Source organism: Lutjanus erythropterus, chromosome 6 (assembly GCF_056507025.1).
Source record: "Lutjanus erythropterus isolate fLutEry1 chromosome 6, fLutEry1.hap2, whole genome shotgun sequence".
In the NCBI taxonomy this organism is placed as follows: domain Eukaryota; kingdom Metazoa; phylum Chordata; class Actinopteri; order Lutjaniformes; family Lutjanidae; genus Lutjanus; species Lutjanus erythropterus.
The window spans coordinates 5901666-6031023 of NC_139322.1; the positions used below are offsets into that span (position 1 = coordinate 5901666).

General features: G+C 39.4%; 2 protein-coding genes across 7 annotated transcripts; both read left to right on the plus strand.

Moving 5' to 3' along the window:
* The first annotated feature begins 866 nt into the window (after positions 1-866).
* Positions 867-99347, plus strand: LOC146324727 (arf-GAP with coiled-coil, ANK repeat and PH domain-containing protein 3-like). The gene is made up of 25 exons (XM_084720338.1): positions 867-1136; positions 43212-43269; positions 49709-49828; positions 50489-50542; positions 63560-63618; positions 63977-64160; positions 67760-67804; positions 67925-68020; positions 68725-68799; positions 73622-73633; positions 81213-81325; positions 83019-83070; positions 83429-83529; positions 84934-85045; positions 85487-85695; positions 87433-87502; positions 87914-88008; positions 88114-88331; positions 89432-89521; positions 89769-89858; positions 90061-90287; positions 91305-91414; positions 92907-93017; positions 93137-93198; positions 98377-99347. The coding sequence occupies exons 1-25, from the start codon at positions 1090-1092 to the stop codon at positions 98481-98483; spliced, it is 2517 nt and encodes an 838-aa protein (XP_084576464.1). The 5' UTR covers positions 867-1089; the 3' UTR covers positions 98484-99347.
* A 1220-nt stretch (positions 99348-100567) lies between these two features.
* hipk1a (homeodomain interacting protein kinase 1a) lies at positions 100568-118224 on the plus strand. 6 transcript variants are annotated; one of them, XM_084720339.1, is made up of 17 exons: positions 100568-100958; positions 102567-103300; positions 106019-106392; positions 106510-106633; positions 107265-107384; positions 107487-107573; positions 107723-107904; positions 108093-108243; positions 109414-109633; positions 109858-109976; positions 110759-110896; positions 112911-113062; positions 113178-113321; positions 114546-114710; positions 114808-115001; positions 116078-116208; positions 117475-118224. In XM_084720339.1, exons 1-17 carry the CDS (start codon positions 100919-100921, stop codon positions 117874-117876), a joined length of 3477 nt encoding a protein of 1158 aa, XP_084576465.1. In that variant the 5' UTR covers positions 100568-100918; the 3' UTR covers positions 117877-118224. The 6 variants fall into 6 exon arrangements, with proteins under 6 accessions (XP_084576465.1, XP_084576466.1, XP_084576467.1 ...); XM_084720340.1 differs by having other exon boundaries at positions 109414-109618; XM_084720341.1 differs by lacking the exon at positions 110759-110896.
* Positions 118225-129358: the final 11134 nt, after the last annotated feature.

Sequence of the window (129358 nt, forward strand, 5' to 3'; positions counted from 1 at the left end):
TGATTTGTCATACTGTCCTGAACTTTATTTATTTATTTTAAATAAATTATAAAATTTATTTAGTTTGAATCCTTGTTTTGTTGCTTCTAAGTGGCATGTTTTACATGTTTATAGGTCAATATGTCTAACTAGCACATGCACAAAACAGAACTTGAAACAGTATTTTTCAACATATATAACTCATTGTGAGGCACATTAGAGAATAGTTCACCCAAATACAAATGTACATGCTGGATAAAAGTTTACGGCATTGCCATTCTTCCTGTCTCACACTGGAATATAGAGAAATTATGAGCATCTGCAACGTCTGCACACTGACTCAAAGTAGTACTAAGTTCTAAATGAACAATAAATGTTATTTGATAAATAATACTAAACAAATAATAATAGTATAACATAATTGTAAAGCAATGCATATTTTAAAAATTCTTATTTAGGCAAAAAGCAAAAGCCAATTTGTGAAATTGCAAATGTCCCTTTAATTGGGGTCAGTTGCACCACATTACTTCTTCCTTTCAAATTAAAAGTGTGAATGATAGGTCATATGTAACCATCTTTAAATGTCATGGGTAATCAGCAGGAAATTGTAATTTTAATAAATCAAGATTTGTTTGGTTTCCAAACAACTAGACTCTGAATAACGTAGACAACTGCAAAATGTGTAGTATCCATCCCCTGTCTCCCCTAATCCAAAAACAAAAAGAAAGTATTCAGATTAGATACATTTTTATTGTAATCCGCTGGTTAAAGTTACTAATTACAAAAACTACCATGTAATTTGTATTCCGCAGGTTTTTTTTCATTTCAAAGTAATCCAATCCAATTCTGGTTACAAGCCGGACGTGGCGTTTTCAAAATCCGAGCCTCGCAGGGAGCGCTTGAAGGCACCACGGGGTCCAGTACGGAGTGAAGCAGCTCCGGAGCTTCAGAGCGGGACTGAGTGAGGAGCGAGCCGCTGCAGGAGGAGCAGGAGAGCGGGAGACAGGACCTCTGCTGTACGGATACTATTTACCTCTCAGCTTTACTCCACCCGGGACATGAAACCCGCGTTTTAAAAGGCGTTTCAAAAAAAGAAAACTTCGGCTCAAGATGACGGTGGATTTTGAAGAATGTATTAAAGATTCACCCCGCTTCAGGTGAGAACACGAAACTCTGCGTGCTGGAAATGATCGCTGAACTGTTGAACGCCGCGGTTTCTGCTGTTTGCTTGTTAATTCTCCTTATTTGCCCAAGTGCGACCCGTGTGTCCGTGTTTGTGTCCGTGTCCGTGTGTGTGTGTGTCCTCTGCTGTGATGCGTGTTGAACCAAACCGCGACACGTTGTGCTTAAATCTCAGTGGGATTAATACGTTGATCCGATAAATGGTGTCCGGATTACAATAACAGTCAGATTTGTGGGTATTTTCACAGCCTCCGAGTCAGTCAAGTCTTCCAGTTGGCATGATGATGATGATGATGATGATGAGTAATGCAGCCTTATGAGCTGTCACATGGGAGCAGCTGAGATCAAAGTCTTTATCGGTTGGTCCTCACGTTGTCATCTTTCCTCATTTTCTCTTCGGGCTGCCACAGTTTTTATTTGACAGTTAAGATCATTTTAATGAGATAATATAAACCTAATCATGAAGAAATGTGGAGAAAAGTTACTGCAAGGCTTCCTTTATAAACGAGCTCCTGACCAAAGGCTGCAGCTCAGACTAATGAGCAGATAATGAGTTCATCATTGATTATTGATTAATCAGGTAATTGTCCGGTCTATAAACTGTCAGAGAAAGTGAGAAAATGACCCTTCAGCTTTTTAAAGCCTGAATCCATGGTGATGTCCTCAGATGTCAGTTTTTTGTCAGGTAGCATTTTATGCAGATTTGATCCATTTTCTAAACTTAATTTGTGTCTTTTAGTGTTTATTTGTGTTGTTTTAATGTTGCTTAAGGCTGCAGAGTTGTGTAGTAGCTTGTGGTGTTCTTCTGATGTGTTGTGTAAGATGTGCAGTGTTGTGGTTTGTTATGCTGATGTGCTGTTTATTTTTTGTTTTGTTTTTTGTCTTGTCTTTTCATAGTATTTCCATACTATGTGTGCAGATTCCAAGACAAATTTCCGTACAGGGACAATAATGCATATTGTATCGTATTGTATCGTATCGTATCGTTATTTGTAGTTATTAAAAATGTCAGTTAAAGTTTGCTATTTTAGTGTCCTGATCTCATTTTGGATTTTATGTATAAAAATAAAGAGTTTTGTCTGATATATTGATATCGGAATTTTTGTACTCCATAATATTGGCTTTGGTCCCAAAAATCCAGAATCTGCAAGGCTTTGCTATATAATGATTAGTCGATTGGATAAGAAGATACTTAGCAGGTTAATTGATTAAGTAATGAATTGTTAGTTGCAGCCCTAAAACCAATAAGATGGTATGATTGACTGACAGATGATAATGGAAGGACTGCAACTGAAGATTATTTTCATTGTAGTTTAAACTGCTGGTTATTTTCTTGATGAGTTGTTTTGGTCTATAAAAGCGCTGTGTGTCCAAAACTTAGTTGTGTTTAAAAGGAAGAATATTAAAGACGATATAGAGATGCGGTGTGGTGAACAGCATCAACTGCTCCTGTTTATTTTCACTCCCACATGTCAAAAACAGATCTAAGGCAACAACTCCACGGTAACTCTGAGGAGACACACTACCTCAAATACAGGACGCTTTTGAATGATATAAGTCAGCCATTGTGTGGATGATAACCTCATCCAGTGACCCAACTCTTACTGTTTGGTCCATAAAATGTCAGAAAATGGAGAAAAATGTTGATCACTGTTTCCCAAAGCCTGAGATGACGTCCTCAAGTTTCTTGTTTTGTCCACAACGCAAATATAGCAGAGAAAGCAGATATTTAGAACATTTTTCCTGTCAGATTGAGTCAAAATAATTCATTGAAAATTAAAATTGTTGGCATTTAATTTTGTTGTTGAAAACTAATCGATTAATCAACCAACTGTTGCTGCTTTACTTCCAAAGAAAGACAAGAAAGGCAGGAAATCTTCCCACCTGAAGAGCTGGAACCAGTGAATTAATGGCATTTTTTTTGTTTTAAGAAAGAGAAACAGTTAATCGACTGTCAGAATAGCTGCTGTCAGTTGACTAATGGTTAATAGATCGATGCATCAGCTGGAGTTCAAACTGTGTCACCAGTCACTGGGTCAGAGCAAACTGAAAGTTTCCCCACACAGCCTGTGCCAAAGCCCCTGACCACTGTGCACCAAAGGTTACATAAATAAGACAGGAATTTTCTACACCCACATCAGAACCTGCCCCTCTGCTCCCAACTAGTCCAGAGCCTCTCGGGGGGGTTGGGGTTACTTTGAGCTTGTGCAGTGATGGAAGTTCCTTTACATAAGAAAATACCAATACAACAATGTAAAGAAACAAGTCCTGCATTATAGTTTGATTTTTTTTTTTTACATGTTTCTGCTGCAGCTGTGTGTACAAACAGTGAAACAACATCTGTGCAACCTTGAACTGATCTATAACAATAATTTTGGGTGATTTTCATAGGTGCCTGCATCATTTTTCTTGTATTTTGGGCCCCTGACAGCTTCATGCATTGTTGACCTGACAAAGCGATAAGTCAGGCTTCCTGTGCAGGACACATGCATGTGGAGTAAGGACAAACAAAGATAAAAATGCACGCACCAAAGTCCGCAAAAATTGACATTTTGTGGACCAACCAATTGATTGTTGAACTGAGAAAACAATCAACAGATTAATCAACAATGAAAATAATCATTAGTTGCAGTTCTAATCCATTTTAGGCCCTGGTCACAAGATAAATCTGAGGGGTCATGAGATGATTAATGGGTAGGAAGGAAGGAAAAACAAAGTCCTGCTGCAAAAATTTGTTTTCACATTTTGGACTCAGTTCTAATCTTTGCTTTGGTGAAGCTGCGAACAGCTCACAGATATCTGAAAGGTCGCAGGTAGTTCAGTAGTTTTACCTTAATGAATCAGAAACCTGTTTTAATCTGAATTTTTAAATCTGCATTGCATTTATTAGATCATCATGTCGTAAAGATTTGTTTATTGAAAGATGCTCACTTTATGTTGCACTTGCAATATACAAAACATCACCAACTGTGCATAAAGACACAGACACACAAACATACCTGCAATCAAAAAATTCATTACAACTATAGTTATTAGACATCAATTTGAACATACAAGTAAAACAGTAAGGACATATGTGACATTTTACTAATATTAAACCTTAAACTATTGTAGTGGATATTAATGAGAACAGCAAAGAAAGTATAGAGTAAGAATAAAAAACACACATACTTGGGACAGTATACATGTGTGCAAACTAAAGCATGCACTGATTAAAGTGGGATTAGGTGAAGTAAAAGTAGAGCATTAATTTTATGTAAAATGTTAATCTGCAAAGTTACTATAACTGTCAAATAAAAGTAGTTGAGCATAAAGTACAATGATCGCAGGGCTCAACAATAAGGATTTCCCACTTGCTCAAATGGGAAATTGTTAAAAAAAAAAAGAATTAAACAATTCAACTGCTTTAATAATCAATTAATTGTTGAAGTAATTTTTTCATGTAAAATGGCAGAGAATGCTGTTTTCAGCCTCTAAGATATGGAGGTTCATTCTCATACAAAAATGAATATCTTTGACAAAACAAGACATTTTAGACATCACCTTGGAATTTGAATCTGACATTTAATAGACCTAGATTAAACATTATTTAATTTTCTCTAATTAATAAACAACATGTACATGGGCAAGTAAAAACTGACTGTGGGCAAGTAGATATCTGATCCACATTAATGCTGAACTCTGCAATATTTGCCTCTAAGATTTCAGTATAAAGCTGCAGAAAATATAAATCCTCAAGTTGCCTTAAAAAGAAGTTAAGAGGAGCATTTGAGTAGAAATACTTAGTTACTTTCCGACAGCGCGGTTGTGTTTTTGCTCCCGGAGATAAAAATCTCAGCTCCCAAATCAAAGACTTCCAGACTTGGCAGCAGCACCTTTAATGACCGCCATGTGGGCCGGAGAAAGGCACATCTCAGGAAGCGCCGAGCGAAGGCTATTTGACTAACCGTCTCCTTCCTTGTTTCATATGCTAAACAGCAGCGAGGCTGCAGCGAGACAAGCTGCATGCTAAAGAGTCACCTACCTCATTATTTAGAGCTGAGATGCCTCACAGTCTCTGTTTTTTTTCATGAATGGTTGGATGGAGTTATTTCTTATCTGAGCTGCGGATGTGGAATGAAACATGCCTCCTCCTCCTCCTCTTCCTCCTCCTCATACACTGTGCAGATCTTCCTCACTGGCTTGAGAGGATCAAACACCCACCGACTCCAATACGCTCCATGTTCAGTTATTGTGAGCGTTCCTCCGGTTTGTGTTAAGAGTCTTTTATCTGCTGCTCAGGATGTTTAAATGACTCCGAGAGATGCTGAAAAAGACAAAAGTAAACGCATGTTCTTGTAGCCACTGAAGCCTGTAACAGTGTTTTCAGAGAGCATTCAAATGGCTCCTTTGTGGAGCTAAAAGCAGCGGCGCAGTGTCGCGTTATGTAACCAGCCTGGAGGTGGATGACTGGAAGGAAGCAGCACGGGCCCGGAGAACAGGAGAACAGGAGAACGGCAAAATGAGGGCTTTTCACTGTTAGAACTGGCGTGATGCTCCGCTTCTTACACGTGTAACGTCTGTCCCAGGGTTCTCCACACACTGAGAATTAAACTGACAAGAACCAGAATGGGCCCTGCAGCTAGTCCCCAAAGAAGAATGCCTTTTGGCTTCTGGTAGAACCTTTTATAAAGGTTCCACTTGAAACCTGTTCACAGAGTTCTGCCCAGAAACCAACATAAAAGGTTACACCTAGAACCATCTGTGAAAATGTTTCACCCAGAACTCCCTATGAGATATGTGTCAAGTAGTTCCACTTATCCAGAACCTTTCCACTTTCTAAGGGTTCTTACTCTACTCTACCGCAAACCCTTGTATATTCCAGTGTTTTTTTTTTATCTAGAACCCACCCAGGGGTTCTGCTGAGAACCTTTTAAACTCCAAGGTTTTTATTTAGAACCCATCTAGGAGGCTCTACCAAAACCCTTTAATAAGGGTTTTTATCTAGAACACAACCAGAGGGTTCTTCCCAGAACCTTTTTTATATTCCACGGGTTTTATCTGGAAACCACCTATGGTGTTCTGCAGAGAACCTTTTTATATTTTAAGGGGTTTATCAAGAACCCACCCAGGGGGTTCTGTCCAGAACTTTTTTATATTCCAAGGGTTTTATTTAGAACCAACCAGGGAGTTCTACTGCAAACCCTTTTGTATAGTAATGGTTATATCTAGAACCCACCCATGGGGTTCTGCTGAAAACTCTTTTATATTCCAAGGGTTTTATCTAGATCTCACCCGGGGTGTTCTGCCAAGAACCTTTTTAGATTCCAAGGGTTTTATTTAGAACTCACCTAGGGGGTCCTACCAAGAACCCCTTCCAAGGGTTTTATCTGGAAACCACTCGGGGTTCTACTGAAAACAAAGAACCCACTTCCAAAAATGGCTTATGAAAAGGATTCTTAATGGAACCCTTAGTCTTACAAAGAATTTGACAAACTAAAAAAAGAGTTCTTCAGATGTATATGGTTCTGAGTAGAACCTTCAGCCCTTCAGGAAGAACCCAGCTGGAACCCTCACTTCTGAGAGTGTACTTGTAGTTGGACCGCAGACAGAACAGAGTGGACAGTTGCTCTCCGTTAAATCTGCAGTTTAAGCACTTCTCAACAACATGATGATGAATCACCCGTACAGTTCTGGGCCTGAGGATCTCTTGAACAAACTGTGTGTTTTCTGTGTTTCGTCTCCATGGAGACGCCGGCTCGGACAGATGTGCGATTACAACCAGTGATGCTCTCCACATGTGTTTTGGGAAAGTGGTCTGTGATGATTACACGGCCGCAGGAACCCGTGTGTTTGTGTTTGCTCCAGCACAACATTGGCAAAACGCAGCGTTTGAGCAGATTTCTCGCCACCGACACGTTAATTTGAGGTCACGCTCACTGTCTGTTGGATGATGATAATGACTGAGGAACCTCATCCGCACGGCTACCGATAGGTTCTGTTGGAGTTGGAGTGAAGTCTGGTTCTTCTGTCTGTTCTCTGTCTACTGTAGTGTTTAGTTTCTTCTGGCCTTTTGTTCATCATTTCACACCATTTTGATCAATAAAAGCTTAAAATAAAATAGGAAAAATAAACATCTCTGAGCTAACGCCATGCTAAGTGTGCTAAGCTAATGATAAGTTAGCAAATTAAGCTTGGTAGCTTAGCTACCATTGATTTCTGTAACATAACAAGAGCAGCAGCAATTAGTCAATTAATCAATTAAAATAAAACTTGATTGATAACTTTTTTGATGACCAATTAATTGTTTCAGTTGATTTACAAGTAAAAATGTCAAATATTTGCAGTTTCCAGCTTATTAAATATTAGCATTTGCTGCTTTTCTTTGTCATTTCTGGTGGTAAATGAAGCAGTCACTTTGGGCTCTGAAATTTGGCTCTTCTTTTTTTTTTTTTTTTTCAATTTTGTGATTTTCTTTTTCTTTTTTTCATTGAATGATTAACTGATTAATTGTGAAAATAATCGGCAGATCATTGCAGCCCTTCTAATAACCGTCTATAAATGACGTCTTTTTTGTAGAACAGGTTTTCATCCAGCAGAGGCTATAGCTAATAAGCTACGGTAGCTTCTTCTATATTGGACTCTCTGGCTCCGCCCTCAGAGGTCACCGCTGCCGTGACAGCTTGTTATCGATCATTGGCGTGAATCTGTGGGTCGAACTCCCTGTGAAACATCTGTGCAGATTCATTTCGCCTCTTCGATCAGGTGGATTCCACTGGATTTAATTTGTTTTGCTGTGAAATTTTCACCATTGTAAATCCTGGAGAATCGACCATTATACAGAACTGCTTGTTTGATGGTTGAATAACTTTGGAAATCCCCTTCCAGCCTTTCTATGTCAGAATATCATCTACGTTATTAATCATTGACACTAAATCATCAGATATTAAAATCCGTTAGATAAATGGGTGTATAGAGAGATAGAGATTAATTTCACTTTGACATTTAATATTTTGTACAAACAAAATATTTTTTGTCAAGAACAAAACTATCTGCATGTTGATTTCATCCTTTGACCATAGAATCAGATTTATTAATTAATTTATTTATTTAAAGTAGCCCACACTTAATGAAACAGGGTTTGAAAAGCCCCAAAAGTGTGTTTTTGGTTTAATAAAGTTTCCTGACGGACAGCTGAGATACTCATCTCATACTTATCATCCAGTATTATTGGATTATTTTGAATTTTTGTGAGCTGGTTTCCTTATTCACTTGCCTGCCGTCAGAATGTGTTTTTCAAAAGTTTATTATTCTCGTGTTTTTCTAGAGCACTGATACAAGAAGGTGCATCACCTGCAGCAGTTACTGACTGTGAGCAGGACTGATAAGAGTTGTCTGGACCTGTAACTTCTCTCAAACTTACATTTAGTGCTGAAAGACTTTGTGAATTCGTCTTAGACCAACTCTCTCTATATATTTATGAGTTTCTCCTAACTCCGCCACTTAGGAGCTTCTTTTAGCCCCTGAGCCACTATGAATGCCTCCAGTATTTATGCAGAGCTTCAGAGGATATTTCATTAATGTCCTCTTCGCTGTTTGGCGGGATTCTCAGCATCCTCACTGGTCCGCTCCTGCGTCTCAACAGTCCTCCAGCAGAATATGACTATTGTCCGGGGAGCGTCTCGCTTCCGCTGAGAGACAGACTCTTTTCTCTGCGCTTGAATGGCCCGGGGCAGAGAGCCACGGCGATCCTTCCTCCCTTCCCATGCGAACAGCTGGGGGCGGAGAGCTGAGGCGCGGCCGCCTTCATGGTGATGGGTTTGTCGTTGAGTCGCGGAGCGGAGCGGAGAGCCCCGACAGGCAGGGAATCCAAGGCCAGTGACCTGTGGCGCTCGCTGCTAGTGTGTCTCCAGTAGAGTCTGTGAGAGAACGTCTGGATGGGTGGATTTGTGACACAAAGTCACATGACAGGGTGAGGGGGGGTGAATGTCAAATTCCAGGAGAAGCCTGGTATGGAGGAATGCAGAGCATCTGGTGTAATGTCTCACTTTGTTAGAGATGGATTAACTATGGCTGTTTCAGTGGAAATTTGAGGAAATAAAAAAATTAAGGTAGCGAGTTGTGCTGTCATGAGTTGTACTGTATTCGCAGCAAGAATGCATGCAGGGTAAACGGTAGAATGCAGTAAAAAATCAATGCAAAATCATGTTTAATGTCTTTGTTATTCTTTGGGTTTTGGGCTGTTGGTTGGTAAAACAGGAGCAAATTAAAATGTTTTGACATTATAATAATAAAACTAACAAATCGATTAGCCAGGAAGATGATGATCAGATTAATCAACCAACTGTTGGCTGCAACCGTAAAAACAATAAGACGATAGATTTCCACCGAAAGTCTATAGATGATAATACTAGGACTGCAACTAATGATTATTTTCAATCTCAGTCAAACTGATGGTTATTTTTTCAATAGTCATTTGGTCTGAATGTGAGAAAATAGTCAGAAAAATAGCCATCACAATTTACTAAAACCAGAGGTGATTATCATAAGATAAATAACTGATAAGCTGGAATCATTAGCAAAAATAGCTCAAAAATCTCTAAAAATTACCTTGGAATCAACATTGTCAGCAACGTAATTGTGAAAAACACAACTTAATAGTCATGCCATAATATGTTTCCACAGAAAAGTTAGTAAAGTAGATGATTAATTATTCCTCAGCTCTATAAAAATAATGACTTTATTAAATGTACACCGTACACATTTAGCTTTAAAGATGATTTCCCACGTTCTGTATAAATATTTACATGCAGTGAGGCTACATGATATGATGTTTTGGGAATGTGAATAAAAAACTGGCTCCAGTCTTATCAGTTTTTATCCCTGCAGTGTTTACAGTTAGATCCTGTCCGTTTTACGATTTGAGCTCCTTTATGCAGACTGTTCATTGTTGACTGAACTGGAAAGTACCTGACTTATTTTGCCTCTGGATTTTTTTTTTTTTTTTTAATATTTCAAGATGTACTCGACCCATCTGTTTCCTCCTCTGTGGGAAAGGAATTTATAGTGGGATTACATTATAGCTGACTTCATATTTAATACACATTTACCGAGAGGAGCTTATTGCCAAGGAGGGCCCTGCAAGTTGAGCTCCCTGATTTCATACTGGAGTCTGTTTCTGCTCATATATAAAGAACTTCACACAACTGCCATGTATGTAAAATTCATGAAGGTACCGAGAACTAGGCTGGTCCTGATAAATTCTTTATTTTAGGCAATATGTTGTCCCAGAAATAACTGCGAGACCATTTTAACACAATTTCATGCTACTGATATAATGATAACATAATAGTCGAGGTCATGATGCTCCAAATCCATGATTTGATTTGACTTTTGATTTTAAGGTCTCAATTCAATTCAGTTTTGTTGCTTGTAAAGATCAACAGATCATTGGTTTTATTCCCTGTCATTTACATTTTTAATTCTTATTTAAATGTCTGTATGTATCAAGTGATATAATGTTAGATGAGCTGCACTGCCAACTTTGAAATGTTTTTCTTCAGACATACAAGAAGGCGGAGGTGTAGAGAAAAAAAGTTATGGAAGAATTGCCAATTCTGCATTTGATTCTGATTATTGAATCTGAAAGCTTATTTCGATCAGCTTTCAATTTAATATTAAAATTGTGACACTCCTATAAAACAGCATGATAATGCATGTATAACCTTTCAGCAACAAAAGGTATTTTAGACACTTATAAAAGGTCCCTGTAATAAAACAAAAAGAAATGCACACTATATTTAAAATATTTTCACCCCTTTAGTTTGCCATCAGTCAGAATTTTCTGACAGCAAACCACCGTGATATAAGTCAAATAGCACACTCTGCAAACCAACCAAACTCCATATGCAAAATCAGTCATTTTAGCTTGCAGAACATGGGAGCTGCTGGTCTTTTGCTGCCTCCATCTGTTAGTTTGTTTGTGTTATCGTGTGACTTCTGTGTTTTGAAAGGATAGTTCAGACTCACTGATGTAACAAAATAACACAAACAAACCACCAGACTGAGGTGGTGGTAGATCTACAGCTCCTGTGTTTTGTGAGGTAAAATGGCTGATTTTGCCTATGGAGTTTGGAGACAGCGATATTTGGTTTGCATTGTTGCTAAAACACCTTCTGTTCCTGACTCCACCCACAGCAGTCCATTGCTCAGCTTGGTGCTCCTCTCTGCTTCTCCAAACTGGGGCTATGCCGGCCAATATCAGCTGTAGCCAATACACTGATTATTGATTTTTATCATACAGCCCTGCTTCAAATTATCCAAACTATCCCACCATTGCTTGGAGTCCTGTTGAATTCATCAGGTTCATCTCAGTTCATGGTTGTGACAAACTCATTTTTGGGTGGGTGGAGGATGTTTTCTTGTGTTTCTGGAAGATCTGCATCTCCAGCTGCATGGAGCTGGAAGGGATTTCCACCGACTGCGTGGTCTTGTTGCTTCTGCTCTATTTCAGACTGACCTCCTTCCATCTTGAATCTGTGTCAGTGGCCCTTCTGTTCAGCCAACAGGGCTCCTCCCAACGCTGTGACTTCGGCCAGTTATGGGTGGATGGGTGGGGACGCATTATTGTAATTGGAAAAAAAAACAGCTGATATCAAGCTTGTCAACGTCACATCCATCTGCAGCTGATGTTTTAATCATTTATAGATACATTCTGTTGCATATTTAAGGTCTGGATCACAAAAAGATCCTGTTTGGAATCAGTTTAATGACCTCTGTTTGTGATTTCTGCATTAGACGCATTAATCTCCTGCTCCACTACCACCTCCCCCGCCCATGTGAATTTATTCTGCTATTTTAATTTTCATCCACGTGCTTGATTTAATGAGCGAGAAAGCTCCGTGCCGCTGGCCTGCGGGCTCTTTCACCATCCCATTCTGGGCGTCAGCGAGCTCTGTGCGCCGCAGCTAACAACTCCAGGTAATGAAAGTGACAGGGATTAAAGCAGCAATGTGTAGTTTGATGGCCCGTGTGTCTTAATCAGGGATTGGCCCACATTCGCCTGCTCAAATCCCTGGACGGCAAGGTGTCACACCTGGAGGCTTAACGTCCAATTGGTGTCATCCTGATGTGGGGGACTGCAAACAGATCTGATGATACATGGAGCAATATGATTTCTTAATCACAGCGTTGTCTCCCTCCTATGGAGACGGCTCGGCACCATTAGCTGAGAAGACTTTCATCTTTTTTAAAACGAGACCACATGAAGGGCTTTTGCCAGTTGGAGCCTCGGAGCTCACCACGCTCCAAAGCATGTAGGACAGCCGCCAGAGGGTTCGCTGCGTATAGATGGTTATTATACAATGTTTGAAGGAACATACACTCAGCTGCCAGTTTATTAGGTACACCTAGCTAAAACGAATGCAACAGTGCTGCAATATTATCCTCCATTCATGAAGGTTCAGTTGAACTGTTTTAGAGAGGTGTTGATTACATTACTTTTAGCGAGGTGTAGCTAATAAACTGGCAACTATGGTTGGAATTGGTTTGGGGATTTTCTGTTTCCGTTGCTAAAACAGTGCTTATAAAATGGCCTTAATGAAGCCTAAACCAGTTCTTAAGGGATTCTTACTTATGTTACATGTGTTCGGGTGTTGGAATCCTTGCAAATGAAATACAGCCACACTACAGGCATTATAACCATGATTAAGGAAGACTACTAGCTAAAGGTAGGCTACATACTGTCCTTGGAGCAAATGAAACGTAGCATGTGTGGTAATGCTTCTGTAAGTAACATTTGTTTTGTATTCGACAGCTCTGACAGATTTAGGTGGATATACACGGCGGTTACCACTTTCGCTTCTCAGCAAGAAGGTCATGGGTACAAACCCGGTTCAGCCAGGTAATTTGAAACCTGGGCTCGGACAAACTGTGTGTAGTTTGCATGTTCGGCTGCGTGGGTTTCCACTCTGTGCTCTGGTTTCCCTCACCACCAAAAACCCTTAACCAGGGGCGGTCCTGTAGCTTGGTTGGTAGAGCGTCCACCCCATGTACGAAGGCCATCAGTCCTCTGCAGCGGCCGCCGGTTCGTTCCCCGCCTGTGGCCCCTTGCTCATCTCCCCACTCTCTACCCTCTTTCCTGACTGCTCTTCAGCCCAGTCCAATAAAGGCAAAAAGGGCAAAATATACTTCATACAACTGGAGTTCATCCCTGCCCACTGCTTCTAATAGGATGGAATAAACGCAGAGAGAATTAATCATATAATTGTACTCTGCATGATTGTATGTTCACAATAAAGTTGCCTTTACATGGCACAGATAGACACCGCTACTCACCCCTACTGGTCCTACACCCCACCCCTACTTGTCAGTCTTCTCAGTAAGTAAACACAAACTCTAAAACTATGTGCAACAGATACAGAAGTATTCACGCTGGACCTCAGGAGACCAAGACCTCTTTAGAAGTTGTAATGGTGGGAGGTAGACTCAGGTCACCCTGTTATCACAAACTTTCTCCTGATCAGAGTTTAATGAGGTAAATATTGCCTCCTCCTTTCTGTCTTTATTTCTCCAGAGATGGTTTACAGGTCCAGGTGCCGGTTAAGAGCCGGGTTGTCTGACTGCAGCCACACATGAAGGTAGAATGAAAAGCCAGCCCTCATAGAGAAATGAGAGCACAATATAATTCAAATATGAGGATAATGGTTCATTTTCTCTCCTGGATGACATTCATAACGTAGCACTTGTTTGTTCACATGAAAAGTGACAGAAATAGTTGGATAGAATGACTTAAAAAAAAAGAGCTAGAGAGATGTTCAAACCCTGGCTCCTGTCTCATCTCCGCACAGTTGACCAATCACTGATTGGACATAGCACACTGTAATCCGATAGTGGAAATGTGTGGAGAATGTGGGTTTCTGGAGCCATCCGACCATCCAACAAGCAGTTCTGATTAGGGTTCTTCTCTGATACTTTTTATGCCATTTTTTGGGAAGGTTTTCTACCGGCTGATACAAGCCTTTTGAAAGTTAAAAACAGCAACATTTTGTCATTTTTTAATGTGTTCGTGTTTCATCTATGAGGTCGTTTGAATTATTTCATATATTATACTGTATTATATCGTGTCTATTTATACGTTCTATATTCAGTAAGTTAAGTGACGATTTGTGTAAATGGAGATTAATCTGTGCACGGTGAAAATGCTTTCGGATGCAGAGATGATGTCATCCCCGAGCCTTTTGTGCTGAAGGACGGAGCTAACCACACGAGTCCTGGCTGTCCCTCTCATTTCTTTTTTTTTAATGAATAGCAAGACGTTTCACACACCGCTCGCACAAAGAGCGCTGAAAAGCAGGCTGCTAATCCGCTTCTATCGGACATCCTGAGAGATGACAAAGACCTCGATCGCTCAAGAGTGTGAACAGTTTATTAAGTGCGATGAAATCTAACAGCCTCAAAGCTTGTGGCCGCTGCTCTGCTCAGTTCTCCTTGTCTCCCTTTCAGATCGGCCATCCGGTGTTGCCACAGGTTGCACATGCTGTGCCGCAGACATTGAATCAGCACTATGGCAACATACTGAGCCCTAAATGATGGATGAGTTGTAGTAAATTGGCATTAGTATTCCTATCACAGGCCCAAGGAGAATGAGACCAGCAGCAATGACTAATGCGGGGCAGGGGAGTTAGAAAACAAGAAACAAGGCCAGCGAGTGCAGAATCACACACACTGGAACACACTGAGCAGATTTTTAACGCTGATAATCCGAGCGTTTGGTCTTACTCTTCACAGTGTGGCTGAACAAAATTGCTCACAACTCGGCATTTGTTTTCCCTAGCAGATTGGATTATGGTAATGGAGGCCGAACATCTGATCTCAATTCTGTATGGCTGCAGATATCAGATGTCTCATACAAGTTTGGAGGAGAAAATCCACTTTTCCCCTTGATGTGCAAGAGAAGGGCTCCAATTTGCCAAGAGACAGGCCCGATCATGTGTTTTGTCCCGGGGTGGCAAAGACAGAAACGTCTAGAAACACGAGAGACATGTTGAAAATTTGTGTGACGGAGCATAGCTAACGACAGGTTGCTGGAATCCGTCATATTTGGATTAGTATCATCTGAGCACCTTCAACCCTTCCTGACCCCGCACGGAGGGAGTTAAGCCTCGGCTGCAACGTGACTCTGTGGAGGGCTGCCGGTTGTGCGATGTGAAATGGACTATAATTCTGAGTTAATGTAAATAGTCTGACTAATGTTCCTGGTGGATTATCCATACTGTGGACGTAAAGCAGGAGAGGAGGACAGCAGTGCAGCTCTCTTCCTCTACACTCTGATCTGTATTATTTGTTGCTTTCCATCATGTTTACGCTCATTCGCTTTCCGGGGGAGAGTTAGATAAAACACTTATGTATCTGTCCGTTAAATATGAAGCTAGCATAGCTTAGCATAAAGAGTGGAAACAGGAGAAATTATCTAGTATGGCTCAGTCTAAAGGGAACAAAATCCACCTTCCAGCACCCTTAAAGCTCACTAATTAGCACTGGGGTTGTTGTAATACCAGTATCCCAAATGTAGATAGTAAACTGATAATGTCATTAAACATGGGTTTTGTCCTGGTGTTTAAATCCTTTTGAGTGAGACACTGTCACACTTTAGACTGTTTACTTTTAGGCATTTTAACTTAGTTTAAAGTACCTGCTAGCTAACGGTTGTCTACCTGCTGCCATCAGAGTAACTGAAATGACGCGAAGGTTCCTGCAGTGACGCTTCTGTTGCTTGTGACCAATAAAGCCTAAAATAATGGATAGGGTATTTGCGAGTATGCATTGATCTGATATCAAGTACTGTGTTAGCCGCAAAATGTGACGGCCATTATGCAAAGTTCAGGTATCAGTATCGGGAATGAAAACAGAACATCTCTAATTAACACTGATTATATATAGTTTTTTAATTTGTGCAAAAAACAAAGTGTAAAACTTCAGCATTTTATGGAGGGTTCTTGACTAGACAAATGTTTGGTCAGGCACAACATAATTATTGTTCTTCCACAAGCTAGCTTGCTTGGCGAGCAGAAGTGTCTCTGGTACATTCATCGTTCATCCTGCTAATATCTTTACAGCGGGAAGTGGTTTATTTGGCTTCATGTGCCTCTGAGCAACGTACACAGGACAGAACAGATTCCCGCCTTCGACACAGTATCCTGTTCTCCTGTACACGTCCGTGGTCCAGACTGAACGCAAAACAGATTTTAGTGATGAGTTTAAAGTGTTTAAACATGAACGTACATTTCCCACTTATCCTGGGGCTTCATGAATCTGCTTAGTAAACGTTCAGAGAGGAAAAAAGAGAGAGACCGGAGGGAAATAACAGAAACAACTGGAGTTTCTGGTTTTGAGTTCAGAGGCAGAGCTGAACATGAACACAGACACACATGATCGGGTCTTCAGGTGCAAGCTAGCTTACAGCCAACATCTGTACATTTTGTAAATCGTCTGTTTTGGGCGAATCAACAAGGACTGTAGAAACATGACAGTGAACATTTATTTTTCTTTCTGTCTCAACACAACTTCATATTTAACACAGATATAAAAGTTTATCAGTCTTCTCATCTAACTCTCTGCCAGAAAATAAAATAAATAAGCGAATTTTCAAAGATGTTGAACTGTTGCTTTAACTCTTTTGTGAGCCTGGATTGTTTAAAGCGCATCCTCGCTCAAGAGTGCATAACCTAGGAACATTACAAGGTTCAAGCTCTAGGTTTTATAAATCAGATTAATCTGCATCAGGTTTTCTCATTAGGGGTGCAGTGTGTTGTTTAGCCTGGATAGTTTTTCACCGACTCCTTTTCACTTTCAAGATAAAACCCTAATTGGAAAATACCCAATTTCCTCAGCAGATAACGGCTGCATCCCCTGTATCTCGTGGCAGATCTCTCAGCTGTGTTTTCGGACAGTGCCGGAGGAGATTTTCTGTTTTTTAAGATCTCGCCCTCCAGTCGGAGGCAGCATGAGAGGAACTGGCCTGTCAGTGAGACAGCGACTGGGCTCGGCTCTCTGGTCGTTGACTCGTGGCTGTGCGTCATTTGTCAGCAGACATAATGACCCGTATTTGGTCTCACCACTACATTCTTGATAAATAAAATAAACCAGATGAATCTGTGCTTGACAGGACAAATAGAGCGGCTGGACGGAGAGTTATGACTAACCAGATTTCACTGTTTAATGTCTCTGAAACGTCTCCCCTGATGACCGGGCTGCTCGGAAAGCCGTGATCTCAGGAGGGAAAGTGACGGGGTAGTTTCCAGGTGTGTCAACATCAGCCCGTACACGTTTATCACCTCATGGGTCAGGAAAGGGGATGAAGTTATTGATAGAAGTCGGGATTTCAACTATACAGCGGTGTGTTTGTGGTCACTGGGGGAATATGAAATGACTGTCCAATATGAAACCGTCATATGAAGTTTAACGAGTTGACTGATAAGTCTGATATCAGGCTAAAGCCTGAAGCCCGTCTCCTGAAGGTTTGCTAGTAATCAGTTAACAAAAAATTTGTAACTATAATCAGCAAACATTACATTGGAAAACGTGTAAGTAGATCATAGTTACATTGTCAAGAATTACTTGGTTTTGTCTTTAAAAATTAAATTATGAAACTTATTTTCATGTTATTTGTTAGATTTTCATTGTTAACTCGTGACAGTGTGTTGTATTTGCATAGAAAATGTTCTGAGATGTTTAAAGAGAATAAAAACAGCGATATGCATGATATTGCAATAATTTGCAATACTGAATCATAATACTTTAGATTTGTGAAAATACTGAATTTGGAGATAAGAGTATTGTCCCACCCCTATAATTTGTATTCAGTAACTGACTACATTTCAAAAATGGGACCCACCCCTGGACGAGATAAAGGGAGAAATCACTGGGCTCCTCAGGCACTTTACTCCGTCTCTGCTGCTCGGTTCTGAAATGCTGAATCACACGTGTACAAGCATCTGTTTTTGATTTGTTCCATCCCTCTCACTCCCTGCCTCATGCTCTCTCCCCTTCTCTTCCCCTTTTCCGTCCTCCCTGCCTTCCTCTGTGTGCGGGGGCAGGCTCCTGGTCGTGGCTGGGCCAGAACCGGGTCTAGGGACAGGCCAGGAAATGCGTCAGTTCGCTCGAATATTGAAAGCAGGTTGGGAGTAAAGGGCAGATCCCCGGGGAGACGATGGGTGTGAGGAAGTTGCTGACTCCCCCGTTATGACACCCAGCCCTGAGTCACAACATAAATCCCCTGAACACCCTGAAACAACTTCCAGCGTGAATAAAACTTAAATGACTGCACAAGAAGAGGATCTTTCACTGAAACATTTCTTTAGTAGGCCAATTTAAAAAATGCTCTATAAGTGAAGAAACATGTTGTTTACTGGTTTATAGTTGGTGGGTAAATAAGTATTTTCAGTGGTGAAATAACCTCAAATGACCTTAGCTAAAGCTCTAATATGTAATATTTCTGTATTTATAATATATTTTGCTGAGTTGTCTACTTATATTATCTCAAATGTTTCCAACGGTGATCAAATGCTGAGAAATTTATAATTTATTTAAGGTAACTGTGCATTTCCTGTTGCTAGCTCGTTGCTGGTAGTTATAACTTCCGGGAAAACATGGGATGCATTGACTAACCGTAATGTAAATAAAACTTTAATATCACCTCATCCATGAACATGATTTCTTCCTGTGTCATGTCAGATTTCAGTGGTCATTTAACAGTAAAGAAAACAACTCCCAAGATCCCTCAACCGCTCAAACTACGTCTTTTTTTTTATTGTGAGAGACCCCTAGTGACAGAATTTAACTTTAAAACCAATTATAATCCATTTATTATATGGGATCAAGCAACTATTCAAAGTATTTGATGACTCCAGGTACTCAAATGTGAGATTTTGCTGCTTTTCCTTGTTTTATTATAGTAAATGAAATATTTTGGAGTTTTGGACTCTTGATAAGGCAAAACAAGACATTGGATGGCATCATGTTGGGCTGTATGATGGTGATGGGTATTTTCTACTGTTTGATGTTTAACAGACAGAATTATTAATGGATTAATAGAAAAAAAAATTAAAGGTGCTTTGATAAATATTTTTTGGGCCAATCAACAATTGCTAGAAGCAGTTTATTTAAGTATTCATAACATTTTATGTGAAGTACAACTCAACTCAAAAATGATCCCAGACGTACTTGCGGACCTGTTGTACAAGAATATAGTTGAGTTTTTAAAATCTGACCTTGTAGAAATTAGATTTTAGCATCAAATTATTTGAAATGCTGTAAATCTTTGAATTTAGAAAGTGCACCTGAATGCACCATGAAGTCTCTGTCCCTGTGTTTGTGTATCTGTCTGTCAGACACAGAGGACAGAAGCAGCACGACCGTAAATGGCACCAAAACACAGTACAGACTCTCAGCATGGTTTTTTCTTATGTGACTGTTTTGCTGCAAACATTTACCCGTCAGTGTGGCGGATAGTCTTCAGAGATTAAGTTGCCAAACAGAAAATCCATCTGCATTTGACACTTGACAGGTGTTAATTTCAGAATCTGCTGCTGTGCATCATTGGCTCTTTGACTGGATCAGCCTTACAGGTTAACTGATACAGAAAATAACAGTTAGTCATCAGGAAGTATGAATAAGACCCAGGATGTAAGTTTAAAGGCAGAACTTTTTCTAAGATTTCAGCCCATTGTTAGGTGTCGTGACGCTGCATACATCAGCGTGGGCTGTGGGAAGTCGTGACGGGAATTTTATTTTACATTTTTCTGCCATTTATAGACTAAACGATAGAAAAACAGCAGTTAGTTGGAGCCCTCATTTAAAGTTATTCTCAAATTCATCCTGTGGAGTCACTTTTCAAGCAAAAATGCAAACTGCTTGCTCCTGCTTCTCTCACCAAACAAGATATTTGAAGACTTGTAATGGATATTTTTTATCATTTACTGAAATTTTACAGATGATTAACTAAAAAGTAAGTTTCAGGCAGCTGGGATCACTTTCTTCGGTCCTTTCTCTGCTCTTACTGAACGTACAGATCGGTCTGATTTTTGCATTCCTCTTAACTCGTTTTTCATTGTTTTCTCACTGTTTTTGATATTTGTTGCGGTTCTCCCTGGTGAGTGTGGTTTGGTGAAGAGACCAATGAGCTGTGACTCGACTCATTTTCTTCCTTACAAAGCTGTATATTTCTGCTGTTTTCTTTGCTCGCTCCGACTCTGGCTGAACCGCTGCAGCTGTAAATCTCCAGAGGGTCGTTTTCAGTGATATGTTTCAGCATTGTTAACCGAGGACAGGCAGCTATCCCATGCCTCACTTCACTGCACTCTGTCATTGTTCTTTGCACGTCCAGCGTCAGTGTTGATTTTTCTGCTGTTGGATTCCTTTCACACAGTTTGTGGGTTTCTCTGAGGAAAATTAGCAAAGAATGTCTGTTATTGTTTTCTTAACTTCTCTCCACATTCAAAGCTCCCATCTCAGGTTGAGCAATAAAAACTCCAGGCTTTTGGGATCGACGTTTTTCCAGTATCCTCCCTGGCTTTGTCTCGTTTTTGTGCTTCCTTGCTGATAGTGCGGGGGTTCGGTTGGTTCTCTGCTGGTTGACTCAGGAGTCACGACAACATTCAGGTTCATGGACTGATGGGAAGAGGTCAAAGGTCATGGAGGAGAGCCAGAGGGTGACATCAGGGGCATGTTGCTGACTTCAGCCCAGAGGAAACACCTGGTGGAAACCCAGGCGGAAACGACAGGATCCGTCACCTCTCCTGTTGCCTTTAGCTGTGTTTCCACCCATAGTACTGGAACTTTTAGTCCCAGGAACTACTTTTCAAGAAATTAAATTGTTGCAATTTTGAAAATACCGCACTACTAACAAACCAACCGCAAGGGATGGCAAGCAACTGTAACAACCGCTATATTCGCTTTTTTCTTTTTTCATGTTAGACCACTCTGACTTTACATTTCATTTGACCTGACTTCACATTTGTAACCTGTAAGTTTTGCCATTTTTTTATGTTGTTTTACTGATATTTGCTGCTGGGAGACATTGGGTTAATGTTGTAATATTGAGGGACAGTCAGGAGAAACTATGTGAACGATAAGCCTCATTTGAAGCCATCTAACAACCAAAGTAGTAGGTTGGACGTCAGTAACTGGTTTTTTTTTTCATGTTGCTTTTTGTGAGTTTATACTGTACTGTACCATCCCCAGGATACAAGTCCTGATATCATTTTAGATTTTTAGATCCTAAGTGTTGTCTTTTCTTGGTTTTAAAGGCTGCATATCTGTGATGTGTTACTGATAGCAGCATTATCTTAAACCATTTAAGGATTGTAAAATGGCATCAGCATAGTCTCTGTGACTGTGTGAATACTACACAAACAAAAGGTTCACTCAGCCCTTTGTTGTCTGCATTTCCACTGCAAAGACAGACTCGTGAAGATGAGGCAAATCAGTCGACTGTCTGAAAAAGCAGCAGCTGTTTTTATGTAACTTACAACAATGACGATGCCACATAAAGCGACTGACCAGCATCATTATTCAGGTCGAGTTTGACGTTGTCGGTGGGTCATCTGTCATGCTTTGTCCAGTAACTCCAAGTTGACAAAGAATAGTGAAAAATAAACTATTTTTGCAGCCACAGCCTCAAATGTTAAATACTGTAAGCCCCACTGCAAAGTTTGCGTATTTTTGGAAAGTATTGCCCCCTCAGAAAGGTCTTTTTGGGGAGTTAATTTAGACCCTGGTCCCTGTGGTGGAAACGTGGCTTTTGCCTGTCTTTCAGTCAGCTGAACGGACACTGAGACGCTCACGTGACGTATGAACAAGCACCAGCTCCACATGCTAATACAAACCATGAATCTGCTGTTTTTGCTTGTGTCTCCAAGGCGGTTGTCAAATTTTTTGGGTGAAATGTAAAACAGCAGACTTCCAGTTAGTTGAAGTTTTCATGTTTGGAGTCTGTTCAGAACGAAATTGATGTCAGCATAATTCATGTGGAAGCCGCCTGTCGTTTGAGCTGTTGTTCCTGGGAGCACCATCTCTCAAGCTCTCAGACAGGAAGGAGCTGAATGCTTCACACGTCTGGTATGCCTTTCTAGTGCAAGCCAAGCTGCATGTTTAGCCCACAAAAATGCCGGGAAGACTCCCAGCTCAGCCCCACCACCGCCGGACGGACACATCACGCCTGTGTGGGGATTTTCACTGAGCTATTTCACCAAAATGTCAGGGTGTTACACTGTAGGATTGGCTCAGTGTGAGCGCCGCTCTATTCTGCGCTGGTTTTCACCCCAGCAGCCTGGTGTGCTGCCCAGAGGAAAAAAGCTGCGAGGAGCTCCACGTCTGTAGGCTTTATTGTCTTCCTCCCTTCAATGGAACATTGTCCAGGCCGGTTCTCACACTCTTCTGGATCCTCTCTGTGTATGTGTGTGTTCCTCCTTACGTCCCGAATATCTTCATTGACATTTTTGTATGTTGCCGTCATCTCGGACCACCCTGAGTTAATATAAACCTGGACCGCCAGCCGAGACCTCTTGTTTCCTGACCTTTCTCTGGCCTGTCAGCCTTTCTCCTGTTTTACCCCCACTGATCAACAGCGTCCCGCCTCTCCACCCACTCCATCACAATACCGCTCTGACGTCGTACGCATCCTCCTGCGTCCTATGTCATAATAAACACACGATTATTTGAGTCTGTCCCCTCACGTCTGTTTCCCCCGTGATGGTGCACAGGAAGCACTCGCAGACCAGAGCAGTGGCGTAAACGCTACTGAAAGGGTTAATCTGTGTCACATTTCCTCTACATGACTGTCTTTGTTGGCTCCCTGTCTGAAGTGCCATTTCCCTCCAGGCTGTAGTGGCCTAATTGTGCGACCCCCCCCCCACCACCACCATAGCTGATGGGGGGATGGATGGAGCTGGCATTGTATTATATATGGCAACTACACCCAGCTGGTTTGTCAAAAAACTGTAATTGCAGCTGATTTTGAAGGTCTTCTCCCTGCCATGTGTTGAATTTGACAATCATGCAGTCTTAAGACGTTTCAACTTGAGGTTCATTCAGTCCTGATTGTTTCAAAGTTTAGGCAGCAAACAAGAAATGATCTGGACTTCATCCAAAGAGCTGTACAAGAAGTTTAGGTTGGTTAAATCAATCCTGTTTGTACAGCTTGTGCCTGTTCTCTAGAGGATGAATTATTATAACTTTGGTGAGTTTTCATCTAATTAATTTCAAGTGCCATATTCTGCTCAAAGTTTTATTTTGTCCAACATGTTTATAACAACATACCTGCATCCTCTACATGACTTCTTCTCCTGCGTCGACCGCCATCTTCACCGACTATCAATAGAACCTCATACATCCCCAATTAAAATGACCCAAACTAACCCTTTTAGCAGCTTCCTGGTCTGTTTTAGTTATTTACATCATGGTATCACCCTACCGTTGCTCAAGAGGAGCAGAAACACTCTGTGGTACATTAAAAAAAAGAATAATTTGATTTGATATTTGGTCAAGTCAGTTACAGACTGTTGCATCACACCAGCAGCGGTTTCTGTTCACTCTGATGTTTTATCCATTAAAGAGTGAAAGCGGCAGGATTGTTGTTTCTTCCTGTTGTCGATATCAAAGCGGGAGTTTTTGTTTGTGGGATTTCCAGAATGACTTCATCGCCGACCCACAACAAACCCAAGGTCGCACAGGACTCGCCGGGCCACGGCCCCGTTCATTCATTGTGTCTTTTTTCAGCCGCATTCCAGCTCAGCTTCCAAGAACAGCAGGAAGTTGAACACATGGCTGCTTCAAATTCACTGTAAATACTGTAAATCAATGGTGGTATTTATAGAAACCTCCGCCTCAGACTATCCCCTCCTCTCTTGAGTTTATTGTCACATTACGCACAGTGGATTGAGCTCTTTGTCTGGACTGAGTGTCATCAGTTGTTGCTAACTGATCTCTATAATCTCCTGTGCTGTGGTTGGAGTGCTCACTGCAGACTGGGGATGTATTAGGAGCTAATAGAGCTCCGACCACAAACCTCCAGAGGCTTTTACAGACATGAATGGTGTGTGGAAAACTGCTAGAGGAATAAATCATATTAAATTTGTCCTTCAAGACAGAATTGAATTCACAGTTTTAGGAGACAGCTTGTAGCGTCTGCTGTCAGAGGCCAGGTTGTTCCCGACTTGTTAACCTTCCTGCAGAGTCTGATATCAGATAAATGATCAGGGGCCTCAAACTCAAATTGGCTCGTCTGTGCTTTCGTCAAACGCGGTGCAAACTCTCGCCTTGTCACGTAACTGATCATAAATCACCTGATAACTTGCTCTGCTAATGTTTTTGCAGGTGGAGAAATATTGTGAATAAGTTCTTTTCTGGAAAATCGGCGAATTGATTGATTATTGATTACTCTGCCATTCTTTGAGTCAATAAAATAAAGTGAAAAAGGTCCATCACAGTTTCACAGAACCGGATGTGATGCTGCTTCTTCTTCTTTCTCTCCTCCTCTTCTTTCTTTCTTCTTTCTCTCCTCTTCTTCTTCTTCTTCCTCCTCTCTTCTTCCTCTTCTCCAACCTGTCCTCTTCTTCCTCTTCTTCAATCTCTCCTCCTCTTCTTCTTCTTTTTTCTGTCCTCTTCTTCCTCTTCCTCTTCCTCTTCCTACTCTCCACTCCTTCTTCCTCTGCTTCTGCTTTCCCTCCTCTTCTTCTCTCTCCCCTTCTTCTACTTCTCCTTTTTCTTCTTTGAAGTTTATGGGCAAACAACTGGTTTTATTTCCAGTTTGCCGCCTCTACGTCTCCGTTTATTGACATAACCGCCAACTTCTTAGCCTAAGTTATTTGCTTCAAATCGGCTGATGGAAACTTGCCTAATTTGCATTTTCTTGTTGTGACATTTTTCAAAACACTTATATGGAGACGTGGCATTCATGCCTTTCTAATGGCTCTGTGGCACAGAGGACCAAGATATATCAGGCTTTGTATACACTGATAATACTTGTGACGATGATTTAGAGAGATTTAATGACATTTATTCACAATAAGAGATACATAAAATATCATCAGACTTCAAGCAATGCTGCATAAAATGTTTTACACCTCACCCATTACAATTTGCAGAGCAGTGCAGCTCAAAATGTTCTCAGAGGTGTTTGTTATAGAGGTAATGAGGGAGGATCAACAGTAAATTGTGTAATGGAGATTTTTCTCTCAGAGTAAATGGGATGTGAAGTTGCTTTTAGACACTTTGAGTCTCTCATATGACTGTCTTCTTCAGCACTGAAATCCATCCAGCTGTCTGACTACAGAATGAAAGACGATATTGTGCAGAAGACGTCTGTTCCACAGCTGACCCGTAGTTAAAGCTTTGAAATATTAGTGGAAAGGCTGACACAGGAAAGAAAACGCTCACAGACCCGACTGCGATGCTGCAGGAGAGAAACTTTCTGCCACATTACGGGTTTATAATTGTGGACCTTCAGACATGTGCTTTCTTTGACTCGTCTGTTCGTATTTTTTTGACGCAAGCGGAAATAATCCTGCTTTAAAATTCAGCTAATAACTCTGGCCACGTACCCTTAAATCAGTCTGTCTTCGTAGGAGCTAAAATTAGATAATCCAGATGTTTTGCCATTTGTCTGCTTCACAAATCCCCGAGCCAGACGAGTTATAAACGGAAACAATGTCATTTTCGTTATTTTAGACATTAAAAAAAATCTCAGCGGAGGGCTTCAGTGAGGGGAAAGCAGCAGTGCCTGTCACACTTGCATATTTTATACTTGAAAGGGCCTTTTATCATCGAGTGATATCTTTAACTCATATAAAGATGTTTATTTCTTTGTGCTGCAGTAGACGGATCTGTCTGCATGCTGTCTTATCTGTTCGAACAGATTTCAAAAAGAGCGGGAAAGGACACTTCAGCTGTTGCTGTTGGTCAGCGGCAGCTTGTCTCGCTCTCTGGCTGCGAAACAAACGGGGAGAGACAGTTATTTTTTGGCGGGGTGACCCTCTTCTTGTCTGTGTAGCTCTGTGCTGCCTGGAGTGTGATCAGACGGGGGCAGCTGCTCACTCCTCAGGGGCCGGGTCACTCTCACAGGGTCGCCGCGGGGTCAGGAGGAGTCAGGGTTTTGGCAGCCTGCGTCGACTGCATGCGTGCACGGGTGAGCGAGGCGTGAACGAGCTGCTAGTACATTAACTTTTGGCGAGGAATAAGATGCGGTGGTTTGTGAGTGATTGCATCATCAAATAGTTTTTTAGCCACGTTATCGGTCGGTCAGTCCGCCACTTTGGCCCAGACTGAAATATCTCAACAACTATTGGATGGATCGCCGTGTAATTTTGAACGGGCATCTATGATCCCCAGTAGATAAATCTACTGTCTCTAAATCTAAATTTTGATGATCCCCTGATTTTGCTCTGGAGGAAAGGTTGACTTTTGTGGTTTTGGGTGAAATGTCTCAACAACTATGTAGGGAATTAAGGCTGTCAACACTTTTTCAATACTAAGTGTTTAAAAAGAAGACAATACTAACATTTGACAGCATTGAAAGTATCGAATTTATAAAGAAAAATAATTCTCATTCAAGACAGCAGTTCAGTTTGGTCTTTATTGTACTTGTTTACTGAAATTTGGCTGCAGCATAGCAAAACCAGACAGTGCTGAGTGACTTTATCTGTCCCAGACTGTGTGCAGGTTGTTAAATAATAATTATTCCATCTTATTTATTTAATCTTTTTGCCGTGGTATCAAAAGAAGTATTGAGCATTGTTTTTACTACTAGTATTGCATCGAAATTCTGGTGTCATGGCAACTCTAGACGGGACTAGCATGCAATTTTGTACAGATATGAATGTTCCCGTGCGGATGAACTGTAATGTAATTGGGAAATTTTTCTGACTTTATTTTTTTTTATTTGTCCAGGTCTTTGGTTTATGACTAAATACATCCAGAATCAATGACATTGCCATCAGCCTAATTGACCCTCTTAAGTCACCCCCCCTTTTCGCTCTCTACTCCAATAACAGTTTGATGTTGATGTAGATTACCTAGCTAACTACTCTACACCAATCGTTGGCTAGCTAGTTACATTTGATAGCTGATTTTAGGAAAGCACTAGCTAACTAGCTAAATATTCTACATTAATTGTTAGCCAGCTAGTTAGCTAGTGTTTTGCTTGCTCTAGGATGTTATGTGTTAAGATGTATCTTTATTTTATGCGTCCCCCACCAACATCTGTTAACCATTTTGCAAATTTGGTTTTCTCTTCAACACGAGCCTAGGACATAGGACACAGGAAAGTTCAAATTTGACCAACTGGGTAGATTACCAGAGAGAGAGCAAAAAGGGGTGGGATTTAGGAAGGGGCAACTATCAAATGTTAGCATGCTAACTAGCTAAACTACAGCAGTTAAAAAAAACATTATGCCTGCTTAACATTTGAACATGGGTATTATCATTGTGAGCATGTTAGCTTGCTGATGTTAGCATTTGGCTGAAAACTCTGCTGTACTTAAGTACAACCTCACAGAGCTGCTAGCACTGTTAGTTAATTTTGTGTCATTATATGACTTGTAGTTTAACATTTTTAGATACATACTTATTTGTTTTCTTGCCTAAAGTTAGGTAAGAAGATTGATACCACTCTCTGTCTGCATGCTAAATATGAAGATCCAGCCAGCATCTATTTAGCTTAGCCTAGCATAAAAGCTGTAAACGGGGAAACAGTTAGCCTGGCTCAAGCCAAACAAACTAATAAACATCTTGTTTGTTTAATTTAAACAAAATAAAACGAATTGTGTCCATTTTAGACATAGCCAGGGTAGCTTTCCCCCCTGTTTGAAGTCTTTATGCTATGCTAAGCTAACTGGCTGTTAGTTGTGTCCTTATGGACATGGAAGTGGTATTAATGTTTTTGTCTAACTCTCTGCAGGAAAGGACATAAATGTATTTCCCAGAATGTCAAACTATTCCATTAACTTTATAGCTTTCACTCTTTGTTTTGAAATCAAAAGTCATGTTCAAATGAAAACTTGAATCTGAGTTTTTTCCTGGACGTGTCAGCGAACAGCCCTGGCAGGAGGTTTCGCAGGAATAAGCTTGGCTGCAGACGTCTTGTTTGATTTGAATGTTTCTGCTGAAGAATGTCTCTCTGTTCTCTTTGTGTGCACATTCAGAAGATGGGATTCATCTGCTCAGATTAAGTGGGAATGTTATCCTGAGCTCAGGGACTGCCTGCCTGGCTGCTTTACTGCCTGTGAACCGTTGGTCGTTGTTGGACAGCGCCAGAACTAATGTCTCTCGCCAAGGGAGGGTCTGAAAATATGCACACATGTTGTTCAAGGTCCAACAACAAGACACTAACGGCCTGATACAGGAGGAGGATCTGTAACGGCAGAGAGAATATTTGATTGTTTTTGAAAGTTTTTTTTTTGGTACTTTGATAGACAACAATAGTAAAACAATAATAAAATTCAGCCATTGTTATTCTTCTTTTCCATCTGAAATGAAAACTTTTCCGAGCTTCTCGTTCAAAAGACTGAGGGGGATTTATTTACTAATCCCCACACAAATCACTGTCAGGGGAGCATGTTGCCATGTCTGGAAAGTAATGGACTGCAAAAGTGACTTCTGGTGCTGAACTTTTATTAAAAATTGAACTCAGACTCTGAGAAATAGTTTAAATATACTAATAAGTGAGAAATGTGGGCTACAGAGAAGGTTTAAAGAGTGTCAATAAATGTACGCTGTCACTCAGTTGCGACCCAGTTCACAGTAGGCCTTTTAATAAATCTTGGAATTTACAGAGAGATTAAATTTTACATAGACGAACATTCCTGGCCATTTTTTACCTATTGGTATCTTGATGCGTGATGGTGAAAACATTTTATAAAATAAATAAACACATTTAGGTTGTGTTAAAAGGCCATCATTTTTATTTCCTCTCATCATGAAAACAGTACTTCATAAATGAGACAAAATAGGTGTGTTTAGGCAGAATTAACAAACCCTCATTATTTCCTCTCATCAGTAAAACAATATAAACATTTTAAATGCTCTATAAAAGCTGCGCTGCAGATACAAATCTTAAATTTGCTGAATTTCCTTGCATAGTCTTTTATTCTATTTTGCGACCCAAATAAAAATTCTCCTGTGACCCACCTGTCTCTGGGAATGACCGCTGTAACTGATTCTCAATGAAGACACAGCCACTGTCCTCTGCCGCACAGTGAGACCAGAGCACCGAACAAGTGTTGGCTCATGTAAAGAAGTTCACAGCCCCTTTTAATAAATAATAAACAGTGTTACTTTAACCAGGGTTTATATTTGTACGCCAATTTACCAGACCAAAACTGGAAATTAATTATACTGTATACACCATATTGTCAAGTCATGCGGTCGTCTTCTGATGTGATTTAGGGTCTTCTTCGACCACAGCTACATCAAATCAGTCAGTGAAACCAACATTAAAATTTATTTTCTCTTTTTTCTATTGTTTTTAGATGACGTTTTAATTTCTCTTGGTTTTCCCGGGCAGTTAAAGTGTCTAGTGAAGATCTAAGTAGACAGTTATGGGGAAGACACTAAGCATTTCTAATTTCTGGCATATAAGCGGTCATATATAATCTAACGCTGCCATCTATCACAATCAGTCTTTCTGGTATTAGTGTTGGTCCTCAAAAAACTTAAGCCTTTATTTAAACACTTGAAATATGTATCTCAAAAGCTGCTTCTGTTCGTGGCTTCACTGGATAAAACAAACACCAAAAGTGTTTTTGACTTTGTGTTTTTGGGCTGATTTCTGAAGAGAGGCATGGCTCATTCCCTCAGGATTTATGTGCTGCGGTCTGCGGCACGCAGACAAGCACCACACAGCCAACACATGTAGGAGAGAGAGCTGGCAGGGGTGTGGCAGGGACCGAGGAGGAGGAGGAGGAGGAGGAGGAAGAGGAGGTGTTGGGGAGCAGACAGGCAAAAGTTCAGCCGCAGCAGGCAGACTGGTCATCTAAGGTGGAGCGTCAGCCCGCCGCCAGACGAGATATCTCCTTCGCTTAGAAAAAACATCAGGGGTGTTGATTTTGGAGAGGCCGAGTGCAGTCAGGGGAGACGAATTTGTATTATCAGACGGACTCAAGTTCCCCCGTGTCCTGACTCCTTTACCTCCTCTCCCCAAAGTCTTTCAATCTCCTATTCTGTCCCCCCCCCCCATGTTCTTTCTAGTCCAGACAACTATCTGGATGAGAGACTTTCTGATGGCAACCAGTTACTGTAGTTTCAGACTCACACCTCCTCCTAACTGGAAGTGACATGAATAAGCGAACATTTCAGTTTTTTCCAAATGAAGATGTCCTAACCTGCTCCATGTTTGCAGGGAAAAAACTATCCCTGGTTCTATATTTGCAGTTGCTTTACCTCCAACCCATTTTCATCGGTCAGAATCAAGTTGGCGTGTCCGTTTCCCCTCCAGTTAGCTGTCAACATGGACGACGAGAAACTAATTTAGAACTTGATTGAGATGTGGCACATCTTTTATGATCCACAGTGACTTTTTTTTATTGGGATATCCTCAAGAAGACAAGGTTTGGAAGGAAATGGAGGAGCTGTTGGAGGTCACAAATCACAAAAATGATTCATTTTAGCTGAAGAAAGGATTAAAACTTAGTTATGAAGAAAGAACTTAGTTATATACTCATTTGCAGAGGGAAAAAAGAGAAAAGAGGTGTTATCAGGTTTGGTGAGCTGACACCATTATGCCACTGTGTAAAATCTGGTCCAAATGCTGCACAGACTGGGGAGTTCTGGGACACAGGGACACTTATAGGCATGATGGGTACACTTGGCTCACCTGGCATGACAGCTGTGATGTTACGGCTCCTTTTTCCCACTGAGATGATGAGGACAGGATGATAGATTATTATCCTGCATCAGTTTTATCCAAACCAAATGGTGGAAGTTTCACTCTGGATCTGGAGCTAATTAACTGTGTGTGGCTATTTTTACAACAATGAAAGGAAACAGTAGCGCTATATATATTTATTTTATTCTCTGTTATCACCACAAGGGTCGCATCATATGATTCTCATCTGCAAGGATGCAGTAAAAGATGCAAAATGCAGGTAGTATCATCATTCATTGTGTAATTAGGATCTGTTTGAGTGGAGGTGAAAGCTTGTAACAGTTAAGTGATCTTGGTTTATATACATGTATAAATACAACATGTCATTCTTGTGCTTGACTGACATGACCAATCAGCGACAGGGAAGAAGGAAAGTCTGTCTAATCTCAAAACTGTTTTGTCACGAAAACACATGCAAGAATTGACGTTAGATCATTAATACTGAAGTATCACTGTGCAGCATGTTACAGTTGTAACTACTAGAGGTGGCACTACTACTACTTTATAACTACTTCTCACTCATTTTCTTCTACGTTTGGGCTTTTCTGGCTGCTGCTCCAGTGCTCTTCCATCTTTCCTTCTCAGCTCCTCTCTTCATCTGCTCTCATTGGCTGTAGCTCGCTGTATGGCTCCCCAACCCAACCCTGACACAAGCAGGTATTAAGCCTGCTTGATATCTTTCTGGGATCTTTGAACAGCGCGCACATAGTGATCGAGCACCAATTTGCGAGCATGGATCGAACACCGATTTGCCTCTGATCTGGGCTTTTTTTGTCTGCAATCTCCAGAATCCTGTAGTGCGCACTCTACATTAGTCGTGCAGCATAAGTTACCAGTTTTAAAGTGTGCCTGCTCCGTGACATCCAAAGTTAATCTAAAAAATATCTGACCCTAATCTCACTGTGTGACACCGAATACTTCCCATTGCAAACATCAGCTGAGTTTATTGCAGCTTTTGTTCTGTCATTCAGTTTCCTGGTACATAAAAGGCCATAACAAAAAGTCTGCAGCTCTAAACTGAACTCACAGCTGATACTGAACCATTGAAACCAGTGAGTGTCTAACATGCTTGAAAATTGTTGTTGAAAATCTGAAGCATGCACACATGCTGTATCTATTTTAAGATACCTCGACTAATCTAATTTGCATTTCAGAGGCTCCTCATCGCATGCAAAAACAAAACTGTGCAGAATTCGTTTAATAGAGTTCATTTTAACTCTGCTGCTTTACTCTATTTTATGCCCTTGTGGCTGACAGAAGATCCGGCTTGTCTGAGTCTCATATAAACGTCCTTCTGTTGGGTGTTTTTAATAACTTTTCATGCAGCAGTAGTGGTCCCGCTCTCAGCCTACTGAGTCTCTGTCCTTGTCAGTGATTTACGAGGCCTTTCATTGTTGTCAAAGAGGGTACGCATGTGCCCTTCTGCTAAAATAGACCCAGCGTGGTGCGTTTTTTTGGGGCTTTTCCATGAGGACGAGCACGGTCAGGTGGCAGTTAGGCCAGTCACTGTCGATTTAGTCACTGCTTCGCTAAGAGCCCTCGGGGCCTCGGGCAGTGTGTGGGGTTTGGCTTTCATCTTGGCAGATTTAGAGATGGCACAACATCGGCCACACGCTCTACTATTGAAAGAGTGAGTCGAGTCCAGCAGGTTTTTTATTTTTGTCTGGATTAATGGGGGAAAGTTTTTTTTTTATCTTTCCAAATTTAATTTGTGGGTTCTGTATTTACAGTTTCATTCATGACTGTCTTATATAACACATCATTATCCTTATGATGGCAAAAGCAGCACGTCTGTTCTCTCCTGCATGTGAAATAGAGCTGCAGCTAATGATTATTTTCACTTTTGAGAAGAGGAGCTTTTTTTTTGTATTACTCGATTAATCAATTATAGGGATGTGATTAACTCGACATCTTGGGTTTTGGACTGTTCATTTGAGAAAACAAAACACTTCAAGGCATCACTGCTGGTGATGGTTGCATGTGATGGTGATTTTTCACTATTTGCTGACCATGATTAATAAATTAATTAATCAGCTAATTAAAAAATGTCAAAAAGTAGTGACAAATGATCATTATTACTTTGGTAACACTAACAAATGTCTAGTTTTATCTGACCGACAATCCGGATTTGGAAGGTCTTTAATCTACATTGATTATTAAATGTAATTATTATGTGATTAATGATTAATTAGTCCATCAACAGAAAATTCAACAGCATGTTTTCATAATTGATTAGAAATCTAAGTAATTTTACAAGCCAAATTTCCAAACAATCTCTGGTTCCAGCTTCTTAATTATGATGATTTGCAGCTTTTCTTTTGCGTTATTTATTATTTATTATTTATTATTTTTGAGTTTGGGACAAAACATTTGAAGACATCTTTTTGCTATTTTCTGACATTTTATAGCCCAAACAATTGTTTGAGATTGTAATAGCCAGTTTTCTAAATCATGAAAACAATCAGCCCTGCACGTTTTTATTATTATTACTGATAACAGAGCAGTAGATGTGTAGGTATAAATCCAAATTAACAATTTGAAACACAAAAGTCCCACAATAACACAAACTAACTAACTGATCAAAGCAGCAATAAAGCAACAACCCCCGTGTTCTGCGAGTTAAAATATATTGATTTTGCAAAAGGCTTATGGTGGTTTTGGAGCGATATTAGGCTTGCAGTCAAATAATGCTGCAAAGATATTAAAACAGGATATTAAACGTAATAGAAAAATAATTTTGCACATGATATTAAAAGATCATATTGCACATGATGGTTGATACACGACTCTGTCTCTGCTAGTATAGTATAGTTAAGAACCCTAGCCCCTTCCTCATCTTATTTTCATTTACTTATTTTGTATAATTATTAACATTACATTATTATTTATCTATTATTTATGTCCCTTTCCCTTTGTGAGCAGTGAGCACAATTGGTGTAACTGTTGTTCATTTCTGTATAATTGTGTTTAAATGTTTGCTTAACAGTGCAAAACTCAATAAAAACAATTGAATTATAAAGTGAAACCATGTGACCCTGGAGCGTTCGGAGGTCCCGTCCTCTCCTGAACTCAACACCAGACGGAGCCTTTACAGACTCAGAGAGAGATCAGACGCACGAGGCCCCTCTGAGGAAACCGTTTGGTGGGAGTGTTGGTGGTCTCTTGTATTGACTCCGCTGAATGGGTGGGTGGGCTGGGAGGGTCGTCTGTCTGCCAGGGTAGATGAATGTTGCCGTAGAAACGGGGCTTGGTGAATGGCTGCCACTCAGCTGTTTGGCTACACACAAGTATTTGGCACAGTATGCAATCAGAGGAAAGGTCGGGGGGGTGGTGAGCATGAACCTCCACTTGTAGAAGAGCAACCCGGCCTTAATATACATACTGACATAACTGATGTGAGCACCTGTCCTGAGACATACATGTTAACCCCGTGATGGATACCACACATCCAGAACATGCAGCCAAATCTACGTGTTCACCGATGGCTTAATGCTCGGGCCTCCAGCATGTTTTAATCGAAGCATAAATGAGTAATTATTGCTGCAGCGGACATGTCACTTCTGAGAAGCCATTAGTGCAGATGCGTGTTGTTGAAGAGGGTTTGAGGTTAATGCAGCGACAGCGGAGCACTCGACGCAGTCTGTGCAGAAATGTGAGGAGTGTTTACAGTGCGGCTGAGCTCTCTCTGAACAGAAAGCAGGCCTGTTTAAGTATGAGGAACACATCTAAGCTTTCAAGTGGAAATGAAAGCTGGGGCTTATGAAACAATAGTCAGGGCTTTGAACACATGTCGGGGAGGGTTTTACTGGAGACATCTGAACTCCCTCTGCACCTTAAATGCATTAGGATTGGGTTACAACAGATTAGGGGGGCCATTGTGATTCTTAAATTATTAGGATGGTGATGTAAACGCGATGCCAACTGGATGAGTGCAAACATTTCTTTGGAGGTCAAAAGATTTAGGTTAAGGATGGGGAAAATGGGCTGTTCACATTCCCAAATGGGGTAGCAGTTATTGGCTGTACGCTCAGTCCTAACCCCCATAGTTACTGTTTCCGTGCCTCTTAAGCTTGCTGTTCTCACATGGCACATTTTTATGCAGTTTACCTTGATAAAAATATCAGATTTACCACTTAAAAATAATTTTTGAAGCAATAGTCCTTGATTTCAGAGAGGAGGATGAAAGCAGTCTTCTAATTTCTTGCTAACAACTATTGATTTTGGCGGCTGAGATGACAACTGTTGCTAGCAGATCATGGATGTATTATAAGAGCTAGAGGATCATGGATATATTAAAAGAGCTTGCAGATCAGACCCGCCCGCCTGTTCCTGCTCAACACATGGACTTTACCTCTTTTTCAAATCTCTTTTCTTGGCTTGAGGAAAGTTTTGCAAGTATCAAAATCCAATGGATCAAGGTCTTACTTGTACATCTATGTAGCAGATTTGATCAGCTATAACTAGCTAAATAATAGAGCTAACCTCAGCGATATATGTTGCTTAAAAACACTGTCTCTGGCTGACTTTCTGTGTTTCCACTGATGCATATTAAAACTGAGGACATATGTATACTCTCTTTAACTTGAACTCTCATATAGCATCCAAAATCTGCTTCAACACCTTGTGCACCTTGACTGTTACTACTGTTAGTATTACTGGTAGTAAGCTAGTTGGCCAGACATGCTAATGATTTCAGATGAACACAGTTTAAAGACATAGTTCTGATTATTTAAAGTGGGGTTATTAGGTAACGGACTGGATCAAAAACAGAACGTATGTTAGCCTCTTAAAAAAAGGGTAATAACTGTTGTTGCTGTTCTGTTCTGTTTTTTTTTTTTTTTTTGTTTTGTTTTGTTTGTTTTTGGAAAGGCTAAAAAAAGACATCACTGTTCAGACTCTCCAGAGCTCACAGGCATGCTGTGCCTGAGTGTCCAGTGCAGTGAAAATGTACTGGGGAGGACCGTTTTTAAGTGCTTTGCATTGCATAGCCAGGGGTGCCTCCTTTACCCTGCATTAGTTCATGCAGTGTTGAGGGGGGGGAGGGGGAGAGCAGGGCAGGGCAGGGGGCATTAGGAGCCACGCAGCTAAGAATAACCCGAGCTGCTGTTCAGTGTAGCTGAAGAGAATACTCTGAGGGATCCCACCCCCCTCTGATCAGCCATTCAGCCCTGAAATCCAGCCTCAATTAGGACACCAAAGCAATCAATATTACAACAAAATGCTGCCATTTCTCCAGACAGGAAGTGGCTTTGTCACAATGGGGCCCTCAGACAAACAGGGCCGCCCCGTCTCCAGACCCCTCAGTTTCCCCCCTTCCTCCTCACCACCTCCTCCTGTCCCCTCTGTAGCCTCCCATGTTCTCCACACTCCAGCCTTCTGCATTAAGATTCAGAGCAGAGATGAAAGAGATTAAAGATACTGAAGAGAGCAGAGAAGAGCAAAGAGCACGTAGATATCAAACAGTCTGCTGATTGCTGAGGATCACTTGAAGCTCCATGTAGTGTCTGCTTTACAGCTGTTCTCATTTGTATGCTGGCAGACAGACGAGAGCGCGCTGACACCGCTGCATCACTCACAGGCTAATTCGCTCTCCCCAGCGGGCCGCCGTCTGTAGGTTCATTTGGCGTGCCCCAGCTGGCGGTTTGATTGGGGGGCGGCCATGGACGTATTTCAGGGGTCACTACCTGGACCCGGTGCTGGCTCCCTCCTCAGCGTCCCACCTGCTCGTTCTCCATCCAGGCCACCGGGCTGCTCCGCCTTCGTTCAGCCTCCCAAAACACAACGCTGAGGGGCATCTGAGCCCAGCTGCAGCTCTCTCAGCCAAACGCTTCACACGCAGCAGCCAAGGACACAACTCGGGTAGAAATCTGAAGTACTTATACTGGAGGGTTTCCATTTCATGCTGTTTTATACTCTTTTCTACTCCACTATATATCAGAGTCTTTTTACTGGACTACATTTATTTGACATCTTTAGTTACAGGTTACTTTACAGATCAAGATTTTACATAGAAAACATGTGATGAGCTTTAGAAAATATGATGCGTTGTTATAAATTAAGGCAGTGAGACAAGCAGTGTCCTTTTCTTTTCGGGATAAGGGTCTTAACTTATCATTGCCTGTTATTTCAATTTACAATGTTGTGCCTGTCTTGCACTCCTGCAGTGCTCCTGCAGCCTGTCTGAGCTTCCATGGGTGGAGGAGGGGGCGGGGAGAAACAACTTGCTTCAAACATAGATCATATATTTTAAAAGTGGTACTTTTACTTTTAATGTGTAATATGCAACATTTTCTAACAAACAAACAAACAAAAAAAAAGACTCAGAAACATAATCCCTTTCAATAATCACTTATGATCCACTACAAGGGTGTGGTTGTAGCTCTGCAGAGACTTTGCCTGCTGCCTGTATTTCTTCTCGTGATGCTTTGGCAACCCAAAATGTTGGTAACTGACGTCCTGGGAATCAGACACAACAATAAACTGTCTTTCTGGTGCGTTTACGAACAGCTCGGACAAATCCTACTGGTTGTACCCTTAAGTGAAGGATCTGAGTACCTTTTTCCACCCCTGTTCACTGGAAGAATGGAAATGTTTTTGCCGACATGTTGCTTGTAGAACTTCAAAAGCCGTAGTTCACACACCCACAGAAAAATGCCAGCACGGACAAAATATTGTTTTTAACATTTCAAAAGGCTTCAACAATCATGTGAAACTAGTTTAGACGTGCGGTGGCTCCTGAATTAAAGAGAAACAGAGGTGCTCTGCCACTTTGGGCCAATAAACAGCACCTCAGCCGCTCCCCTGGACGCCCCGTCAGCATGTCACCAGCCAGAAACCACCGGAGCTGCTGCTCACTCAGCACAATCTCAGTGTTTATTATGTTTTTACACTGCTGCTTAACTGCGCTGTTCCATGTCCGATAAATGATCCCAGACTAACCCTGCACACTAACTTCAGTCTGCTTTGACAACTTCTAAACGTATTGAGTCGATCAGTGGCGAGATGTGTGTTTAATGGCCTCCTTACGAGGTTTTAATGGTCCGGCGATGGTCATCTTGTCACAGTAGCCGTGTTGCGAGTCATGTTATTATCTACTTATCTTCTCCGCTCCCCCGTGGTGTGAATGAGGGTCAACTCACAAGCACATCGGGAGCCTCTGTGGCCCACTTAGGAGGTGGTTGCCGTGGCTACAGGCCTGGGGCGCCGTGTGCATCCATTATGGGAGGCATGTGCAGTGAGACAGGGCAGTGGGGGTTACGGGCCTGGAGGGGATTCAGCGGGAGCAGCTGTCCCATGAGACAGAGGCCGCACATCTGGAGTAGCTAGCTGGGCTGTCACTGTGTTGAGCCTCGCTGGTTCAGCAACATCTGGAGCAGCGCTGTGCAGGAGAAGCATGGCCAAAACCCATTCCCATCATTGTAGAGAGAGATTTCTGATCTGATTTCAGATTTTTTTTTTTTTAGACTAATCCAACTTTGCGTCGTCACTGTTTGTTTGAATTCTCTGCCTTTTTATTGCCACATAATTAAATTTAGTGTTTGTCCCACACCTCTGCATTTGGTGGGATGTAAAAACCATTAAAACATCATTTACATCATGACCCTAACCCAATACCCATAAAGCTCAGTGTTATAAATCACTTAAGCACTGCTTCCCAACCTTCTTTGGCTTGTGGCCCTTTATAGCCAGACAATGCCTTCTTGACGACCCCCTCGTAACAGGTTGCCTATGAACTGGGAGCAATTTTCCCGTAATATTTTCTTGTCATTATCTGAACTTTTATGGGTGCTGGAGCGTTAAACTCTTCAGTGTTTCACAAGCGAAAGGCAAAGAAAAGCCAGACCCTCTCTTCAGTAAAAAGAAAAAAATAAATAAATACAAACCTCTGCCCCTAATCAGGTATTCAGTGAAAAGCAAATAAATACAATCTGACTTAATAATTTTCATACAGTTCCTTCAAAGGACAAACAGCACAGAAGAAAATCAACAGCTAAATACTGTGATGAATTACCCATTTAAAGCCTCTGCATGTGACTGAAGTCTCTGCAAACTGATGTTCATGCAACAGATCAAAACACTGTAATATGCTGTGGAAACTGTCTGGCAGTAAGGCAGGAAACTATGTTTGATTAAAGGGATAGTTCGGATGATGGGGTCATATGAGGCACTTATCCATAATCAGTGTATTACCTACAGTAGGTGGTGGTGGACACGCCCCCAGTTTGGAGAAGCAGCAGGAGTATCAACATGAAAGATATGCAATGTCCAGTTGTGGATAGGGTCAGCAGCAAAACATATTTTAGCCACCTAAAAAATGTGCACCTAAAAAAAATCTATATAAATTTAAATGTGCACTATATTTGGAGCATTTTCACTGCCTTACTTTGTTGCCAGACAGCCTTTTCTGACAGGAAGCTGCTGTTATATAAACCACATGTTGCTCTCTCCAAACCAACAAAATCTTTTAGACGAGAAAAGTAATTTTACCTTGCAGAGCACAGGAGCTGCTGGTCTGCTGCTGCGTCAGCCTGTTGGTTTGTTTGTGTTATTGTGAGAATCTGGTAAATCCAATCTATCGTTTTGAAACACAGAAGTCTCATAAAAGGACCAGACCAGACCTGACCAGACCAGTAGACCAGCAACTCTTGTTTTCTGCGCTGTAAAATTACTGATTTCGCCAATGTGTGGTTGGTTTGCAAAGAGCAATATCTGGCTTCTATAAGAGCGGTTTCTCTTTAGAAAATGCTCTCTGACTGCAAGGTAAAGTGGTGAAAATATTCTAAATAAAGTGTCTACTTAATCTGTTAGGCAGCAACCCCACTTAAGATAATATGCACTATCCCTTTAATGGGTTAGAACGTGCAAAACCACTAGTGCAGTCCATTAAATAAAGATTTTATTTTTAAATAAATACAATTAAATATTAAATGCATAATTTAATTGCAAGTTCTACAACAGATGTCATGGAGGATGCTTAAGGTCAAAAGTGCTGCAGAATAATCTTTAGAAAATATGTATCAGTGCTTGTGAAAGCCTGGATGAAATGGATCATCCATAAATTGCTTTGGGTCTCTGTTGATGCTTGAAAATAAAATATCAAATTAACTCTTCAAGATGAGTCTGGCTGCTGCTGAAAGGCGTGAGGAGGAAGGAGCCTCCTGAAAAGCGAGAGCCCACAAAGCGCTGCAGTATCACATAAAAAGAGCAGTTTGAGAAATGACATCAGCAACGAAAACAGCTTCGCTCACAGCGAGATTATCCCCGGGTGTGGTTGGCTGAAGGCCGTTCAGTCCGAGATCAGTTGAGGTTACAATAACACCCGTCCACATGTGGAATAATATGGTATTGATTATTTTAGTAATGTATGTTTCCATTCTGCATGAGTATGAGCTTCTGGCAGATATTTCCTCTCTGGAGTATCCACCCCCCCCAACTCTCCCTCAGATCTTTATAAAAGGAGATGGAGAGCGTAAAAAGCTGTGGGGGTGGAGAGGAGGATGAGAGCACGTGCCATCCTTCGTCCCCTGAGCTCGCCGCAGCCCGGCCAGGCGGGCTAATCCACCCAAGGCCAGAGAGAAAGAGATGAGACAGAGATACAAGTTTTATGTCCTGCCAGCCGTGGCCGATATATGCCACGGACGCTTTCATCAAGCAGCTGCTGTAGTGCCGTGATTCGTTATACTTTCTCCATAATATCAAATGGAAAACTGGTTTTAAGTGTCTGTCAGAGAAAGCAAGACGGGAACTGCCAGTACGCTTCTTCATAAGTGCTCTTCAGATCTGAAAAATAGTCACAGACAGCCTATTTTTTTAAGATGAAAAGGAGACTTAAACTAAATAAAATGTTTTGCATTTTTGTCAGCAAATAAAGCTAAATGATAATGTTAAAGATGAACAAATAGCCGAATGTACCAGTTACTTTTTAAGTCTTATTTAACAACCTGCAATGCATCTGAGAAATCGCACTCTGGCACACTGTGACTTCTGATTAATAAAACAGTATTCTCCGTCCCCTGAAAGCATCTCTTGTTCAGAGGTTGATTTAGCTGCTTGACCTGGAAATATCCCAGTGGTTGTTGGAATATTTTGGTCTGTGCTGAAGTGGCGGACTGACCGACTGACTGACATTTCCATCCCTCGAGCCACAACACTACTGTGGCTAAAAATGGGGAGACAGACTCAGACCTACTTTATTGTCCACCCACTGATATACAAGTACACATTTAGAGTAAACTGCTGATTCCCAGAAGCATATTGTGCATTTAAACGGGTAAAAGGAAAAAAATGCTACACGGTGTAAGACATAAATATGCAACATAAAAAAAAAAACCTGACATAATCAGGGCAAATCTGTGCAAAACATGAACATAACATAAATGGGGCAAGAGACAAAGACTGAAGAGCCCAACATTAGATTATAGCTTATCAACTGGTTCAGTAACACATTGTATTTGTAATCAAGGTAGTAGTAACTTGACATGCTAGATGGTTTATTACACAGAACTATCTGAGAGGTTGTCCTTAGAAACTGTTTGGAAAAGGGCAGGCACTTTCAGAAGACACTAGGCAGGTGTTTGGATGAACCATCTGTCTATCACATCTAACATGGGCTAGCATCAAACAATCAGATAAAACTCTTGTCGAAGCCGGTCTGAAGAAGAGCGAAAACATCTTTTCCACTCAGCCTTGCTCTCCTTTCAATGAATAAAAACTCTTTAGTTCTGATGCTATCTCAGTGGTTACGCTAACCGCCATTGTCTGTTTGAGACGAGTCATCTGCATGGACGCTTCTTGCCGTTGTCACACCTAAAACCATGCCCAAAGTTTTTGGAAATTAGTCCAGTTAGCAACAACATGCGAACGCCAAATTCAACAGGATAACTGACAAAATAAACACTAAAATAAATTTTTTTTAAAAACGTACAGCTTTTGAGGTTGAAGTCAGGTCACAGACTGACCGTATCGAACCACCATTGACACTTTGACATCAAAAATAAACATTTTATCCACTCAGCTCTTCTGTCTTTTGAGGCTGGGGGCCCAGATGCAGTGATTTGTGCTTTTGTGTTGATTCTTTGTAGGGTTGGGCATCGTTTCTATTTTTTTCCTGATGACAGTGTGAAAACGATGCACCTAAAACGCTACCAGTGCCTTAACGGTGCCTGAACCGATACTTAAATAAAAGAAGCACAAAATGACAGTTGAGGACATTAAACAATGTCTTTTTCCATTGCTAAGAAGAGAGTAAATGTTCAGTAAGCAGCCTATAACTTTAAAGTACAATACAAAGTCTGCATGTGTACCTCCAGACCCCAGAAATAATGGAGTAGGAAGTTTCCTCTCCTTATTAAAGAAGCAACTGTCCGAAAAATGAGAATTTTAGCTGGTCAGTGAAGGTGTCAGCCCTACAAGCAAGGGCTGTAGTGGGCGGTAAACCCATGTAAGCTCAGTTTATCCACTTCTTTAAAACGAGGCTGAGAGTTTACTCATCTATTTTCAGATCAACTGTATCAACCAGTGAGGGGAAATGAGGTGGGTCTGCGTTTGCCACTACAGAAAAGAGAAGGTCCCACATACAGCAGGAAGCAGCAGACAGAAATTAATTTATCAAGGTGGTAAATATTGTTCCGCTCATGATGCACATATTTCTTACTGACATCAGTGTGTGAATGAGCTGCGTGGTGTATTTAGTGGCTACATGGTGCAGCTGTGAGCCTCTGGGTGTAAATGACACCTCTCTCAGTGGTGTGGCATTAGCGGCGGTGGTGTTGACGCTGGGTCGGTGGATTGGGGTTTGGGATGAGACAGACAAGACATGCCCTCCCCCTTCCCCTCGCTGTGCAGAGACCTCGTCTGTCGCTTTGTTTTGACAGAGCTGAGCTGCTCCCAGCACGGCGTCTCGCTCACTTAAAGCACGCCCAGACTCTCGCCCGGTGCTGCTCGAACATGTCTGGGTTTGGCTCCGCAGAACTCCCATCTGTCACTCACAGATTTATGGGGACTCCTCGCGCTTTCTGAGAGCGTGGGAAATCAAAAGCAGATTGTATAATGGCTGTTTTCCAACCAGATAAATGAGCTTAATGGAATTTCTTTCATTCGTACAGTAACACATCACCACACGTGCACTAACGGCTTCCCTTCTTTTGTTTTTCAGGGCAAATATCGATGAGGTGGAGACGGAGGTGGTGGAGATCGAGGCGAAACTAGATAAGGTGAGACATTTGATACATTTGTCGCTCTGAATGCACTTTTTGTGTCAGTCCATCTGGTCCTGTTTGGATATTGTCAGAGGCAGGAAATCAATAATATGCGTCTCTCTACGGGTTGAAACGTTCAAGCATCCATTCTGTCACCGGCAATTGATTGACAATTACTGAAAGCTGGTGTTTGTATCTCTCCAAGGCCACATGTTGTGTGAAAGCAAGCACAGTGAAAACCACCAAAGCGGAGGGCAGCCTGTGATCTAAACATCACAGAAAAGACAAATCAGTTCATGCATTTAAGAACATCTTAAAACTAATGTGTTCTCTTTCGCTTTCAATTGATTTTGTAACTTTTCTTTGGAAAAGCACTATAGAAATGAGGTCAACTGTGCAAGAAAAAAGTTTTTATCAGCTAGAATCTGAACGTGTCATTCAGCGTTCAACTTTTAAAGGTCCAGTGTGTAAAATTTAGTAACTTAAGTAAGCTGTCATTGAAAGTAAGTGTGTTTTTGTCACTTTAGAATGAGCTGTTTATATCTACAGAGGGTGCAGGTCCTCTACCATGGAGACCACCATGTTTTTACGGTAGCCCAGAATGGACAAACCAAACACTGGCTGTACTCTGCCACAAAATCTTACGCACTTGTAAAGGACAAGTGCGTAAGATTTTGTGGTCAAAGTCATATTTATATCATTATGGCAAAGGCGGCACAACAACTTTGCAGCTCATATTCCAGCCATGCCAGCTCACACTGCTGGTACATGTTTGTCTTGTTGCTCTACAAGCTGTCAGCTGAGATCAGGCCAGTTGGCATCTGCTGAGTTTAAATTGAACTGAAATCCGGTGCAGCGGCTACAACTCACTTTAAAAAGCACCTGAAGGCAAAAAGCCTACTGTGAGTTCACCGACTGAGGTGTGGCCAGACGTTTAAAGAGCAGAACAGTGATGATTTTCTCTCTTTCGTGAGCAATAACTGTAGTCGTGCTTTTAAATGTATCTAACGTAGTGTGTCCCCCTTTGAGTTGGCATAAGCGAGGACTTTTTGGTAATGTTCTGTTTTTGACAAAATAAAAAGACGCTGTTACGTCTCCATGTCCTGTTTATTAAACCTCGGTCACATTGGTGGCAGCGTTGTTTCTTTTCTGCGGCCACTGACAGCGTGTTTCTTTAGTTTGTGCTGTTGTTCTTAGCTCTGCTTCCTCAGTAAAGCCTTCAAGCTTCAGAGGCTGAACACAACTAAGTCACAGACACGTGGTTCATAACAGTGATGTCAGTGTCCATCACAGCGTTTCACTGTGGACATCGTCATATGTTAATTTGGTAGACACTGTCCAACCATAATGCAGTATGACAAAAAACACCAGGATGTCCAACTGCAGTTAGTCGCACTTTGCAGTATGCAAGCCACCATGCTTTTCTTGCTACTCTGACCCACAATCCTCTGCTCAGTGGAGGATAAGTCACAAGTGTGTACCACTTGCATACTTCATGCAAGAGTGTGTACTTTGTAAGGGCAGCTGTAGTACATAATACATACATAAATGTATTGAGTTGTATAAAATTAGCGCTGCCTTGTAATATTCTTCCCTCCCTGTTATTGGTATTTTTGGTGTATTTTATTTTGGAATTCCATGTGATTTTATTCTTCTTCCTCCCGTCCAGATGGTCATTGCTTCTCCTTCTCTATTAGCTAGACAGATATTTTTGTTTAAATGAAAGAGTCTGACCCCTCCATCACACAACCAGTGCATCAAGGATGTGATGCAGAACATAAAGCTGGAAAAAGATGCACCTTCGATGTCTCCACTAAGAGACTGCTGATAAACTATGTGAACAGTTCACTTTGCCTGCACTGTGATGCACTTGTTTTTTTTTTCTTTTTTCTGTTTGTTCATTAGTTGTTGTTTTATTTGGATGTGTGTTTTTGATTTTCTTGTAATGCGATCTATTTATTTCAGATGTTATTGTTGGTTTTAAGTATTTATTTCTGTCACCTTCAGGTACTCTGTCTTTTTACACATCTGCATAACTTGAGATGCCAATCTAAGGGAAGGATAAATGGAAAATCTCTGTAAATACAGTGTAAAAAATAGCGCTACCATGACAACATTAAAATTCTGCCTGCATAAATGCGCCAACAACAATATTCCAGTAATATATAAAGAAAATAATGACAGCATACTTGATACTTTAGGCAAATTTTGATGCTAATGCTATTTACTTGAGTAAGGATTTTAATGCAGGACTCTTACTTGTAATGGAGTATTTATATATTGTGGTATTACAACTTTAGACAGACACAGCCTGCCTGTTATACTCAGCTGCTCATTCCCTGCATCATAATACCCTGCACAGTAATCCCATCGCTAGCCTCCACCGATGGCACTCGGTCCCGTTGAACAGTTCAGGCGAGGTTCACTAAAACGTGACGTGGCAGCAGAGCCAAGACCGGAGAACATTAGACTGCATCACACCGGCTTTCAAAGCATCCAGTTGCCTTGTAATGAGGCGGCCAGATGCTTTCCCTGTAATACTCGTGTCACCGGTCCATCTGCTGCTTTTGACATTGAATTACGGTATGTGTCTGCGGAGCCAGGATTAGTCAGTTCTTCTTTTCCTGCCATCGCTGTTGGAAACCTCCCCTACAGTTAATCCCTGCATGCCGTATATTTAATATTCCATAATCAAACCATTCTTCCAATACTTTCATTGGAGTGTATTCGGCCTCTTTTATGCACCAGAAAACTGGAGAGAGGACAATTTAACAACTTCCTCTTAAACTTACCTCACTTACTCACCAACATGTGATACCTTTGATAACATCTGTAATTCTGGGATCAATTAAGAGTCTTTTTCTGTTGTAGGCATGAGTGATTCTAATCTAATCCAGTTGCAGAGTTTAAAATTGGATCATGAAAAGGCGGAAATCAAAAAAAGGAACTATTCAGTGTTCCACATTTCAGCTGATTTTCTGATCTTGATTACCAAGTTACTACGGGCTAAAAATAATATCTTCTCCAGTGCACTCGAGGGCAGCTTCAAGGGGCGGCAGCAGAGGAAGACAAGCCTGATCCAGCCCAAATACATTTTTAGTGTTATTTGATTATTTACCACAAGCATTTTTAGTCATGTTAGTGACCTGGCTCTTTGACAAAGCCTGTCGGTTCAACGCTTCGGTCCAGACAGAAATATCTGAACAACTACTGGATGGAGCCACGGCCCATTGACTTTTCTTCAACCTTCAACATGTTGACATTTTGTTTTTAGTGAAATGTCATGACAACTATCACCATGATGGTTGAACTGTAATAACTTAAAGGTCCAGTTTGCAAGATTTACAGTGGTTTAATGGCATAATACAGCAGAAATGTAATATAATATTCATAAATATGTTTTTATTAGCGTATAATAAAGTGAAAAAAATCATTGTGTTTTTGTTACTATTATCTATCACAAGTTTTGTTCCCACTGTAGGTTCTCCTATGTTCTCCATCTCTGTGCATTCTGACTTGCAACTTTCTATTGATTGCAAGCAAATTGAAAACATTTTTTAATGCACAATTCAAACTTTTGTCTACACAATGCACACATTCAGATGACATTATGGCAAATGTGTTCTGCCTCTTTTGCTCTCTGTTCACCATGTTCACACCACAGCCGTTTTTCTTTGACGTTACACTCAGGGTGGGAAGTTCAAATGAGTTTATTGAAAGGAAAATGTTGTGTTTCAGGTTCATATTTGCTTCGCGGGGATACATCGAGGGGTAGCCCCTCGTTTTCAGTGATGCCGAGATTACATTAGGCAGAAACACAGTGTAAACAAAACAGGAAAAAAAATCCCAGAAAGATCAGAAAAACACGACAGACAGTAAGAACTCAACACTTAGTTAAAAAAAATCATTCCTAGTTAAAGCATTTACATCTAAAACCATTAAGATTTCTTTCTTGTAAGTTGGATTAACGTACAAATAGTTTATTTCACTAAAACATGGGAAACAAATAGGCTTTGGTCTAAGAAATCACACACCAAAGCACTGATACAGTAACATATTCATGCCTCCCTCCCTCCCTGCTGTCGGTCCACACACTGTTTTTTACCTGGTTTTATTTGGTGCTGCAGCCCCATCAGCAGCTGCTCTTTGCATCCATACCCTTTTTATTTCTTTCAGCTCACTCCAAACAGGCACTGTGGCTGCAGAAAAAAAAAGGCTTTGGTCCTCATTTAAAGCTTGAAAACATTTTTAGAGCATGTTCTGCCGTTTAAAACAACAAGTGTACTTAAAAACAAAAGCGTCAGTCACTTTTAGTGCTTTTGGACCTTTAGTGTTCAGACATGAGAGGAGTATCCATCTTCTCATGCAACTTAGGAAAGCAAAATGTGAAACTATTCCTTTATAACTAATTGAAAAAAGTGCTTAGTCTCACAGCAAGTCTGGTTTGCAGCTGGGAGGAAGTGGGACTTGGAGAATAAAGGGTGCTGAAAAACAGAAAGCCTGGCATCAGAACACAGTCTGAAGAATTAGAAAGAAGAAAAGAAATTAATTTTCCTCTCATGAAAGGAGAAACTCAACAAGGCAGGCTTCATGGTGGATAAATTTTGCTGACAGCTGCAGAGAAAATGTATACTGCAAGTTCACAGAATGTGGTTGAGATACAAGTCGTACGCTAAAACATACACGCTGAATCATCAGTGTCTGTCATCGGTTCTCCAGTCCTGGACAACATTAAGCCCCTGCAGTGTTTAATGTGTGTCGGTGGCATGTCGACGACACGTGGACCCCACCTGAGAATGCAAACACTACTGGATGTTACCACACATCATAAGTATACAACAACATACAACGGTATGAATGTATACATCCTGGTCCATGTGCGGTGAAGTGCTGAAAATGTGGAGAAAAACTTTGAGTGTTGTTCCACCCTCAAGCCTCCGTGACGATCACACGGAGCAGATTTCACCAAGCGTCGTCACAAACAAAGAGACAGTATGATTTCAGCTGCATTCAGGGCCAGTTTTAGACATACTGAAGTCATAACTCCAAATCCCCACATGCAGAACAACCCCAACCCCTTGCACTATATGGGATTTTTTCCAATATCTGATATGCTAATATTTGCAGATACCAATATATGCACATATTTTTTTCCACTGATTTCCAGAGAGCTCTGAACTCTCTCCTGCAGTGGAATTAACATATACTCTTATCGTGATGGCCCACTGGCAGATGCAGACATAAAATGCAACTCTTTCTGGCAGGCAATTACTGTAGCGTTGAAGGAATGTGATTTGGCTTTTTCTCGCATGACCAACGCTAAGCAATCGTTCCAAATAGCACCTTCGATACCCCTTTCAGACACTTCTAAAATAAAATCAGAGCTTCCGTAGTCGATACCATTACCAGTGAATTTCCACGATTCTTGATACCCAATTCAGTACCTTGGTAACAGTATTTTGCTAAGCGCAGTGCTGATGCAAATCACCGTCAGGAGCATGTTGCCATGTCTGGAAAGCAATGGTCTGCAAAAGGCTGCAGAACATTGAATAAAGTTAGAGTACAAGAGTACAAGCAGTAGTTTAAATCTACTGACATGGTGACACATCATTACTGAACAGTCAGGACTCACCACTATGAGCTGTGGTTACGTTACGTTAGCCTAACACCAGTAGCCTTTAGCATTTAGCCGCTGCAAACATCGTGGAACATAGTCGGCTACACAGTGAAGCCAGTGATGCCGTGTCTGGCTAAGTTGCTATTAACTATTAATTCCTGATGATCCTCCTCTGTTGCAAACTACTTCCATGCACGACTCTGTCCTCTTTGACGAGTCGGGGCACGGCTCTCGCTGCAGCTGCACTTGTCACTGTCTTACATGTGTTGTTGTTGTTGTTCTTCCGTGCTGGCAGGTGCTCTTGTTCTGCCTTTGGCATTTGAAGGCAGACTAAAACACTTGTAATATGCCGTCCCTGCCAGGTCCAAAAGAATTGCATCACTGTTACCCTTGTGGAGAAACAAGTGCCATTATGTTTTCAAAATCTTGGCATCACCATGGTACCAAAGTATCATTTCTCATGACATCCCTGCTTCAGTCTTGCGTCACATGCACTTTATTATAAAGCATCATCTGATTTGTTTCAAAGAATTCCCTTTATTGCTAAAAATCAAAGTTTAATATTTACTTTAAAAAAGAACAAGCAGAAAAAAGAGTTAAAAATCTAAATAAAAACATGTGTACTTTGTTTTTAATTGTAAAATGTAAACTCATCAAGTAAAAACTCCCAAATTCCCTGAAACAAACACATGGAGGACGTGTCCTCAGTGTTCTTAATGCCAACAGTGGCTCTGCTATCATAAATATGTGTGTGTGTGTGTGTGTGTGTGTGTGTGTGTGTGCGGTGAACGTGATGCCTTCGTTTGTTCCCTCCTCATGTGTCTCTCTCCTCCACAGCTGGTGAAGCTATGCAGCGGGATGATTGAAGCGGGGAAGGCGTACGTCAGCGCCAACAAGCTCTTTGTCAACGGCATCCGGGATCTGTCTCAGCAGTGCAAGAAGGACGAGATGATCTCGGTGAGGCTCTTGACCAAGTCATCTCACCTCTGTTTTAACCATTTTCATTTTTTTTTTTACTGTGGTTTTATTGTCTTTATTTTGCTGTCATTTAATGGATAGACCTGTTACAGTGGAAAGTGTCTCCTGGGACGGTGGGGGCTTTCCACCTCTTAGAGCCGTGTGTGTGTGTTTTTGTGTGTGAGTAAACCTGATTACTAACAGATTAGTAAGTCAAGATCAGATTGGGTCTGGAAACTCACTTCTGGCTCGGCTCGCAGCTCCAGCGTCTTGCCGCTGACATTAAGTGCTATTAAAAGCCTTCTTGGCTTCGGCCGAATGACTAATTGTGAGTTTCTTATTAAAGTCTTGTTCACATTTGTAGTTTCCATTGTAAAAAAAGAACTGAATCAGCCCTGCAATTATAGTTCCTTTTCCCGTACAAAGTTCAAGGGAAAAAATCCTCTGGAGCACCTCGGTGACATTAACCAGCTCTGACTTAATTTTAGCATTACGGATCTTTTCATTTTCTTCCATTTAGAATTCAAATAAATTTTGGTTTTAGTTTGTGACAGCTTTTATTTGCTTCTGTTACCCTGAGATACAAATGCGGCAGCAGTTCCGAGAATATTTCTTTGTCTAGTTTAAGAATGATGACATAATATGCTCTTTTCTTTGCAGGAGTGCCTGGAAAAATGTGGTGAAAGCCTTCAGGAAATCATCAACTACCACATGGTGAGTCTTCCTGCTCTCCAGACTGTCCCCATACGTCTCCATATGCAGTAGATTGAGACAGAGCAGGACAATGATATCATCCCATCTTGAAATGTTAACATTAACTGGCATTTAAGGCCTCGCGAGGGTCCTATATTCCCTTCAGAACAATACTGAGGGTCAAGCAGAGCGGTGTTTGAACTGATTCCATGTGGATTACTTCTTTCACACATCATTAAATCTGTCAGTCAGCCGCTGTGTAACTGTCAGTGCTGCACCTGTCAGTCAGAGCTGGATCACGGCTGCAAACCACAGAGGACGAAAGAGACGCTGACACTGTCTTTCTTTCAGACACGCAACAGTTTACGTTAATCTAACAGTAATTTAATGTCAGTCTCATGTCAGAATAAACATCAGTGTCACTTTTTTAAACATCTATTTATTGATTTTGAAAAGAGGTATAGAAATATACCAGAGGAAACACAAACAACAACAAATGCGAAGGAAAAAACAGCAGCAAAAGAAAAGGGAAAAAAACACTGGTGGTTGCACAAAAGGGGAAAAGTCTAATTCATCACATTAACCTGTTAGACCACTAATTGCTCACTTTCAATTTTCAATCAGACTAGCGTCAGGTTGCCAGATTTTCTGAAAGAGTCCCTCTCTGCTTGAAATAGTGAATCTAATTTTCTCTAGACATAATACATTTCCTAATTGCTATGAAACGCTGGGCGTTTCTCAGATTTTCAGAGTCATAGCAGCATTTCTTAATGCTTCTGTGCCGCCATTGTTTTTGGGTTGTCGATCTGTTCTTGTGAAGGTTATATCTCAAATATGCCTTGAAGGAATTTTCTCAAAGCTGGCACAAATATCCACTTGGACTCGTGGATGAACTGATTAGATTTTGGTGGTCAAAGGTCAAGGTGAAGGTGACCTCACAGGGTGGAGTAGCTCAGCGATATAAGCAGGTGCTTGGCATGGCCTGGGCTTCGTAGGTATCCTTTACTCTACCTGGTTCTGCCACCCCAGAGTCAGAGGGGCAGAAGGAAGATCTGTTAAAAGCCTTGGCAAAACACTTTCTCACCTATGAATGTAGGAATTGGCAAAAGATTGTCCCTTAATCATTTGAACATTTCACCCAGAGGGATGAAGTATTTTTGAATACTTTTTTGCAAACTAGTGGGAGAGAAGTGCAATCTATGGACAACTTAGAACTGTATCTGAGCATGCTGAGCGTTTATAGAGCTGCTATGATCTGAGTCACTTTAATGTAAAAGTCACAACAGCAGTCTTACAGGGTCAGACCAAGTCACATTTCTGTAACTCTTTCAACACAGCAAAGGTCTGAATTGAATTCCATCAGATAAACTTTAAGACTACAGCAACTGAAGGTTAAAAATACACTGTGAAAGAGTCAACTTTAAGTTGTTGAAGAGATTCAGTCTGCTGTATAAAAACTAGGCGTGTACTGCAGTTAAAGTACTGTAATGTTATGTTTTAAGATGCTGTATTGATTAAAAAAACACTGTACTGTGATATCATGATACATGCAAAGATTTGTAGCAGTTGTTCATGTTGTGTTGTGTTTAAACCCCCAGCTGCAAGACAGCATTGTTGTTATCTATCTGTGTTCTGTTTGCCTTAAAAAGTAAACTTTTTAAACTCAGATTTTATGCATAAGGTGTTGTGTTCTTTAGACTATGACAGTTTTCCTTAAAATTAGTTTAAAAGAATAGCACAGTATCATGATATAATGCTATATTATTGTGATACAGGATTCTTGCCAGTACACAGCCCTAATAAAATCTACTTTCTAGACCAAAAAAGGGTTAACAAATAATAAAACCACAGCAATAATCTGACAAGCATTCTCCTTATATTTTCAATAAGCTGCGTAAATGAGTATGAAGTCTCAGTGTATCATCCTGGATATTAACATTCAGCAGAATTCGCTCTGATTAACATGAACAACATAACATGAAACTGATAAAAAATGTTTCAGTATTTTCACTTTTAGCAGCAGGGTTTGAGTGTCCCTTCTGCTCAACATGACTATTAATTAAACCTTCAATGGGAAAATACATTTTAAAATCCATCAGTTATGCAGCCTGTGAGAGAACAAAAAGCTAATTGGTCTTCTCCCCCCTAATCACGACACTGTGGAATTTCTGTTTTCACTCCAGTTATCTTTAGATATTTTAGCAAAGACACCTCTGATAACATTCCTGAGAGTTACAACCTTGAAGAGCAATAACATTAGGGTAATATTTTTCTAATTCCCAGCTCTGTTGCTGTATTTTCATTCATCTACATCTTTCCCCTGAGCATCTGTTTTACTGCTGTGTCGTTCCCCCTCCCTGCCCTCCAGGCTTCTGACCCCCCTGCCCCCCCATCCTGCCCTTTTGAGGCCCTTTGAAGTCCATTAGCTTGAACCCGTTGTGTGCTTGATGATGCCGTAAAGTGCAGAGTGTGTGTGTGTTTGTGTGTGTGTGGATTACATTCCTTTCAAAGATGTGTCATCGCAAATCAGCCACTCCCCCCACCTCAGTCGCTCGCAGTCCATTGGTGGAGAGGGAGGTCAGCGCCACAAATGGAGGGTTAATAGAGCGGGTCGCTCAGCCAGGCGTGGATTAGCTTCAGTCATTGGACAGTAGTGACCCTTAATAACCTTGACCTGTAACATATGGCCAGGCGTATGCAAACTACAGTATGTATGTGCGTGACTGTCAATAACATGTACGCATGCAATGGTGTCTGATGCACTGTATGTGTGCGGGGGACGAACCTGAGTGGGGTGAGCTGGTGGAGTGATGCGTAAAGGTTGTGATCACAGCAGTGAAAAGGAAAAATTCATCACGCTCCAGTGCCTCAGTGTCAAAACACGCATCGAAGACATGATGACAGATTGTATGTCAATTAAACTTTGACATTCAACATGTCAAACTTGTCAGATTATTGCGCTAAATTATTAAGTTTGTTGAAAGTCCTATAAATATATCGTAGTAAAAATGCTGCATAACAGTTTATTTCAGTCATTAATCACATAGTCCTTGCTTTCAAGGTAGATTTATTTATCATCGTGCAAGACAGGGTTGCATATACTTAAAGGGCGCCAAAAGTAAAGATATATATTTTTCCTCTTAGCTGTACTGCTTTTTATCCATCTAGATTGTTTTAGTGTGAGTTGCAGAGTTTTGGAGATATCAACCTTCTTTTCAACATAGTGGAGCTGGATGACGCTCGACTTCTGATAGAAGTGCCAAAAAATACATTTGAATAATTCAACAGCGATGTCTCCTTCCAGAAAGTGTGACCTGGTTACTCAAGATAATCCACAGATGCTGTTTTGAGCAGTTTCATGTAGGAACTATTTTCTCCAAAACCCCAAAATAACTTAGATGTCAGAGACAAGTTGGTGGATATAGTGGAGCATTTAGCAGCTAAAGAGACAGATATTTCCCTCAGGAGTTGGTGGAGACCAAAGCAGAGCTAAAATTAGAACAAATACTGGTCTTAACATTCATCAGGTGGACAGAAACACAACTACAAAGGAATGCTAATGTTGCTCCATGTCTGCTGGATGTGTAAATATTCAGCTGTTTACTAATGCATCCGCCGTATCAACTTAATCCTTGCTCCTGGCTGGTAGCATTTTGAAGGACTTCATATTGTCAGTGAGGATAGAATAGAGTATTAGAAACATCTCCCAACATCATGCAGTTCATTACAAACTAAAAAATAAAGCATAAAGGTCAATAGATACCCCTTTCTAAAACTGTTTCAAATAAAACTTTACATTATTGCCTTCATGAAGGCTGATTTATTGCAGGACTGAATCTGTTTTAGATAAAAAGACCTAATAAACTGGCAGTAGAGAGAGCATACACCCCACAGTTATTATCGTCCTACATTTAAGATCAGTTCTCTTCAGTTCCGTTCAGCCTCAGTTGGTCTGTCTGTCAGAGTTTCTGTCAGACTGACAGATTCCCTGTTTGTCTGGTTCAATGTGTCACACTTTAGAGACCATAAGGGAGCGTGGTTTGGCCTGGGACCAGCTGGCCTCCTCCACTGTAAGCTCAGCTGGGTTTTCAGCCTCCTGTTTCCCCCCTCTCTTTCCCTCCCTCCTGTCCATTAGAGCCAACAGTCTGACTGGACATTAATATGATTGGCTCTCAAAGGTTTTCTTTGTTTCTTTGATGTAAAAGCAGAACAGGGCGGAGGGGAGAGGCGGCGAATACGTAGTGCGAGACTGAAGTGATAGCAGAGATTCCCCTGTGATGAAAGATTTAACTGAAATGAGCGTATTTGCAGCAACGTGACCTTAACTCAGAGAGGAGAGCCTCGTGATCCTCTGATATTAGAGCTGCAGCAGTAACATTTTCTGTTCACATCTTTTACGTGTTGGGATTTTAATCAGGAATGACACCATGTGCATTTAAGTGTGTAGCGCTCCGGTGGCTGAGGGACCCCAGCAGTGCTGCAATGAATAAGAAATGATGATGGTTATATGTGCTACTTGTGACGGACGTCCCTCTGTGTGCATGCTTCGCCGTGCAGCTGCCGCTGTGCTGCTTTACCCTCCGCCGCAGACACTCAAGAACATGAAATGGCACCGTACAAATGGGACCGCTGAGTGCCAACTGCCCCTGTTGCGTCCATGCATGGATGCTTTTAAAATGTATAGAATAATAAACACAAACGACACGTGTTGGATCATAGACATGGACGTGAGCTCAGACAAGGAAAGGAATGAAGAAAGAAAGGAATAAAAGAGTCTTGGCTCTTTCTTCTCTCCATTTCCTGATAGTTCAGCTCTCCTGCCAGTCCAGTGCCACACAACAGAACAAACAAGGCTCTGTACTCTTAGAAATGAGGGTTTTCATTGAAAAGCTGAGGTTCCACCCAGAACCATTTGTCTATGAGGAACCCTTTTTTTTAAGGAAAGGGTTCATCAAGGGTTCTTTGGAACACTTAAGGTTCTATTGAGAACCCTTTTCATCTAAAGAAACTTTTTTGGAAGAAAGAGTTTTTCAAGGATTGTCAGAGTCCTTGAAGAACTCTTTCATCAAGGGTTGGTCAAGGGGTTTTTGTAGCATAATATAAAAGGGTTCTGGGTAGAACCCTTGAAATATAAATAGGTTTTTGGTAGAACCCCCTTTGTGGGTTCTAGATTAAACCCTTGAAATATAAATAGGTTTTTGGTAGAACCCCCTTTTACAGACGTTTCTACATACAACCCTTTATGTTGGGTTCTAGGTAGACCCCTGTGGAAAGGTTCCCTTACAAATGGTTCTACCAGAAACCAAAAAGGGTTCTCCTCTGGGGACAATCTAAAGAACCCTTTATGGTTCTAGTTAGCACCTACAGAATGTTTCTAGAGTGTGTTTTATTTGAATGTCACACACAGTCTAGGTTTATATTCTTTTCTTTCATCTCAGAGACGTTCCCCGTCCAAAGATTTCACAATAGATCTTTTTCTCTGAGAACCATCAACAGAATCAGGGCAACATTTTAACAGTCTGTCTTTAATTCAGGCATGAAACTCCATATGAATACCCACTAAATTATTGACTCGTGTTTGACTCTCTGAACATCCATTAGAAATGAGGTGAGACTGACACAGAGATGCAAAGAGAGACGAACATCTGAGCTGCCAAGTCTTAAAGCTGCCACATAAAGGATTTACACTCTGAGAAATAATCCTGCTAATAGAACCTCAAAGGGTTCTTTGGCCTGTCCCAAAAAGAGAAACTTATAAATGTTCTGCTTTGAAACCTTTCAGAGAGTTATACCTAGAACCCATTATAAAGGATTACACCTAGAACCATTTGTGAAAGTTTCCACCCACAACCATCCATGAGAGGTTCTACAAAGAACCCTTCTATAGTGCCAACAAAATCCTACCCAGTGTGTTCTATGGAGAACCTTTTTATATCCCAAGACCTTTACCTAGAACAAACTCAGGGAGTTTTACCAAGAACCTTTTTATATTCCAAGGGTTTTATTTAGAACATACCTGGGGGTTAAAGAGTTAAATCTATAGCACACCAAGTGGGGTTCTATCTGGAACCCACCAATGGGGTTCAACTGAGAGTCCTTTTTATATTTCAAGGGATTTATCAAGAGCATACTCAGAGGGTTCTACCAATCTCTTTATATTCCAAGAGTTTTATATAGAACACATTCAGGGTGTTTTACGAGGAACCTTTTTATATTCCAAGGTTTTGATCTAGAGCCCAACCAGGGGGTTCTACCAAGAACCTTTTTATATTCCAAGGGTTTTATCTAGAACATCCTCAGGGGGTTCTAAAGAGAACCTTTTTGTATTTGAAGGGTTTTATTTGAAACATATTCAGGGCGCTCCACGAGAAACCTTTTTATTTTCCAAGGTTTCTATCCAGAACCCATCCAGGGGGTTAAACCAAGAACCTTTTTATATTCCAAGGGTTTTATCTAGAACCCACCACTAAAGATTTCAACAAACCTTGGAGAAATGTTGCTTTTAAAAAGGGTTCTTTGGATGAAAAGAGTTCTTAATGGAACCCTCAGTCTTACAGAGAACCTTTGGCAAACCTTTTCTTCAAAAAAGAGTTCTTTAGAAGCAGATGGTTTTGGGTAGAATCTCAGTCCTTCAGGAAGAACCCTTCTGGAACCCTTATTTCTCAGAGTGTGTATGCAGGAGCTGATAAGATTTAAATTAGGAAGGAGAGGAGAAACCTACATGTTTTCTCTTCATAAACATACAGAGTGATTTTTTAAATATAATATGTATATTCACGCAGTCGGCTGTAAACACTGACTGAGTGAATTCTCATGTGGGATGCCGACTCTGGTGTGTCTCAGTTATATTTGGAAAGTGGAAAACAAAGCGAGACGCAGCAGGAAGGCGTTTCTGTCTGCAACTGCAATCCCGTTCATTCCCTGCAGAGTGTGAGTGCATCCTTTGTTCAGAAAGTAAAAGTGTATGAAAGTGTGTCTTCAAAGGGAGCACAGTGGTCTGACGGAGAAACTGACGCTTAATTAAACACGCTTATCTGCGCTTTAACACTTTGCTGTTCAAATATTTCATATTGACAGGAAATTTGGACAGATTCATTCAATAGATCAATACATAAAGGCAGTAGAGCTGCAATGATTGATCAGTTCTATTTATTTAATTGCCAGCTACTTTTCTGTTTTGGTATTTTTAACATAATCAAATAATTGTTTTAGTCCTTTTTTTAATAAAATGTTTAAATTCTCTGATTTCAGATTCACCAAATGTGCACAGTGGCAACAGATGCCCTTATTGACCACCTATGAAGTTTTCAGTTGTTTGAACTGTTAACATGAAGTGTTGTTCGTTAATGATCAGTCAACTTTCCCGGGTGAAATCTGAAAACAACACTGAGACTTTCGGTCTGATTTGACAGACGTGCTTCGGTTGTGTTCTTACTGTGTGCGCAGATCGCCAGTTTGGCTTTACGTAATTGCCTTCACTGATTTCATTAGATCGGTCTGTGTCCCGACATGCCACTGGAATGAGTGGGAAATTAGCAAACTTATAGTCAGTACAGAGGTCCATTGTGATGGTGTTTGTAGCCGTCTCATTCCTTACTTCTGATATTTAGGTCATGGAAGATGTGCCGGATATTCTTTACTTACTTACTTCCAACATGTTTGACAGTGTTCTCTTTGTTCCGTCACATTCCAGCTCTGTTGTTTACGTTGAACTGTTGTTTTTTGACTAAATACTGAGCAATCATACTTGATCTGCTTGTCAAATACAAGAATACAATGTTATTGTAGTCATTAAAATTCAAACAAAAAATGATCTCATTCATTATCACAACACAACTGAATAAGTCCAGAGTCACAGTAGGAGCCCTAAAAGTCTATAATGTGCACAGCTTTTAGCTTAATAATCCTGAGCAATATATTGATTATATCGATATCTTGATATGAGACTAGATATCGTCTTTTAGCATTTTTAGCATTACAGTAAAATGCCTTTTTCTGAATTCAGCTTCTGCTCTATTATTTGCCTTTACCTGCTTATTCACATTACTAATGATTATTTATCAAAGTTGTGTTAATGTTTTGTGAAAGCACCAATAGCCAAGTTATGTTCTAAATGTCTAGCATGCTAATATTTTGTATCTCATTATGCTAACTTTAAAGATGAAATACTTTTCCAGGTTCTAATCCTGTGTCCCTAACCCTGTCTCTTGAATATATGTCCAAATAAAATCCAAACTTTTCTGTTATCATATTTATCCAATCAAATTTTATTTGGGTGACCTGCTAACTCACCCATGATATAGAAATACGCTTGACCACTAGCTCATGGGTCGTGGTAGCTAGCTGAGGAGAAAGGACGGATGTGTTTGGATGTCATTTGATAAAAACGTCCGTCCTCATCCTCCTTATCTAACAACCTTTGCACACATTAGGTTTCACTTTTAAAGAAATCACTTTATGGAAGCTTGCATGCTATGTTCTGTTAGCATTAAAGGTACATGAGCAGTTTTCATGCAAACAAAGTTATGTACAGTATGTCATCTAAATGCACTCTGTGTGTCTTTGAATCCTAAGAAAGGTGTTGAATGATTTTCTTTTCCACTGATTTGTGGACTTACTTACCTCTGCTGGTGCATTTCTGAGTTTCTGCGCAAGTTACTACCATCAACATTGTAAAATGCAATGTGTCAAACCACTGCCAAGAACATGTGTGTTTGTGCATATATGTCCTCTTGATGTGCAAAATATACAAACAAAACACCAACCTGTTAAAAAGGAAACTGCCCTACCTGTGGTCAAAAACTTAATAGGCTCCTAGAAGAACAAATCACAGCTCAAGTGCATCATTTCTGGATGGATCCAATTAGCTGCAGTGTCTGACAAGGGGATATTTTGACGTGTTGTTGGTGCTTCTGCAGGTGGCAGGTTAGGGGTTCACTAAAGTCATTATAAATGAACCTCTGGGGACCATGAATGTCCCAGTTTCATGTGGCTTTTCATCCATACAGCCCCACGTCACTGGTGTGGCTAATTAAAATGCAATATTACTTTACTCATATTGTTTACCTTTACATGGCGTATTATTAACCCTGCCCTCATCTTTGACAGTCGATCTCACAGAAGCAACCTGCGACATTTTGTCCAATGAACGCTGGGTGTCAGCTTGCCACAAAGCAGCTCAGGAATGCTCCAGGCTGCGTTACCCCCAGAGCCAGGAAGTCTCACAGCAGTTCTCCTGCCGCCACTCTCACACGCACACAAACATGGACGCGTGCTTGTCGACTCAACTGCTTTTAAAGATGGCGGTTTACTTTGAGCCGCCTCGGTCCTGTCCGCACGGTGGCCGACCTCATCTTACACCAAAGTGTTTACGGCCACTGCTCGCCGCTGCCCTGCTGGTTCTGTTTTGAGTCCTCGCATGTTTGTGGGAGTCCTCCGTGGCATAAGAGTCCACTTCTCACTTGTGCTTTTCTAACAGCTTGTTAAACTGCAGCCAGGAGAACAGATTGACCACACATGCTCAATCAAACCCTGGTGATCTGCAGACAAAGAGAGCAGCCTTTGACAGGACGCTTTGTAAGAAGACATTAAAAACACGCCATTGACAAGGAAGACTGGCTCACCTGTTAGTGTGTTGCCAGCGAGTTAGATCAAATAGCGTCTGTTGCAGTCGTGGAGGAATTCCTTTGCACGCTGATCACATACATTCAAGTGGATGGTTTTCTAAAGCATGGAGAGACAGACGGGATGAGAGCTGCCTTGTTGTTTTCACTCTCACTCACGCTCATTTTGACCCAGTGAGTTTATAGCGCAGTAAAATGAAGCTTTAACCCACCATCAAAACAAACACGTCACTCTCAGAGGTGGTGGCAGGAACACAATGAAGCCGACCACTTCCATCTCAGCCACATTTTTATTGTTAAAGGGAAAACTCAGGACTTTTCATGTGGATGTCCAGTCAGTCTTGATGTTAAATGTAGATGGTTGAAACCATAAATTCCACAGTGTGTGTGAGAGAACTGTTGTTCTTCTTGCATCCGGTGACGTCACAGAGATGTTGTTTGTTATAGTTTGTCACGATTTTCACTCCACACTAATTGTCGAATTCTCCATAATGATGTTATTGTAATATCTACAGTGGGACTGGCCTGAAACCTAATAATAATACTGACTTTTACCACTCAGTGTTGCACATGTCTTGGCCGCTCTGGGGTGGAACATAATGAGAGCCCATGAATAAGACCAGTTTTAGTTGAGTTTACCACAAGTTGCTGAAATTATTTCGCAATAAAAGATTTGTGAAGAAATGAAGGGATTCTAGCCACTGAAATGCCAAAGGGCTTTTAATTTGAAATGGATACAGGAAGTGTTCAGTTTGTATTAACTAATGCAGTAAATTCAACTGGGCCAGCAGGAACGGATCAAAACAAGGCTCCATCTGCTACGTGACTGACTGAAAAGGAAAAGGAAAAATGAAGGTTTTTAATTGTTAATTAACTTTCCAACAATGTATTTCACAAGCTAGTTAGCAACTTGGCTCCACTGTCTGTTCAACTGTCATCTGCACTCTTTGTTTCCTGTTTGCTAGTAGGCATCATGGGAAATGTGGAAATGTGCAGCACATGTAGTAAACTATTTGTTTAAGTTTGCTGTTTTATGTTTAGTGTTTGTAATGTGTCTGTTCAGGAAGTGGCGGTTTATGTTGGTACATAATTGGTTGGTAATGGTCATTTTTGTAACCATGAGTGAGGTGGCTGTTAAATTTCATGACCTCAGCTGCATTTTGTATAGAGCTCTTCTTAATCCCTGGCTCCTGCATTGAATTATATTTGCATACTCACATCAGTGAGAGTCTGTAACCATAACTGTAACTGATTTAAGATCATACCGTTTGTTTAAGAGGCACTGGATTATTCACACAATATTATACAAATGATAGATGAACATTTTTGTTACCTAATGCTCTGTTTTGGCCAAGAAAATAATAGATATAGACTAGGGTGATGATACATTGTTGTCAGAAACTGACTATATTTACTGTTAACACTGACTGGACATCCTCATGATAAGTGTCAGATTTCCCCTTAAAGTCCAGTCAAATCAAGTTATGCCCTCTGTACAGTGGCAGTGTTTAGCTCATCGTCAGCGTTTGTAATCCCTGAGCTAAAACAGCCGTAAGCCCAATTTTATAGGGCCTTGCAAACTCAGATCTTCTAATCCATGCATGCAGTCGTAGATCCAATTATTCAGACAGGATGAGGATGCAAACCCTTTAGCCAAGCTAAAGAGCTGCTCAGTTGTGGTGATAGCACATGTGCCCTGACAATTTGTCTGAGTGGGTTTGCAGTGTGCACCCTGCTTTGGATGCAGACTCTGCAGTGTCACATTGTACCAAAAGCCTCCCTCTCCTCCCTCACATCCTCCCTCCCTCTCTGCCCGAGTGACCTATTTAGAGCAGCAGCAGCAGCAGCAGCAGCAGCATCATGGCAGGAACAGTCACAGAGGATGTGCTCACAGGGTGAAAGAGAGGAGGAGGGATCTTGAATGTAAAACACCTAACCAAAGGCAGCGTGTTATTGTGTTTAGAGCGGGTGTAGTTTGAGCCAGAGTGACATTCCTCCACCATTCATTCCAGCGGGCATTAAAGGGCTCATTTGCATCATTTGCAGGCGTCGTGTGGAAAAAGCTGTGCTCTGTCGCCCTCTGTTGGTCAGTGAAGCACGTGGCGTGACAGAAGCACAATGCTGTTTTCCCTCCAAAAGTCTTAATTCGTGGAATGAGAAAATGCACAAGGTAGAGCAGAAGATGTGCATTATTTTTCAATTTTATGTGCTGTATTGATTTTAACATAGCACACAGTCCTTCTATGTGTCTTTAAGTTTCCTAGCAGTGTTCAGTATGTATTCAAATTCAAGTAATCCAAATTTTTGCTGAAGCACGTTGAGCTTGTTTTCCCACGTGACCTGATGTAGCTTTCTGCAATATTGATGTTGCTACAAATAACCCCACTACAATAAAGGACGGGAGGGCAACAGCGCTGTTTATTCATTCATTCAGTTTTTATTTTAACTCAAAAATACATTGAGGTAGAGACCTCATTTACAATGTAGCTGTGTAAAATAATAGCCACAATAAAATTTTAAGAATAAATGAAAACCTCAATGATAAATGAAAACAGTAAAAATTTAAGGCGCATGAATCAGCTGAAACAGGAACACCTCGAAGTAAAATGTGATACTGACCAATGAGTGAGAATTTACTTCTGAAAAACTGAAAAGGGGCACAGATAGAGTCGCAGTCAAAGGCAAAGGAGCTGCGTCTTTCTTTGTCCCACTTAAAAGAGACAATCAGAGAAACTTAGAGGAGAAATGTCTCTTTGGTGGGACAGCTAATAGAAAGGCCCCGACTAAACACTTTTAAGAGGTCACAGGTCAAAAAGGTTGGAAACAATATGGTTTATTTTATCATGTCATCATATGTTTTTTTATAGCTACAACTAAATGTCATTTTAATGTTTCTTTATTTGATTTTGTATGACTGTTTTGCTACTGGTTAATCTGCAGTTATTTTCTTGATTTATCTTCAGTTGGATATTTTATAATGGGTCAGAAAAATGGGCATAATAATTTTCTAAAACCAAATATGATGCGTTCAGATTGCTTGTTTTTTTCTGATCCACGGTTCAAAGCTCACACGAGACAAAGAAAAGCAGCAAATTCTCATATTTGAAAAGCAGAAGTTATCAAAACTATCCTTTAATCCAGGGAGATCAAACAGGAGCCGCAGCAGGGGGGGGTTAGCTGGATGACCTGATTAAAAATATAGAGGGAAACAAAGTTCAATGAATATAAGTTTGAGCTGAAACAATTCATTTCATTCCAATGCAATTTCTTCTAAAAGTTTAGTGACATAATCATAGTGGCACACGATTTGGTTTGAAAGGTTTGGTCATTCTTTTCGACTCCAGCTATATGAAGTTGTCATGTATTTTAAAAAACCTCTCAAGCGATGTTAACTTGTTCTTCTCATCTGTTTCAGATCCTGTTTGATCAAGCTCAGCGGTCTGTGAAGCAGCAGTTGCACAACTTCGTGAAAGAGTGAGTAAACCTACGAATCGCTCAGGTGTACTTTCCCAGCAGAACTTTAGACGTATAAAATATTCAGCACAGGTAGAGAAAGCCGAAGTCCATAACCTTTAAAGAGCAGACGTACCCTTGTTAACCCCGAAAACCTTTTTGGTGTTTTTAAATATTCAGCAGAGTACAACCTTTTGCAGCCCAAATATGTTGTCACAGACAGATCATGAACTGTGCAGCTGAAGTAGGTCACCTGTTACCTTCAGTTGATTCTAAATATCCAGAGTCTGTAACTGAACTGTAGTTTGTTTGTTTGTGATCCAGTCTGAAGCTGCTTTACTGATGTCTCGCTTACATTTCGCTCGTCCGTGTCTGTCAGGGATGTTCGGAAGTTCAAGGAGACCAAGAAACACTTTGACAGGGTGCGTGAGGATATGGAAATAGCGCAGGTGAAGAACGCGCAGGCGCCGAGGAACAAACCTCACGAGGTCGAGGAGGCCGCCGGCACGCTCAGCATCACTCGCAAGTGCTTCAGACACCTCGCTCTGGACTACGTACTACAGGTCAGAGAAACCACTCCATTATTTTAGAATATACAGGTCTAATTTTATATATTCAAGGATGTTGTTTCTTTCTTTCTGTGCATGTGAAGCAAGCTAAAACTGATGGAGACCTGCATGCCCAGTATTTATTTCCAAGTTAACAGTATCTGTTGTGCAACGGTTTATGTCACAAAATTGTCACAAATGTGGACCTACATAAATGTGTGTCTGCTCTGGAACACATCATAAGAGAAGTTGTCTAGATTTCTCTCAGTCATAGTGCTCGTAGAAACTTAATATCTGTGGTGCTTTTCTTAACAAGGTTACAAAGCGCTTTACAGAAAACAGGATATAAAATCAACCAACAAAATAAAACAAAAATGATCATAAAACACAAAACACCAGGGGCTAAAATAGAATTAAAAACATGAAATCGTAAGACTGGAATTATAAAACCTGGCAGCTTATTAAGTATTCAAACATTTTTCTGTTTCACAAAAAGCTAAACGCTAAAGATGTAGCTTGTTTAGGCTGATTGACTAATTAGTCACTTACTTACTTACTTTTCCAACTTCAGCTGTGAATAAAATGTACAAAATACCACATGAATTAATCAATTAAGAAAGCATAAGTTGGACTTGACCTTCGCCTTCTACAAAATAGACAAAAATGAGCTGTGTAGTTATTAATGGTCAGAGTTGCTTTGGTCCATATTGCATAACTTTTCTTTAAAAATTGAAGGTTTTGTAAAAGAAATGAGAGGAGGCCCAGACGAATGTAAAGTTATGCACAAGTGTCTGTGAATAAAAAAAAGCGCTGCTGGTTATTTTACATGCACTTTTAAAACTTTCTTGAATGTTGGATCATGACATAAAAGTAAAACCTGCTCGACGTGAGTGAAGCTTTGCAAAGCAAATCTCCTGAAAGTGCTAAAACATTATTTAGAATGAACCCAGTTTGATGTTTGAATATCGGATGTAAAACTGCCTTAACCTCCACGTTTTAAGTCTGCAGCCTCTTTGTTTACATTTTGGCAAATCTGCATCATGGAAAGTCGGGCAGCTCTCGTTCACACTGTACAGACACACAGTCACATGGTTTACTCTGATATTAAAAACAAAGTCTGATGACTGAGAGCCAGGATCTGAAGTTATTAAGGGCTGGTTTATGCTCGAACAGAACAAGCTCTTATGATGTGTTGTCCGACTTCTTTTTATAGAGTGGCTAAGTCCTCCCCTTCTGGTGAGACCCACGGGACCTCACTTTGGAGAAAAAATATGAATGGTAGTCTATGATGAGAAACAAATAGTTTGTTCCTGTTGAACTGTGCCATGAATTACACATATTTACAAGTCAAGAAAGTCTCAGTTTTTGGTGGGTTTGTCGTAGTTTAGTTTTGTGAGAAACCGCTCGGTGAGCTACATCGCTTGTCTTGATGTTCCGTGTCACGTTATCTTACCTGAAGTGTTTTGTCCAGCGACTCTTGGTCGTTTTAACAGGTGGGAAGCGAAAGAACGAGCAAGACCTGGTGCTCGTGTGACTGCGCAAAAACACGCAGGCACCGCAGCTTCAGCAGCTAACGTGAAAATGTCTCGACGTCACTTATGCAACTCCTGTGTGTGTAATCTTTCTAATTACGTATATTCACACTCTGATGCTTAAACAGTTTTAGGACAAACGGCGTCTTTACGCCTGTTTCGTCAGGACAAACTGGCACGTGGAATGAAAAGCTGGCCATCAAGGACTGCGCTCTTTTGTTCACATTGTTCCTGTTTTGTGTTTGCTTTCATCAGAATGTGTTGCAGAATTTTGAAGATATTGTCCACAGGGACGTCTTCTTTCTCTCAAATATAATGGGACTAAATGGCACTCAAAGCACCTAAAAAATACATTTCTGCAGTAGAATCTACTGGAACTACTTTCTTTTCTACTAGAGAGAAAGTAGTTCCTACATAAAACTGCTCACAACAAGGTCTGTGGATTATCCTGAGTAACTGTCTCATGATTTTTGTAAAGAGACACTGGTTTTTAATTTTTCAAATGTATATTTTTGGTGCTTGAAGTGTCATTTTAAGTGTTTTAATGAATGCTTCTGATTTGTTCTATAAATGGCTGGGATCTGACTGTAAGGAGTGATTGTACACTTTGCAAACACTGATAGTAACAGTGTTTCAGATTGACAGAGAATAAATGGCGTGACCTTTGTGACAAATTGTGTCGGGTGACAGATGAGTGCAGGCAGGAAGGAGGAACATTACTGTAAAATATGTGGATGTCGTTCAGATACGCTTGTTTCTTCTAGACAGTCGAGGAACAACCGTGACGCAGCCCTTTACCCCGTGGCGACGTCTGTGCCCGTCCTTCTTCCTGTGTGACACACTCTCCTCTCTGTTCATATGCAGTGCAGCTTTATTTTGCCCACAAGTTGTAACCTCGTGCCCGTGAGCGCCGGCGGGTACAAAGAGACTGATTCAGTGCGATCGCTGCGACGGCCGTGCCCTCTTTTCTCATTCTTCGCTCTGTCTGCTGGCAGCTTTCTCTCACTGCTCTCGGACGTCTCACGCTTTTGAGTCTTAATTGAAAGTGTCTCAAGGCAGAAAAGGTCACGGCTGAAGGGAGATGAGCTGTGTGTGTAAGCGACCTCTTAAATGTAGCACAAAATGTCATTTAGGTTTGCATCGGTTACCATATACAATGCACAGGGACTGTTTGTTTATGGCAGTTTTTTCTATTTATACTCTTTTATTGTGGTTTGTCTTTTGTCAGAGTTAAATAAAGGTTAATGGTGTCACAGTAAGAAAAGGGTAAATATTGACCACTAGAGGGAGTTATCTCAATAGTCTGTAGGGGGTAGTGCTGTAGATATGAAAAAAAAAACAGGCAGTCTAATTTTCTTTTCTTTTCTTTTCTTTTCTTTTCTTTTCTTTTCTTTTCTTTTCTTTTCTTTTCTTTTCTTACACACAAGTCTTATGCTTTGTGTGGGTTGGTAGACTCAGTCTCACAGGGACAGAAAAGAAGGATAGTAAAAAAAAAAAAGGGGAAACGATTAAAAAAAAAGACACTAACACTACAAATACTAGTGTGACAACAGGGTACATCAGTATGCATAATAATGTACAAAATAAAGTATAAAATGTGTAAAAAGTTTTAAAAAAAAGGTCTAAAACAGTGCAAATAGGGCAATAGAGTAAATGCACGATTTAAATTGAATTAAATTTAAATTGAAACAACTCAAGAACAAAAGGAAATTCCCACAAGGGCACAAAACTCCCAGCAAACCCCACTCCAAAAACACAGATTATCAGTGCATGAAATTACCAACCAAACACTCAGACGCAGCCCTGGCTGTATTCAGTGTCTTTTACATCAACGTCTGCAGACCTGATTGTCTTTCAAGCATGTCTTCAAACTAACTTTACAATGTTTAAAAGTACTACAGTCTCTGAAACACAGTGAGTCTCCGGTTGGCTTAACTGAGTTTTGCCCAAATTGCTTTTGTTAACCCTGAATCAGCTCTACATGATGTTACAAACTGTTTAAGAGGTTGTGGTCTTAAATTGTGAATGAACTCACGTAATAAACTGACGTCTACAAACACGTCCGTCTTTTTATCTCTGCAGATCAACGTCCTCCAGGCGAAGAAGAAATTCGAGATCCTCGATGCTGTAAGTGAAAGCAGACGCACAAACACACGCACCACACTCTTTGTAATGTACTCCACATACAAAGAGAGTTCATGGCGCTTTATAACACTAAAAAAAACCATCTCCCTCTGTCCCATCCAGATGCTGTCATTCATGCACGCCCAGTACTCGCTGTTCCAGCAGGGCTACAACCTGCTGGATGAGATCGACCCGTACATGAAGAAACTGGCTGCTGAGGTGAGCGGAGCGTCTTTATCGCCACTCAGCGTGTTGCTCCATCAGCTGTGTCATTTCCCCCGGCGCTCCGTCTCGATTGGAATTGGTTTTGTTCCTCGTTTGAACTATTGACAAGGGGCTGTTGCATAATCTGTCATTTGACTTGATCAGCATTTCTTTTTTTTTACTTTTTAGTTGTTGTTTTTAGTTTGAAAAACCTAAACTAAATGAATCCAAAGAAATGAGATAAACATCACTAAATAAAAATGATAGAAAGGGCTTATAAGTCTAACTGGTGGTGACTCTCAGGTAAAAGGTTAAAGATCATTTGACTTTCTGCTTCTTACTTGATCCGTTGTGATACGTTGGATTTTTTTTCTCTGATTTTGTATCATGCCTAAATAAAATGCGTCCTCTCTGAAGGATCCATTACAGTTCAAACCAATATTTTACCCACATCTGTCGCTGCGGACTGACTCGTGTGTCACAGCAGCTCGACTGCTGCAGGAGAAAATGAATCGATGCTTCATTACAAAACACTGACCCGCCGTGTCACTGGACACATTTAGTCCGTGTTTGCAAGTGGAAAGTGTTACAGTCAGCTGCTCTGGATCGCTCTGACTGTCCCTCTGCTCTACTACACTCTGTATGTTGTGTTTCATGTGTACCTTTGTTCAGAAACACTGACTTCTTTCCCGTTTTTGTTTGTGTGAACTGACTTTCAGCTGGATCAGCTGGTGATTGATTCGGCCATGGAGAAGAGGGAAATGGAGCACAAACATGCGACCATTCAGCAGAGGGTGAGTTACGCTACGATTGACCAAAAAAAAATTGCAAAACTATCTGCAGGTCTTGAAAAATCCTAGAAAGCACTGAATTTAGTCTCTTCAGAAAAGCCTTACAGGCATTAAAAATGTTAAATTTCATTTTTTATATGCAGAAACATTGGTTATAAAATGTTTTTTCTATCTGATGGTGTGCTGACAGGAGAAGTTATACACCAGGCCTATTCAGTTATTTATATAAGGACCAAATTTGAAAAAAAAAAAGTATAGTTCCAATGGGACAGATGTTTGCATTTCGTAAAATGTAAACTTATAAAATAAATATATATTTTCTCCACTTTGTTAGTTAGAAATTTGATTCAAAATTAATTGAAAACATGCAACTTTGTAATCTAAGATCAGAAGTAGATTGTTGCTTTAATGAACAAAATGATGCATTTAGCATTTTTTTCTGGACTTAACAAAAGACATAACTAATGAATGTGCTCATTAGCCTACTAATACACAATGTTACATGAACTATTTTTTCATATATTTGTAAATGATCACAGGGCCAGATTAATTTTGCGAAAGGACCGGATCCAGCCCACGGGCCGTTGAATAGACCTGATATATACCTATAAATTAAAAAGTGGACTGGATCAGGAAGTGTTTCAGTCCTTTTTTGTGGCGTTTCAGTCAGCAGCACCTGATCTTTAACAAACACTCACTGCTGCAACCTACAGTAGCTGGTGAGCTCATTCTCTCAAAATGGACAAGTGTCGATTTTAGCAAAAAGTTAAATGAACTGGGAGGATTAATCCATCAATACACCCAACGATGTCCACGCTCATCCAGGCCAATCAATCTAACTAATATTACGAGGAATTACTGTTATGTTCTACTGGGAAGTTCTGGATAAAATACTGGTTTTCTATCATACTTTTATACTACTGCTTTTAAACAAGTATAAAATTGCATTCAATGTGGTGCTGACAAAGTTTGAATTTAAATTATAGAAACCCTGATACGGCTTCAGTATTTCCTTTCTCACAGAAGAGCATGCACGCTGGATGCAGAAGTGCAAAAGAATTTATTAAAAAAATGTGACAAAAAGTCAATGTTACAGTCACAGGATTATTGTCAACACAACTACAACATGTGAAAAGCCTCTTCTACTTTTATGCTGATGATGGTGATGCCTTATTGTCAGATCACATCTGTCCATTTTCACAGAAGAAACAAAAATTAAGACTAGAAAAAGACTATCCTTGCCCCCTCGGTGTACATTTGATCTGGGATTCAGCTCCATATCTTTCCCCTTCAATCTCCAATTGATGGAAACTATTTTTATTCACTGTTCAAGACATGGTCGGGATCAGAGGCAAAGTTGTTGATCAGCCTTAAATTATTATGGTAAGCTGATTCATAAAGTTTTTCCAAGGGATCGGCCTACAATATTTGAGCAGATTTTCATTTGGTAGAACAGTGTGCAGGCATTTTTTTCCCTTTGAGTTGGTTCATGTTACCAAGACAAAGGCTTGGAAAGGATTCAGACATTTTGGTTTGAAGTCACACACGCAAGCTTTGAATCATCCTTGTGTCTGTTTAGGTCGGCAGGTCGATGCTGAGCTGTCGTGAGCATCTAACAGGGTGCGAGTGTCTCACATCTCACCTCCAGGAAACCAGTCTGCCACTTGGCCCAGTGCATCTGTTGTGACTGGGGAGGGATTAGACCCGGGCAGCTGGGAAGTGTTTGATTAATCCCCCTAACAAAGTCCAGGCATTGATTTAAGCATTAAATCAGGTGGAATTAAATGTTTTTAAGAGCGATTAAGCTCAGTGTTGTCTGCTGTTGATGGTCAGCACATTAACTACAATATGTGCTGATGCATAAGCAGCAGCTCCACTGTGCTCTTAGTCCAGTAAAGTGCTGATCTGATGCTTTGTTGTGCATTTTTAACCACGTTAGTGTTGTGGTCTTGTAGATATTGGACTCAGCTGGTGGGTCGGTGCACCACTTTGGTCCAGACTGAAGTGTCTCGACAGATATGAAATTTTGTCCCACTAACTTTAGTGATCCTCTGACTTTTTTGTCTGGTACCACACTGGGGTTCACTCAATATCTAAAATATTGAATTGATTGCCCTTAAGTTTGGTTTAGACATTTGTAAATTCCTTTAAAATGAAATGTAATAACTTAGGTGATCCTATGACTTTTCATCTGCTGCTATTGGGAGCGTATCAGCACGCTGACGTTAGCTTAAAGCTCCGCTGTGCTGAAGTACAGCCTCACAGAGCTGCTCAGCTGTCTGTAGACGTTTAGTCCTGTTCAATTTTGATCAGTGATACTCATGTCCTTACTAACTGTTCTATCCATCCAGGGATAGACAGGAAATAATTCTTGATTAAATCTCCCAGAGTTATGATGACGATGCTCAAAACACACCTCTCTTTTTCCAGTTGTTATGGCATCCTTTCACAGTGTTAACTTTTTTGGCAAAAACGGGTGATCAAGCTGATAAACAGTAATTACTTTAGCAAAAACAAATGATGCAATGTGGAAGTGCGAGTTCAGGCAAAGAATAATATTCAGTGTTTAGCCGCCATTTCTTTTTTTTTTTCCAAAAAAATTGATTTTTTTTTTTATTATCATTGTTGACGCAAATACACCACCGCCGCATCTCTCCACCTTCAAAACAGACTCCTGTCGGGTACTTGCGAGCACTAAGGTAAACTGCAGATAACTATCTCGCTCAGTATGGAAATATACTTGCGCGTGCTCATTTGCATGATGCTAGCGTTGTTTGGGGGGCGCGGTCGTCAAGCACGTCAAGCACCTAGGCGACAGGGCAGAGTCAGACGAGCGAATTCCTGAATTATAAATAAACAATAAAGCAGTGAATTACCGGCCGGAGAAGAGGTAGACGTAAGTTATTAGCTTGAGATAACTCGACATAGATTTTACACGTTAAACAGACGTTCACAATATGTTGATGACCAGCTAACGTTACGTAACTTATCGGTAGTTTAAGTTAATTTGGCCCGGTGCCAACTCAGTGTCGCTGACGTGAGTAAACTAATTGATAGTATTAGGCTAATGTTAATATCTACACGCCATTATGTAACAACTGACTGCATTTTTCAGATGAGTTTATTGAAGTATTTCTCTAAGAAGAGAAACGGAACGCCTGCCCCCACTGCTGAAAAAAATCCTAGAGGAAACACTGATATTATAGGCACGAGCCCTTAAATTTGGTGGCCAAAGTACATTTTCAGTGGCCCAAGGTAAAAACATGACAGAAAAAGCAATTTAATGCACCTTAACACAGCTTTCATTGTTGTGACACTAGTGTTTCCACTATTCCCATGAACTGTGATGAGGTGTTTCTGATGGAAATCAAGCCAGACATGGCAGCACACACTACACACCACATCCTTAGATGTGTCATATTACAGCCACTTAAACTCCTGCATCCATTCACTCCTATATCTTGGTTGCCGTATCTCTTTTTATAGTCTTCCTCTTGTGTTTCTGGTTCTTCTGTAAGGACTGCATCCACAGTTTCAGTTCTGACCCATGAAAGAGCTTATAAGAGTGGTCGTTTTAATCTTTCCCTCACCCTTAGAAGTGTTTTCTGTAAAATTAAAATAAAATGAAAAGAGATGAAAAAACAGCCAAATGCTGAATTTTGGGAACACAAATTTAAAGGAAAGACGCCTCCTGACACAAAGTGCATGCAACTCAAAGTGCTTTATATTAAGTTGAATAGCTGTATTATCCAGATTTGTTTTTAAGAGTTGAAATTTGATTTCAGCTTGGAAAAAAAATTATCTTTTTTTAACATCTATTAATTGATTTTTGAATGTGGTATAAAAAACAGAGACACACACAACAACAACTGCAAAGAATAGAAAGATAAATTTGAAAAAGACACAAAAAGGTCATACAGAAAATGGAAGTTGCGCATAATTAATCACATAGTTACAGGGTATTGACACCATGACTCATTTAACCAGTCAGACCACTGACCACTGAAACATTCAGCTTCATAATATAAAACACAATTAGTTTGTACACGATGAAGAAACAAAGCATAAATCTCTCAAGACTTCAATCAAGTCAAGTCAAGGGTTCCCTTCTGGACACAACTGAATGACTAAAAGTTGTGAAGGAATCAGGGAATTTGTGAAACTGTGACTGAATATAACTGAGAGTAACTTTTCGTGGCTACAGTTAAACCCTGCCATCGCTCCATATCTCACCAGCATTTTGCTCAAACAGACTCTACTGTATATTTTCTTGATGCTTGAATAATGGACTCCATAAATGTAGGGTGCACTCCCCGTCCACCATGTTGTTATTTAATAATTCAGAAAGCCTTCTTTTCAGCGGGCCGTTGTCTGGCTCCTCTGTACCCCAGGATCAGTGACCATCTGTCAGGCCGCTCCCTCCGGTCAGCGCTCTCCCTCCGGGCGCCATGGTCTGTGCTGTGGAGGATAGAGCCACGGGGAAGGGCTGGGTCACATGTGGGGCCAGTTATTGATCTGTTTGTGCCAGAGCTGTTAGACGCTGAGCTTAATGCACCCTTCATCACCAGGGGACGATGTACTGTAGTAGTAAATTAACAAGGTCACGACTTGAGGCTATATTAAAATTTGCATGGCATAAAAATACTGTAGGTCATGTCCTTTGATGCTGAAGTTTGCTGGACGACCAGTAAGGAGGTTAATCAGGTGCAGTGAACCTGAAAGATTATTGTATTGTCCCACTTTAACTGGTCTGCTCGTTCTGACGCTGTGTTTTCTTCTCTCCTGCTGCCGCTGCTGTGTTCCCGATGCCGCCGTCTCCTCTCAGACCCTCCTGCAGGTGAGTGCTCCTCCGTTTGTTTTCCCAACTGAATTCAAACTTGAAACGCGTCTTTGGCGCAGGGTGCATTGAGGGGAGGGTGCAGCGGCGCAGCCCGCGGTGTTCGTACAGAACATTAACAAACCCCTTTGAAGTTTCCCTCAGCCACAGCCAGACTCTCAAAGCCTCGAGGGCAAGCCGAAGTGCATCCTGAATCATTTATACAAAACAATTAGAAACGCTGAACTTAGTTTGAATGGCCTGAATAGAGACTCTCTGTTACATCACCTATTACAAAGGGATCCTGCAGCATCCTAAAACAGATAACAGTGTGTTTGTTGACCCCTGAAGATGGTTTTCCTGCATAAATATGTCATGTTTTTGCTTTTTAATGTTGTTTTTTGCTACTATGTGTCATAATTCCAGTTTTTACAATTGCCAACAGATGTTTACCTATACTTAAGGTACATTAAATGAAAGCTCTGCAATATTCTTACTGTTACAAATCATAAAATGACCATGATACACCATCAGAGATTAAGTTGAAATACTTGCTTCTATGACATCACCATTACAGCTGTGGTGTCCTTTGAAATTTCTGTTCCGGACCAGAACTCTTTTTGTGTGCCCATTGCACAACAGTTCAAATCAATGCCGACTGTTCACTGAATGATTAAGTGTAGATGTTTATAATAACTAACTTGAACGAAATGTAAATGCAGTTTGGCAGGCAGTGGGACAGGCAGCCAATCAAAGTTCAGAGTATGTATTTTCAGAGCCGTGGGCTTTTGTGTTCAGTATAATAGGACATTGATAAACAACTGACAGCTGATCACGTCATTGCTTGTTATTGTCAGTTTGCGATGTTGCACAAGTCCTGCAGAGCTCCTGCAGAGCAGAGTTTTCCTTGAGTCTAGTGAGAAAAGGGCAGAGGGAAGCAATTTGCTTCAACCATAGATTGTGTATTAAATAGGATTTCAATCTATTTAATATACAGTCTGTGGCTCCAACTCACAATTTGGTGGGTTATGCTCAGTTCTGTGCGCACAGTTGCTGCATGTTGCTCCTTGAAATACCAACTCTACATTTCAAAATGCAAAAGAATTTCTGTAGAATTTCTGCATATCAACTGTTTGAATATAGCTTTTTAGCTGCTGTTGTTGCAGAAATTGATGCTTTATACTATATTTAAGGTTTTATTTGTTTGGTTTTGTTTCATTTCAGGCCTGCTTGGTGCAAGCATCTGTAAATAAAACTAGAAAGATCAATAATTGTGGTATTGGGTTGGCTTGTATGTGAAGAAAATGTAAGCATTTCTGTGACATGAGTTTTCCACAACACATGGATGTTGTGCTAACTGTAAAAAAACTGAAATGTGAACTTTCTGAATATTAACTGACAGATTTGAGGTTTTAGATTTATTAATGCACAAAATTGCAGAATCTCACTGTATTTTGTATTTTCCTTCTTTGTTCTCTGCTGCTGTAGGAGCATGGCCTACTTTGTCAAAGAGATTTCTTTCCTTGTTTCTTTTTGCCCTCGTCACGTCGAGCATGTGCAATAAGTCTTGTGTAAACTTACACAGGACAAAGGCGGCAGCAGCCTTTACTCAGTACAAGGAAAAAAAAGAACCCGGAGAGCTGAAAGCGAGTTAAAGTGCTCCAGCCGAGGACTGTCACTATTGCCGGCTGGGCACACAGTGCAGCGAAGGCATTTAAATGCCAGAGCCATTCATTTTTAACAGCAGATTTAATGGAGAAGTCCTGTCTGAGGCAGCTGGCTCCTCCTGCTATTCTATATTTCTACGTTTACATCAGCAGTGCAGCTCTACATGCTGCCCCAGAGCATCACTGGATTTATTTTTACTCCACATGGATGATTTAGTGAAAAAAATATTAGATGTATTTGTTTGTGTGGCGCTTTTTATGATTGACAACACTGTACATCAGGCAATTATACTTGTATATACAAAATGTAAGTACTCATACTCATAAAAATACTTTAAGTAAGCTTTAGGGCTGCAACAAAAAAATATCTTTATTATTCAATTAATCTGCAGCTTGTAAAATAGTGAAACATTGTAATTTTCAACTGTTCAAAGTACAAAAAAAGAAAAAGAAAAAAGTTTAGGGTTTATGTTATTATGATGTGCAAACTTATCACAGTAAAACAAGGAACTTTTCTTGTTATATAAATATACTTCTTCTTTTTCTTATAAAATTAAATATTTAATGCTATAACATAAAATTGTTATAACAATGTAAATTATCACATCTTGTTAAAATGTGTTAAAAGTCTATATATAAATACTCACATTTAAGTATATATGTATATATATGTATATATATGTGTGTGTATGTATGTATATATATATATATATATATATATATATATATATATATATATATATATATATATATATATATATATATATATATATGTATATATATATATGTATATGTATATATATGTATATGTATGTATATATTTTAAGCCATTTTGTCCAAAACTTCCCATGAAATTGCCACATGGCAGCAAAAGTTGCCCCAGAAGTTGTTTATCTGTTCTGTTTATACATACTCCCATCCTTCGGGTGCAGTGAAATTTCTTCAAGAAGAAATAGTGCCATTAGGAGAACTTGAGTTTTAGCATTTGCGGACTTTTGTTAAAACTGCAGCTCAGCACTGTGTGACAAGTTTTTCTAGTCGTAAATCTGCAATAAACATTAGAGCTACAACAATTAATCAATTATTGAATTAATCACCAACTGATTTGATAATCAGTTAATCAGTTTGAGTAATTTTTTTTTTTAACAAAAAAACAGTCAAAAATCTCTAATTCCAGCTTATTAAAGCTGAATATTTTTTGTTTTATTTACTTCTTTATGACAGCAAACTGAATATCTTTGGATTGTGGTGGAAAGAAAGTAGTTCTTATACAAAACTGCTCACAGCAAAGTCTGTGGATTATCTTGGGTAACTGGGTTATGACTTCAGGAAAGAGACACCGGTGCTCAATTTTTCATTGTATTTTTTGGTGCCATCTAGTTCCTTTATCTTGGAGAAAAGGCAGAAATGTCTATGGTCTGTGTGTCTATGCTTTTGATTTTGAGGTGAACTTTAAGTTAACTTTTAAGACCATTTTATTGTCAATACACAGTGGACGTGTACTGCAGAGTTGAAGAGTTTAACTTGAGCCAGTCTGATCACTACATTTTTCGGCTATTTATTGTTTAGTTGTGGTAATTTCACTGGCATGATAAATTAATCACAGCAGAATCAGCGGACTATTTATCATCGATGCTTCGTGGTGGGATTGTATTTGAAAAGACATCGGAGGTCTCTGTAACTGTCGTAGTGAAGTCAACCTGATCTGTTGGGGATTAGCTGAAGCAGATGTCAGGCAGGTACTGTACGTATGGCAGTCCGGGATGAAGGCGTAAAGCCAGTTTGTAACAGATGAAAGCTTGCAGACTTTAGTAATAATGACACACAGAAGGGTCCCGCAGAAGATAAACAAACGGCAGACTGAGGAATCGGCGCGGCCAACTGGACTCACCATTTGGCGCTGGGGCTCTGCAGGTCGACCAGCAGCAGGTGGATGAAGCATCAGGACGCGTTGTTGTCTGCATCATCCGCTGCTCCACTTTGTTTCTGCTGCAGCTCCTCGACGATTTACTGACTTGCTGCAAACATTTGGAAGTCTCTGTTTCCCTGCGTGTTCAATAATTCACAGATGTTCAGTTTCTGTCTGTGTGACGTTGCATCATGAAAAATAGATGGCCTTTGTTGAGAGATTGCAGAGTACCACCCAGTGCACATCTTGTTCAGTGTTGCCTCTCATGTTTGGGATGTTGTATTAAAAAGAGTCTCCATCTGAAAGGTAAGATGCATCGACTTCTTCCAGATTAGATTTTTTTTTGCATTGCAGGTGTGAGCAGAGCTGCTGTCAGTGAGTGTAGACATTAAATCACCCCTGAGTGAGTTGTGTTTGTTTGGTGGTCTGGGCAGCCTGCCAGATAGATTCCCTCTGGGTCAACAGGGGACTGAAACTCCCACCTTCTTCAGCAGGGGAGGAGGTGTGTTTGGGGAGCTGTGAAAACTGAAGCAGACCCACACAGCGAAGTGTCAAAGCAGCCTGCTCGTGTTTGGGTTGAGAGCAGTTACAGTACAGCGTAGCGCAGTCCGCTATTCTTCCACGGCACCCTTTGGCAGCTGTATGGTAATTAGTGCTAATCCCGAGGCTCACAGGGCAGCAGGCAGGTGGCTGTAGTGGAGGACACACATGTCAGTGTTGGAATTACTGCAGCGACAGAACGCGTCAGCCTCTGCTGTGAGAGCTGCAGCTCTCAGAGAGTGAAGATGCCTCTGCAAGGAGCCTGTTTGTAATACTTTCTTTGAAAGGTTTTTTGCCTTTTCTTGTGCTTTTTCGATGTTGGTGGAACACACTAAACGTTTAAAGATGAAGATCTTCTGCCACTGGGATCACAGTCTGGTGGGTTGATTTGCATTACATTGACTGTTATGTATGTTCATACTAAACTAGATACTAAAGTCACATGTGCATGTGACAGTAAGTAACAGTAGAGTTTGTAGAGGTTTTTGAATGTGACTGTTAAAGGTAGAATCAGTAAGAGAGAGTTCCTAAATGCACCAGAAAGATAGTGGATTGTTAAGTCTTATTTCTAGAACGTCAAGAACCAGTGTTTTGTATTGGTAAAGTGTCACAGATCACAGCAAAATAATGATGAAAATAAGGAAATACAGGCAGAGGTCAGGGTCTCTGCAGATGCTGCCACTGCCATACACTTCTAGTGGATTGTAAGTGATGATCGCAATGGATTTTATTTATATTATATTATACGTTTAAAGCTCTGTCTCTCTGTCTTTCTGTCTCTGATCCTCTACCTGCACTTTCACTCAGCACAGTGTCTCTCTCTCATCTGAAATCTGATGTTTGGAGTTCACAGGGTTGTGCAATTTATCAATATTATATCAATATCAATATGAGACTAGATATTTTCTTAGATTTGGATATTGTTATATCATTTTATGGCATAAATGTTGTTTTTTCCTGGTTGGTTTTAAAGCCTGCATTACAGTAAAGTGTATTACCAGACTGTTCTAGCTGTTCTATTATTTTAGTCATTATATCAACATTACTCATGATTATTCATCAAAAATCTTATTGTGTTAATATTTTCTGAAAGCACCAATAGTCATACCTACAATATTGCCACAAAATCAAAGTGAAAATATTGTGATATTTGATTTTGTTTGTATCAAACAGCCCTAACTTTACTTTAAAATGTGACATGGAAAATGTGTATATCTAGATATATATTGTAAATAATGGAATAGCCTACAAATAGAGATATTATTTATAAGCCATATCATCCCAGGTGAAATGCTCAGTGACATACAATATGTGTATGGATGCAGGGTAACATAAGTGTTATCTAACGCACACTGGTGAGTTGGTGCACAGGAACATGCAATCATGCAGAAAAAATGCTGAGTTCTTTGCAGAGTTTTAAATTATTGACTTGATGTTTTCTTAGTATTAGACTATTTACTGTGTAACAGTAATTGATATTATTGTCGTTTTCTTTTTTAGAGATTATGAAGATACTGACGGTTCGATTATGATGTTTGGACGGTTTATAGCCCTATTTTTGATCTATTGTCTGGTTGTAAATAAATAGCATAGTTTGCATTTGCTAACTGTTTTTTATAGTTAAAATCATCTATTTCTGTCAGTCTCTTTGGCCTGATATCTTATGTGGTATTAGACTTTTTACAGCTAACAGTGATTGATTCTCGTGTCCATTTCTTTGTGAGTAGATTATAAAGATAGTGACAGTTTGGTTATGACATTTGGACTGTTTATTGCCTCTGTTTTAAATCCTTTTCTGGCTGACAGAAATCACTTATTTAGCAATGTATAGTCTTTTCATTTTTATTCTGGGGTTTCTGACATATATTATTTGTCTCATTTTTAGGGCTGCAACCAATTGTTATTTTCATCACCAGTCTGTCAATCACTTTCTGAAATAACTGATTAGTTCTTTGGTTCATAAATTGGCAAAACATGTCGGTCACTATTTCCTAAAGCCAAGGTGACATCCTCAAATGTCTGGTTTTGTCCACAACCTATTTTAAATAAGAGAATGTGAACATTTTCTCTCTAGAATGACTCAGAACCATTAATTGATTAGTAAAGTAGGTAGTGATTCGTTTAATACTTGACAACTAATTGATTAATCAACTAATCGTTGCAGCTGTGTTCATTTTAAGGATGTTTGTATTGATTATTAGTGTTATAAACTGGGGCTTTAGTACATGTAGTTGTAAACCTGATGCCTGATGAAGATCCATGACTGAAATGTTGTTTCTCTCATGAGTGCTGGTATTCAACCTGTTTTTTGTTTTTTTTCATGTGTACACAAGTTAAAAATGGTGACATGCAGAAAGCAGTGAGTCGTTCCATTATTTAGACACGCTGGGAGCTGCTGCGCGCGCGCACACACACACACACACACACACACACACACACACACCCTGTTATGAAAGAGGGGACTGAATGAAGATCCATTTTTATTCAGGTCACTCCAGCAGACACTCATATATTTTTGGAGACTTTTTTTTTTAGGTCTACGTCTCTCTGCATTTTAAAGCGTGTGTCCTAAATTGAATCCGGTGGGAAGGCTGGGTCTGGTCTCTTCTCAGGGCGGCATGCATGGGATGTTTAAATTAAATTTTGGATAAGTTAATGTTCTGTTCCTGCTGCATATTGCATTACTTCTAAAATGTAGCTTATTAGGAGTCTGAGAACGTACAGTACTGAGCCATCCTTCCTTCCTTCACGTCAAAACACAGATGAATTACTTTTGTGCCCCCAAAAACTCTTAAACTTCAAGATTCAAAAGATTTATTGCCTTTTGTACAGGTGCATGACAGCACAGGTAGATTGTAATGGAATTAAATTAAATTAAAAGCATCAAGCAAAAACAAAAAAATAAATACACACTATGTACAGTATGAATTGTTTAAAATTACACCCTATGCATTAGAGCAGCATAAGAGGGGAAAAAGTGTAGGAATCACTCTGTCCTGAGCTCTAAATACCTGTGTGCCCCTTTGTGTTTGCTAGCATTGAAGTGCTAGGTGTCATGCTATGAGTAATGAAAAGGTTAGAGGCTAATTTCCCATGAATCATCCTCTGTTTATGTAATAATTTGCGTCACCGTCACATCTGTTGAGTTATGAAATGCCCCAGTGTGCCATGCAAGAAGATGGCATGCAACTCCAGCGCATACATACATGGACCAACACGTGACCGTTTCTACATGATCGCACACAACGTACATGTATGATGATTTGGTTGGTTAATGTGCTGGATGTACAGCACAGTACAGTGCACATTGAACGTTACTGGTATTCCAGGAACAGCACACATGCAGCCGCGGCAGACGAGGGACGAGTGTTTTGTTTCCTGTTTAAGGTTAGAGCAACATCCTGTCAACAGCCAGCTGGTCTGTTGACCTTCTGCATGGCGGCCGGGGTTAATTTTGGAAATCTCGCTCTCTCTCCTCTCTCAGGACTTTTCATATGACGACGCAAAGGTGGAGTTCAACGTGGACGCTCCTAATGGTGTGGTGATGGAGGGATACTTGTTCAAGAGGGCCAGCAATGCCTTTAAGACCTGGAACAGGTAACAAAATCTCTACATACAGTGATATATCACAGTATGCACATTCACCTGTTTGCAACTCTATAAAAAGAGGGGATTTACTCATTTTCCACAATATAAAATATTTTGTGACACAAAAATTAAATAAGATTTTATTGGATGTAAAATGAACAAAAAAGTTAAACTAGAGAAATTTAAAAATGTAGACAGATTTACTTTAAAAGCTAAATAAAATATATACATTACTGTACCTTAAATTATGTAAGTAAATTATGCAAAATAAATCCTGTGTTACAACTTTGTATTCGTGTGAAGGAATAATTCAGTGCAACTCTGGCTGCCATGATGTATCAGCTGTACATCATATAAGTTTAAGAATGTAGGACCATGTCCATGTTTTATGTTGAATTCAACCTGTGTGTTGACACTGTCTGAGATTTAAGAGATGTAAGGGGCATGATGCGCATATTTTTAGATTCAGAATGACTTACGCTTCCCAAAGACATCATTGTCTCTGATTCATCACAACCATCACATCCATAAATCTGCTTAGATGTCATAAGAAAAAACAGGTTACCCACAGGATCTTGAAAATAGTGAAAAAGCATTGAATTTCAGAATGTGGTCTTAAAAGTATTGAATGTAAAGATTTTTCTTGTCCTTTCATAAGATTAAATAAATACCATAACATCATAAATGAATGCCCATGTATAAAATGTTTTGTGTGCATGTAGTGATGCAGTTTACTTTGCAGGAGCTCTGTCATGAACCAGACAGTTGTGTTGAAAGAAAACAGAACGTATCGCTACTTGCAAGCTAATGTTAGCTCATCACCTGAGAATGGACATCAAGTGGCAACAGAATCCAAAATATAAGTGAATTATTAATCCTAAGCCAGGCAATATGGCATGCATATGAATGTATAACAAGATGTTTTATTAAAGTCAAACACTTTGTCAATAATTCTTATATCCTTAATAATTTTGCCAGAATGGCCATAAACTTGCCTAAGAATTATCACATTTTGAAGTTTTCTGCAGCTTTGAAGTAACTGAGCGATAGCTGTCTACACATCTGTGAGCACATCACAAACAGGAACCGCTAGTAGCTAATTCTGCATACTTTTACTGCTGCCAATTTGCCAAAATGTATATGAGTTTAGGTTAAAACACAGGGCTCAAACTGAGGCTCATGATAACATTACACAGTCGGATGACAAAGAGGGAGAGTGAGCAGATTTTTGAAAGCCCTGGCTATACATTAATAATGCAGTTCTAAAAGATATATATAAAAGAAGTGGAAGAAAATACCATGGGATATAATATAATATAGTAAGAAGAATGCAGTTATACTATATTACCACATTATAGTAGTAATGTTATTATACATTGATTTAAATAACATAATGTAATGTGATATACGTTTACCAGGTGATTACTTTGCCTGCTCTTTACTGTCTGATCTGTCTCTGTAGCAGGTTCTGAGGCTGTTAGAGAGGCTGTGATGTGAAGCGATGTAATAAATCCATCTCATGGGGTCATGATATTGCGTTGCCACTAGCGAAACCCATTTAACTTGGTGCTTTTACCCGTCCTTGATCGGTGTTATCCACAGTGGTTCACCTTTGTGCACTGACCCTTTAACACGGGAAAGATATCCATCTACAGTAAGTCTTATATATATCTCCTCGTCTTCTTCTTCTCTCTCTCTCCAGACGGTGGTTCTCCATACAGAACAGTCAGCTGGTCTATCAGAAGAAGCTCAAGGCAAGTCCTTATATCGAGCTATCAGCTGTCCCCTGGGTAAAGTGGGCTCTGAGAGGTTAAGTGCACTTCAACGGGGACGGCGTTGAATGTTTTTTAACGTTATGGTGATCTTTCACTGGAACCCATCATCCATCACTGAGTCAAGAGATTTCTGCTGATATCTGAGCGCTCAATCTGTGGTTTCCAGGTCATTTTCAATTCCACATCAGTGCGTGTGAATATGTAATGGTCAGGTACTCTGAGGCTGCCAGCTGGAAAGCAAAACATCTTATCAAAGAGGAACAGCTGGTTTATGTTTGTGTTGTGTGTCTGGGCTGCTGATAAGCAGAGGAATGAGAAGTTGTTTGTGTGTTCGCAGGATTCACTGACAGTGGTGGTGGAGGACCTCCGGCTGTGCTCCGTTAAACCGTGCGAGGACATCGAGAGGAGGTTCTGCTTTGAGGTCGTCTCCCCAACAAAGTAAGACTTCACTGCTGGATGGAGCGCCGTGTAATTTGTCTCAGATATTCATGTTACCCTGAGGGTGAATTGTAACTTCTTTGGAGTACCATCAACACATCAAAATTTTATTTAGTCAAATACTTCTTTGCATACTATGCAGGAGTTAGTGTTGGTGTAAACACACCATCCCAATTCGGCCCCTCCTCTCCAGCTCAACAAGCGAGCAAGAGCAGCAGCTGTCGAGCTATAAAATAAAAATGCTATCGTTTAACAGTGGTTAGTGTGTGTGTTGCTCAGCCCTGCCCTCGGTCAAACAGACCTGCAGCTCTTTATGCACACATGACCAGACCTTGCATCCTGCAAGGGTTGAAGCCTAGAAACGTCCCAAATACAGTAAAATGAGAATATCCAGGCAGAGGGGAGGGTCTCTACAGATACACCACCACACACCTCGAGTGAATACTACTGATGATTGTGAATTTTTGAAACTATTCTCTGCACCTCAGAGATCACATTTCAGTTAAGAAACCAATTGTGGTATTTTTTAAATCCTCAGTTACTAAAATATTATCTGAGATACACAAAAGCGATGCTGAGTTTGGCTAACTTCTAGTGCTGCTCGGTCAGCCGACTCACTCAGCCATCATGATCTTCAGCTGTAGCGCTAATGTTAGCATGCACACGCTGAGCTAACATTGTAAATGGTTAATGCTGTAAACATTATACCTCCTAAACATCTGAATCAGCAATGTAGGATGAACAGAGATACAATAATGGATGCAAGAATTATGTGCATCAAGCTATAATATGTATAACAGTGTAATAACAATTTTATATATATTGCACAGAGAGTTATTGCGCAAGTTATTGTAGATTCAAGATAGTATTGTGGTTTATTGCAGTTATTGTATAACGGTTAGTAGTGCACAGCAGAGAATAAATACTGTTAGTAAAAGTCATGGTTAGTAAAGTCATTGTGAGGATGTTAGCTAAAGTGCTAAAGTTAGCGTTTAACTCAAAGCAACACTGTGCCGAGGTACGGCCTCAGAGAACTAGCAGGGCTGCAGACTCCTGCTTGGTCCCTGCCTCTGATTGGCTTACCCTGATATTCTTATCCTAACCTATCTCACTCCTCATCCCTAAATCTAACCAACCCAAACAACAAAGGCAACAAGTACTAGCTAATAAGAGCCAGTGTAGCGTGAGTCGTGACTGAGCCATCCTTAAAAATAAAAAAGGTGTACAGTTCAGTAGTAAATCATGGCCCTATTGTCACTATAAAAACATAAGCATGCTGTATTTGAATATATGTCAGATCTATGAATATGCAAAAGAAGAGATGTGTTTAGCATCACACTACATAATGCAGATCTGTAAAGAAGTTACATTATGATTATTGATTTTACTTTGATTGTTTTACAGGAGCTGTATGCTGCAGGCTGAGTCTGAGAAGCTGAGACAAGCGTGGATTCAGGCGGTTCAAGCGAGCATCGCCTCGGCTTACAGAGAGAGCCCAGACACGTACTATATCGAGGTGAGTCACAGGGTCATAAAGTATGCACACACAAATTTGATAGTCTCTTTATGAGACTTGAGTAAATTTACTCAAGTGCTGTACTAAAGTAGAATTATGAGGCACTCGTACTTAATTAGGGAAGTTTTTTCCAGCTTCTGCTTGATGCTTCTACATTTCAGAGGGACATAAAAGGAACAGGTGGATATTTGGAGAAACACGCTTGTTTGCTTTCCCTGCTAAGCATCAGAGAAGATTGATACCCCTCGCATGTGTGTACAATATATATGAAGCGACAGCCAGCAGATGCTTTGCTTAGCGTGGCGTAGTTTAGGATGCAGACTGGAAAAACCTGAATGAAAAATCTGCTACTACAAAAGAGTTGTGCGCACACACAGCACACCCCTTAATATTGATATTTTGTGATTCTGATGAATGGCGTTTTGTGTGTTTTATATTTAGCATCTGGACAGGACAGCCTCTCCGTCCACAAGCAGTATCGATTCGGCCAGCGAGCCGCGGGAGCGCAGCGTCCGAGGGGAGACCATCCTGCAGCGGATCCAGTGTCTGCCGGGGAACGAGCAGTGCTGTGACTGCGGCCAGGCCGACCCTCGCTGGGCCTCCATCAACCTCGGCATCCTGCTGTGCATCGAGTGCTCCGGCATCCACAGGTAGAGTCCAGAGGCGCCATGAAAAATATACTTAATACCTTTTTATTAAATTCCTTCTCTACATATGTGAATCTGGATTAACATGAATGTAAACTGAATGAATGAATGTATTGAGTATTGTGATTAGGGTAAGGGTTAGGGTTATTTTCTTATGGCAAATGGTGAAGGCCAGGAACAGCTAGAGCTTACTTTAAAAAGTATTTAATTTACTACTTTTACATGCAGTATAATAATGATGCTGCAGACTGACTGATATGTGATGTGTGTTGTTTTTGGAAATATGAACCATGATATACAGCTTGTCAAAGTGTACGATTCAGCTTTTTCCCATGGTCGGCTGTTAAAAAACAATCAAAAATCGCAACAAATCTAAATCGCACCCAAATGTTGTGATAGTATCAAATCGGAAACCCTAAACTTTAAAGGAGTGCAATTCTGACGTGATGGAGAAGGGAAACTTTTCAAGGATCTGATCACCTCCTCCAGGACTGCCATGTGACTGGCGGGTGGTGCCAGCTGTCTGTTACTTTGGCCTCACCATGTGCGGCTAAAGGCGCCGAGCACGGTCTGCCACACACGCTGCTGATGGGATTAAAGAGCAGTACGTCGCTTATTGGATTTGATTGAGAGTGTTCATTGAGGGAGGGAAGTGAGAAGATGAGGACGGCTGCAGGGCTGAGACTCAGGCCATTGTATAGTTTAATTCACTGTCAGATCCTGGTGAATGTGATGTCACGCTGCTGAATGAAGCTATCGTGCTGCAGATAAACACATCCCTTCATCATCCAGATCAATGCACTGAGCTCAGACTCTGTTACATCACACTGTTGCATCATTTTCAAGCTCCCACTGGGAAAAATATTCCCTCAGGAGATGTGTGTGTGTGTTATTTTTAATTTACAATTATCACAGCTTATGTAATCACAAACCCCGTCCCCTGTGTGTGTGTGTCTCCACCTGTTGAATATTCATGCTCCCTTTTGGGGCTCGTCCTCTCCCAGCGAGATCAGACATGGCCTGTTGTTACAATGCAGGGCGATGAAGAGGAGAAACACAGTATCACTGTCGCCTGGATACCAGACAGCTTCATTCCTGGAACTCTGTCATTTGCATGACATTAGGAGCGGCTTCTCTCGTTTCCTTCAGGATAACACTGTTCTGATTTTAGATCGCTCGCAGCTATTCAGACAAGGTCACCATACAGAACCGTAGTGTATGATTCATTTGTAAAAAGAATATAAACCACCCTGTTTTACTTCTGTTGGCTGCCATCTTTTGCCTTATAGTCATAACAAAGTAAAATTTCTTTCTTCTTAATGACCAAAAAATCATTGGTTTTATCCACTGATGACTGTTTTATTATTCTGAGAAAAAACTGAGAAAGTGTTAAATTTATGAGAACAAAACTGTTTAACATGGCGTACATCATGATGTCATCAAACTATGTCGTTTGCTATTGTTTAAATGTGAGAGAGACCACTAGCAGCAGTTTTTTTAAATTGTTTTCGGGACTTTTAGGCCTTTAATTTGACAGGACAGCAGAAGTGAGGACAGCAGAGAGGGAGACAAAGTGGGGGGATGATATGCAGCTCAGTCACAGCGCTCTACCAACTAAGCTACCAGAGTTTTTTCTCTGAATATTACCCCCCTCTATCGACCACTCTGGCCCTAATATGTCATCATACTAAATGACTACAGCAGCATAATTTTTTAACTAAAAATATGTTTTTGTTGCAGGAGTCTCGGAGTTCACTGTTCGAAGGTTCGCTCGCTCACGCTGGACTCATGGGAACCAGAATTATTAAAGGTACAGTCTGTCTCAGCTGCGTCCTGAGGCAGTTATTATTGTTGCATCAAAGGACTAGTTTGACGGGTTGGGAAATACGCTTTAAATATAAAGCTGCAGCCAGGAAACAGTTGGAGCTATACGGGGTAAAACAGTTAGCCTGGCTCTGCACAAGGTAAAGAAAAAAGAGAATAAACAAACATCATATACCTTGTTAATTAGTGGTGCTAATAAGCAGATGTTGTTATCTTTGCACAGAGCTGGGTTAGCTGTCTCCAGACTTCATGCTAAGCTAGGCTAACTATCCTCTTGCTTTAGCTTCATATTTAACAGAAAAAGTGTGTCAAGTGCTGTCAGACTTCTCTTTTAACTCTTACGTTCAGTCTCAGTGTGGAGATCATTAATGTTATGTCTTTTGTCTTTACTTTATAGTTAATGTGTGAGCTTGGAAACAGCGTCATCAACCACATCTATGAAGGCTCATACCAAGAACAAGGTTTAAAGAAACCGTTACCGTCCAGTTCAAGGTAGGAATTCATCGACCAGAACTAAACTGTATCAATCTGAACTCTTTACATGATTTAAATGTTACTTTTAAACGAGTCTTTCACGTGTTGTGCCGTCCTTTTCAGGCAGGAGAAGGAGGCCTGGATTAAGGCAAAGTACGTAGAGAAGAAATTCCTGAAGAAGCTGGGCTCCACAGAGATCCTCATCAACGGAGAGAGGAAGTCGGAGCGGCGGTGGAGCGTGAAGAAGTGCCGGAGACACAACAGCGCCACCACGGTACCTAAAACACGGCGAAGATACCGACAAGATCCTGGAAGCACCTCCCCCTCCACCCTCTCCGCAGGTACTAACTGCCTGTTTGTAGTTTCGTGGCTCTTTGTTTGCTGTTTGCCCCAGTTTGTGCCTTTAATGTGCAACAATCGCCATCACATTCAAGTCACAGCCCCAAGCACCTGATTTTCCTACAAATATATACTTTAAAAAACACAGAAGGTTGTTCATGAAAAACAGCTGTTAACAGAAATGACACGCTCTAACTCATTGCTCAATTTGTACAACAAATTTTAAAGTTGTAGTTCCGCAGGTACGGATCAGACATTTTCAAACCGTGAAAGAGAATTGAAGTAAAGATGCTACATGAGGTGAAAGGGACAGATGCATGCTGGTCTAATGCCCGCACAGAGCCCAAAAGATACTGAAAAACAATACCCACCCCAGCCACAACCTGTCCACCCTGCTGCCATCTGGCAAGAGATACAGAAGTATCTGCTGCCAAACCACTAGACTACAGAACAGCTTCTTCCCTCAGGCTGTTAGACTGAGAATTCATACTCAGCACTCCAACAAGAAAAGTAGTTTTACTTTTATAAATGAGTTATTCTTCACTTTATATAACTTTGTTTTGTGATTAGCATAAAGGGAGACAAAATAGCATGAAAATATCATAATATCTGACTATGTTTGTGAATAAATGTTCTTAAATCCACTGGGAAAAAGGCACTTCTTGTAACTCCAAACTTGCCTGAGGATCTTCACATCACAGCAATCCAGAGAAAGCTGCAGGAACATCCATGAGAACACTACAAACTGAAACTGATAATAGCTAATTTGGCATATAGTTACAGTGTCAGACTTTGAAAACCCATGGTTAAATTGATGTTACTGTCCAATATTTGATATTTTCATATAAAATAAGAGTTTTTTTTAGAGTTGTATCCACATGGTTGCATGTAGTTCACTTAGGGTAAAAGTGTTTGCTTGTGTTTTAGAAGATGGTTAGAGATGTTTAGTCTTTGAAAAGTGTGAAAACACCTGGAGAATAGTGAGAGGCACAAACTGGGGTTAGGCTTAAACTGGTCCAACAAATGTCAGTTATTTATAATATTAGATAAAGACTTCTTCTTTGGTGTTCTCATCACTTCCTTCCATCTGTTTGTCTCACAGCAGCTGCTAAGTTCAGACGAGACTCCCTGTTTTGTCCTGATGAGCTGGACTCGCTCTTCTCCTACTTTGACACAGGATCTGGGCCTCGAAGTAAGCGACTCACTATTTAGACATTCTGTTCCTACCAACTTTCAATTTATCCACAGTTCGCAGCCCACTTTAACTGCAGCGGGTTCTTACCCGGATTGTGGATCACATGCTGGAGTCCTGTGTTTCTGCACAAGACTCTGTTTTGTCTGTGTTTGAATGATTCTTTGCCCGTTAAACAAAGCCGATCGGGCAGAAAGAGACGGCGGTAACTAATGTGTCCATGTTGTGGCGTCTCCCGGTCCGGCAGGCCTGAGCAGTGACAGCGGGTTGGGAGGCAGCACAGATGGCAGCACAGACATCCTGGTGTTTGGCTCGGTCGTGGACAGCGTCACAGAGGGTGAGTCCAGTGGAATGTCTAACAGATGGTCCAAAGGATATTATGCACAGGACATGCTGTGAACAGAAAACGGTCCTTACTGTAGTGAAATTAATTTGCTTCCTTTAATTAAAGTACAGGCCTGTATTTTTCTCCCATAGCCACAGTTTATAAGTATCGTCCGATGTTGCTGTTACATGAGTACTTGTCACCCTGTCTTCAGAGTGTGAGGTGTCGGAGGACTCGAGCGGCGAAGCTGAGCTGGAGGCCGAGCCAGAGACGTCGGATCCGGAGGACGTCAGGGACCTTCATCCCGGAGCGCTGCTCTACAAAGCCTCAAAGGCCCGAAACCTGCCCGTCATGGCTGAAGCGCTCGCCCACGGAGCGGATGTTAATTTGGTCAATGATGAGGATGAAGGAAAGACGCCGCTCATACAGGCTGTGATCGGGGTGAGTCAGCCGACTGAGAGGTGCCAGAATTTAGTCATAGTCCGGTATCGTCAGGCTATATTTGTCCATCTTAAAGGTCTTAAAGCCTTGTCATACCTTAGAGACATGAAGGTCGATTATAAGCACTTCTTGACCTTTTTGTGGAAACTGTTAAATGTCTTGACAAACCTGTGAAAATAACCTTGATGATGTCATGGTGATGTCATCGGGGTTAGATCAGCTTGGGCTTAGAAACTTCACTTTATTTATTTTCTATTTATTTATTAAAGTTTGAAGTTTGTTAGCATTTAGCAGTCAGAGAGGGTGTAATGTGAGATGCTATTCAGTTGCATTATGGGAAATGTAGGATCTAGTTTTTCTGGTGCTTGACTCGTTAAAGACTAAAAAGTCAGGAAATCTCAACCTCTGCTGCTTCTTTTTTTTTTTTTTTGATTTGTCGCTTGCAAGTACACAGCAGTATTGAAGTACATTACAGTACTCTCGCTTTAAATACCTGATGCAAACCCAGTGGTCAAAGTAATGAAAAGATTTGGATTTCGTACTGAAATGAGATCTGGAGCATGAAGAAAATTAATAATTACATAAAGCTACAGCATCGTAATGTAGTAATATTTTTACTTGACCTTTTTATCTCATAAAAAAGCAAATTACACTCTGATTGACTCTCAAATGTGTGAAAGAGTAAACCACAAAATATAGACAGTCAGCATCAGTAATGCAAGCAGGAAGTGGTTGTTCTTCATCTGCTACAGTATTATTTTGCAGGTGAAACACATGTAAAGTGCTGCTGTTGTATTTTGTTAGACTGAAGAGAGTCGGTCTAAATCGAGGTCTGTCTGCCTGTCTCTGATGAGACCTGCACCTCACCAATCATACAGATGCACGATTCAAACAGATGTTGGCTCAGGTGACAAAAAAAGTAACATCAGCAGGTGGGAGTTTGTGTGAATAATATCCATTAAAACATTATTCCAAGTCATCGGTGTTGAACGAAGTGGTGTTGTCGCTTTATTTTAGGGCTCGTTGATCGCCTGTGAGTTCCTGCTCCAGAACGCTGCTGACGTCAACCAAAGAGACGCGAGAGGGAGGGGCCCCCTGCATCACGCCACATATCTGGGACACACAGGGTGAGTCATGAGGCAGAAGGAAGCTGTTTTCTCCAGGCTGCATTTGTTTGTCTCTCCTTCAATAAAACGTGCTTCGTTGAAGTCATGCTCAGTTTGTCAAACACAACGGGCGTAATGCAAAAACCAGTCACACAGGAAGTTTTTTTTGCATTTAATTTCATCTCTCGTCATTCCCTCTATGTCTGTCACAGTGCTGCGCTGCTCTAATGACACATGCTGTAGCTGTAACTTACTTTTAATATTTCCTTATTAATCAGTCTGACGTCTGACTGACTCCTATCAGCAGGACTAGAAGTGCTAAAGTTTGAAATTCTTCTTTTTACTGTTGTTTAACATTTTCTGAATGAAACTTACATGCCATATATGGCAGGTTTAGGCTATTGATTATTCTACTGATCATATCTCACAGACACAGACACCTGAGCAATTGAGCAAATGAAGCAGCTGAAATCAGGCACACATTATAGATGGTCAGTTAACAGTCTTACTGCATCCGATTCACCAACCATCACATATTTTAGGGAGAAATCTTAATTTTTTGAAAGGTTTGCTGCTCATTCCTACTGTGATCTCCCCCTAAAACAGTACAGCTACTGGTAGAGACTGGTAGAGTTGAAGCAGCAAAATCAAAAATGTAAACTTTGTACAGAAATACAGTTTATCTTTATGGATTATATTGATGCCGAATTGACAAGAAGACTGCTGACATGTGACGCTCTTCATCTTGTATTTCTAGAGTTTGTGTGTTTTTATGAACATGTACGGAATAGTTAATAAGTCATGTTTCGTCAAAGGACTTTGGTGTAGCATTTTCCCCAGAGAGCGCAGGGAGCTTTAGTTTAGTTTAGTTCAAACTGCTACAATGCTTTTTTTAACATTTCATTACATGTACAGAAATGCTAGGTAACTCATACTAAAGTATGATAAGATTGTCTGACGTTGTCTGCTGTTAGTTATTGGTTTGATTAATGGTTTAATAATGTGTGTATTGATTACTGATGGTGGCTGATCAGGCTGATTATAAGCTGACTGTGCTCTAACAGCAGTGTGCAGTAAATGGTGGCCCTTTGTGGGTCTTTTATCTGTCACTCACTGCTGAAAGTACATAAGACAATGAAAAAAAATTCTTTATCAATATAAACTGAGCAGTTTTATTGACCATGACTGAAGGCTCAGTATTGCAGGAAATGGCACTTTCAGCTGCTAATTCAATAAAAATTGTCCTGTCATACTAATCTTGCACCCCTTTTAACTATAATTAGGCATTAACAAATATGCACCTGCTCATGAACAGGTGAAAACAAGGCTGAAAGAAAGGACTTAACAACTAGCTTGAGCAGCGGAAAGTGTTTGGTGAATCTGACACATGTGGCCCGTTGTTGCTTCTGCAAATCACAGTGATTTGACCATAATTTTTATGTCGGTGAGCTAAATTTACTGTACAGACCTTTAAAAATGCTGTGGTTAATTTCTGTTTCTTTGGTATTTGCAGGCAGGTGTGTTTATTCCTAAAAAGAGGAGCGACACAGAATGACGGTGATGAGGACGGCCAGGACCCTCTGAGTATAGCTGTACAGCAAGCCAATGCAGATATAGTCACACTGTATGTTAATTTATAAATGCAGTTACCATAAAGTTTTTTTTTTTTATTCTCCAGCTTTGATGAAGTTTTTTTTTAACATTCTGCTCCTCTTTCCTTCTGTTCCTCCTTCTCTCCGTCAGGCTGCGTCTCGCCCGGATGAATGAGGAGATGCGGGAGTCGGAGGGACCCTTTGGGCAACCAGGTCAATACCCAACCAGCAGCCCCACTGAGCAGCAGTATAAGAAATGCATTCAGGAGTTTATCTGTCTCAACATAGCAGAGTGCTAGGATCCAATCCAGTCAGGTTAGACTACAGCGTCAAACCAGTGCAGGGGGTGCCAGTAAACATATGACTGAGAGAGAGACAGACATGTTTCCTCTAAAAGTGACTTTTCACCACCAGATTAACTTCTTCTCTGCATCAGATATATCAGAATATATGTGTTATATGTTCCTCTCCCCAGCACAGTCTCCTGACTTTAGACCACAGCAGTCAGCTCCTCGCTCAGGATCGCACATGAACTCAGTATTAACCTCCTTTGATGATGTCAGATTTGACCAACGGACTTTTCCACCAATCGCAGCAGAGTTGAGAAATCACTGCCAGGGAATGGTTAGTCACTTTTTTTTAAGAAAAAAAAAAAAAAGATTATCCAGCAGCACTTTTTTTCAAGCAATTAAGAAGCCACAGATGAAGTCATCAGCAGCGTGTTTGGGAACAGCTTTGACCTTTGTTTGGAGGTTTTAGAGGGAACAGGGTGCTCTGAACCAAAGACCTGCCGCGGTTCATTTGTCCCAATAATTCTACGTTTAATTTCATCATGTGAGTCAGTTGTTATTGTAGAACTAAGTGGGAGGCGGCCCCCCTCCTTCCACAAGTCCCATCCGCTTTTAGATGAATTCAGCCATTGTGGTGTTGTCTTCTGTTTTTCTCCATGGCAACAGGGTCAGAGGCTTGTTAGTGTTATAATATTTAGAGGTGTTTCTCAGAAACAAATCAGAGGCAATTAAAGGACTAGTGCGTGAGATTTAGCAGCATGTAGCGGTGAGCTTGCAGATTTGCAAAACCACCATGCTTTTCGAACCTATGGTGGCTGTGAAACTCGCAAAAAAACAAGAAGAAAGGCCGAATCTAGAGCCAGTGTTTGGTGTGTCTGTTCAGAGCTACTGTAGAAACATACTGGTACAACATGGTGGCCTCCGTGGAAGAGGACGGTCTGTAGATTTTTGTAATACTCCGCCAAAAGATCCCCAAAAATCTTGCACACGTCACATGACCCAGGAGATTCTTGTGTTTTTATGTTCAGTAAACAAGTGGAGATGCAGAACAGGGAAAAACACATCTGGAACCGACGGCTCCTCCCTCTTTGCAACTCTATGACGTGACCGTAGCACAGATGAGTCGGAGGAATGATGCCAAATTGTCTTGTACAGGGTGGTGCAGCCAATTCACTGCCCAGTTTATGGTCAATTAATCCAAGCTGTCTGAGGATCTGTTGTCCGTTGCTCGTGTGATAAAACGGCGGCGAGGGCTCCTGTATTTACACAGCGATAGTTGCGAGGGGTGACTGAGAGGCTGCGATAACTGTGAATGAGAAGAAGAAAGAAGAATCATTTCTCGGTATCGATCAGGAGTTTGATCAAGTAAAGCTTTTACGTTCAATCAAAAGCGAAATTATGCACTTTTTTCTTACCTTTTTTTGTTTTTTTTCTCATGTCATTGTACCTTCATTTTTTAATTTTTTTTTTTTAAATAGGTTCAAATGCTTTTGTTTTTATTTATGCGGAAACTTCCAGAGCAATAGTGCAATGATGATTTCAGTACAGATAATCTGTATTTTTTGTATTATGTTTGACAACAATGCAGATGGTATTTTTTTAAGCTGGATATATTTTGTTAGATTTTATTTTGCTGAGCACTCACATACACATAAAGCGCCAGTATTATATTCTCATGATGAGAAAGAGAGCCAATACTCCACAGTTTCATAATATATAATAATCACTGGGAGTAATTCTGCAGTACGAACTGCAGTGGAAGATGGACATTTTTGATAAATCACACTAAGCTAACATGTATTACTGTATATACAGTATTTGTATGTTAAAACATTTGTTTATAGTACTCTAATGTATCACGACTACGCCTATATTAGATCTGTTCTTTGTTTATAGTGCATGGGTGGATGTTGCCCAGGTCTTCCTAATTAATCCCTGTTGATTTTGTTTACTTCTGTGCCCAGTGTATGTGAATATTTGACTTTTAGTATTGTTGAATAATGTTAATATCCATATGATATACTGCCAAATCATGACAACCGTGCATGGAATGACATTCATGACAGAAATGGATGCAAACACCCTTTTCTCACTGTCTTCCATTGGCTGGATGATGTTAGTGAAAACGGCTTGATGGCAATGAATTTCGCAGCCTGGTCGCTGCCCAAAGAGTGAATTTAATGATCTCAAGTTATGTTTTTACCCGGCGAGTATTTTTAGTCTGATCCCTTTGGTAGCTCACCCTAAATAGAAGTGATCCAGAAAGTGCTGGATACACGACCGTTGGTTAAAGCGTTACTAATGAGACTGATGTTTTCCACATGTTAACTGAGAAAAATATTTTCCCAAAGATGGTGCTTGTCTTTGACTGTTGAGGTTTAGTTCAAACCAAAGACCACAGACAGTTTTTCAGAAGGCCAGCAAGTTTTTACCATTAAGGCCAAGACTCCAAAGGATGTTAACCATAAGGGGACTGTCTGAAAATTACTTTTTAGTTTGGACCCTCTCCTTGACGCAGGCAAAAATTGCAAAACCTAAATCCCGCATAATTTTAACATTTACCGATTTCAGCCATTAAAATCTTGTTTTTGATGACCTCCAGTAGTGTGACTTTTCACCATGCTGCAGTGATGTTCAGTTATTCTCCAAACCAGATCCATCAGTGAAGCTGAGTGTCATCAAAAGATGCATTTGCACCACCTTTCCTTTTTAATTGAGCAGTTAACAGAGGTTAATTGAAGGTGGATGGCGTGGCACAGCTAATACCTGGCGGATTCTACTGGGCGTGGTTGTGCCACGTTTTGGCTGCAATGCGGCCGCCGGAGGACACGCGCCAAATCTATTTTCGAGGCAAGCTGCATGGAAGTGCATGCAGGAAGTCAGGCACGGAATTGCCGCAGAAAATGCGGTAAATTTCAAAATAAAACACCATGCGCGGACTCGGATTTGGGTCATAAACACTGTAGCTTATGATAGGAGCAGAAAAATCAGAAACAAAAATGATGAAGCCGTGTGGAGGACAGATCAAAACCATGTTGCAGACACGACATCATACAGTCGTGCTCAGTGGAATTAAGCAGTGTGTTAGCTATAAATACGAGTTTCAGTTTCATTAAAAATCAGAGTGGTTAAAAGGCGCAAATTGGCAAACTTAAGTTCACCAAAGTTGAACTCAGGCAACTGCACTCCTCCCAGTGACTCCACTAATGGTGGTGAAATGAGCTGATTCTAATACAAAATTTATTCAAACTCTTTTCTGAACCCTCTTTACCCCCTGAATAATTTTCCCTCCCTTTATCAGTGAAACCTTTCTTTAAAGGACGTAGCAGCGACAGAAAGAGCAGCTCACTCATTTCCTCCCTTCTTGCTTGTCACGATTGATTCAAAGCACTTTGAAAAACACTAAATCCAGCCTTTTCTTATTCTGTGCAGTACTTGGTGTTGTGTGGCGGTGGGGGCTACGCACCAACTTTCCAACAGGAAGCAGATTTAGCAGATGAATGATGTCATTACTAACAATGAATTGCATCGAGCCATTGAAGGATTATGTGTTGTACAGTAAAATGTGTCTGCAGTGTTTCAATCAGTAGGTCAACAATTTGACTGTTGTGTACATAAACTAAAAACTATTAACACTTTAACTGCCTGCTTCTAACATGCAATTTTTAACTTTCTTGTATTTTTTCTGTCTCTGACTGTTATCTGTAAAAAATGTCTCTGAATATACAGTACCTGTGATTATTATTAACACTGCTACCTATGTTTTTTGTTCAATAACTCCTCCCAGTGTCTTCTAAATTGGTACTGACAATAAATGGAAATGTGACTGAAAGCTAACCTCTCCTTCTGCTTCTGTGCTTCATTTCAAAGTCTTCTTTCACTTGCTTTTATTAGATTTAACAACACTAACAAACTTATAACCTCATGCACTGCACTTGCACTGATTATGGATCAAGTTATCTCTTATTTTCACAGCATGACATTATAATATTTACTGTGCAAACTAGAACATGGATGGTGTGTTTGAATATGAGAGTTTAATATTTGTGTGTCAAATGCATATCTTTCCCACAAAAGCTGAAGAATCACCCATTTAGTATTTATATGCAGTGTATGAATACTAATGGTTATTAACACAATACTGTAGTTGTAAACCGATATAACAAATGTTTAGGGTTTATTATTTGTCAATACTTATAACCACTTATGTGAAGCATCTATAACTGCTGAATAATAATTATATACACAGGAATAAAATCATTCACAGGCCGGTTTAAACACATGAAGACACATGGATTTAATCACCTACGAAATAGTCGTTTGACAAAAACTTCTTAACTCAGTGTCCACTAAGTAGATTTCTCCCAGAGCTTTCAGCTGGACCTCTATTAGTTACAGTAGTTTTCAGATAAATGTCCACAGTATGCAAGAAAAGAAAAGAAGATTACAAAAACACAATAGCAACTGTGCATATATAATAATGTTGGGTCTATAAGTGTGTTAAAGTGCAAAAATATTATAAATAAATTAGCTTAAATGTACAGTACAAATGCAGTAATAATGTCAGTGAATGCCAGAGTGTTGCACAGTTGAATTATTATTGCTCAGAGTTATTTTAGGTTAGTTTAGTGTTAAGCGAAGTGTAACCAAGAAGCTTTAATATCTCCTGTAAGTCTTGTACTCAGTGATCTCACTGCCTGCTTCTCTTTCTCACAGTCACACATACATAAACATGGAAAGCCAGGAATGTTGATTCCCCTTTTTAATTAGCCAAGCCTGGGAGCTCTCATGGGACACAAAAGAGTTCAACTGCTTTTGTCATGTCGGTGGATTCAGCGGTTACCATGGCCACAAGAAAAGTAAAGGCTCAGAATTTGGAGAGTTGAAAGAGGGAGGCTTCATGGTCCCCCCGCCCGTTCTGGCCCTTCCATTCATGAGGCTTTTCCTTACCCACAGTTCCTCTGCTCTCTATTTTCCTCACAAAACTTACATATAAAAGATGTTTTGACTGTTCAGAACAAGTCAGACCTTTCTGTCTGTGACAAATCAGCTCTAAAGTGGCATCATTTTCATCGTTGTTTTCTGTTATTTTCCTCACCAGGAGACGCCACGTACCTCGACATCTTCCGAGAATTTTCCCACATGGCATCGCACAACCCAGAGAAGCTGAAACGAAGGAGTGTGCACTTCCGACACTCCTTCAGGTAGTCCGCCAGGCGTCTGCAGAGGAACAAATCACATACTTGAAAAGTGCAGCAGCCGCTTCCCAGACATTGTCACATTCTTGGATCCCGAGCTTCATATTTGAGCCACTTGGAGAAAACCTGATAGAAAAAGGATCAAATATTCACCATAATAAGTTACCTGCCTGTTTTCATCCTCAGAGAAATTTACAAAACCACCTTTAAAGTGGATAAAAGTGAAGAAGTTGTGGAAACTTTGTGATGCTGTTCATCATCAGTCGGTGTTTAGAATAGCTGCGTTAAATCTGCAAGAGTCTTGTGCTGTTCTTAGGTTTATTTTGAAATGAGGATTTGCTGGTCTTTTCCTCTTTAATGCATTTATAATAAATATAGCATTGCTTTTGTACAGTGTTAGATAATAAAATGCCCGGCACTTGTTTTTTTTTTTTATATTTTCTTTATCATTTTTTGTATAATTCATTTGTTTTGCTGCATCAGCTTCATTATTCAGATCATCATATCTGCTTTATTGAAGGACTTTCATCAATACTTTGCATAAATACATGTTTCTGTGTTCGTCATGCATGCATTTACTCCATTATATTTCATACTTAAACTTGAATTCAGCCAAGTGTCATATCATCATTAGTTATCAACAATCCAACACCTTGAAGTCGCAGTTTATTTTGTTATGAAATTTTTTTTTTGTTTTGCATCGACTATGCTGGTGTAGTCTTCTTCGTAATAATTGTGTTTTTTTTCAGTACCACTATGAAATGCAGTGCTTCTGTTACTGTACACATGCTGTAGAGGCAAAAATGCTAATATATCTGAATGAACAGGAGTACTGATAAAAGATGGATGAAAATAAACATTGTCTGTGTTTACACATGTGCAGTCAGAGATCTCTCTGTGTGACTGTCTAACCTACATCACAGCATCACAACATGTAGCTGAAACAACAGCGTCCTCTTGTGTTCAAATGTGAGACAAGTGAGTCAAAACTTGTTGCATGAAAAGTAAAACCAGTACATTTTCTCGGGTACATTTTCTTTTTTTACCTGTACTATACTTTTGCTTCACTGCAGTTCAGAGGGAGATATTGCACTTTGAAAATCATTTCAAAGCTCTGGTCACCGGTCACTTTTCAGGTTAAGATTTTACATGAATCTTGCAAGAAAAATAAGCTTATAAAATACACATTATTGCAGATGTTTTTGGCTTGTTATAAAACAAAAAGCAACGTGTAATTTTCACATTTCAGATGAGTTGTTCCACCAAAGAGACATTTTCAATTTAAATAACAGTTTGAGACCTTTGTTTCTTAAAACAACTTTCTCAAAAAGTGACAGATTTTAATGTATGAACTACTTTTTATTTCCTTCTTCCTTTTTTTTTTCTTTTTAAGAAAATGGTCCAAGTAATCCCTCGTCAAACTGCTTACAACAAGGTCTGTGGATTACCTTAATGTCATGAATGATTTCTGGAAAGAGACGTTGTTGTTGAGTTGTTGTTTTTTTGGGTGCATAAAAATAAAAAATAAATGCAATGAATAACAGGGCACAGATTATTAACTGAGTACCAGTAGTTGATAATTTCATATGTTTCAAATATTGCTATTGCTAAAATGATGAGAAACTTTATCAAAATAACTTAGTATCTCAAAGTAATGAGTTGGTATTTTAAAATAATGAGGAACTTTCTCAAAATAACGACTTTCTATCTCAAAATAATAAGTTAGTATCTCAAAATAATGACCAAGAATCTCAAAATAATGAGACACTTTCTCACAAGAACAACTTAGATACGTTTTATTTATTGTGTATGATTATTTAACTCATTATTTTGAGAAAGTTTATCATTATAATGACTTAAAGGATCCCTGTTTTTATCTCGGCGGTAGAAAAATACTTTCATATTCTCCGGATTTGTTTATTATCATTATTATTATTAATTTATTTTTTAATTGGGGAACTCTAACTCACTTATAAATACATTACCTTATAAGTGTGATGTCTAAGTCGTGTCATCATGAGACTTTTCTCAGAAACTTTTGGTTGTTCTGTCACTGCAGCCGGCGGTGAGCGCGTGCCGTTGACGTCCGTCACGTCTCGCCGTAACGTCACGTCGGCAGGGCTGGTAGGAAGCAACGGCGAGCAGACAGACGGTCCGTCCGCGGTGATGGAGCTCTGTCCGAACGACAGCGCTCATTATGACGCTATCTGACACATCCAGTCGCGTTATGCACATTTCGCTCGCTTGACACGCGATGTGACTGCGGATCGGAGTCAGGTATGACTCGGATGATTGTAGCGAGCTAGCTAGCTGTTAGCTTAGCCCTCATCCATCCCGCTACAGTGAGAGAAGCTCCGGCGGCTGCAGCCAGCAGGCGGCTAGCAGCTCAGCTGACCAGCTGCAGCACCACACACAGCCCGGAGAGAAGATGATGACGAGGCCTTAATGCCAGATCGGAGACGGTGTGTTCAGTCATCAAATACAGGTACTGTCACTCACGAACAGGTGAAGCTCAGCTACTGTCAGACTGCAGGTACCTTCAGCAGGTGCGTGTACAGACACGTGAAGAGACGGGGGCCAAATATCAAACCCCCTGACCCTGATGTGTGATCTGCTACAGAGGGGCATAGCAGGTAGACAGCACACCTGGTGGGAACACACACATTATTAAACTGTCAACTGTCATGATAAGTCTTGCAGGGCTGCAACTAATGATTATTTTCATCATTGATAAATCTGTTGATTGATTTTAAATTGATTAGTGGTTTGTGAGGCTTTCCTGCTTTTCTCTTTTAAATGATTGCACAGTAAAATGAAGATCTTTGGGTTTGGATCCAGTGTTGACTGGACAAATCAAGCAATAAGAAGATGTCTCTGGGAACTTTTGACTTTTTTTTTCCCCCACAAAAAGTTAAAACCAAATTGTTTATGTAGAAATCATGGAAAAGAATAAAATGCTAATGGAATATGTATATATAAAGACATTCTTGAGAATTGGACAAAACCGTATTTAGAGTTTTTTTTTTTTTTTTTTTGAGGTTTATGAGGCTGAGTAAGAAGATGATGTATTGCCTTAAAGAATGCGTCAAACTGCAGAGCTACAATAATGGATAAATGGTTGCAATGTCCCACGTCCACGACTCCAAGTGGTCATAGCATAAATGCAAAGCTGACCAAACCTTGTAACCTATAGATATATATATATGTATGTATGTATATCTGTGTGTGTGTGTGTGTGTGTAAAGATGTAAATCTTTAAAAATGTGTGACAGATTAGTTGTTTCATTTTTAAAACGGCTCTGGAAATCTGAAATTACAGCCTTTAAAAAAAATGAACCAATTTATTTGAGACAGAATGAACCGCAGTAGTTCACAGCTGCAACTGACGATTATTTTTTATTGTTGATTAATGTGCTGATTACCTTTTAAATAAATGATAAACCATCTATATAACACCAGAAAATAGTCAAAAATAACCATCACAATTTCCTACAACTTAAAGCTACAGTGTGATTTTCTTTGCATGAAAATGTCTAAAAACATTTGACATATTTGATATATGTTGTTGTGTTCTAACATGGTCCCAAATGTTTCCAACAATGTTCAAACGCAGAAAAATCTTTAATGTATTCAAGGTAACGGTGCGTTTCCTGCTAGCTGCTGCTAGGCAGTTGTTGTAACTACTGGGAAAACGCGGGATATGTCGAATACGTCACGTAGTGAGTAAAGGTGACTAAACGTGACATGTACAAAACTTCGATATGACCTCATTTATGAAGACGATTTCTGCCTGATCTCATGTCAAATTTTTTCAGTCATGGTGGCTGTTTAAAAGTGAGGAAAACAACTCCCATGATCCCATGCTACTACTGTTACTGTACTGTTATTGTTGTAATGTGAGAGAGACTCCTAGTGATATAATTTACATATTGTGTGTTTAAGGTGATGATCAACTTATCAGTCAATCAACTCATTTTTGCAGGTTTAGATCCATTTCATATTTTGTCTGCGTCATCATCAGTAAAGGAAGAACTCTACAATCTGTGTCAACGTCTTATTGATTGTTCCTGATGATCTTTAATCTCATCCGCAGACATGGCGTCGCAGCTGCAGGTGTTCTCCTCTCCCTCCGTGTCCTCCAGTGCCTACTCTCGCTCAAAGAGGCTCAAAGTGGAGAACCCTGCCTGGGATGTGTCCAACCAGCTGGGAGACAATGGTTACTACCAGCAGAGCCCCACCCAGGCGGCCGCACCCTCCACCTCTGGCTCCAGCTTCAACCCAGTGTACAACTCCAACCAGGTGCACCCGCCGATGGCCGGCTCCCGGGAGCAGACGGTGGTGCGGGCGGCGGATAGCACAGGTAGCCTTCGCGGACCCCCCTCCTCCTCTTCCTCCTCCTCCTCCTCCAGCCGTCGCATCAAGGATGCCGAGTCCTCGTCGCAGCCGTGCGATCTCTACCACAAGCAGTACAGCCTGAAGAGGAAGAGCGAGGAGGTGGACAGCAGCGACAGCGTCCAGATCTTGGAGGAGCTCTCCGCCCCCGTGGTGTCAAACCGCACCGGTGGCGGAGGAGGGACCACCACCGCTCAGTCCATAGCACATTCCACCTCCACCACGAAGAGCAGCAACTCCCACAGCGAGGGCGACTACCAGCTGGTCCAGCACGAGATCCTGTGCTCCATGTCTAACAGCTACGAGGTGCTCGAGTTCCTGGGACGGGGCACCTTCGGTCAGGTGGCAAAATGCTGGAAGAGGGGCACAAACGAGATAGTGGCGATTAAAATCTTGAAGAACCATCCTTCTTATGCTCGGCAAGGCCAAATTGAAGTGAGTATGTGGTGTTGAAATAGATCAAAACTCCAGAGTGGGTAGACAGGAAGCTGTTCTCGTTCTTTAGCTCTTACATTCCCAGATAAACGTCCATGAATCAGCTTCAGAATCATAGCCTTCTGGTTGGCTGATAATTGTCGTGTTTGGAATTTTCTTTAATTTCAAAGTAACCCAGTAATCAAATCTTAACAACTGTCTGTACAATGCAAACAGGAACTGCTAATAGTTAATTTTGCATGACATTTAATGGAGAAAATTGCTAAATAAAATGCTCAAAGTCGAACTCACTGACTCCACTGCAACATTATGACATATTGACATTACATGAGATAGATGTAAAGATTGTAAAGATGACCACGTAAAACAACTTGTGAGCATTTACATGATTGTTGTGTGATTACAAAGATGGTCTTTTGAGGTTTAAAATACTGTTTATTGACAATAAAACACTTTGGTTAAAGGATAACTTCAGTATTTTATAACCCGCACGAGTCTAGTTTTGCAAACCCGTCCGCACCGCAAAGCTTAGAACCAGAACTGACCCGTTACCCGCAAGAATCTCTTAAGTCAAATCTACACCTGCCGGGAACCATTAATATAAGCCCTGTGACCCGATCTGCTCCCGTGATTAAACACACACAGACAGTGACTCACTTTGTTCTCAGTTGGTTCAGCGTCTGCACTCCTGCAGCTGCTGATGTGTTTCCACAGCGACGATGAGCCTCGCTTGCAACCATCCCAAGCTAATACTCTTGAAACTGTTTACAAGCACCGGAGCCACTGACAACGTTAGTCTCGCGGTCTTTTAGCACACCAAATCTTCCCAGAAGTCCGACTTAGCCTTTGACGCCGTATCGTCCACAATTTGGTGTCCCGCACTGGTTATTTTTGCCTTTATGTCATCCATTTTTGCCAACAGCCAGCCACAATCGCTGTTTGGCAGGATGTGGGGTCAAAGGTTGTGTCATAGACTTTCAGAATAAAATCCTGCCGGCTGAACAGGCTTGATAATTATGCTGATTAAATTAATGATACTGTAGATGTAGCCTGGGGAGAACAATAAATCATCTGTTTCTGGTTAAACACCTCTTTAACAAAATGGTCTATTCCTGTAGAGATCCTTTCCGTAAAGTTGTCAGACTCTTAGAATTAGACTTGCACCGATTTCAACTTTCTTAGCCGATTCCGATTTCCGATTTTGGAGGGGTCTGACCTACCGATTCCGATTTTGGCCGGTTCCGATTTTCAGTCTTTCTAAGAACTGTAATTGACAGCATTCACAAACATTTTTGCAACTTTTCTTGTAAATGTGTTCATAATAAGACACTGACTATTAAATATTCATTTAATACTTTCTCCAAAATCATCCAGATTACAACCGGGCCTTATTATATTTTTTAATGAAATGGGTGAATTGGGTGAATTGGGTGAACGTGATCTCGCGGGATTTCGCGGGACGCGATTTCACGTGATCTTTTGTGGAAGCGGATGTAAACAAACCGGAGACTAACGCGGTGCAACAGTTTGAAGTAAAACTTTGCCGTGAGAAAAACAGACACAGAAGTTAAAGGAGTCTGGATGAGAAAATGTTTGAGGAGACGCATCAACACAGGTTGTTTATTCTTCAGCAAGAACAGGAGGTGAGATTTGAACTGTCCCTCTGTGAACAGCAGTCTGCCGCTAGCTTGCTAGCATTAGCCTGAAGCGCGAGAGAGTTTAACGGCTGTTTTGCGACATTGTCAGCTGCTCTGTCTCGTTGTAGACTGTCTGTCTTCTCTTTATCCTGTTCTTGGAATCTGTCGCTGACACCATCTTCAAGCAGACATGTCTGAGTGTGTAGCTGTTATCAGCGCTGTGTTGACGTCACGGTCAGTTTGTCTGCTGCGCGCATGACGTGACGATCGTGCAGAACGTGTGTGACAATGACCAGCACAGAACCGGATTTGTGACGCTGACCGGCCGGTCACCGGTCAAGGCCAGTCACGTGAAAACCGGCCCGATTCCGAGCATTGCCGATTAATCGGTGCAAGTCTACTTAGAATAACAATCTGAGTCTGTTACACTTTCAGAGGACGTACTTTGACAGTGCACAGTTGCGCAGGCAGGTCACATTTGTTGCTTAGTTTCATTTCTGCAGAGCTGCTCTCCCTCCATACTGGACCATTTTCAAAAATAGTTGTCCTCATTAGTCACTTAGACACAAAAACATGGTAAAAAAGGGTCCAGGTTGGAAAAAGACAGAAGTTAGAAACAAACTATAGGAAAGACAGAATTCATTGATATGAATTGTTCTATCAATATGTTGTATTTTTTTTTACAGTATTAATGCTCAGAATGTCCTATCACCTGTTATTTCCCAGCAGCAATTTCAATGAGCAATTTCCTCTGTTCATACACAGATATCTACTTTGTGTTGAAAACCTGTGGATGTACAGGCAAAAAACAACAAACTGTTTTAAATATCATGAAGTATACATAGATGTGTCATCGAGCTTGTTTAGTACAACACACATGGAAATTTATGCCATGTCCAAACAGCCCAACTTATCCTGAAATTAACAATAAGCCTGGCTAAAATATTTAGTGATTCATGCTTAAAGCCTGAAAATAAAGGGAGTAAAAAAGCAGAGAGGGCTCAAATGGTTGCTGGTATTTTCTTTATTAATATTCATTAATGAACACAATAATATATTTCGCTCTGAATCCTTTCTGTAGGTGAGCATCCTGAGCAGGCTGAGCACAGAGAACGCCGATGAGTTCAACTTTGTCCGCTCATACGAGTGTTTCCAGCACAAGAACCACACGTGCCTTGTGTTTGAGATGCTGGAGCAGAACCTTTACGACTTCCTGAAGCACAGCAAGTTCAGCCCTCTGCTGCTCAAGTGTATCCGGCCCATCCTGCAGCAGGTCGCCACGGCGCTGATGAAGCTGAAGAGCCTGGGGCTGATCCACGCCGACCTGAAGCCTGAAAACATCATGTTAGTGGACCCTCTGAGGCAGCCGTACAGAGTCAAAGTCATTGATTTCGGCTCCGCCAGCCACGTTTCCAAAGCGGTTTGCTCCACATACCTGCAGTCACGATACTACAGGTGAGGATGTTAAGCTGGACTGTACAGTGAGAACTTTAAATAATCATTTAACTGGGTTTGTACTATGTCAGTTACCTGCCGTCATTTTGTCATTTGTCAATGTCAATGTGTTTGCAGAGCTCCGGAAATCATTCTGGGCCTTCCTTTCTGCGAAGCGATTGACATGTGGTCTCTGGGATGTGTCATTGCTGAGCTGTTCCTGGGTTGGCCTCTTTATCCTGGTGCCTCAGAGTATGATCAGGTCAGCTGCAGACGTTCTTTCAAAAGAAAAAAAAAGTTTAAGATGTGGAGACTGTGCATATTTGCTTTCCTCCCAAAAGATTACATGATATATATATACAGAAATAAATGTGAAAATACTGTAAATGATAATATTATAAAATAATATTATAAAAATAATAATTAGAAGAATATAATTATTCTTTTTATAGTATTATTAGTATTTTCACATTTATTGATTTGTTTTTCTCTTCACGTCACCCCTACCACACCATAAAGAGGGAAGCGTGTTTTCATTTAGTTCAAAAATGTAAAAATCTCAGAACATGTTTAGAGGAACATGTCAGTTTGCAGGAACTAAAATAATGACCTATTAGATTGTTTGCATTTCAGTTTGCATATATTGTAGATACTTTGCATATCAGTTTGCATAGTTCATAGATAATTTGCACATTTTTTGCATACAATTTGCATATCATTTTTGCATGTTTGTCATGTGAATCTCCTCTGTAAACCAACACAGCTGCATTCAGAGGCTGACACACCCGCCCCTCAGGTCAACTGTATGAACTGCTACTGAGTACAAATGTAGGTCACATGGTTTCACATTTGTGTCACACTTGTAACTGACTTTTTTTTTTTTTTTTCATCAGATTCGTTACATTTCCCAGACACAGGGCCTCCCAGCAGAGTACCTGCTGAGTGCAGGAACCAAAACCAGCCGCTTTTTCAACAGAGGCCCCGATTCGAGCTACCCGCTCTGGAGACTCAAAGTGAGCGACTCCACAGAGAGCACACAAAATGTCTGAGACATTACATCATAGATGTGTGTATGGACCGTATACTGAGGTCTTGCTGTGGTTATTTTTCTGCAGACACCTGCAGAGCACGAGGCAGAGATGGGCATCAAGTCAAAGGAGGCGAGGAAATACATCTTCAACTGTCTGGATGATATGATGCAGGTGAGGCGAGACCAGGAACTGGAACTGGTTATCTTAAATCCTGCCCTTAAGCTGTATGCACAACCCTAATACTTTTTAACAGAATCTTGATGTGATGGCGTCGGGTGTAGTGCACATTGACAAACACAGACTTATTGTCTCTCTTGCAGGTGAACATGACAAACCTGGAGGGGACGGACATCCTGGCAGAGAAGGCTGACAGGCGAGAGTTCATCGACCTGCTGAAGAAGATGCTGACACTCGACGCAGACAAACGGATCACGCCCATGAAGACTCTGAACCACCCCTTTGTTACCATGACACACCTGCTGCACTTCCCTCACAGCTCACAGTAAGCCCACACGCTCAGGACTGTGCTGATGATCAGATGCAGAATTGTTTTTTCTAGATGATCAGAGGTATTGATTTTTTTGTTCTTATGTAGTTATGATAAATAGTAATGACTGGTGGTTTAGAATAGTTAGTTTCCAGGATTCCGTCTGTTTTACTGATGATTTCTCTTTATTTTTTATTTTCTAGTGTGAAGTCCTGCTTCCAGAACATGGACATATGCAAACGCAGGTGCAGCGCCTTTGAGAACGGAAAAAACATGTTTGCCAGCAACAACACCCCGAGTGCAGCCACCAACCTCACTGTCACCTTCAGCAGCCAACTAAACCAGCACAATCAGGTGAGAATCAGCTGCCTCTGGGTCATTTTGTTCTTCGTAATATTCTTGATTAACTAGTTTTCACTTTGTGCAGGTTATATTAGTCGCTTTGTGAATCGATGGCTCTGGGGCCTCATTTATCAGCCGTGCGTGTGCTCATTTCTATGCAGAGAATCAAACTGATAAGTTTCTTCCTGTGTTAAAGAATGAGAGTTCCCGAAGATGTGCATTTCTATTTTTATTTTGGATACAAAGGAATGATTTCTTTGAGATGATGCACCATAAATGCCTCTTTTTCATATTGTTTCTTGTGATGCTGCACCATTAATCTCTTGTGGCTGCGTATACAGTCAAAGATACAGAGGATCTCACTGGCAGACTCGGGGCAGGGGCAAAAAAAAAAATCAATAAAAAGGGCAGCAGCTGTAAAGGAAGTCATGACACATTTGTGGTCGAACAGTTCTGATGTTGTGAATTCTGAATTTAGGCTGACATTATTTTATTATGTGACCTCAAGTACAACAGCTGCTACAAGTCTGTAACAAAATCACACAGGGAACTATTAATTATTTAAACATTTAGAGGGACATAGAGGCCAACTAATTTTCCAGCATGTAGGGCGGCCTATATGGCACTGTATCGTGTTTTCTCCACTGGAGGGGCATCCTTATCTGCCCCTAGGGCATAGAAGAGGGCACCTCTGTGAGTCCACCGGAGGAGGATCTTTTGGATTCAGTTGAATCAATCTGCAGTTAACTATTATTGCTTCAGTGCCATTCAGTTTAACTGAGCAACATGATTTTTTTGATAGTTATTGGCCTTTCTGTCAGAGCCATTATGTTTTTGGGTTGTGTCCATCCATCCCGTACTTCTGAGAGGGATATCTCAAGAGTGCCTTGAAGGAATTTTGTCAAATTCAGCACAAAAGTCCACTTGGACTCAAAGATGAAGTGATGAGAAAGTGGGGGTCCGGGGTTTAGGTCACTGTGACATAATTAAATTCTATATATGGTATTTCTGTATGTAAATGAGCCTTTACATGCAAGTGCAGATGGATGTAGAACAGATGATTGTATGGACAGTTCTTAGATGTACATGCTTTGTTAAATGAGGCCCTGGGGCTTTTTTGCTGAACTGAACTCATTATTTCAGGCAGCGAACTCAGTGTCTCTGCACGTTTGTGTGTTACAGATGGCCTCTACAGGAGGCCAGTCCCTGTCACTCAGCAGTAACGTCCCGCTGCTGAACTACCAGCCTGGCCTCTACCAGCAGGCCACCATCAACATCCCCGGTCTGACCCAGCAGGGCGTCCCCCTGCAGACCAGACCCACCCAGCTCTGCACCCAGACCGAACCCTTCCAGCAAACACTCATCGTCTGTCCCCCGACCATCCAGGGTGAGAATGCAAGATGTTAGTGTCATGCTGCTTCAATGAAAACAAATCTCATTTCACATGTAAAATGTAGAAAGTACAATAATTTCACCAACTAGGAAGAAACCTTTTATTGATTGTTCTTTTGTGCTGTTAACTTAATAATCCCTGAATGTCCCCTTTTTCTACATTTAGTATTTATTTTTGCATACGTTTAAAATTGATTTGATGTCACGTAATCTGGCTCCATCTCTTCCTTACAGGTCTTCAAACATCCAATAAGCCCTCTGGTTATCCAGTGAGGATGGACAACTCAGTACCTTTAGTTCCTCAGAATCAGTCGTCCCAGTCTCTTCACATCCAGCCTGGCATGCTGGCACAGGTAAGACCCTCTGCACCGTCATTCAGAATCAAATGTTTAACAAAGCTGTGCAATTAAAACAAAAATGTCTGCTGCCATCATTCTGCAGAGCTAGTTGTTTTTTTTTTTTTATACTTTTGATCCTTAAAGTACATTTTACTGGTAATACTTTTATACATTTAATTGTATTAGAATATTGGTACGTTTACTTAAGTAAAAGATTTGAGTACTGAAGTACAGACTTGAAACAACAAGATAAAGGCAGAGAAACAACGCTTTTCAGCTTCTTATTAAGTTACTTTTACACCAAACTATATTAAATTTTGAATTTTGGCAAAGAACTAAAGGTTTTTCATGACTTTGCATGATTAGTTACACTTGACATAATCTTTAGCTGGTGATGTTTGTCATCAAACCAGAGAAACTGATGAGAGGTTAAGAGATTTGTTAACCTCTTAGCTTAGTGAGTTCAGGAATTTTATCATCTGGTAGGAAGATCCAAAATGGAGCTGGCAATCAGGACTCAACTCCAATGACCCTCTGCATCTGTGCATTGGTTTGTGTACAGCTTTGTGTAAATGTGTTTGGTCAACAAGTTCTCTTTATCACTTTCTTCACAAAACAGAAACTCTGTTGTGAAGAGTTGGTGTTGTCACTAACTGAACACTCTTGATCCAAAGCGAAGACTCCCTCCTGTTTAGGTTTCAGTCAAATGTGAAGCAGATCTGTTTGAAATGTGTCGTCTCGGTCTGTTTGGATGTCTTAACACCCCCCGCTCGTGTCACCCTCACACCTCCTCCCAGGCCTCCCTCGACCCCCTGCTGGTAAGCAGCCTCTACGCCTCAGTGGCGGGGATGCCGCGTTTAGACTCTGTCCGGCTGCCAGTTGGCTGCAGGGGTGAAAGCCTCGGCGGCTTACTGGATCAGAACGCCTCCGTGCTGGTAAAACACCATCATCACAACCGCCACCTACTTTGAAATCTCTTCTTTCTTCCTTCCTGCCTCCTAGCACACGTGTGTCAGCGTTGTGCAGCGGATTGTGGGACGCATGCGGAGCTCATCAGGCTGATTTGTGCTTTTGCTTGCAGCTTCAGAGGCATAAAACTGTGTGTAGATTCACGACAACAACTGTGCATAAAGACAGAAATATACACACATTATTTTAATCAGATTTAGAAAGCCGCATGTATGCCTGGTTCTGCTTTATAAGTCAGTCACTGTGGAACTGCGCACACATACGAGTCTAATTTCCACTCCCACAGTTAGCCTATAAATCGCTGTAGAAATGGCCTTAAACATCTCTTTGCATATACTTGTGCCTGCTTCACCACTCATTAAACCTGTTATTGAGAAGAACGGCAAAGAAGAAGTACAATTTAGTTTAATTTGTGGTGCTTGAGCGAGTTTCTACAACAGAACAGCCGTCATTACACATGGCTGTGGCTGTAGCTATAGTGCACGTACATTTAATTCATCACATGTACCTCTAAACCATATTATTTCACGATCATCATTATTAATCATCAGAAGGATGATCAATGATTCATTTAATGAGTTCATACTGAAACAGACTTACTGACAATTCAGGATAAAATGAAAAGATCATTAAAATCCAGATAAATTTCAATAATATTTCACAGGAAATAATGTGGGGAGGATTTTGATTTGAACGTTGAAAAGATTTTACAGAACGCTGTGTAGACAGCAAAAAAAAGCACCACCAGTAAAATAAACTTTGTCTCTCACTTTAATATTTAATCTCCTCCTTATCATATCACCCTGCAGCTATCACAGCTAAAACTGAGTGTACTGGAGTGTGTGATTGATGTGAAGTGTGCGTGAGTTTTGCGCATTCTTCTTTTATGAATACCAAATGACGTGGGGAAATTTATACATCTGCCCTGCGGTGTCCCCCTTTTTCTCCAAGTTTAAATAAGAAAAAGTTTTATTACAGGCTCCCTAAGTTAATATCTAAGGATCTAATCTATTCAGTTCAAGTTCATTTTAGCTGATACACGTTTTGTTGTTTTTCACTATCACAGTGCATTTACTCATCTGTCACTATAAGACACGGTGAAAATGCAAAGTCTACTGTTTTCCCCTGCCTCCATTGTTTATGCTAAGCTAACCAGCTGCTAACCAGATTGCAGCCTTAAATTTATTTGAGTGGTGTCTATCTTCTCATCCAGCATATTTCCCAAAATGTCAAACTATTCATTCAAAAGCTTCCTGTTAAGAAGCTGATTGCCTTTTTGTAAATGTGAAAAGTCTGATGTATAGAAAATGCGGAAAGTTAAAATAGTCTGTTCAGAAGTGGCCAAGGTTGTCACATTTAAACCATCTTTTGGACCGCCTAGTGACAGATTAAAAAAAGATGTTTTGACATCGGTGCGGTATAACAAATGTCGCTGCAGCTGTGAGAGAAGCTCAGACTCCTTCATTTCTTCCTGTCCTTATCTCAGACTAACACGTTCCTTCACTTTCAGGTGGGCTGTCTTCTTTCTGGACCTCTCTGTTTTTCACAGCGCAGGACCGTATGATGTGCATGCCTGGCATCAGAGGCCGAACTAAATGTTTTTCTTCCTTTCTTCAGCTTGGTTTGGTATTTTCTGCCTCTTAAGTCACATTTCCTTCTGAAGTCTGGAAAACGAGGTGCAGATGGCAGCCGTGTGGTGACATCTCTTCAGCTGTCAGTGTGTGTGTGTGTGTGTGTGTGTGTGTGTGTGTGTGTGTGTGTGAGATATCTGCTGGATGTATTGGTTCAGGACAGAGATGAGAATGCTTGTGTTTGTCTACAAACTGCATGTGCTCACCATGTATTTCATTACAGCATGAATTATTTTAGAAAAATAACTCTGACTTCTACTCCACTATGGTCAACACTTTATTCTTTTCTTAAAGTGTCCCTGCTGAAGTTTACATTTGGACCAAGTGCATTTTTTTTGTGTTCACACAGCAGGGCTGGCCAGCAGGCACACAGCAGATCCTCATCCCTTCCACATGGCAGCAGATGCCAGGCATGGCCATCCACAACCCGGGGCAGGCCGTGGTGCCCGACTCGCCCATGGGAGCCCCGATCTCCGACAGTCAGCAAGCTTCAGGCTGGAGGTGAGCTTTGTCTAACGGGACTCTAAAAGCTTCAGGTTCTTCTAAAACAAAGGTTGAATTTTATAGTTTAGTAAATGTGATCAGTCAGTTTAAAATGAGATCTCTCTGTTCGCAGGGGTCGTCATGGAAGCCAGTACGATGGCGTCAGCCAGCAGGACTCTGGCGTTGGACGTCACGCTGCCTCCCAAAGCCACAACTCAGGGGCCGCTCACTCCAGAGCCCAGCAGGGCAAGAGGTCAAAAAGAGAGAGCAGAGCCAGGTATCCCGTCACACGTTCACATTATCAGCATGTTGTTCAGCGGCACGGTACGTTATATGTCATTTTTGCGATGTAATCCCTGGCTTCTCTGTCCACTTGTTCAAGGTTTGAGCAAAACAGTTGAGCTGCAGAGATTTTCATTAAACAATTAATATACAGTCAGAAAGTAATGAAAAACGCTCATTAGTTTCCAATGAAAAGATCAAAAACATTGCTCATATCATTAACATTCAAATTCTAAATCAAAGGTGTGTTCATTCTGTTTAAACCTGGTATTTCTGCAGGCTTCACTAATATAATTAGTATTGAACTATTTGTAAAATTAGATTTCAGGGGCGGCTGTGAAGGATTGTTAACAACTCCAGAACATTGTAAAGTCCAAAAATCAAAATTTATTGGAACAGATAGACATAATCATTTCCAAAATTCACAACATGTTTTTATCAAACAAAAGTTTTTGTTGGTGTTAAGCTTTTCAAAAACAGTATTTTCACCGCTGTAAAACAAAACAAAACTTCTCCCAAATTAAGCAACAATCTAACAACAGGAATTACTTCAGGATAGTTGATTTAATTAAACAAATCAGTGTGTAAGTGATACAGGGATTTATTGTCAGAATACAACAGAAACTAATAATATTAATATATATAAGTAAGTTTTCATTAGTGTATAATCACCCGAAAATAAGAAATGACGTGCTTTCCTTATTATAGAATTAGCTGTCGTCTTCCACAGAGGCCAGCAGGTTGGACAGCCATGTTTCTAATGTAGCCCAGAAAGTACAAATCAAACACTGACTGTAGAGGGACTGTAGTGTTTTTTTGCAAGTTGCACAGCTACCAAAGGTTTTCCTGGATGTCACTGATAGATGCCACTAAATCCTACACACTGGTGCTTTAAGCCAGAGGTGCTGCCATCAAATTATTTGTTTTGTCCAACAGTCCAAAACCATCTGCCACATAAATATAATGTTCTCCAAGCCTTTTACATGCTGTGGTAGTTTGTACTTTATTTCATAAGGATATATGAATGTACAGTTAATATAAGAATGAAAGGTTATTTGAAGAAAGGAGAAGAAATGCAACATAAATGTGTGTCAGACTATCCATCTATCTCTCCGTTTTCTCAGCTCACTATGGAGAGGTCCAAACTCATCACCTAAAATATTGAACAAGATTTTGTATTTGTGATCAGGCAGTGATAGAGTCTCTCTGTCCCCTCCAGGCCTGTGTCTTCAGTGCATTCAGCCACCACTGTGGTCCAGAATACTTTTGCTGGCGACCAGTCTCAGCCCATCGTCATCTCTGACACGCCCAGTCCTGCCGTCAGCATCATCACCATCCACAGCGACTCAGAGGACGAGGACGACAGGAAGTTCCCCGCTGCCTGGTGAGATCATTTTCGCCGACTGTAGAATCTGAATTCTCTCACTTCGAGGTCACTTCGCTGAAATGGTCATTAACTCCTCTGTTATTCTCTGCTGCAGCTCTGGAACAAGTCAGAGGACCAACGTGATCAGCTGTGTGACGGTACACGACTCCCATGACTCTGACTCCTCCACCAGCAGCCCCCTGAGCCCCAAGACCACCTCCCAGCCCACCAAGTCTCTGGCCATCATCATGCCCTCTGTGAAGAGCCAGCCAGGGGAGAGCACAACCCACAAAACTCCTGCAGCTCCAGGTAATCAGCAACACAGTCTTCATATATTTATTTTATTTTAAATAGTGGCTGAGTGGATCCATTTTAGGTGCATTAATAATCAGCTCAGCTCCATTAGATCCATTTTTTTTATTTATTGTAATCTCTGTTCAGACTTTGTACCTTTCATACAGGTTAGTGTTTAACAGATGACTGACTGACAAGCCAATAATAAGACAGAACAAGTGTAGACTGCAAAAGAAAAAAATATAGATAAAATAAAACACATAAAACAAATAAGAAATAGACAATAGAATATAACAAAAGAGATTTTAACTAATAAGAGAAAAACTAAAACTAAATTAATTAAAATAACAAAACATGAAATTAAAAAACAAAAATAGATTTAAGTTATAATAATAATAGTGATAAAGCTAACACTAAAAAATACATAATAAATCAAAAGGATAAATAATAAAAAGGACAATAAAATGCAACAAAAATATTTAAGCTACAATAATAATAAAGTAAAAGATAAACTAAAACAAGATATTAAATTAAAAGTAGCTAAAATATGTTAAAAAAGAAAAAGACATTATAAAAGACAAAAAAATGCGACAAAATAGATTTAAGCTATAATAACAACAATAAAGCTAACACTAAAAAGTACATAAAAAATCAAAAAATAAATAATAAAATACAACACAAATATATTAAAGAGATAAAAAACTAGCTACATTAAAAGGAAAAAACATAAAAATGACAAAATTCTATAGATTTGAGTTATAATAAAGCTAAAACTAAAAGTTCAATAGATAAAAAAGACAAAATTTTTAAGCAATAATTATTATTATTTTTAAGAAAATTGACATGAAGAAAAAACAAATGATGAGAATGACAATGAAAAACAAAATAGATTTAAGCTATTATAATAAAAAAGAAAACACTAAAAAATTAGATATTAAAAGGTCAAAGCCAATGATAAAAATGATGACATTAAGATACAAGCAACAATAATAATAATAATAAAAAAAGAGAACTAGATTAGACCAAACTAGATTAGATTAAAGCGATGAAACAGTATTACTCACAGTATTCTTTTGGGTTTTCCCTGGTAGATCAAACTACGAGCGGCTCTGGAAAGTCTAAGAAGGGGTCGACTCAGCAGTCCAGTCGGTCAGGAGACTCCAACACTGATCGCCATCAGCGGGCTGCATCCAGCAGATCTCAGCCTCTCAACCTGAGTCAGGTAACAGCTTTTTAATCTCCGTGTTCACAGTTGGCACAGACGTCAGCTGAGGAGCCTGGCCCTGTCCCAGAACAAACACGGTCATAAATCTGTAGGTGCAGCCACAGTGTCCGATCGCCCGTTAAGACTGCGTGTGTGTTGAGGTTAATCAAAGTACGCACTCGATTTATGAGCCCTTCCCATCACTCCTGAACATATGGCTCAGTTGAGCTCAGGCACCTCGTTTTATTTAATTTGCACATGAAGAACAATAAGTATCATTTGTAAAGCGTCACAGATCCGATCAGATTATCATGATAAGCACAGTTGGCTGGTTGCACAGCAGACATTTTGACCTGTCATACCAGAAAACCCACAGGCGTATTAATGTTTGCTTCTTTTGTGCATGTTGGCTCACTATCACTGTTACTGGGACACTTAATAACAGTAATAACAGCTCAGTTCCATTAAGTCCACCTGTGTTTTTTCCCACTGTGACAAGTCAAACTGTCTGCTGTGCAAACAGTCCATTGTGAACCATTTTTTGGTGAAACCTTACCGATGGTAACAACACTGCTATGAATGTCAGAACTGTGACTACCATTATTTTCAAAGGGCACTGAGCTGAATCCAACATGGCATCAGCTTCAACAGTGTCTGAGCATCAGTGTTCAGGCAACACATGGCATTAGGTGTCATCAGAAAACACTGAACTAAGAGTATCCCACAATTCACCATGGTCTGCTTGGTGGTAGTGCACCTATAGGCTGGCTTTAGGACCATCAATAAATCAACAGATGTCCAAACATTACAGTGTTATGACAAGACCTCCAGAGATGGTCATCACTGTAAATTGAGCTCTGATAACCCTCCACACGCTAGCAGTCTTCACGGGCCTACGCTCTCTGTCGCAGTCACCAGAAATACGAAACTCGTTGTCAAATAGACAATTTTGTGACACTCCTATGTCTCATACTCATGCACAAGGTAGCCTTTAGCATCAGTGTGTTGCTTGACATTCTGAAAGGGTCGAAGTTTGGTTAATTTTAGGCAACAAAACTACGTGGTGAGAAAAGATTGTGGTTTGGATTAAAAGAAGTATGTTATGTTAGACATGTGAAGCAATCCTGGTGTGTCTCAAACAGAAGCTGAAGGGCCCCCTGTGCATCAGAGACATTCAGGGTCGTGACAAAATATTGGTATTTGACAATCTGGGAATGAGAACTGGCTTAATTATGTCTATGAATACCACCTGTTTGTAGAGACCAATGCTCGCTGTCGTTTCAGGTACAGCAGTCTGTGATGTCATCATCCCACGACCAAACAGGAAGCAGCAGTTCCCTGAGGCGGCAGCCCACATACCCGCCTCCTGTCTCCTCCCACTCATCCTACAACACCCTCTTCAGCTCAACCCCGAACCTGTACGCCTACCCGGCATCCGCCGCCCTGGCCTCGGTGTCCCAGGCTGTGGACCAGATGCAAGGAGGCTCGTCCCGCCACGGCAGGGCAAGCGGAGCGTACTCTTCCCTGGCGCTGCTCCAGAAGAACGGCAGCCTGGCGCTGGGAGGGTCCGCTCCGGGACAGTACGGCAACCACCACCAACAGCAGCAGCAGCAGCTGGGAGGGCAGCCTTTCCACCACTCCAGTGCTACTTACCAGCGAAAACTCAACCAGTATCCCTACTTGTAAAGGCCGACGGCTCACTGAGACTGAAGCATGAAGACCAAATGGAGACCGAGACTAGAGAGCAGCACAAGCTCTGTGATCAGACTTGTTTTCAACTCGACTTTTAACTTTCCTTTACCGTCCAGTCCATATCTCTGATTATTTTGGATAAAATAATCAAAGAATGTATTTATATCTTAAATCATGGTCAGTTTTTTTTAAATCTGTTCCAACTCTGGGGTATCTTTGTGTTGCCTACGGCGTGTTAACAGCGACGAACAGTGCAGTCTGTACCTGAATGGAGACACATTTCTTCTTGTGTTGAGGTTAAAGTGCTGACTCTGCTTACATCAGATAAAAGGAGTAGGAACTGTAGCCAAAAACGGAAAACAGACTGCAGTGTTCAGTTGCTTCTTAATGCATTAAAAGGGACAGTTCGGATGTTTTGATTTAGGGTTGTATGAGATATTAATTGATAGTGTATTACTTTAGTAAGTAGTTAGAGAGCGCAGAGACAAGCACAGAAGCTAAGTACTGCTGTGCACAGAATCTGCGGTAAAACTTATTTTAGCCAAAAAAAAACAAAACAATAGGGTTTAAGTATAACCTACATTTAGAATATTTTCACTTCTTTACCATCAGACAGCTTTTTCTGAAGGGAAACCGCTGTTATATAAACCAAGTAACGCTCTCTCTCACTCAACTAAACTCAATTTTACCTTTGCAGGAAATGGGAGTTGCTGCTCCATCGCTGCCTCGATCAGTTAGTTTGTGTTACTGTGTGACTTTGGATTTTGGCGGTGCGGTGGTTGGCACTGTCGCCTCACAGCAGGAAGGGTCTGAGTTCGAATGTAGCAGTTTGTGGCTGAGGCAGGACCTTTCTGTGTGGAGTTTGCATGTTCTTCCCGTGTCCGCGTGGGTTCTCTCTCTCTGGGAGCTCCGGCTTCCTCCTGCTGTCCAAAGACATGCAGCATAAGAGGTTAATTGATAACTCTAAATTGTCCATAGGCGTGAATGGTTGTCTGTCTCTATGCATCAGCCCTGCAATGAACTGGTGACTTGGATGGACCTTTTAAAACACAAAAGTCACACAATAACACAAACAAACTAACCTGTGAGACGAGCAACTCCTGTGTTTTGCATTGCAAAATTTCATGATTTCACCAGTGGAGTCTGGTTGAGAGACACTTTGCTTTCTCACTGGAAAAGGCTGCCTGACACCAAGGTTAAATGGTGCAAATATTCTAAATATAGCGTACACTTGCACTGATTTCTTAGGTTTTTTTTGTTGTTGTTTGCTAAAATAAGTTTTGCTTCAAATAATCCGAACTATCCCTTCAAGTCCCATTTTTTTTATTTATTTGAGAAATGTGTGTTGATGAGAAACTGGAACTTGCTGCTCTATTATTATATTATTATTTCTATTGTTATCGTCAGAATCATCAAATTGTTTAAAACTTGCATTTACATCCACAATCGCCTTACTTATTTAGGCCAATGTCTTTTATTTTAAACTTTAATATGTCAGCACGTCGTGATAAGTTGATGAATATGTTGTATGTTTCATTTATGAATGTACTGTGTGTGTTTTATCTGTATTATGAAAAAAAATGCAGAAAGTAAGCTATGTATTGTACTGTATAATACTGATGTGTCACTGTGTTCTTCAAATGTTTTCCATTCTGTTTTAATACCGGCCATTAACTTGATTATATTTATCTGTTTAGTACGTTGAATGATGCAGTATGTTTCGGCGTGTAGTTAGGGTGTGGTATTTAGAGGGGGTTGTCATGTTTTTTACAGTTTTAAAAGTTAATCTTAAGGTTTGCATGTGTCTGACATGGAGTAGCATTCAGGACACATTCGTAAACTGCAGCTTCACTGGTTTTCCGTGTCGCTCGCAGGAGGATTATTAATGTTATGTTTGATTTGTACGACAAACACATTAACGATATTGGGAAAATGTAAAAGCTCTCGTCTTGTGAAGTGATGTTTGTGAAGTAAAGCGTGCACATAAAATCTGATTGGGTTTCACACGATCATGTAAAAGTCAGAGCCATCTAGATTGCGATCGTTGAATTCACAGTAATGCGTTGGAATTGTGAATAATCAAATCTGACAAAGATGATTTATTAAAAAAATATGAATTGATGTTTAATATGTAACCGCTTCTAAACAAATCATTGGTTTGGTGAAATGATGGTTGTTCTTACAATCCAGCTGTGTTGTGAAGTGCTACATTACATAGAACACACAATGAACCTTAACCCGTATATACGCAATAAAATCTTCTCAAAACAGAATTTGAGACTCCTCAATGATTATAACTCAAGATTTTTTCACTTGCAATTACACAACCTCACATACACTTTCAGATTAAATCCAGAATTCAACAGTACTGATTCAGAATTCAATGATTCCACTGATTTCATCATTAATCAGACAATTATTTGATTAATCATTTGCTCTAAAAAAAAAAAAAAAAAAGTGACTTACATTTTTCTTAAAGTCCAAGATGATGTCTACAATTGTCTCTTTTTGTCAGCTGAAAACGAAGAGATATTCAGTTTTTAAAAGACATGCAACAAAAAAAAACATTTTGAGAAGCTCCAACTGGAGAATTGTTGGCTATTTTTGATTGATTAGATTGTCAAAATGGTAACCAGTTCATTGGTGATCGTTGAATCAATTAATCAAGTAATCATTGCAGCTTTAATTCAGAGAAAAATAGTTGTGCAATTTTGTTTAAACATACTTCTTGTTTAGAGCTAACTAGCAAATGTTAGCATGCTGACATACAAAACTTAGATGGCGAACATAAACATGCTACACATAAACACGTTAGCATTGTTATTGTGAGCATGATAGAATGCTGGTGTAGGCAATTAGCTAAAAGTGCTGCTAATGGCCTGTGGGACTGTCCTAGTATGATACACTGAGACATAGTTTAAGCAAAACTGCCATTAATTTATTCAATCCAGCTTCTTCTTCTTCTAGAAAATAGATTATCTGCGGGTTACATTCCAAACCAGGATACCTCTGTTCATTTTTCACTTTTAATAACGGCAACAAAACATCAACATGTTAGCACTGTCATTGTGAGCATGTTAGCATGCTTATGTTAGCAATTAGTCTCAGAGCTGCCAGTGTAGCAAAAAGTTGAGCAAAAATGCCATAAATTTAAATGAAATCTTGTAATATTATTTGGGTTTTAGATCATTTGAGCAGAGAGAACAGGCTACTTGTGCTAATTTTTCACTGTTTTCCTGATACTTTGTAGCACTTTTACTTACATACATACATACATACTTTTACTTACATACATACATACATACTTTTACTTACATACATACATACATACTTTTACTTACATACATACATACATACATACATACATACTTTTACTTACTTACATACATACATACATACATACATACTTTTACTTACTTACATACATACATACATACATACATACTTTTACTTACTTACATACATACATACATACATACATACATACATACATACTTTTACTTACATACATACATACATACATACATACTTTTACTTACATACATACATACATACATACATACTTTTACTTACATACATACATACATACATACATACTTTTACTTACATACATACATACATACATACTTTTACTTACTTACATACATACATACATACTTTTACTTACTTACATACATACATACATACTTTTTCTTACTTACATACATACATACTTTTACTTACTTACATACATACATACATACATTTACTTACTTACATACATACATACTTTTACTTACATACATACATACATACATACATACTTTTACATACATACATACATACATACTTTTACTTACTTACATACATACATACTTTTACTTACTTACATACATACTTACATACATACATACATACATACATACATACATACTTTTACTTACTTACTTACATACATACATACATACATACATACATACATACTTTTACTTACATACATACATACATACATACATACATACATACATACATACTTTTACTTACATACATACATACATACTTTTACTTACTTACATACATACATACATACTTTTACTTACTTACATACATACATACTTTTACTTACTTACATACATACATACATACATACATACTTTTACTTACTTACATACATACATACATACATACATACTTTTACTTACTTACATACATACATACATACATACTTTTACTTACTTACATACATACATACTTTTACTTACTTACATACATACATACTTTTACTTACTTACATACATACATACTTTTACTTACTTACATACATACTTTTACTTACTTACATACATACATACATACATACATACATACTTTTACTTACTTACATACATACTTTTACTTACTTACATACATACATACATACATACATACATACTTTTACTTACTTACATACATACATACATACATACTTTTACTTACATACATACATACTTTTACTTACTTACATACATACATACATACATACATACATACTTTTACATACATACTTTTACTTACTTACATACATACATACATACATACATACATACATACATACATACATACATATCACTTACTTACATACATAGATACATACATACTTTTACTTACTTACATACATACATACATACATACATACATACATACATACATACATACATACATACATACATACATACATACTTTTACTTACTTACATACATACATACATACATACATACATACATACTTTTACTTACTTACATACATACATACATACATACTTTTACTTACTTACATACATACATACATACATACTTTTACTTACTTACATACATACATACATACATACATACATACTTTTACTTACTTACATACATACATACATACATACATACTTTTACTTACATACATACATACATACATTCTTTTACTTACTTACATACATACATACATACTTTTACTTACATACATACATACTTTTACTTACTTACATACATACATACATACATACATACATACATACATACTTTTACATACATACTTTTACTTACTTACATACATACATACATACATACATACTTTTACTTACTTACATACATACATACATACTTTTACTTACTTACATACATACATACATACTTTTACTTACTTACTTACATACATACTTTTACTTACTTACTTACATACATACTTTTACTTACTTACATACATACATACATACTTTTACATACTTTTACTTACTTTTACTTTCTTACATACATACATACATACATACATACATACATACTTTTACTTACTTACATACATACATACATACATACTTTTACTTACTTACATACATACATACATACATACATACATACTTTTACTTACATACATACATACATACATTCTTTTACTTACTTACATACATACATACTTTTACTTACTTACATACATACATACTTTTACTTACATACATACATACATACATACTTTTACTTTCTTACATACATACATACTTTTACTTACTTACATACATACATACTTTTACTTACATACATACATACATACTTTTACTTACATACATACATACTTTTACTTACATACATACATACATACATACATACATACATACTTTTACTTACATACATACATACATACGTACTTTTACTTACTTACATACATACATACATACATACATACTATTACTTACTTACATACATACACTTTTACTTACTTACATACTTACATAGATACATACTTTTACTTACTTAGATACATACATACATACATACTTTTACTTACTTACATACATACATACATACTTTTACTTACTTACATACATACATACATACATACATACATACATACTTTTACTTACATACATACATACATACTTTTACTTACATACATACTTTTACTTACATACATACATACATACGTACTTTTACTTACTTACATACATACATACTTTTACTTACTTACATACATACATACATACATACTTTTACTTACTTACATACATACACACATACATACATACTTTTACTTACTTACATACATACACACATACATACATACTTTTACTTACTTACATACGTACATACATACATACATACTTTTACTTACTTACATACATACATACTTTTACTTACTTACATACATACATACTTTTACTTACTTACATACATACATACATACTTTTACTTACTTACATACATACATACATACATACATACATACTTTTACTTACTTACATACATACATACATACATACTTTTACTTACATACATACATACTTTTACTTACTTACATACATACATACATACATACATACATACATACTTTTACATACATACTTTTACTTACTTACATACATACATACATACATACATACATACATACATACATACATACATATCACTTACTTACATACATAGATACATACATACTTTTACTTACTTACATACATACATACATACATACATACTTTTACTTATATACATACATACATACTTTTACTTACTTACATACATACATACTTTTACTTACTTACATACATACATACATACATACATACATACATACTTTTACTTACTTACATACATACATACATACATACATACATACATACATACTTTTACTTACTTACATACATACATACATACATACATACTTTTACTTACATACATACATACATACATTCTTTTACTTACTTACATACATACATACATACTTTTACTTACATACATACATACTTTTACTTACTTACATACATACATACATACATACATACATACATACTTTTACATACATACTTTTACTTACTTACATACATACATACATACATACATACTTTTACTTACTTACATACATACATACATACTTTTACTTACTTACATACATACATACATACTTTTACTTACTTACTTACATACATACTTTTACTTACTTACTTACATACATACTTTTACTTACTTACATACATACATACATACTTTTACATACTTTTACTTACTTTTACTTTCTTACATACATACATACATACATACTTTTACTTACTTACATACATACATACTTTTACTTACTTACATACATACATACTTTTACTTACTTACATACATACATACTTTTACTTACATACATACATACATACATACTTTTACTTTCTTACATACATACATACTTTTACTTACTTACATACATACATACTTTTACTTACATACATACATACATACTTTTACTTACATACATACATACTTTTACTTACATACATACATACATACATACATACATACATACTTTTACTTACATACATACATACATACGTACTTTTACTTACTTACATACATACATACATACATACATACATACATACTTTTACTTACTTACATACATACACACATACATACATACTTTTACTTACTTACATACATACTTTTACTTACTTACATACATACATACATACATACATACTTTTACTTACTTACATACATACACTTTTACTTACTTACATACTTACATAGATACATACTTTTACTTACTTACATACATACATACATACATACTTTTACTTACTTACATACATACATACATACTTTTACTTACTTACATACATACATACATACATACATACATACATACATACTTTTACTTACTTACATACATACATACATACATACATACATACTTTTACTTACATACATACATACATACTTTTACTTACATACATACTTTTACTTACATACATACATACATACGTACTTTTACTTACTTACATACATACATACTTTTACTTACTTACATACATACATACATACATACTTTTACTTACTTACATACATACACACATACATACATACTTTTACTTACTTACATACATACACACATACATACATACTTTTACTTACTTACATACGTACATACATACATACATACTTTTACTTACTTACATACATACATACTTTTACTTACTTACATACATACATACATACATACTTTTACTTACTTACATACATACATACATTTACTTACTTACATACATACATACATACATACATACATACTTTTACTTACTTACATACATACATACATACATACATACTTTTACTTACTTACATACATACATACATACATACATACATACATACTTTTACTAACTTACATACATACATACATACTTTTACTTACTTACATACATACATACATACATACATACATACTTTTACTTACATACATACATACATACTTTTACTTACATACATACATACTTTTACTTACATACATATATACTTTTACTTACATACATACATACTTTTACATACATACATACTTTTACATACATACATACATACTTACATACATACATACATTTACTTACTTACATACATACATACATATTTTTACATACATACTTTTACTTACATACATACATGCTTTTACATACATACTTTTACTTACATACATACATACTTTTACTTACATACATACATACATACATACTCTTACTTACATACATACATACATACTTTTACTTACATACATACATACATACATACATACTTTTACTTACATACATACATACATACATACTTTTACTTACATACATACATACTTTTACTTACATACATACATACATACTTTTACTTTCTTACATACTTTTACTTACATACATACAGACAGACATACTTTTACTTACATACATACATACATACATACTTTTACTTACTTACATACTTTTACTTACTTACATACATACAGACAGACATACTTTTACTTACTTACATACATACAGACAGACATACTTTTACTTACTTGCTTACATACATACAGACAGACACTTTTACTTACTTACATACATACATACATACTTTTACTTACTTACATACATACATACGTTTACATACATACATACATACTTTTACATACATACATACATACTTTTACATACATACATACATACATACATACATACATACATACATACATACTTTTACTTACATACATACATACATACATACATACATACTTTTACTTACTTACATACATACATACTTTTACATTACTTACATACATACATACTTTTACTTACATACATACATACATACATACATACATACATACTTTTACTTACATACAAACATACATACTTTTACTTACTTACATACATACTTTTACTTACTTACATACATACATACTTTTACTTACTTACATACATACATACTTTTACTTACTTACATACATACATACTTTTACTTACTTACATACATACATACTTTTACATACATACATACTTACATACATACATACATACATACATACTTTTACTTACATACATACTTACATACATACTTTTACTTACTTACATACATACATACATACATACATACTTTTACTTACTTACATACATACATACATACATACTTTTACATACATACATACATACATACATACTTTTACATACATACATACATACATACATACATACATACATACATACATACATACTTTTACTTACTTACATACATACATACATACATACTTTTACTTACTTACATACATACATACTTTTACTTACTTACATACATATATACTTTTACTTACATACATACATACTTTTACTTACATACATACATACTTTTACTTACATACATACATACATACATACTTTTACTTACTTACATACATACATACTTTTACTTACTTACATACATACACACATTACATACATACTTTTACTTACTTACATACATACTTTTACTTACTTACATACATACATACAAACATACATACATACTTTTACTTACTTACATACATAGATACTTTTACTTACTTACATACATACATACATACATACTTTTACTTACTTACATACATACATACTTTTACTTACATACATACATACTTTTACATACATACATACATACTTTTACTTACTTACATACATACATACATACATACTTTTAAATACATACATACATATATACATACATACATACTTTTACATACATACTTTTACATACATACATACATACTTTTACATACATACATACATACTTTTACATACATACATACATACTTTTACATACATACATACATACATACATACATAATTTTACATACATACATACATACATACTTTTACATACATACATACATACATACATACTTTTACATACATACATACATACTTTTACATACATACATACTTTTACATACATACATACATACATACTTTTACATACATACATACATACATACATACATACTTTTACATACATACATAATACATACATACATACATACTTTTACTTACATACATACATACATACATACTTTTACTTACATACATACATACATACATACATACTTTTACTTACATACATACATACATACATACATACTTTTACATCTAATACATACATACATACCATACTTTTAATTACATACATACATACATACATACATACATACATACTTTTACTTACTTACATACATACATAATGACATACTTTACTTACATACATACATACTTTTACTTACATACATAATACTATACATACATACTTTTACTTACTTACATACATACTTTTACTTACTTACATACATACATACTTTTACTTACTTACATACATACATACTTTTACTTACTTACATACATACATAAATACTTTTACTTACTTACATACATACATACTTTTACTTACTTACATACATACATACTTTTACTTACTTACATACATAAATACATACATACTTTTACTTACTTACATACATACTTTTACTTACTTACATACATACTTACATACATACTTTTACTTACTTACATACATACATAAATACATACATACATACATACATACATACATACTTTTACTTACTTACATACATACATACTTTTACTTACTTACTTACATACATACGTACATACATACATACATACTTTTACTTACATACATACATACATACATACTAATTTACTTACATACATACATACTTTACTTACTTACGTACATACATACTTTTACTTGCTTACATACATACATACATACATAATTTTACTTACTTACAATACATACACAATACATACATACATACTGTTACTTACTTACATACATACATACATACATACATACATACATACTTTTACTTACTTACATACATACATACATACTTTTACTTACATACATACATACTTTTACTTACTTACATACATGCATACATACATACTTTTACATACATACTTTTACTTACTTACATACATACATACTTTTACTTACTTACATACATACATACTTTTACTTACTTACATACATACATACATACATACATACATACATACATACATACTTTTTACTTACATACATACATACATACATACTTTTACTTACTTACATACATACATACATACATACATACTTTTACTTACATACATACATACATACTTTTACTTACTTACATACATACATACTTTTACTTACTTATCATACTTTTTTAT

Excerpts from the sequence above, each read along its gene's own strand:
- LOC146324727 (XM_084720338.1), top strand. The coding sequence starts at position 1,090 with ATGACGGTGGATTTTGAAGAATGTATTAAAGATTCACCCCGCTTCAG. Across the intron at positions 64,161-67,759 it reads CTCTGGACTACGTACTACAG|ATCAACGTCCTCCAGGCGAA; the intron begins GTCAGAGAAACC and ends TTATCTCTGCAG. Across the intron at positions 83,530-84,933 it reads GAGGTCGTCTCCCCAACAAA|GAGCTGTATGCTGCAGGCTG; the intron begins GTAAGACTTCAC and ends ATTGTTTTACAG.
- hipk1a (XM_084720339.1), top strand. The coding sequence starts at position 100,919 with ATGCCAGATCGGAGACGGTGTGTTCAGTCATCAAATACAG. Across the intron at positions 108,244-109,413 it reads AACTAAACCAGCACAATCAG|ATGGCCTCTACAGGAGGCCA; the intron begins GTGAGAATCAGC and ends TGTGTGTTACAG. Across the intron at positions 113,063-113,177 it reads CAGCAAGCTTCAGGCTGGAG|GGGTCGTCATGGAAGCCAGT; the intron begins GTGAGCTTTGTC and ends CTCTGTTCGCAG.